General features: G+C 38.3%; 2 protein-coding genes across 11 annotated transcripts; both read right to left on the minus strand.

The window, feature by feature from the left end:
• Window positions 1–30,766: 30,766 nt before the first annotated feature.
• ATF2 (activating transcription factor 2) lies at window positions 30,767–112,242 on the minus strand. Of its 10 annotated transcripts, XM_045033968.1 has the most exons (16): window positions 112,084–112,242; window positions 97,462–97,578; window positions 96,381–96,481; window positions 92,358–92,392; window positions 82,629–82,703; window positions 80,708–80,777; window positions 74,821–74,917; window positions 71,649–71,767; window positions 71,377–71,505; window positions 66,717–66,895; window positions 65,896–66,010; window positions 65,080–65,166; window positions 50,857–51,006; window positions 46,442–46,648; window positions 38,135–38,240; window positions 30,767–33,346 (listed from the first exon to the last, which is right to left on the minus strand). In XM_045033968.1, exons 5-16 carry the CDS (start codon window positions 82,658–82,660, stop codon window positions 33,120–33,122), a joined length of 1,518 nt encoding a protein of 505 aa, XP_044889903.1. In that variant the 5' UTR covers window positions 82,661–82,703; window positions 92,358–92,392; window positions 96,381–96,481; window positions 97,462–97,578; window positions 112,084–112,242; the 3' UTR covers window positions 30,767–33,119. The 10 variants fall into 10 exon arrangements, with proteins under 10 accessions (XP_044889903.1, XP_044889904.1, XP_023115244.2 ...); XM_045033969.1 differs by lacking the exon at window positions 97,462–97,578; XM_023259476.2 differs by lacking the exon at window positions 92,358–92,392.
• A 16,670-nt stretch (window positions 112,243–128,912) lies between these two features.
• On the minus strand, window positions 128,913–132,426 carry ATP5MC3 (ATP synthase membrane subunit c locus 3). Its single transcript, XM_003990884.6, has 5 exons — window positions 132,402–132,426; window positions 132,107–132,215; window positions 130,844–130,921; window positions 130,120–130,313; window positions 128,913–129,430 (listed from the first exon to the last, which is right to left on the minus strand). Exons 2-5 carry the CDS (start codon window positions 132,143–132,145, stop codon window positions 129,316–129,318), a joined length of 426 nt encoding a protein of 141 aa, XP_003990933.1. The 5' UTR covers window positions 132,146–132,215; window positions 132,402–132,426; the 3' UTR covers window positions 128,913–129,315.
• Window positions 132,427–144,179: the final 11,753 nt, after the last annotated feature.

Raw genomic sequence — 144,179 nt, forward strand, 5'->3', positions numbered from 1 at the left:
TTGTTGATGTGGTGGATCACATTGGTTGATTTGTAAATACTGAACCGTCCTTGCATCCTCAGAATAAATCCCACTTGGTTGTGGTGAATGACCTTTTAATGCATTGTTGAATGCAGTTGGCTTCTATTTTGTTGAGGATTCTTTTGTCTATGATCATCAGGGATATGGGCCTGTAGTTTTATTTATTTATTTATTTTTGTAATATCTTTGGTTTTGGTGTGATGGTAATACTGGCTTTGCAGAGTGTATTTGGAAGCTTTTTTCACCTATTTTTTGGTATAGTTTCAGAAGAAGAGGTATCAAATTTTCTTTAAATGTTTGGTAGAACTTACCTGTGAATCCATCTGATCCTGGACATTAGTTTGTGGGGAGTTTTTTGATTACTGATTCAGTTTTGTTACTAGTAGTTGGTCTGTTCAGATTTTTCTATTTCTTCTTGATTCAGCTTGGGAAGATTATATGTTTGTAGGAATTTATTTCTTGTAAGTTGTCCAATTTTTGACATAAAATTTTTTTTGCAATTCTTTTATAATCCTTTGTATTTCTATGGTGTTGGTTGTTTCTTCTTCATTTCTTTAAAAAAGTTTTTGTAATGTTTATTTTTGAGACAGAGGCATGAGCGGGGGAGGTGCAGAGGAAAGGGAGGAGAGAGAGAGAGGGACAGAGGATCTGAAGCAGGCTCTGAGCTAACAGCAGTGAGCCCATCATGGGGCTCAAACTCACAAACCGTGAGATCATGACCTGAGCCAAAGTCAGATTTTCAACCAACTGAGCCACCCAGGCACCGCTCTTCATTTCTGATTTTATTTGGGCTTCTCACTTTTATTCTTGATGAGTCTGGCTAACAGCTTATCAATTTTGTTTATCATTTCAAAGAACTAACTTTTGGTTTCAGCTTTACTGTTTTTTTAGTCTCCATTTATATCTGCTCTGATATTTATTATTTCCTTCCTTCTCCTAACCTGGGGCTTTGTTTATTCTTCCTTTTTTAGTTACTTTAGATGTAAGCTTAGGTTATTTTTTATTTTTCTTCTTGAGGTAGGCTTGTATTGCTATAAATTTCCTTCGTAGAACTGCTTTTACTTTGTTCCACAGATTTTGGACCATTGTGCTTTCACTTTAATTTGTCTCTATGTATTTTTTATTTCTTTATTGACCCATTTACCCATAGTAACATGTTGTATAGCCTCCATGTATTTGTGTGTTTTCCAATTTTCTTCTTGATTGATTTCTACTTTCATACCATCATGGTTGGAAAAGATGCATGATATAATTTAAATCTTCTTACATTTATTGAAATTTGTTTTGTGGTGTAACATGATCTATCCTGGAGAGTGTTCCATGTATGCACTTAAAGAATGTGTATCCTAGGGATGCCTGGCTGGCTCAGTTGGGAGAACATGTGACTCTTGATCTTACAGTTGTGAGTTCAAGCTCCATGTTGAGTATAGAAGTGACTTAAAAAATAGGATCTTAAAAAAAAATGTGTGGTCTATTGTTTTGGGATGTAATATTCTGTATATATCTGGTAAGTCCATCTGATCTTTTGTGTTGTGCAAAGATACTGTTTCCTTATTAATTTTTTCCTGAATGATCTATTCATTGGTGTAAGTGGGGTATTAAAGTCCCCTGGTATTACTGTATAATAATGCTTCAATGTTGGGTGCATAGATGTTTACAATTGTTATATCCTCTTGTTGGATTGATCCTTTTACCATTATGTGATGCCCTTCTTGTCTTGTTACAGTCTTTGTTTTATTTATTTTTTCAAGTTTATTTATTTTATTTCTGAGAGACAGCACATGCACATGAGCATGAGCAGGGGAGGGACATATAGAGAGGGAGGGAGAGAGAGAGAACCCCAAGCAGACTCTGCAATGTCAGCATGGAGCCTGTTGAGGGACTCGAACTCACGAACTGTGAGATCAGGACCTGTGCCAAAATTAAGAGTTGGATGCTTAATCGACTGAGCCACCCAGGTACTCTCATTACAGTCTTTTGTCTTATTTATTTATTTATTTATTTATTTATTTATTTATTTATTTATTTTTAAATTTATTGTCAAATTGGTTTCCATACATTACACAGTGCTCATCCCAACAGGTGCCCTCCTCAGTATCCATTACCCACCCCCCTCTCCCTCCCACCCCCATCAACCCTCAGTTTGTTCTCAGTTTTTAAGAGTCTCTTATGCTTTGGCTCCCTCTCTCTCTAACCTTTTTTTTTTCCTTCCCCTCCCCCATGGTCTTCTGTTAAATTTCTCAGGATGCACATAAGAGTGAAAACATATGGTATCTTTCTTTCTCTATATGACTTATTTCACTTAGCATCACACTTTCCAGTTCCATCCACGTTGCTACAAAAGGCCATATTTCATTCCTTCTCATTGCCAAGTAGTATTCCATTGTGTATATAAACCACAATTTCTTTATCCATTCATCAGTTGATGGACATTTAGGCTCTTTCCATAATTTGGCTATTGTTGAGAGTGCTGCTATAAACATTGGGGTACAAGTGCCCCTATGCATCAGCACTCCTGTATCCCTTGGGTAAATTCCTAGCAGTGCTCTTGCTGGGTCGTAAGGTAGACCTATTTTTAATTTTTTGAGGAACCTCCACACTGTTTTCCAGAGTGGCTGCACCAGTTTGCATTCCCGCCAACAGTGCAAGAAGGTTCCCATTTCTCCACATCCTCTCTAGCATCTATAGTCTCCTGATTTGTTCATTTTAGCCACTCTGACCAGCGTGAGGTGGTATCTGAGTGTGGTTTTGATTTGTATTTCCCTGATGAGGAGTGACGTTGAGCATCTTTTCATGTGCCTGTTGGCCATCTGGATGTCTTCTTTGGAGAAGTGTCTATTCATGTCTTCTGCCCATTTCTTCACAGGATTATTTGTTTTTCAGGTGTGGAGTTTGGTGAGTTCTTTATAGATTTTGGATACTAGCCCTTTGTCTGATATGTCATTTGCAAATATCTTTTCCCATTCCATGGGTTGCCTTTTAGTTTTGTTGATTGATTCCTTTTCAGTGCAGAAGCTTTTTATCTTCATGAGGTCTCAATAGGCCATTTTTGCTTTTAATTTCCTTGCCTTTGGGGATGTGTCAAGTAAGAAATTGTTGCGGCTGAGGTCAGAGAGGTTTTTTCCTGCTTTCTCCTCTAGGGTTTTAATGGTTTCCTGTCTCACATTCAGGTCCTTCATCCATTTTGAGTTTGTTTTTGTGAATGGTGTAAGAAAGTGGTCTAGTTTCATCCTTCTGCATGTTGCTGTCCAGTTCTCCCAGCACCATTTGTTAAAGAGACTGTCTTTTTTCCATTGGATATTCTTTCCTGCTTTGTCAACGATTAGTTGGCCATACGTTTGTGGGTCTAGTTCTGGGGTTTCTATTCTATTCCATTGGTCTATGTGTCTGTTTTTGTGCAAATACCATGCTGTCTTGATGGTTACAGCTTTGTAGTAGAGGCTAAAGTCTGGGATTGTGATGCCTCCTGCTTTGGTCTTCTTCTTCAAAATTACTTTGGCTATTCAGGGCCTTTTGTTGTTCCATACAAATTTTAGGATTGCTTGTTCTAGCTTCGAGAATGCTGGTGCAATTGTGATTGGGATTGCATTGAATGTGTAGATAGCTTTGGGTAATATTGACATTTTAACAATATTTCTTCTTCCAATCCATGAGCACAGAATGTTTTTTCCATTTCTTTGTATCTTCTTCATTTTCCTTCATAAGTTTTCTATAGTTTTCAGCCTACAGATCTTTTACATCTTTGGCTAGTTTTATTCCTAGGTATTTTATGATTCTTGGTGCAATTGTGAATGGGATCAGTTTCTTTATTTGTCTTTCTGTTGCTTCATTATTAGTGTATAAGAATGCAACTGATTTCTGTACATTGATTTTGTATCCTGCGACTTTGCTGAATTCATATATCAGTTCTAGCAGACTTTTGGTGGAGTCTATTAGGTTTTCCATGTATAGTATCATGTCATCTGCAAAAAGTGAAAGCTTGACTTCATCTTTGCCAATTTTGATGCCTTTGATTTCCTTTTGTTGTCTGATTGCTGATGCTAGCACTTCCAACACTATGTTAAACAACAGCAGTGAGAGTGGATATCCCTGTCATGTTCCTGATCTCAGGGGGAAAGCTCAGTTTTTCCCCATTGAGGATGATATTAGCTGTGGGCTTTTCATAAATGCCTTTTATGATGTTTAAGTATGTTCCTTCTATCCCGACTTTCTTGAGGGTTTTTATTAAGAAAGGATGCTGAATTTTTGTCAAATGCTTTTTCTGCATTGATTGACAGGATCATATAGTTCTTTTCTTTTCTTTTCTTTTCTTTTCTTTTCTTTTCTTTTCTTTTCTTTTCTTTTCTTTTCTTTTTTCTTTTCTTAATGTGATGGATCACATTGATTGATTTGCGAATGTTGAACCAGCCCTGCAGCCCAGGAATGAATCCCACTTGATCATGGTGAATAATTCTTTTTATATGCTGTTGAATTCGATTTGCTAGTATCTTATTGAGAACTTTTGCATCCATATTCATCATGGATATCGGCCTATAGTTCTCTTTTTTTGCTGGGTCTCTGTCTGGTTTAGGAATCAAAGTAATGCTGGCTTCATAGAATGAGTATGGAAGTTTCCCTTCCCTTTCAACTTTTTGGAAAAGCTTGAGAAGGATAAGTATTATCTCTGCTTTAAATGTCTGGTAGAATTCCCTAGGGAAGCCATCTGGTCCCAGACTCTTATTTGTTGGGAGATTTTTGATAACTGATTCAATTTCTTCGCTGGTTATGGGTCTGTTCAAGTTTTCTATTTCTTCCTGTTGAGTTTTGGAAGTGTGTGGGTGTTTAGGAATTTGTCCATTTCTTCCAGGTTGTCCAGTTTGTTGGCATATAATTTTTCATAGTATTCCCTGATAATTGCTTGTATCTCTGAGGGATTGGTTGTAATAATTCCACTTTCATTCATGATTTTATCTATTTGGGTCATCTCCCGTTTCTTTTTGAGAAGTCTGGCTAGAAGCCTGGTTTATCAATTTTGTTTATTTTCTCAAAAAACCAACTCTTGGTTTCACTGATCTGCTCTACAGTTTTTTTTAGATTCTATATTGTTTATTTCTGCTCTGATCTTTATTATTTCTCTTCTTCTGCTGGGTTTGGGGTGTCTTTGCTGTTCTTCTATTTCCTTTAGGTGTGCTGTTAGATTTTGTATTTGGGATTTTTCTTGTTTCTTGAGATAGGCCTGGATTGCAATGTATTTTCCTCTCAGGACTGCCTTCGCTGCACCCCAAAGCATTTGGATTGTTGTATTTTCATTTTCATTTGTTTCCATATATTTTATAATTTCTTCTCTAATTGCATGGTTGACCCATTCATTCTTTAGTAGAGTGTTCTTTAACCTCCATGCTTTTGGAGGTTTTCAGAACTTTTTGCCTGTGGCTGATTTCAAGTTTCATAGCATTGTGGTCTGAAAGTGTGCATGGTATGATCTCAATTCTTTTATACCTATGAAGGGCTGTTTTGTGACCCAGTATGTAATCTGTCTTGGAGAATGTTCCATGTGCACTCGAGAAGAAAGTATATTCTGTTGCTTTGGGATGCAGAGTTCTAAATATATCTGTCAAGTCCATCTGATCCAATGTATCATTCAGGGCCCTTGTTTCTTTATTGATCCTGTGTCTAGATGATCTATCCATTGTTGTAAGTGGAGTACTAAAGTCTCCTGCAATTAGCACATTCTTTTTTTTTTCAACGTTTGTTTATTTTTGGGACAGAGAGAGACAGAGCATGAACGGGGGAGGGGCAGAGAGAGAGGGAGACACAGAATCGGAAGCAGGCTCCAGGCTCTGAGCCATCAGCCCAGAGCCTGACACGGGGCTCGAACTCCCGGACCACGAGATCGTGACCTGGCTGAAGTCGGACGCTTAACCGACTGCGCCACCCAGGCGCCCCAGCACATTCTTATCAATAAGGTTGCTTATGTTTGTGATTAATTGTTTTATATATTTGGGGGCTCCCGTAATCAGCGCATAGACATTTATAATTGTTAGCTCTTCCTGATGCATATAACCTGTAATTATTATATAATGCCCTTCTTCATCTCTTGTTATAGCCTTTAATTTAAAGTCTAGTTTGTCTGATATAAGTATGGCTACTCCAGCTTTCTTCTAACTTCCAGTAGAATGATAGATCTCCATCCCCTCACTTTCAATCTGATGGTGTCCTCAGGTCTAAAATGAGTCTCTTATAGACAGCAAACAGACCAGTCTTGGTTTTTTTATCCATTTTGATACCCTATGTCTTTTGGTTGGAGCATTTAGTCCATTTACATTCAGTGTTATTATAGAAAGATATGGGTTTAGAGTCATTGTGATGTCTGTAGGTTTCATGTTTGTAGTGATGTCTCTGGTACTTTGTGGTCCTTGCAACATTTCACTCACAAAATCCCCCTTAGGATCTCTTGTAGGGCTGGTTTAGTGGTGATGAATTCCTTCAGTTTTTGTTTGTTTGGGAAGACCTTTATCTCTCCTTCTACTCTGAATACAGACTTGCTGGATAAAGAATTCTCGGCTGCATATTTTTTCTGTTCATCACATTGAAGATATCCTGCCATTCCTTTCTGGCCTGCTAAGTTTCAGTAGATAGGTCTGCTACTAGTCTTATGGGTCTTCCTTTATAAGTTAGAGTCTGTTTAGCCCTGGTTGCTTTCAGAATTTTCTCTTTATCCTAGTATTTTTCCAGTTTCACTATGATATGTCATGCAGAAGATGGATTCAAGTTATGTATGAAGGGAGTTCTCTGTGCCTCTTGGATTTCCATGACTTTTTCCTTCCCCAGATCAGGGAAGTTCTCAGCTATGATTTGTTCAAGTATACCTTCAGCCCCTTTCTCTCTCTCTTCCTCTTCTGGAATTCCTATTACATGGGTATTGTTCCATTTGATTGCATCACTTAGTTCTCTAATTCTCCCCTCATACTCCTGGATTTTTTTATCTCTCTTTTTCACAGTTTCCTCTTTTTCTATAATTTTATCTTCTAATTCACCTATTCTCTCCTCTGCCTCTTCAATCTGCACTATGGCCACCTCCATTTTATTTTGCACCTCATTTATAGCATTTTTAGCTCTTCATGACTATTTCTTTGTCCCTTGATCTCTGTAGCGATAGATTCTCTCCTGTCTTCTATGCTTTTTTTCAAGCCCAGCGATTAATTTTATGACTATTATTCTAAATTCTTGTTCTGTTATATTGCTTAAATCGTTTTTGATCAATTCGTTAGCTGTCGCTACTTCCTGGAGTCTCTTCTGAGGAGAGTTCTTCCGTTTCGTCATTTTGCGTAGTCCCTGGGGTGGCTCCAAACTGCAGGGCACTTCCCCTGTGCTGTCTGGAATAAGTTGTGTTGGTGGGTGGGCCACATTCAGACCCAATGTCTGTCCCCAGCCCACCCCTGGGGCGCTACTCAGACTGGTGTGTACCTTATCTTCCCCTCTCCCAGGGGCAGGACTCACGGTGGAGTGGTGTGGCCCCTGTCTGAGCTACTCGCACACTGCCAGGCTTGTGGTGCTGCTTTGATGGGATCTGGCGTATTAGACGGGGTTGATCCGCAAGGTGCACAGGGGCAGAAGGCGCAGGCTTAGCTTGCTTTGCCATAGGTGGTGTCCTGCGGGAGGGGCCCTGCAGCACCAGGAGGGAGGCTGACCCATTGGAGGGATGGATCCACAGAAGCACAGTGTTGGGTGTTTGTGCAGTGCAAGCAAGTTCAGTGATGGGAACTGGTTCCCTTTAGGATTTCGGCTGGGGGATGGGAGAGGGAGATGGCGCTTGCCAGCGCCTTTGTTCCCCACTGAGCTGAGCTCTGTCTTCCGGGGCTCAACACCTCTCTCTCCCAGTGTCCTCTCACCCTTCCGCTCTCCAAGCAGAGCTGTTGACTTATAACATTCCAGATGTTAAGTCCTGCTGGCTGTCAGAACTCATGGAGTACGGCCCCTCTGCTTTTGCAAGCCAGACTTCAGGGGCTCTGGCTTGCCGGGCGGGCTGCCCCTCTACCGCCCCGGCTCCCTCCCGCCAGTCCGTGTAGTGCGCACCACCTCTCCGCCCTTCCTACCCTCTCCCATGGGCCTCTTGTCTATGCTTGGCTCCGGAAAGTCCGTTCTGCTAGTCTTCTGGCAGTTTTCTGGGTTATTTAGGCAGATGTGGGTGGAATCTAAGTAATCAGCAGGACGAGGTGAGCCCAGCGTCCTCCTATGCCACCATCTTCCGTGTTCCTCTCCCAGTCTTTCGTTTTAAAGTCTATTTTGTCTGATATAGGTCTTGCTACCTGGCTTCCTTCCACCACCACCCCCACTTCCATTGGCATGGAACATCTTTTTTTCATCCTTTTACTTTCAGTCTGTATGGGTGTTTAGGTCTGAAATGAGTCTTTTGAAGGCAGTATATGTATGGATCTTTTTAATTTTTTAAATTTTAATTTTTTAAATTTTTATTTAAAGATTTTTAAATTAATTTATTTTTTATTTTTTATTTTTTATTTATTATATTTTTTTATTTTTTTCAACGTTTATTTATTTTTGGGACAGAGAGAGACAGAGCATGAACGGGGGAGGGGCAGAGAGAGAGGGAGACACAGAATCAGAAACAGGCTCCAGGCTCTGAGCCATCAGCCCAGAGCCCGACGCGGGGCTCGAACTCACGGACCGCGAGATCGTGACCTTGCTGAAGTCGGACACTTAACTGACTGTGCCACCCAGGCGCCCCTTAAATTAATTTTTTAATGTTTATTGAGAGAGAGAGAGAAATCAGGTGCATGGGGGTGCAGAGAGAGGGGGAGACAGATTTTGAAACAGGCTCCAGGCTCTGAGCCATCAGCACAGAGATAGGTGTGGGGCTCAAACCCACAAACTGCGAGATCATGACCTGAGCCAAAGTTGGACACCCAGCTGACTGACTACCGAGGTACCCCTAAAGATTTTTTAATCTATACACTCACCATGGGGCTCAAACTCACAACCCCACGATGAAGAGTCGCATGTTCTGACTGAGCCAGCTAGGTGCCCTGAATGGGTCTTAAAAATCCTATGCCTTTTGATTGGAGCATTTAGGCCATTTACATTTAATTATTAATAGATATGTACTTACTGTCATTTTGTTGATTGTTTTCTGGCTGCTTTTTGTAGTTCTGTTTTTTTCTTTTCTTGCTCTCTTTATTTGTGATTGATGACTTTTTGTAGTTTTACATTTGACTTCCTCTCTCTCTCTCTCTCTCCCCCCGTGTGCGTGTGTGTGTGTGTGTGTGTGTGTGTGTGTATCATAAGTTTTGGGTTTGTGATTGCCATGAGGTTCCTATATAACATCCTAAGTATATAGCAGTCTATATTGAGTTGATGGTAACTTAAATTTCAACACATTATAAAAGGACTATGTTTTTACTCCCTGCCCCCTCCAGATTTTATGTATATATTGTCCTATTTTACATCTTATTCATAATTTTCTTCTAAAATGGCCTCCCCCCCCCCCCCACTTAAAGAAGTCCTTTTAAAATTTCTTATACAGTCAGTTTAGTGGTGACGAACTTCTTTTAATTTTTGTCTGGGGAATTCTTTCTCTCTCCTTCCATTCTGAATGATAACCTTGCTGGGTAGAGTATTCTTGGTTGTAGGGTTTTTTTCTTTCAGTTCTTTGAATTCCACTCTCTTCTAGCCTGCAAAGCTTCTGAAAAATCAGCTAATAGCTTTATGGGGTTTCCCTTGTGTGTGACTTTTTGCTTCTCTTTTGTTGCTTTTAAAATTCTCTCTTTACCTTTAATCTTTGACATTTTAATTATTATGTGTCATGGTGTGGACCTCCTTGAGTTCCTCTTGTTTGGAACCCTCTAAGATTCCCAAAATCTGGATGTCTGTTTCATTATCCAGGTTAAGGAAGTTTTCAACTATTATTTCTTCAAATTTCCCCTTTCTCTCTCTCTTCTCTTTCTACAATCCCTGTACTGCCAATGTGTATTTGCTTGATATTGTCCAAGAGATGTCTTAACCTATCTTTAATTTTTTAGGGTTTTTTTTGGAGAGTGGGGTAGGGTCAGAGAGAGAGGGAAAGAGAGAATATCAAGCAGGCTGTGCAGTGTCAGCATGGAGACTGATGTGTGGCTCCATCTCCCAACTGTGACATCATGACCTGAGCCAAAATAAAGAGTCAGACACTTAACTGACTGAGCCACCCAGGTTCCCCTAACCTATCCTCATTTTTAAAATTATTATTGGGGCGCCTGGGTGGCGCAGTCGGTTAAGCGTCCGACTTCAGCCAGGTCACGATCTCGTGGTCCGTGAGTTCGAGCCCCGCGTCGGGCTCTGGGCTGATGGCTCAGAGCCTGGGGCCTGTTTCGGATTCTGTGTCTCCCTCTCTCTCTGACCCTCCCCCATTCATGCTCTGTCTCTCTCTGTCTCAAAAATAAATAAACGTTAAAATTATTATTATTTTTTTTCTGCTGTTCAGCTTGGGTGCTTTCAGATTGCTGATTTGTTCTGCATCTGCTGCCCTATTGGTGATCCTCTGTAGTGTATTTTTAATTTTAGTTATTATATTCTTCAACTCTGATTGGTTGTTTTAAATATCTTCTATCTTTTTTTGGAGTTCTCACTGAGTTCTTTTACTCTTCTCTCCAGTTACTTAAACTCTTTATCAGGTGTATTACTTATCTCTGTTTCCTTTAGCTTTTTCTGATATTTTGTCTTGTTCTTTCATTTGGAGCATGTTCCTCTGTCTCCTCATTTTGCTTAACTTTCTATAATTGTTTCTATGAATTAAGTGGAATAGCTACTTCCCCTAAACTTGAGGGAATGGTCTCGTGTATAGCCATCCCTGTGTAGACTGTGTGTGTGCCTGGTAACTGTGGCTGGCTAGAGCTGTGGCTAAGTGTGGGCTAGGGGGTCCCCCGATACTTCATGCTGGGGCTCCCTGATGAGATGGCTGGAGCTGAAGTGGGCATGAGGTGGTGCAGTCCCAGGGCTCTCTGTGCAGAAGGAGGCCTGACAAGACAGCTGAAGTTGAAGTGGGTGCAAACCAGGGGGTCCTGGGGTTCTCTGTGCAGAGGCACTTAAGGGGGATATGGGATGGGGTTGTTCCCAAGCTATCCATGCAGAGGGCTCCCTGTCAGGACAGCTGAACTGAAGTGGGTGAAAATAGGGGTTCCTGGGGCTCTATGTGCAGAGGTCTCCCTGGGAGGACAGCTGAAACTGAAGTGGGTGCAAGCTGACGTCCCAGGACTCTCCACGCAAAGGACACCTTGGCAGGATAGCTGAAATGGGTGCAAGTCGGGGGTCCTGGGGTGTTCTGCACAGGGGACTACTGCAACCCGTTGGAGTTCATTAAAAAAGATATTATTTATACCTCTTTCTCCCCCCCCCCCACCCCATGGTTGCCCTAGGTTTTACAATATTCATCCTTTCTTTTTTTTTTTTTTTCTTTTTTTTTTAAATTTTTTTTTCAACGTTTTATTTTATTTTGGGGACAGAGAGAGACAGAGCATGAACGGGGGAGGGGCAGAGAGAGAGGGAGACACAGAAACGGAAACAGGCTCCAGGCTCTGAGCCATCATCAGCCCAGAGCCCGACGCGGGGCTCGAACTCACGGACCGCGAGATCGTGACCTGGCTGAAGTCGGACGCTTAACCGACTGCGTCACCCAGGCGCCCCTCATCCTTTCTAATCAGTCTATCTTTAAATGATATCCTACTACTTCACATGCAGTATAAAAACCTTGCAAATAGGATTATCCCAAATTCTCCTCTTTTGAGGTATTGTGGTCATATATTATTTTTGCACGTGTTATAAACCTGCCAAACATTGCTGTTATTTTTGCTTTAGACAGTCTAAATCTTTTAGAGTGATTAGACATAAGAAAAAAATGTCTTTTAGATTGACATTCATTTTAACTATTTCTAGAAAATTTCATTTCTTTTTGTTAAGTCAAGTTTCCATCTGTTTTATTGCATCTTCTGGAAGGAGATTCTTTAACATTTCTTGAGTGAGACTCTGCTAATAATAAATCCTTACAGTACTGGCTTATCTAAAAACATCTTTTTCCTTCAGCTTTGAAAGATATTTTTATTGGATATAGAAATATGTGTTTCTCAGTTTTCTCCCTAGCACATTAAAAGGAGCCACCAAAGAGGCTTGCTTAGTTTGGGACTAAGGAATCTGCCATAATTCTTATCATTTTCCTCTGTGTGTAATTTTTTTCTGGTTCCTGTAAGATTTATACTTAATTTTCAACAGTTTGCATGTGATGTGTCTAGGTGTAATTTTTGTGGGGTGTTCTTGGTATTTATCTGCTTAGGTTTCATGGTTTAAAGATTATTTTTGGAAAAATTCTTGGTCCTTATCTCTTCAGATAATACTTCTGTCAAATTCTCCATGTAATATTATCCCACAGCTCTTGGATGCTCGTATCTATTTTTTTCCTCATTCTTTTTCACTTCCTTACAGAACCTATATAATTCCCTCCTCTTGAATGTGAGTGGGACATGTGAATATAATGGGATATCACTCCTGTAGTTCTGTTACCTACCTGAGAGAAGGGATTTCATATATGTAATTATGGCCCCTAATCAATTGACTTGAAATTACTCAAAACTAAGATTATTCTGAGTAAGGCTGACCTAATTAGATGACCCCTTAAATGAGGCCAGACAGATTCAAAATAAGTGAGATTCTCAAATTGGCCTAGAAGGAGCGAACTGCCATATTATAGAGAGGGCCATGTTGCAGGGAATGGTCTTTAGTTGACAGTCTTTAGTGGACAGCCCGCAAGAGGGCAGTGACCTCAGTCCTACATCTCTAGGAAGCTGAGTTCTGTCAATAAGCAGTGAGTTCAGAAGAGGATATAAAGCCTCAAATGAGATTACAGGCCCAGCCCACGCCTTGACTTCAGCCTGTGAGACTCAAGCAGAGAAACCAGTTTTGTTATGCCCAGAATTCTGGCCTAAAAAAAAAAAACTGAGATAATAAGTAGGTATTGTTGTAAGCCGATAGGCTTGTGGTAGCTTGTTGTACAAATAGAAAATGAATACAACTTTTACCCAGTGATTTTTGTTTTGTTGAGTTATCATTGACATTTACCACGATACTCATTTCAGGTGTACAACATAATGCTTTAATATTTGTACATATCACAAAATGATCACAGCAAGTCTAGTTAACATACATAGTTATAACATTTTTTTCTTATAAGAACTCTTAAGATTTGCTCTCTTAGCAACTTTCAAATATACAGTACAATATTAACTATAGTCACCATGCTGTACATTATATCCTCACTGGATTGGAAGTTTGTACCTTTTGACCTCTTGCACCCATTTTGCCCATCTCCCCACACCCCTACCCCTGTAAGCCATCAATTTGTTTTCTGTATCTCTGAGCTCAGGGTTTTCACTTTGGTTTTGTTTTATTAAAAAAAAATTTTTTTTTTCAACGTTTATTTATTTGTGGAACAGAGAGAGACAAGCATGAATGGGGGAGGGGCAGAAAGAGAGGGAGACACAGAATCGGAAACAGGCTCCAGGCTCTGAGCCATCAGCCCAGAGCCTGACGCGGGGCTCGAACTCCCAGACCGCGAGATCGTGACCTGGCTGAAGTCGGACGCTCAACCAACTGCGCCACCCAGGTGCCCCTGTTTTATTTTATTTTTTAAGGTTCCACGTAGATGTGAGATCATACAGTATTTGTCTATCTGATTTATTTCATTTAGCATAATGCCCTCAAAGTTTATCCACTGTGTCACAAATGGTAAGATTTCCTTCTTTCGTATGGCTGAACGGTACTCCATGGGCTGTATATATACACACTGGATAGACATGGGCATCCATCTATGAACACTTGTTTCCATATCTTGGCTACTGTAAGTAATGCTATAATGAACATGAAGGTGCAAATGTTTTTTCAAGTCAGTGTGTTAATTTTCTTTGGATAAATACCATAAGTGGAATTGTGGATCATATGGTATTTCTATTTTTAATTTACTTTTTTTGAGGAACCCCTGTACTGTTCTCCACCACGGCCATACCAATGTACATTCCCAACAGTGCACAGGGGTTCCCTTTTCTGCACATTCTCACCAACACTTGTTACTTCTTATCTTTTTGATGATAGCCATTCTAAAATGGTATCTCATTGTGGTTTTAATTGGCATTTCCCTGATGATTTGTGATGTTGGCCATCTGTATGTCTTCTTTGAAAAAGTGTGTATTTGGTTCCTCTGCCCATTTTTAGAACAGATTTTGGGCTTTTGCTATTGAATATGCGTTCTTGCTTATATTTGCTTTGTATGAGCTCTTGATACGTTTTGGTTGTTTCTCTTTATCAGGTATGTGATTTGCAAATCTTTTCCCCAGCCCACAGATTGCCTTTTCATTTTGTTGACTTCCTTTGCCATGCAGAAGCCTTTCACTTTGACGTAGCCTGCTTATTTATTTTGCTTTCTATGTCAACTCACCAAGATTTGACACCCAAAAGCTCATCACCAAGACTGATGTCAAAGAGCTTACTGTCTGTTTTCTTAGAGGAGTTTTATGAGTTAATTTTAGTGTATGCTTAAATAGTGGTCCAGTCTCATTCTTTTGCATGTGACTCTGCAGTTTTCCCAGTCGCTTGAAGAGACTGTCTTTTCCCCATTGTACGTTCTTGGCTTCTTTGTTGTAAATTAATCGACCTTATATGTGTGAGTGTATTTCTGGGCTCTGAATTCTGTTCCATGGATCTGTGTCTGTTTTTATGCCATGTCCTACTGTTTTGATTATTATAGCTTTGTAATATAGTTTGAAATCAAGGAGAATGATGCCTCAGTTTTGCTCTTCTTTCTCCAGATTGCCTTAGCTATTTGGTGTCTTTTGTGGTTCCATACAAATTTTAGAATTGCTTTTTCTGTTCTGTGAAATATGCCATTGATATTTTGATAGGGACTGCATTGAATCTCTTGATTGCTTTCCATTCTTCCAGTCTGTGAGCATAGAATATCTTTCCATTTATTTGTCTTCTTCAGTTCCTTTCATCAACATTGTATCATTTTCAGTGCATAGGTCCTTTGCTTCCTTAGTTAAGTTTATTCCTAGGCATTTTATGCTTTTCTTTTTTTTTTCCAGTTTCTTTATTTTGAGAAAGAGAGGGAAAGCAAACAAAAGTGGGGGAGGGGCAGAGAGCAAAGAGAGGGAGAGAGAATCCCAAGTAAGCCCCACACTGCCAGCCCAGAGCCCAACATGGGGCTTGTACTCATGAACTGTGAGATCATAATGAGCCAAAGCCAGTCGCTCAACTGACTGAGCCACCCAAGCACCCCAAGCATTTTATACTTTTTGAGCAACTATAAATGGGACGGTTTTCTTAATTTCTCTTTCTTTATTACTAGTGTATAGAAATGCAACAGATCTGGGGCGCCTGGGTGGCGCAGTCGGTTAAGCGTCCGACTTCAGCCAGGTCACCATCTCGCGGTCCGTGAGTTCGAGCCCCGCGTCGGGCTCTGGGCTGATGGCCTGGAGACTGTTTCCGATTCTGTGTTTCCCTCTCTCTCTGCCCCTCGCCCGTTCATGCTCTGTCTCTCTCTGTCCCAAAAATAAATAAACGTTGAAAAAAAAATTAAAAAAAAAAAAGAAATGCAACAGATCTTTGTGTATTCGTTTTGTATCCTGCAACTTTACTGATTTCAACTATTCTAATACCTGTCATCTGCAAATAGTGACAATTTCACTTCTTCTTTTGCAATTTGGATGTCTTTTATTTCTTTGTCTTGCTTAATTGCTCTGGCTGGGACTTCCTTATTTTATAGGAAAAGCTTTTACCTTTTCACCACTGAATATGATGTTCGCTGTGGGCTTGCTATATATGACCTTTATCGTGTGAAGGTACTTTTCCTCGAGATTTACTTTGTTGAGAGGTTTTATTATAAATGGATGTCGATTTTTGTCAAATGCTTTTCCTGCATTTTGTGGCAGGTTTTGTTTGTTTTTTTGTTTTTAATATATACTCATTTTCAACGGGGCCATTTTCTTTTTCCCTGTGACACTTGAGTATGATCCAGATTGCAGGAATGTTCTCTTGGAGAGATTTTGCATTTGTACCCAAAATGTATCCTGTTAATTTCTTAGCGTGGCTTTCTAGATCATGTGGATGGAGCATGCTGAAACATTGAAACACAACTGCACAGGGCAAGGGTGTTCCATTTTTCAGGAGAGACTTTTTAAACTTGGAATTTAGGTACTAACAAACAAGATTTCTTTCGTGTTTCTTTGTGGGTGTGATCCTAAGATACCCCTTTAATGTGAGGATGTAGTTTCAAAAATTAGAGAGCCCAAGACTTCTCTGCCATCCCCTGATGGAAGAGAAAATCCAAGTGCCAATGAGCTTATTGTCACTTGTTCAAATCATTGTACTGACTGTGGTCCCACAGGTCACAAAAGACGTTCTTGTTGCTAAACTAAGTGGCAATTTAAATCTACACAACCCTTGACTTTTTTGTTGCATATAAACCACTTGCTTTAAATTTTGCTCTTCTTGTCTGTGGTGGAAAGAACACTTTTGTTGGATTAGGAGATGGGTGTGTATATTAATCCTGCCATTTGTTGGGTGTGTAACATTGGTTAAATAACTCAACTTGTGAAGTTGATTTCTTATTTAAAATAAGGATAATGCCATCTTCGTAGGATTCAGAGGTTCTAGTAAGTTGGTATCTATAAAAGTACTTAATATATTGTAGAGCATGATAGAAATAAGTTATTACACTATTTTGGTTCTCTTCTGACCACTCTCCCTTTTTTCTCTTATTATAATCATTTGGTGATATTCAAGACTTGATCTTCTGCCTGTCTCCCATTACAACTTGTCTTTCAAATAATTCAAGATAATTAATTCAGTCTCAGGACTTTAAAAATCAACTTCTAAATCTGTTTTCAATTTTTTTCTTACTAAAACAATACTACTATCAGAGGGCTGTGATGATGATTGAATGAGATAAATGCAGGTACTCTAGTAAACAATATACTCAATAGAGGCTATTATTACATTTTTATGTGCTTCCTGGAGATAGATAGGTAGGTAGGTAGATAGATAGATAGATAAATAGGTAGGTAGGTAGATAGATAGATAGATAGATAGATAGATAGATAGATTTTTGAAGTAGGTGTCACAGCCAGCACATAGCCCAACTCGGGGCTTCAACTCATGACCTTGAGCTCAAGACCTGAGCTGAGATCAAAATTTGGACACATAACCGACTGAACCACCCAGGTGCCCCCTGGACATTTATATTTTTAAAAATTCTAGTTAATTAACACAGAGTGTTACATAAGTTTCTGTTGTACAATATAGTGATTCAACAATTCTATCCATTATTCAATGCTCATCATGAATGAGCATGTACCCTTTTTTTAAAAAAAGTTTATTTTAAGAGAGAAAGGGGGAAGGGAGCATTTGTGTGCATGAGTGGAGGAGGGGCAGAGAGAGAGAATCCCAAGCAGGCTCTGTACTGTCAGTGCAGAGCCCAATGTGGGGCTTGAACGCATGAACCATGAGATCATGACCTGAGCCAAAATCAAGAGTTGGATGCTTAACTGACTGAGCCACTCAAGGCGCACCGTGGCAAGTGTATTTTTAATCCCCTTCACCCATTTCACACCCCCTTCTCCTCTGATAACCACCAGTTCTCTATATTTAAGAGTCTGTTTTTTTTTCTCTTTTTATTCATTTGTTTTCTTAAATTCCACATGAGTGAAATCATAAGGTATTTGTCTTTTTCTGACTGACTTATTTCACTTAGCATTATACCCTCTAGATCCATCCATCCATGGTTGCAAGTGGCAAGATTTCATTCTTTTTATGGCCTAGCAGTATTCCATTGTGTGTGCGTGTGCGTGTGTGTGTGTGTGTGTGTGTGTGTGTGATTTGTAAATAATGCTGTTTTAAATAATTTGTAAATAAGGCTATTGTAAATAATGCTGCAATAAATATAGTGGTGCATATATCCTTTCAAATTAGTATTTTTGCTTTCTTTGGGTACTCAGTAGTGGAATTACTGGGTCGTAGGGTATTTCTATTTTTAACTTTTTGAGGAACTTCCATTCTGTTTTCCATAGTGACTGTGCCAGTTTGCATTCCCATCAACAGTGCATGAGGATTCCTTTCTCTACATCCTCGCCAACACTTATTTTAATTCTTGTGTTTTTGAGTTTTGATTCTGACAGGTGTGAGGTGGTATCTCATTGTGGTTTTGATTTGCATTTCCCTGATCAGTGATGGTGAGCACCTTTTCCTGTATCTGTTGGCCATCTGGATGTCTTCTTTGGAGAAATGTCTGTTCATGTCTTCTGTCCATTTGATAAATAGATTATTTGTTTTTTGGGTGTTGAGTTCTACAAGTTCTCCATATATATCTGATAAGGAGATAAAATTCAAAATATCATTTGCAAATATACTCTCCTACTCAGTCAGTTGTCTTTTTGTTTTGTTGATTGTTTCTTTTGCTGTACAGAAGCATTTTACTTTGATGTAGTTCCAATAGTTTACTTTTGCTTTAGAATAGTTTCCCTTGTCTTAGAAGACACATTTAGAAAAATGTTATGGCCAATGTCAGAGAAAATTTGCCTATGCTCTCTCCTACAATATTTACGGTTTCAGGTATCACATTTAGGTATTTAATGCAATTTGAATTTATTTTTGTGTATGGTGTAAGAAAGTGGTCCAGTTTTATACTTTTGTGTGTCGCTACCTAAGTTTTTGAACACCATATGGAGAAGAGACTGTCTTTTCCCCCACTGTATAGTCTTACCTCATTTATTATATATTAACTGACCATATAATTGTGGGGTCATTTCTGGGCTCTCTATTCTGTTCTGTTGATGTATGTGTCTATATTTGTGCCAATACCATACTGTTTTGATTACTATAGCTTTGTAGTATATCTTGAAATCTGGGATTGTGATACCTTCAGTTTTGTTTTTTTTCAAGATTGCTTTCCTATTCAGGGTCTTTTGTGGTTCCATACAAATTTTAGTATTATTCCAGTGTCAACAATGCTTTGGGTAGTATGGCCATTTTAAGAATATTTGTTCTCCCAATCCATAAGCATGAGGTATCTTTCCATTTGTTTGTATCATCTTCAGTTACTTTCACTGATATTTTATAGTTTCCAGAGTACAGGTCTTTCACCTCCTTGGTTGAGTTTATTCCTAGGTACTTCATTCTTTTTGGTGTAATTATAAATGGAATATTTTCTTAATTTCTCTTTCTGCTACTTCATTCTTAGTGTATAGAAATGCAACAGACTTCTGTATATGGATTTTGTATCCTGTGACCTTATTGAATTCAGTCATTGCTTCTAGTAGTTTTTTTTTTTTTTGATGGAGTATAGACATTTACATTTAGTCTCCACAATACTATTCACCTGTCCTTCCCAAACTGTCTCCCTTTCCCAACTTATTTTTATAAGTGACACCACCATTCCCATCTTTCAAGCCTGAAAAATGGAGTCTTCTGACTTTTTTTTTCATCATCTCTCTTTTAGTCTATAAATTCTATAGGCATTTCTTGCAAAATATTCCTTACACCCATTCCCTTAGCTACTTATTGGCCCTTCTTTCCCAGTCCTTATCACAACTCATGGCTGAATTCCTGCAATTTGCAGCTGGTTTCCATGTGGGCCAGCCTTCCTATTGTCTATTTCTTAAACTACTTTCCTCATGTCCCTTTTTGGAAAGTCAATTGTTTCCTAGGTTTTGTAGTCTCAATGAACTTTGAAGGCCCTCTATAATTGTAGCTATGCAACATCATTTGTTATTCCTAATCTTTTTCCTATTTCTCCATTGTCCTATGAACATACTTATCTAAACTTGTGTCTTCACCTTTGTTTTCTTTCTACCCCAATCTCATTCACAATTTAAGGTGAAGCTCAAATTTAATGTTAGTCTGTCTCCTTTTCTGAACTTATAAAGCCTGTGTCCTAAATTATAGACTGGGATTATTTCCTGTCATAGGTGTCACAAGTATGCTCTTTTTCCAAACGGATTCTACTTGAAGGTAGGATCCTGGTCTTTATTTCTACTGTGGGCCCTATAGTCCAACACCTCAGCACAAAGTGGCAGTTCACTGGTACTTACTAGCCAAATTCTTCTCTTCCATGGCCTGTCATTCAGTGGGCCAATACTGATAAGTACCTTCACCAGCAAGAGAAATAACAGAAGCCTAAGTTAAATTTATATTCGAAATTTTGGTAAGAGATTGTGGCGGGGGGAGAATTTTAAGCAAGAGGTTACAATATTTTAAAACTGGGGCCCGTGGGTGGCTCTGTCTGTTGAGCATCTGGCTTCGGCTCAGGTCATGATCTGTTTCGTGAGTTTGAGCCCCACATCAGGCTCACTGCTGTCAGCCTGTCAGTGCAGGGTCTGCTTCAGATCCCCTGTCCTCCTCTTTCTGTCCCCCCCCCCCCGGCTTCTGCTCTCCCAGAAATGAAATAAATATTAAAAAAATGTATTTTAGAATTATCTATGATTTTATATATGCCTCTGCACTACTAGTTATGGCAGGCCTACAGATGTCTCTCATGCAAGTTCTCAACTTATGGAGCAATGTCCTCTTCAACAATAGCTCACTACTTTTGAGGTACTCCTATGGCATCTGCAAGTAAGTAGGACACTTATTAATGAAAATGATAGTGGAAAGATACCTTATTTTCAAAATTGTCACCTAATGTTACCGTGTCACAAATACACCCTAGTCCATAAAAAATAACTTTATTTTGCCTTTAATATCATGGGAAAGGTCTGAAGAGTTTTGCTTGCAATACGTTGAGCTATTGACAAGGCTGTTTATGCTTTTGCAGATGGCCTCATGGCGCCGGAAGTCACTTCAGAAACTATTAGCTGAGCTGAATAAACTAAGATGCAAAAGAAGTACTTTCCTAAAAATTTAGCAGTTGGGGAAAGTCAATAATAATCTGAGTGGTTTTTTGAATGTCCAAATTAATTAATGCTAGAATAGTTGTATTACCTCATTTTATTTTTCACTGATGTTATTTAACTAGACCCTAGGACAATTTTGGACAGAGAAACTTAGCTACGTGTTTAAATTAAAAAATTATTGGTAGAAAAAAATCAAACAAGATAAATAATGCAGTAATAATAGCTAATGCAAAAAGGTTTACTTTTGAAGATAATGTATTAACAAATTTTATTTCCTCCTAAACCTAATGCATTTGTTCCCAATTCTGAGAAACTTATAATAGACAACACTCTCATCACACATTCTGCTAAGTAAATCCCATTAAATAATTATTGCTTAACTTTTTTTTGTCAAGCTATAGAAAACAGAATTTCTTCCTAATTTACATACTTTTAGAAAATTAGCAAAAATAATTTTAAAAGGTCCTCCTTTGAGAGAGCCTTCCTTTTTTTTAAAAATTGATTTAAAATTTAATTCCAAGTTAACTTACAGTATAATAATGATTTCAGGAATATAATTTAGTGATTCATCACTTACATATAACAACACCCAGTGCTCATCTCAACAAGTGTCCTTCTTAATGGCCCTCACCCTTTTAGCCTATCCCCCCACCCAACCACCCCTCCAGCAACCCTCAGTTTGTTCCCTGTATTTGAGAGTCTCTTATTGTCTCTCTCTCTCTGTTTTTATCTTCTTTGTCCTTCCCTTCCCCTATGTTCATCTATTTTGTATCTTAAATTCCACATAAGAGTGAAATCATGTGATATTTGTCTTTCTCTGACTTATTTGGCTTAGCATAATACATTCAAGTTCCATCCATGTTGTTGCAAATGACAAGATTCCATTTAGTCATTGCTGACTAATATTCCACTGTATATATATATACCACATCTTTATCAATTCATCTGTTGATGGACATTTGGGCTCTTTCCATACGTTGGCTATTGTCAATATAGCTGCTGTAAACATTGGGGTACACATGGCCCTTCAAATCAGCACTCCTACGTCTTTTGGACAAATACCTAGTAGTACAATTGCTGGGTCATACATAGGGTAGTTCTATTTTTAATTTTTTGAGGAACCTCCATACTGTATTCCAGAGTGGCCGCACCAGTTTTCATTCCCACCAGGAGTGCAAAAGTGTTCCTCTTTCTTCACATCCTCACCAAAATCTGTTGTTTCCTGAGTTGTTAATTTTAGCAATTTTGGCAGGTGTGAGGTGGTATCTCACTGTGGTTTTGATTTGTATTTCCCTGATGATAACTGATGTTGAGCATTTTTTTCATGTGTCTTTCAGCTTTCTGGGTGTCTTCTTTGGAGAAGTGTCTATTCATGTCTTTTGCCCGTTTCTTCACTGGATTATTTGTTTTCTGGGTATTAAGTTTGATAAGTTGTTTATAGATTTTGGATACTAACTCTTTATCAGATATGTCATTTGCAAATACCTTCTCTCATTCCTTTTAGTTTTGCTGATTGTTTCCTTCGCTGTGCAAAAAGCCTTTTATCTTAATGAGGTCCCAATAGTTCATTTTTGCTTTTGCTTTCCTTGCCTCTAGACACATGTCAAATAAGGAATTACTGTGGCCAAGGTCAAAGAGGTTATTGCCTGTTTTCTCCTCTAGGATTTTGCTGGCTTCCTGTCTTACATTTAGGTCTTTCATCCATTCTGAGTTTATTTTTGTGTATGGTGTAAGAAAGTGGTCCAGGTTCATTCTTCTGCATGTCACTGTCTGGTTTTCCCAACACCATTTACTGAAGGGACTGTCTTTTTTCCATTGGATATTCTTTCCAGCTTTGTCACATTAGTTGGCCATACGTTTGTGCGTCCATTTCTGAGTTCTCCATTCTGTTCCATTAATCTGTGTCTCTTTTTGTTGTCAGTACCATATTGTCTTGATGATTACAGCTTTGTAATACAGCTTGCAGTCAGGAATTGTGATGTCTCCAGGTTTACTTTTCTTTTTCAGGATTGCTTTTCTATTCGGGGTCTTTTGTGATTCCATACAAATTTTAGAATTGTTTGTTCTACCTCAGTGAAGAATGCTGGTATTATTTTGATAGGGATTGCACTGAAAATGTAGATTGCTTTGGGTAGTATTGACGTTTTAACAATATTTGTTCTTCCAACCCATAAGCATGGAATGTTTTCCATTTTTTTGGTGTCATCTTCAATGTCTTTCATAAGCTTTCTATAGTTTTCAGTGTATAGATTTTTCATCTCTTTGGCCAAATTTATTCCTAGGTATTTTATGGTTTTGCTGTAGTTGTAAATGGGATGGATTCCTTGATTTCTGTTTCTGTTGTTTCATTATTGATGTATACAATTGCAATCAATTTCTATACATTGATTTTATATCCTTGCAACTTTGCTGAATTCATGTATCAGTACTAGCGGTGTTTTGGTGGAGTCTTTTGGGTTTTCCACAGAGTATCATGTTCTCTGCGAAGAGTGAAAGTTTGACTTCCTCCTTGCTGATTTGGATGCCTTTTATTTCTTTATGCTGTCTGATTGCTGAGGCTATGACTCCCAACACTATGCTGAATAACAGTGGTGAGAATGGACATCCATGTTGTGTTTCTGACCTTAGGGGTAAAGCTCTTAATTGTTCCCCATTGAGGATGATATCAGCTGGGTCTTTCATATAGGGTCTTTATGATCTTGAGGTATGACCCTTCCACTCCTACTTTCTTAAGGGTTTTTATCAAGAAAGGATGCTGTATTCTGTCAAATGCTTTTACTGCATCTATTGGGAGGATCATGTGGTTCTTATCCTTTCTTTTATTGATGTGACCTATCACATTGATTTTGTGAATATTGAACCAGCCCTGCATCCCAGGCATAAATCCCGCTTGATTGTGGTGAATAATTCTTTTAATGTATTGTTGGATCCAGTTTACTAGTATCTTGCTGAGAATTTTTGCATCCATATTCATTAGGGAAAGTGCCAGTAGTTCTCCTTTTTAGTGGGGTCTTTGTCCGGTTTAGAAATCAAGGTAATGCTGGCCTCGTAGAATGAGTTTGGAAGTTTTCCTTCCATTTCTATTTTTTTGGAACAGCTTCAAAAGAATAGGCATTAACTCTTCTTTAAATGTTTGGTAGAATTCCCCTGGAAAGCCATCCAGCCCTGGACTCTTGTTTGTTGGGAGATGTTTGATTACTGATTCAATTTTTTTTTTTTTTACTGGTTATGGGTCTGTTCAAATTTTCTATTTCTTCCTGTTTCAGTTTTGGTAGTTTATATGTTTCTGGGAATTTGTCCATTTCTTCCAGATTGACAAATATGTTGGCCTATAACTTCACATTATATTCTCTTATTATTGTTTGTATTTCTGCTGTATTGGTTATGATATCTCGTCTTTCAATTGTGATTTTATTTATTTGGGTCCTTTCCTTTTTCTTTTTGATCCATCTGGCTAGGAATTTATCAATTTTGTTAATTCTTTCAAAGAACCAGCTCCTGGTTTCATTATCTGTTCTACTGTTGTTTTTTTTGTTGTTGTTGTTGTTGTCCTTTAAATTTCATTGATTCATTTTTTAGTATCATGGATTTCTGCTCTGATATTATTTCCCTTCTTCTCCTGGTTTTGGGCTTTATTTGCTGTTCTTTTTCCGGGTCTTTTAGGTGTAAGGTTAGGTGTGTATTTGAGAACTTTCTTCCTTCTTTAGGAAGGCCTGGATTGCTATATACTTCCCTCTTATGACTGTCTTTGCTGCATCCCAGAGGTTTTGGACTGTTGTATTCTCATTTTCATAGGCTTCCATGTACTTTTAAATTTCCTCTTTAATTTCTTGGATAACCCACTCATTCTTTATTAGGATGTTCTTTAATCTCCAAGTATTCATGTTCTTTCCAAATTTTTTCTTGTGGTTGATTTTGAGTTTCATAGCATTGTGGTCTGAAAATATGCAAGGTCTGATCTTGATCTTTTTGTATTTGTTGAGGTCTGATTTGTGACCTAGCATGTGATCTATTCTGGAGAATGTTCCATGTGCACTTGAGAAGAATGTGTATTCTGCTGCTTTAGGATGAAATGTTCTGGATATATTTGTTAAGTCCATCTTGTCCAGTGTGCCATTGTTTCCTTGTTGATTTTCTGCTTAGATGATTAGTCCATTGTTGTAAGTTGGGTGTTTAAGTCCCCTTTTATTATAGTATTAGTATCAATGTGTTTCTTTAGGCTTATGATTAATTGATTTATATATTTGGGTGCTCCACGTTGGGGGCATAAATATTTACAATTGTTAGATCTTCTTGGTGGATAGTCCCCTTAATGATAGAATGCCCTTTTTCATCTCTTGTTATATCTTTATTTTAAAATCTAGTTTATCTGATATCAGAATGGCTACTCCAGCTTTTTTTTGATGACCATTAACATGATACATGGTTCTTCATCCCCTTACTTTCAATTTGCAGATGTCTTTAGGTCTAAAATGAGTCTCTTGTAAGCAGCATATAGATGGGTCTTGTTTTCTTATCCATTCTGATACCTATGTATATTGATTGGAGCATTTAGTCCATTGACATTTAGAGGGAGTCCTGAAAGACATGATTTTAGTGCCACTGTGTTTCCTGTAGAGTTGGGGTTTCTGGTGATGTTCTCTGGTCCTTTTTAGTCTTTATTGCTTTTGGTCTTTTTTGTTTTATTTTGTCTTTTCTCCACTCAAAGAGTTCCCCTTAACATTTCTTGCAGGGCTGGTTTAGTGGTTATGAACTCCTTTAGTTTTTGTCTGAGAAATTCTCTCTCTCCTTTTATTTTGAATGACAGTCTTGCTGGATAAAGAACTCTTGGCTGCATATTTTTTCAATTCAGCATGTTGAATATTTCCTACCACTCCTTTCTGGCCTGCCAAGTTTCTGTGGATAGGTCTGCTGTGAACCTGATCTCTCTTCCCTTATAGGTTAAGGACTTTTATTCCCTGGCTGCTTTCATGATTCTATCCTTGTCTGTATATTTTGTGAACTTGACTATGATATGCCTTGGTGATGGTCGGGTTTTGTTGAATCTAATGGGAGTTCTCTGTGCTTCTTGGATTTTGATGTCTGTGTCCTTCCCCAGATTAGGAAAGTTTTCTGCTATAATTTGCTCACATAAACCTTCTGCCCCTTGTTTTCTCTCTTCATCTTCTGGGACTCCTGTGATTCAGATGTTATTCCTTTTTAATAAGTCACTGAGTTCTCTAAGTCTTGTATTATGATCTTTTGCCTTTGGTTCCTTCTTTTTTCTCTGTTTCATTATTCTCCATAATTTTATCATATATACCCCCAATTCGCTGCTCTGCTTTGTCCATCTTTGCCATTGTGGCATCCATGCAAGATTGCATCTCAGTTATAGCATTTTTAATTCTAGCCTGACTAGATTTTATTTATTTTATCTCTGCAGAGAGGGATTCTCTGGTGTCTTCTATGCTTTTTTAAACCCCAGTGAGTATTCTTATTATCGTGGTTCTAAATTCTGGTTCAGACATCTTGTTTATATCTGTGTTGATTAAGCCCCTGGCTGTCATTTCTTCCTGTTCTTTCTTTTGGGGTGAATTCCTTTGTTTTGTCATTTGGAGGAAGAAAAGAATTAATAAAATATAAAGTTAAAATTAAAAAATTAAAAACAAAACAAAAATCAAATAAAGGAAGCTAGATCCTAGGTGTGTTTTGGTCTGCTTTTGAAAGTAGCTTGATAGAATAGAGGAAAAAAGGGAAAGGGAAGAAAAAAGTGAGAAAATAAGAATTAAAAAAATATATAATAGAATTATAAAATAAAATGAAATAGAATAAAAATTTAGAAAAAATAAAAAATTAAAAAAAGTATTTTATCTTTCTGTATCCAAGAAAGAGAAAGACAAGAGAAAAAAAAAACAATTTAAGCAAAAATAGAAGCAAAGAAAACAAACAAATAAATGAACCAGCAAACAGAATGAAACCCAAATGAAGTTATATCCAGTTTCCCCTACAACTGAAACTGTGGAGCACTCTACAGTCTGTACACTAAGCAGGTGGAGTATCTTGTGCTGGTCTTCTGGGGGATGTGGTTGGAGGACGCAGATGGGCTTGGTGTAATGGCTCCATTCTCAACTAAGTGGCACCGCTTAGCTTACTGGGGTGGATCAGTGTGGTGCGCATGCTGGTATGCACATGTGCGAGCACGAGAGAGGTGGAAATGGCTCCACCCAGTTCCCTAGTCTCTGGCACAGGAACTCTTTGCCCTCACCGACCTGTGATCAAGCACCCCTCCTTTGTCTCAGGCCTCTGTCCCCTCCCCGCCTCTACCCTGTCCCTGTCCAAGCTGTCTGCTTGCCAGGCAGCACCTTCTTCCAGTGTTTTATCGCAGACGGAGTTGTGTTTCAAAACCCTACACTTCGGAGACCACTGTGGCTTAGACCCATCTACACCGACTCTCTTGTGGAGGGTCTTGCTAAGCAATGGCCAGGTGCCGGCTTGCCCCAGAAGCATTTGGGTGATTGTGCAACGGCAGGGGTTCAGAGATTATGGCAAATTACAACATACAGCTCTTGCCAGGTTTCACTGTACTCTGGTGTTTTTATCCCAATAAAAGCAAACATGGCTGCTCTTCAGGGTTCACTGGGACCTTTGCCTATGGGGAGGCTGTATGGCCTCTACCAAATGCACTCCAAGTAGGGGAACTGCTTCTGTGTGGCACACAGACCCCCTCAGGTTGCTCTGCCTGCTCCTGGGCATCCACCCTGCTTCCTCACCAGAGCACTGCCCAGCACTAAGGTCCGGAACTTCAGGCTCTGCACTCCCCTGTTTATAGAATCCTGGTGGTGTTGAAACCCTCTCCTTTCTCCCCATCAATGGTTTTGGGAACAGATTTCTTGTTCAGTCTCAGGCTGTTTTCACTCTCTCTCTGTGTCTCTCTCCAGGTAGCTTTGGGGAATGCTTTTGTCGCACAATCACGATACACTACACTCTCCCCCTTGCTCTGTCCTCTCTCCGCCAAAAACACCTCCCTTCCCTCTGCAGCTTTCCTCTCCCCCAGTTCACCTCTCTGTACCATGTACCTACCAAATTCTATGGCTTAAGTTATGCAGATTGTTGTGTGAATCCTCAGATCAGTTTCCTAGGGTTCAAAATTGTTTGGCACTGATCTAGCTGTGTTTCAGGGACCAGACAAGCTCAGGGTCTCCATGCTGCTCCATCACCTTAACTCCTCTTTGGGAGAGCATTCTTTTGCTGGGGGATGCAAAACCTAATGTAAGTGAACAAAGCAAACCAACCTTTATTCAACATAACGGACATAGTTAAAAATGCTTCCCAAATAATTGAGGTAATGATAAAACCATGACAACCATTTTGTTAAACACATTCTAGCTGAAGGAATTGCTTTACATTTAAAATTTAATGCAAAATAAAGAGGCAAAGGAAGGCATTGTGATCATGACCATATACTAATGACTTCCTCTTCTCAGAAAGCCACTGGAAAAATTTGCATGTGCATTTGATAAAAGATGCAACTCACTGTCCCATTATTGAATAACGAAACCCTTCTAGAGTGCTGTGACACATTTGATAATTTATTTTACTATTAACATTTGATTTTGTACTTTAGACTGCTACAATAGAATAAAACTATGCGTATATTTTTTATTGTAGGTTTCAATGTCACGTGGCCTTTGTTATTTCAGAATAAATCCTTTGATTTTGAAACATTTTCAGACTGTGCTTTTTCTATGGCAATACATGGAATTGGCAACTCACCACTTAAATGGTAGATTGCTTTTTCCAGAAAGGTCCTCATTCTAAATTTTGTGTGGGTTTTTCTCTACACAGAAAGATGCTAGCTCTCTAGGATCATGATACTTAGCTTCAATGAGCACCCATGTAGAAGTCTGTTGTTAGTCTTGGAAAGACCTGTATTTTTTTTTAACTGTGGGAGAGAATTACAGAAACAAATTTGTATTAATAGTTTAAAGAAACGATTTCTCATAACTACATGAGATACAAAAGGGTATGAATTGCCTTAAAAAGTAACCATTATCCTGTGGTCAAGATAATCTAGAAAATGTCAGATTAAAAAAATTTTTTAACTGTTTAAATGTTTATTTTTGAGAGAGCACATAAGTGGGGGAGGGGCAGAGAGAGGAAGACACAGAATCTGAGGTAGGCTCCAGACTCTGAGCTGTCGGCCCAGAGCCCAACGTGGGACTTGAACTCATTAACTGTGAGATCATGACCTGAGCCGAAGTTGGATGTTTGATTGGCTGAGTGCCCCAGGTGCCCCTAGAAAATGTTTTCTTCTAAATGTCTTTTAGAACTAAATTTTTGGATAACTGTGTTCTCTAGGCATTTTTTTTTCCCTGTGTCTGTGCAAGTGTATATTTATACAAATGAAGGCCTACAAGTGAACAGATTTCTCCTATAGTTATATTCTCACAAGTGAATTCTTAATGTCAAGTGTTAAACGCTACAGTCTGAGATGTAGAAGTAATAAAACTACATTTAACAGTAAGTACATGCCAGAGACAAGATCATCTTTCCTGTCCTCTGAAGCAAATCAATGCAAACAATGAGTTTGACCTTTTAATATTTTCGTCAAATTTTGTTAGGTATCAGCAGCTTGTCTTCATGAAATCTTTTATCTAATATCATGTAATCCAGATTAAGTACCTTCATTAGAACGTGTACCTTAAAAAAATAGCCATGTGATTTTTTTTTTGCATCTCTTCAGATTGGCTCAATCTGAACAAGACCAAAATATCAATTCACATGCTCTCCATCTTTAATTTCTTCACTTAGCACTGACCACTTTTAGCATTTGTATTAGTAGGTTAATTGTGGTTCCCAACACTTACCCCTCCAACCCTCTTTGGAATGAAGCTCCATCCACAAAGGCACGGATTTTTGTGTTTGGGCTCCTGGTGCATTCCATGTGCCCAGAACGAGTGACACGCTGAGTAGCTCTCACTCACTGAATAAAACGAGGTAGAGGGGTTCAGAGCCAGCACAGCACCGGGATGGGGAACAAACCATCTTGCAGGCCGCTGTATGGACTTCAGCTCTGAGTGCAGCGAGCTGCTCCAGGATTGGAGTAGATGGAGCACCACAAGCTGATTTAATTTGGAAAGTACCATTCCAGCTGTTGTACTGAGGATCGGCTGAAGGAGGAGGGGTGGAAGCAAGGAGGCCGTTACTAGGCAGATACAGTACATTGGGTGAACGATAATAAGGGTACAGAGCAACAGCACTGTACAGGGGGAGAAGTGGTTGAATTCTGGATTGTTCTGACAGTAAATCCAACAGCATTTCCTGATAGTTCGGAGGTGGGAAGAGAGAAATCAAAGACACCACCACCGTTGTCCTGGCTTAAGCAACTGGAAGAAGGGAGCTGTCATCAAGTGTCTTATGAAAGACTGCTGGAGAAGCACACTTGACGGGAAGGTGAGGGGGGGGGTGCTAAGGAGTCAGTGCTGGACGTGTTACACTTGTTGTAACTGAACTATAATGGTTGGCACGTAACGTTGGACGTGTTACGTTTAAGATGTTTTGTCAGGCAGTTGCCAAGAGATGCCAGAGGCGGGCGGACTGGTGTATGGGTGTCGTTGAGAGAATGTTCGTGGCTGGGGACAAAAGTTAAAAGTTCAGTGTATCTGGCTGGGGCTTAATGAATCCAGAGAAGGACAGGGCCTGAGCACCCTGCAGTTGAAACGTCTTTAAGGAGGACTGAATTTTATCACAGAAATAGAAAGACTATCTGGTTCTTCTCAGGTAACAAACATCCGGGGGGGGGGGGGGGGGGGGAAGCATATTATCAAGTGCTGTTACTTTACGAAAGAGAGGTAAGGACAAGCAAATTATGAACATAATTTAAAGATAGAATTTATTCTCTGATGGTTTACTCATGCAAACTGCACATAAAAGAAAGTAGTACAGTTTGTGTAACATTGCAAATGTAAGGACTCAAAATGCTAGGTACAGAAGTAGTGCGACATCCTGAAAGTCAAAATGGAATTTGTGTTTATACAACTAAGAATGATTTTCATTTGCTGAGCACAGACTGATTTACAATGAAAGTTTTGCTAACCTTGGTAAGTTCATTAACCGTTTACATGACTTCTTACATCTATGTAGTTTTATTTTACAGTTGCAAGAATTCCTGTTACCAAAAACTTTAACTTGCATAAATAATAAAATGAAAGAAAAATGTACTGAAGGACTTAGGAGAGTGAAAAGTTGAGGCTTTTCCTAACCCATCCAAACTTACAATAATAAAAAACTGCCTTCTTGCAGAATTCATATTTTGTGCCTTTGAGATCAACTCCTTAGCATAACTATGAGAAAATCATGATCAGAAATTCATTGCTTTAAATTACAAAATCAGTTAAAAATAAAAAAAAATTTAGAAGTAGAATTATCAACTAAAAACGCTCACTCTTGATAAGCCAAACAATAAAAATCCTATTATCTTCATACTTAAAAGTCCTGAAATGTCATTTGTATAATCTGAATGTTTCCCAGTTTGGAACTTAGGCAGGTGGGATAGTTCCTTGAATTACCAAGGATATTCGACATAGGTTTTTAAAAGGTCAGTCTCGTTAGGAGATGGCACCGAGACATTCGTAAATAGTGTAGTATAGATGCAGAACAGACTACACAGCTTATTATAAATGCGTTACAGATATTTACATAATGGAATCCTGCTTGAATGCCAGAAGTTGCTACTGGGTAGGACTCGTAACTATTTTACAAAGTTTTCTTACACACGTCTACTACTTTATTTTTCACAATTTAGTCTATTTTAAAATATTGTACTGTATCTTGAACATAACTGGAGAATAAAAATAGATAATGGCACATTAGAAAACTCAGTATCCCACGGATGATTGGATAATGAGAAAAGTGTACCTACAATCATCTCCTCAGAAACGAACTACATCATGGAATGTTAGTTATCCAAGCCTGCACAGTAATGACATTTTAAATTGCAATCATCTATCGGCCAGCATCACACCGAAGGCATCGTTAAACATTCAAGCAAAGACTGCTGGCATAAACTATTGAAAGAAACATACACACATAACACACATACACACACACACTCTCTCTCTCTCTCTCTCTCACACACACACACACCCACTCTTGCTTCCCACATTATAATTACAATGTTCTAAAGATAGATACTGATTTTTTTTCCCACGAGAAACATTATCAAAATTTGCTACTAAAAGATGACAGTGCTTTCACAAGAATAAGTACAAGTTAGCTTGCAAGTACAAGACAATGGGGGCAAACAGCCTTAAATTTTCTAAGTAATTTTTAGGCTTTTTCTGGCAACCACACCATACTTGATTATGCATAAACTTCTCAGTTTGTAACCTGAAATCTGCAAAAAAAACCCAAAACCTAATTTCAAAAAATTATTAGCTATCTGATAACCCTGTATCATAGATGATATAATTTCATGTTTTATTAGCCTCAAAACATAGGATTTAAAATACTGAATTTAAGACTTGAAAAATAGTCCTTTTGAAATGTTGGAGGATTCCAAAATTCCTGTCTACTTAAAATCTTAAAGAAAACGCACGACGAATGACCTTGATTTAGTTTGAGGGTGCATAAAAGCACTGTATGTCTTTTACCACGTTTCACTCACTTAAAAAGTGGTCTCTAATGTTCTTCCTTTTGCATAATGTGCAAAATAAAAGGCAAAAAGATTAAAAGCAAATTTCTATCTTTCTCTTGCTAGTGCTTTATGACCTTGTTAACATTACAAAGTCAACAGGGACGATGCAGAACTTTGGTATAAATGATATGACAATACTACCATCACAGTTGAGGGTAAGAGGTGGTCAAAAGAAATGGAAGTGGGAAGAGACTCAGTAACACCCCCATTTATTAAAACACCACCAAATTAAAAGTGAAATAAACCACAATGAATTATAATACAATTTACACATTGAGCACAGAAAATTAATAAATCTAACAATATTTATAAAAAAAGCAAAATCAGTCTTTTTCCAGAGACTAAAAACTGTTGTTCAGGCTGATCATCAACTGCCGCTACACCAACTTTAGAGCCAAATTTAATTTCAAGTAAAAAAAAAAATTTACAACCACAGATTTCGCATCAACGGAAACCGGTCTTTCCTTGATTTCCCTTTGAAGTCACTAATGAGTATCTAAAACTGCCGCACCGCAGGTTTTTAATCAACTTCCTGAGGGCTGTGACTGGGAGGCAGGAGCCATAACAATCTGCGACAGCGCGGGCTCTGTACTCTGGTCCGCCATCTGTGTGAGGACTGAGGTGGCCACAGCTTCGGCCTTGGAGGTTGAACTGACTCCATTGGATGTGCTGACAGAACTATGCTGTATAGCTTCAGGGTGCGGGCTGCTTGGCACGGACAGGTCTTCTGAACTATCGTCTTTATCAGCAGCTGAGCGGGAAAAAAGAAGAATCACGGTTTCTTAAAAACAGCTGTAAGAATGCATCAGTAGGTTGTCAACACACAAGAGTAAAGAGTCAGGGCTTGACAAAAGCGGTTATTTAGATACGATGGTATGACTGGAACTGAGCAAACCAAAAGGTGGCTTTCCGATTTTACCTGCAGCAGCTCAAGTGAAGGCCTCGCCATGCACACGGAAGCATCTGCGTGCCCAGCTCACGGAACCGAGCCGAGGACGTGTTTGCTCAACAGTGTTAAGAAAAGTCAGGTAGGAATTTGGGAGACAGCCTCTTACAGATATAATCAGACCCTCACCAAGTAGCGACAATTTGAACACAACCGGTCTGTTTGCCTACATGCCATTCTTATTAAAAGATAAGAAAATTTATACCCACACGCATAAACAAAATGAATTCTTCCATACAAATTGCATTTTCAAATTACTCCCTCTGCATTCTCTAGAACTATATTTATTCTGGCTGACTTTCCATCGATGGCAGCAATGGGTGATTACAACACCTGACTCTAATGATGCATACACATGAGAATGAGCAATATTTAGAATCTAAATGCCACCAGCTGTTAGAGCTGCACAAATTAATTGGGATTCAAATAAAAAATTATATAAAACTCTAGAAACTACAATGGAAGATACTCAGAAAGAGGCATTCTGTGTACTTGTGAAAATCTACCAACTTTTAGGACGGAACAATGCATCTCCTACATCTTTCTCATTTTAACAGGATCAAATCCAGGAATTTCATTTAGTGAAAACTCTGATACGCACACCACACCGGTAGTTACAGTGTACGTAACTTATAGAATGATAACATGGACCAATGATAACTGTGAACCTAGCCCCCAGCTTAAGAGAACACTGCCAATAACAATGATGCTTCCTGGAGGCTCTTCTCCTCATCAAAGGTAATCACTGTTCTGATAGCTCTTTAACCATTACCTTGTTTTTTGTTCGAAGTTTTACCAAATAGGTATGCATCCCTAGAAAGTAGCATTTAACTTTTGAACATTCTGAAAATTGTATCATACTGGATGTATTCTTTTGTACTTTTTTTTTTTTATAGAGTTTATTTATTTTGAGAGACACAGAGCTGAGGTGGAGCAGAGAGAGGGAGAGAGAGAATCTCACACAGGCTCTGCACTGTCAGTGAACAGCCCAATGTGGGGCTCGATCTCACAAACTGTGAGATCGTGACCTGAGCCAAAACCAAGAGTCAGACGTCTAACCAACTGAGCCACCCAGAAACCCCTCGTTTTCTTTTCACTTGGCTTTAAAGTAATTTTTATTTAGTGCTTAAAGGTAACAAGCGGGCTGTCAAATCTGACAATGCAGACTGGCCTGCTTACTGGTGGCCAGGTGCCTATTCTGAAAGTTAGGCATTATTAAAAGACTGTGGACGCTATGAAGCAGGACTTATTCCATGATTTGTGATGCAGGAGATGGAGGAGGAGAAACCTGGCCAGCTTGATTTTAGTTCACATAAAACTCACTTTGAGAGTTTTCTGAAATATAGGACTTAAAGAATTTTGACAAGTTTGCCTCAAATCCATGCATTTTCTGGAAAGCAGTTTTTAAAAATATATTAATTAGAATCCCCTCTTCTCTATAAATCTGCTATCAATGCAAAATCACCCCTCAAGATATGATAAAAAAACCCACAATAAACCTTTTAAAATTATATAAAGTAGAAAGGATCCTTTTCTGATGAGGCAATAACAAATGTTATAAAATATTTCTAATTCAGTCACATAGCCAACAGAACAGTTAGTTACGTGTTCAAGAAACCCAAACCCTGGCAATGGCACTCAAACTGACAAGAGTACAGTCCCCTTTACGTCTCTTCTTCAATATGAAAACAAACGGACCTTCCTCTCAATGTTAAGTTCTAGGGATACACCAGCTTTCAAAAATCAAGAGGCGAAGGTGCCTGGGTGGCTCAGTCAGTAGTGTCCAGCTCTTGATTTCTGCTCAGGTCACGATCTCACAGTTGAGCTGAGCGTGGAGCCTGCTTAAGACTCTCTCTCCCTGCCCCTCCATACTCACTCCTCTCTCTCTCTCAAAATAAAAAATTTAAAAATAAAGAGGCTGATCTATGATGAGAGGTCTAAGGAAATGTAAATACAGAGTGCAGACAATGACAACATAAAACAGTACATTTTAAAGACAAGTGCTAATCTCCAGACTTTCAGAATTAGGCAAAGCAAATCTTTAGGCTATACAAAGTACCAGGTACCGATTTATACATGGCGTAATTATACATTTTATATGTATGTAAAATACTTTTATAAAGGGATATACCTGCACCTATGTCCACTTCTGGAAGGTGAGGAGAGAAAAATCACCAACATAACCATAAGCACTAGAAAGAGAAGAGTTCTTACTGCACTCACAGAGCCCTTTTCAGCCCTACTTAAAGCTAAAAAAACCCCAAGTGTTTGACAATTCACGCTCTGAAGTTTTCTACCTATGTTCATACATATTTTCATTAATGTATGAAATTAAGATTACAGAAGCAAGTATAATACAATTTTAATTATGCTCCAAGATTTAGAAAATAGGAATCAATGGTAATAAGATCACTCTTGTGCTTTATTTTTCATAGAATCCAAACATCAAAAATATATTCCTATTTTCATTCATGTTTTATACTGTTTAAGGTGACCAACTGTCATGGTTTTCCCATGCCTGAGGGGTTTCATCCTAGGATGCACGGACTTTGACAATTAGAAGTGAGACCGTACGGCGGTGTGCTTTTATACTGTCACCTTTATCTGAAAGATTTTTGTAATATTCATTAGTTTCTATTAAACCTTGACTTCACAAAGGTTTTGAAAGTCTTAACTACTATTACAGTTCACCATCAGCAATAGCTGTGTGCTAAGACCTGCATAGTGTTCAGTATTTGTGAACTTCCCCACATTTTCTCCAAGATGTAAGTACTCACTTAATCCATCTGCCTTGACTACTAAACAAAAGTCAGATTTTCTCCTTCAAACTTGAAAACAGAAATTACTTTACAATTTATACAAAATCCAATTATCTCCCAAGAGCTAAAGAGAACTAATTTTATACTAAAACCGTATTTTACTTCCATTTGATTATCTAGAGGACTAGGTAGGAAAAAGGCAGGAATAGTTCCAAACGTCCAAAATGTGTTATTCAATTCCTGCAGTCTATACAACCTAGCATAATATGTATTTCCTAAACATTTATTAATCTAGACTTTCAGTTTATTTAAGGGTATGGCACATAAACCCACACATTTATACCTTAAAAATATCTTTATAAATTGTTGCTTAAAATGAAAACTTGGCTTGCCTTTGCTGTGCACATGCTACCTTGATAAGAGATAAAACTGATGGGATTAAAAAATTGCAGATGAGATAAATTTTTAGTTGGATGCAACGGAAGAATTCATTTTCCTTCTAATTTTATAGAATCATTTGTATATTCTTTTTGAACTATCAAAATTCAAGAGCGCTCTCTTGTTAAGAAAATCATAGATGCATAATGCTGAACTCAGTAGCTTCTATCAGAAATTATGTTGTTAAGTCAGATGGGAGCCATAATGGCCTCATCCCTGCAGCAATCATTGTTAATACAAACCCCAAACATATTTCTATATGGTTCCAATTTACTCCACAATGTGTTTCACCATCCTGTGAAAATGACTAGATATCAAAGGACTGAGATTTATTTGCTCAAAACTGACAAAAATCAATGTTCTAAATATATATGGCAATAGAGAGTTGCTAAATCTACTGAATCTTTTAAATTAAAAAATATTGCCCATTCTGATGAAACTGCTTACAATGACTACAAGTAAAGATGGTGGCCATTAAGTTTTATCGTGAGCACCTGAGGAACTGTTTGCATCCAATACGAAATGTTTCTTTCTTTTGAATTACTGACACTGGCAAATTAAAATGAAGTGGATACATATGGTTGAAACAATCTTCACATTTACAAATATCCTGAAATATCACTAAATCATAAAAACAAAAGCTGTGGGTTATATATTATGAATGTTGCCTAATGCCTTCCCAGCTCTGTTACTTGTTACAAATTTGTGTACGATGGACAAAATTGGCCATTTATTCAAGAGTAACAGCTGGCTCCAATATTGTGCATCTTATCAAAAAAGAAGGACATTACAAGAAAGAAAAAGCACAATTAACCTCTAAAATGCTGAAAAACAGAAGAATCTCATTTTGGGGAAAACATGTAAAAGGAAACTTAGAAGCAGATAATGGAAGTAGTGTTCTACTGTAGCATTTTTATGACCAAAAGACTCAACATAAAGATTCACAACAATAACAAAAACTGCACAATGCTGATATTTAAGAACAATAGGATCCGATACTGTAAATGGGTACTGTATATTGTTAAACGAAGATAGTTAATTAAAAAAAAATTACTCAATGGAGACTGGAAAAGAAGCAGTGTTTCACTCTGTCGTTCTAAGACCAACCGTTACCCTGGGAAGACGAAATACCATCAGTACTTACAGTATATTTTGAATTATTAACCTGTTTTGTTGATGTATAGTAATCCCTCGAGAAAAGGCTAGAAACAGGAAAATTCAAAAACTCTAGATTCTACAAAGTATATTCCCCGTTCCATAATAACCTTGCAGAAGTTCTGATATTTAATATTAAGTATTAGAACTGCAGCCTCTGTCTTTTTAACTGTAGCGTGGTTCACTCTGGCAGTATTTCACCGACGCAGCCTAAGGCTATAGGTGATGGCACATTACTCACTATGATAGCCAGATTTCTTCTGCATGGCGGTTACAGGGCAATCTTTATGAGCCAGAAGAAGCTGTTTCAGCTGTGCCACTTCATTTCTCAGCAGGGTGACTTCACTCTAGAGAAGAAACAACTTATGTACCTTAACAGCATCAGACTAAACGTTTCTTACTGCTGATAACCAGTGAAAATTAAGGATATCGGATATCTTTAACAGAATATCAAGGAATAAACAAAATACACTGCTCGAGCAGGTTTAATCAGTACACATCAGTTTTTGTATTTTAGCATTTGTACAAAGACTGCAACTTCTATAAAAATTTAAATGAGGTAACAACATGACTGGATAACATATTTCAAAGTTTTTATGTTACCATTTGCCTTGGGACTGCTTATATATTACAGGTTACCTGCAGAAGGTATTTTTTAGTTATGTTGCATGCTCTTTTGATTATCTGAAAAATTAGAAACATCGAGGGACTCAGAATGAATGTTCACTGTCTCTGTTCACTTGAAAGTGAAAAATTTATCCTGGAAACTCAATTAAGCAAGTTTCTGGTTTTCTGGAAACTATGAAAGCCTCCACAGAAGAAACCACAATAATCAAAGAATCATGGATACCTAAAATGCAACAAAGTACTGTGTTGGACACGGAACCAATGATAGTAGATATAATATCCAGATGACTTAGTTGCCCTTGATCTAGGTAATCTGTACACATCAAAATTTAAATCTGATAAATTAATGGTGATTTTTTAAAAATGAGCACTTCACGGCCTTTGTTTTGGAGGCGTTAATCTGGTAGATTCTATATTAAAAAGTTCCAAATTAAGGGAGTCCATTTAATTCCCTTGGGTCACCCCCAAATATTAAAGATGCAGAAGTTAGTGATAATTACCAATACTCCAGAGTGAGTCATAATATGAATTTAATAAAATGGTAGGAAAACTCTTAATTTACAAACACATCTACTTATTTGGACTTACATTACCCTTAAGTAACCCGAAATTAAATAAAGAAATATAACAAGCATGTGTACGTAAAAGCTCAGGAACTTTGTTTTCCACCCCTTGGTCTCTTAACCAGGAAGCTGAATGTAGAATTATTTAGAAGATTAGACTCATTAGATCCTATTAACTGATCAATGACAGAAATATAAAAATCCAAAGAATGAAACTTAAGCAAGTCTCTTGGGCCAAATAGTTTCTCGCACCCCCACAACAACAAATTGCAACAATGCATTAAAGCACAGAACAAAAACTGATGCTCACAATAACTCGGAACATTAAAAGGCTAAATTGTGTTTAAAATATTGTATTTGAGACAAGAATGGGTGTATGGTGATGAAAATGTAAGAGGGAAATTTTTAGTTTCACTTCAAAAAAATAAGCTGCTTATTAGAAAACTCATTTCTCTGTAATACTGCAGTCATCAGTGTCAATCCTATAAATTACAGCTCTTTATTAATGACACCAAGCACGAGAAACCACGTTATGAAGAACGTAATACATATTATCCAAAATTCCTCCCTCCCTGCTGCATCAGCTTGATTTTGAGATTCATGTCTAATAAGTTTCTCTCATTAATTTCTGTAATATGAAATAGGGTTGGACATGTATTTTTAGCCCAAAATATATAGTATAATCTTATAATAATCTCTTATAATCTCTTATAATCTGGTACCTGTGACCACCCTTTCACATTAGTTTGAACCTATGAAAAAAAATATTTAATTGTTCTGAACTACACAAACTGAACTTCTTGTGAATACACACTATTTTCTCTACCTAGAAAAGCTTTCCTCTCCTTTTTCTCATCTTGCTGATTTTTTCACTCATCTTTAAGAGTCCACTCAGTATAAATTTGGATAGGAAAATATAAGTTAGGAGTCCATTTCTGTGTTCCCAGAGCCATATATACATACGTGTGCGCATTTATGTAGTATTCACCACACCAGGATTGTTAATTTTTGGTTTACTTGTTCATCACCTCTGCCAGATTGGGATTATCTGGCTCTCTGTATCCCCAGAGTACAGCACACAGCCTAGTACGGAGTACTATTTAGTACTATTCTAGAGAGAACCACGGTAATTCTATGTCCAGGGGAGGGTTAAAAAATACCAAAGAAGGTGAAATGAAATTGCTTAAATAATATAAAGTTGGTCAGAGGTCCCGATTTCCTTATTTATGCCCACAACCTCACCAACACAGCTACACTGTTAATTTTTCTCAGACATAAAATGAAAATTGGCATATTTTACAGTATCATCTCACAGAATTTAAAAAATCACAAATGCCCTCTCTCCTAAATATTCTATATAGACATTCATCATAAACCATGTTATGATTTTTTTTTTTTTTTTTTTAGTCAAAGTAAAACATTTTTGGTAAGATAAGACAAGACAGATGCTGGAAAAAAACTGTTATTCTGGTCTAAAAGTAAATTACTTTGGCATTGTCTGTACCATTGCTTCATTCCATCTGTAGCTACTCAAAGGTTAATTACATACTAATGAACAATTCTTTTTTAGTTTATATGAGTAATCTATTAAAGGTTTTCATTGATCACTGGCTATAGATTGAGGACCAAGTATTCCATAAATTTATGATCTTTGGCTTTTCAGTTTAGACACTACCCCTCCAAATTAAATAAGGGAGTTTCTCATTGCTAAAGGTATGATTTTCCTCATGTTTAGTCTTCACAAAAATCAATGATTAAGTATCAAGATTCCCCTCACACAGTTCCAAGGACTGTCATGGATGCAAAAGCTTACACTTGAGAATGAAATATTTAACTTATGTCTATGACGATAGAAGGGAAAAAAAAGTATTTTGGAAATACTTTGTGAAATGAATGGGAATGACCCTTTTCTCATTCTCCTTAGTCTCATACTTTGTTTCATGTCAGTCTCCTCTGATAGACCACAAATTCTGTAAGTGCAAGGACAATGTCTTTTTCAATGTTGTATCTCCTGTGTCTAATAACATGCTCTGCACACAATAGATGCTTAACGACAGAATGAATAATAAATAACTAGCATTTGCATAGTGTCGTTATAATAGACTTCTCTGTACTCTCTTTCTCTCATTTGATCTTCATAATAGTACTTATTCTAGGAGTATGACAGATGGGGAAGTAAAGGCTCAAAGATTTTTAGCAAGGCCTACTAAAACGAAGAACCAGGTCTCAGGCTCCTAGTAAAATGCATGAAGTAGAGGTGGTATCACTATCACCCTTTCCCCCTCTACAGTGTAATTTAAACACTCAGGGGAAAAGAAGGAAGGCGGTGATAGCACACAATACTTCCCCGCCACACCCCCACCTTGGAATTAAAACAAACAGGTATAGTATTTTCCAACTGTCACTATTCTTTCCTATTTCAAGGGATAAATACTGAAATAAAATATTGTTTAGGTGTCAGAAATAAAAGATTTGATTCTGTTCCCTTTTAAGTCAACAAAGCAATAACAAAACCTTTTCCGTGTCATCAACTTATGAGTGAAGTCTTCCAAGTACCCAGCTATGAAACGATGCTTCCATTTTTAAAAAAACTTACTAAGCTTCTACTCCACACACATTTTGCAACACTGAAGTTTCAAAAGCAAAATCCACGACAAAAACTCCCAAGTTTTATATTAGAGTAACTGTTAAGGAGCTACGGTGAGTAAAGAATCTGTCTTTGTCCACAAAGGAAACAGGGTGAAATTGTAAACTGACAACAAAATTTCAAAATGAGTATAACTAAAAAGCAAAGTCATGAAGAGGTAGAAACTCTTTCAAGTAAAAGACCACAAAAATCACATATTACCTTTAAAAATATAATAATTTATAACCAACAGTATCCAAGTTTTGGTCTAGATTACCATGTCTCCAATTCAACTTCATGATATTGCCTTTTAGCAGCAATTTTAGAAGGCTAAAATATTAAATTCAGTGAGTGGGGCAAGAAGATTGAATAATTAACATGTTCTTTAAAACCTAATATGTATTTGGTAAAAATATGAACAGTCACACCTCAACACTCATTAAAATTTATTTATAATATATAAGTAACCATGGGTCATTACTGCCCACTATACTGATCAGCTACGCCTGTATGTCACGTGAAGGATTAAGGAAATGTAGAACTGATGAATGTTTTCACATAAAGTAGAGTTTAATTATTTCTCTGACATTCAATTTTCTTTACAAGTCATTCTGTTCTTCACAGTTAACAGTTTTGCTGTTGGGAGACAAAGTTTTCCTCCCTGAATCCAGGTTAACTCTTTACATTCTGAAAATCAGAATCTGTCACTTTTTAGAACTGCTATTTTATTTGATAACTAAAAAACAATGAATAAAAATCATACAGCCGCTTGAAACAATTACTGAAGCATACTTTATTCCCAAATCGTTCATGCTTCTCAACAGCCTTTTCACCACTGTTACATCCTGGTGCAGGTCATTCTTAAAATTCCACTTATATTTAGGGATTCATTCCTATAGTGATTTCCATATCTACACATTTATTCATCTAACTATAAACTTTTTATTAATGAAAAAGTTATGCTCCAACTATTTTTTGAGTAATTTAGTGAGGTGACATTCCATGAGCTAGAATTAACCATTTTTTAAAAATGTTATTAATTATTTTGAGAGAGAGGGAGACAGAACATCAGCAGGGGAGCAGCAGAGAGAGAGAGGGAGACACAGAATCCGAAGCAGGTTCCAGGCTCTGAGCTGTCAGCACAGAGCCCGACGCGGGGCTTGAACCCACAATCTGCAAGATCACGACCTGAGTTGAAGTCAGACACTTAACCGACTGAGCCACCCAGGCACCCCTAGAATTAACCATTTTAAAGTGAACAATTCAGGGCGCCTGGGTGGCTCAGTTGGTTAAGCATCCGACTCTTGATTTCAGCTCAGGTCATGATCTCATGGTTTGTGAGATCAAGCCCTACATGGGGCTCTACTGTCAGGAATCCCTGCTTGGGATTCTCTCTCCTCTCGCTCTGCTTCACTCACATGTGCACTCTCTGTCAAAATAAACAAAAAACAACAACAAAAATGAAGTGAACAATTCAGTGGTGTTCAGTACGTTTACAATGCTGTGCAGCCACCTCTCCCAATCTGGTGATAAAACACTTCTGTCACTCCAAAGTAAAACTCCTTACCCATTAACCAGTTTCTCCCTATTTCCTCCTCCCCATGTCACTGGTAACCACCAATCTGCATTTGTCTCTATGGATTTCTCTCCTCTAAATATTTCATACAAACGGAGTCACACATGACTTTGTTTCTGGCTTCTTTCACTTAAGCATGTTTTGAGGTTCATACACATTCTGTACTCTCACTCCTTTTTATGGCTGAATAATATTCTGTGCATATATAACATAACTGGTCCATTCATCCACCGATGGACATCTGGGCTGTTTGCGGCAACTTTCTTTTTACCCCTAATAATACATTACAGATTATTTCCCAGGTTGATACATACATACGAACTTCATTCTTAAGCATTTTAAAAAACATCCCTGAGGGGCGCCTGGGTGGCGCAGTCGGCTGAGCGTCCGACTTCAGCCAGGTCACGATCTCACGGTCCGTGGGTTCGAGCCCCGCGTCAGGCTCTGGGCTGATGGCTCAGAGCCTGGAGCCTGTTTCGGATTCTGTGTCTCCCTCTCTCTCTGCCCCTCCCCCGTTCATGCTCTGTCTCTCTCTGTCCCAAAAATAAATAAACGTTGAAAAAAACAAACAAACAAAAAACCAAAAAAACATCCCTGATAACACATCATTTCACCTATCTTCACATTCTGATATGCATTTCTAAAACTAAGAACACTTTCTTATCTAACCATGAAGCCATCATCACTTAGTTTTTAATGATTAAACATATGGATTTTACTTTTCTGTTTGTAATTTGAAGTATTAACTAACGTCCTATTAAACTGTAGCGGTTAATTTAGGAATTTCTTTAATTTGACTTCAATTTAAAAGATTCATGCTTTCAAAATGATACGTTTGTTAACTTTTACTGAGGTGATAAATCATGCCTTTATTCCTCCAATCAAGAAATTTCTACCCAGATTAGGAAAACATAAAATATATTTTAAGATAATGACATTTCATCATAGTTTGTATGGTGGAAAAAAAACATGAGATGAATGAAGTAAGGATTACATACATTTGTCTCGAATGTTGAATTTTCCAAGGTTTTCTGAAATAACAAAGCACTGTTGCTATTGATAATGGTGACCAGTGCTGCAATACAATTAAGGAAATAGCAATGATTCATTAAAGCTGTTAGTACTACCATACCTTGGGTCACAGCAGAAAACTGGCCCAATCTGAAGTCCAAGAATACCCTGTAGATACCATATATTTCTATCCCACTTTAAAGTTTTCAAACATTTTTACTTCTTAAAAAGAATAAGCCAAATTAGGAAAATATTGACCAATTTGAGATTTAAAATTTATGTACTTAAAAATTCTTGCACTTATTCTAATTCAAATGATTTATGCAAAAAACCCTCAAGAGAAGTAGGATCAACAGGCATTATCTCTATTCTATGTGTAAGGCAATGGAGGCTAACACAGAATGACATGCTTCATGTACAACTAAAAAACAGCCAAGTCATTTAGAAGAATAATCTTAAGAACAGAAAGGAAACAGATACACCTAAATCATTTCGTTAATGTAACATATTTGAAACTTTAAATTAGTACCTATAATCTGTTTCATTTTATTTAAGAGGACAAAAAATCATAAAAATGTTTTTTTCCTAAAAAGTTATGAAAACAGTTTTAATATGATTTTTATTTTATGGAGAGAGAATCTTTCTTTAAGTTTATTTATTTTGAGAGACAAAGCATGTGTGGGGGCAGGGTCAGAAAGGGAGAGAGAATCCTCAGCAGCGCAATCTCAGTGCAGACCCTGCCGGATCCCATGGTTTGTGAATTCATGACCTGAGCTGAAATCAAGGGTCAGGTGCTTAGCTGACTTGAGCCATCCAGGTGCCCCTAGAGGAAGGGATTAAGGGGAGAGGGGGGAGGTGGGGAGGGAGAGGGAATGAATCTTAAGCAGGCTCCATGCTTAGCACGGAGCCCAGCACAGGGCTCGCTCCCCATGACTCTGAGATCGTGACCTGAGCTGAGATCAAGAGTTGGATTGAAAATAGTTCTTGATTAAGAATTCACCAGATGATGATAATATATGTTTAAGATAACCTAGTATGTATTTAAAGTCTCTGTGATGTGGTAAATGTTTAGATTTTTTTCTAAATGGTTAAAATGGCTAAAAATAAATTTTTCAAGACAAATTTATTTGTTCTTGAGCTCATCCAAAACACAATAGAGAATTTTAAAAGATGACTGCTTCACATATGAAAAAATTTTTATAAAATTTACGTTAGGTTAAATACTTTGTCTGATGTTAAAAACTTTTTCCGAAGTATTGAAACAGACATTAATACTGGTGACATCTTTAAAGATAGATTTAACAAGAGAGCAAGTCTCCCCATCAATTATGATTATACAGAAAGATTCGTTTTTAACTGGGAAAGGATTGTACTGTAACAAGTACAATTCACTGACATCAATTTTCTAGTTGATGCTCATCGTTTTCCCGGAGAATATTCACAACATTAAAACAAAAACAAAAGGAAGAAAGAAAAAAAGAGCATGAAGGAAATCGACACCATCACTGTAAATCTTACCAAAGACTCAACAGGAAAGAGCTTTAAAACCTTTATATCCCATGAGGTTCCTAAGAAACCTGTCTGCAGTGAACTGGCAGGTAGAAATGATTTCTACTGCCACTGGCCATATTGTACCTGTTCTGTGGATAATCAGAGCCCTTCAGTTTCCAAGGCTGTCAATCTGACACCTTTTCCGAGCACTATATTCACTCTAAATAAACAAAACAAAATTTATAATTCAAAGAACAAAAGAAATTAAGAACAAAAAATGCTACTAAAGCAACTTTACAGCTGTGATAGAAACCAGAAAATAAGAAAAATGAAATACCAGTGGTATTTTAAATTTCAAGGTTCTTTGTTTGAACTTTATACCACAACTTTATAAAGTTTAAGCAAGATAGTTTTGGTACTTTTGTATCACGCAAGAACTTATATTTAACATTTCTTCATAGTGTCAGTGTTTAAAGTGTTATAACCCTTCATCTCAGTATTCAAATAGGTTTATAAAACTACGCTTTAACTACAGATTCCACACACACCCAACATTGTGTGCTAAAATGTCTGGATGGCTAACTGGAAAAAACAGGGAAGAGCTAAGTTCACAATTACTAAAAATAAGACAACATTTACATATATGCACCTTACCTGCAGTTGACCATTTAATGAACTCAAGTCTTCTGCTTTCTTCTCTAAAGACTGAACCCAGACTTTCCTTTTTTGTCGGCATCTTGATGCTGCTGCTCTATTTCGCTCTAGAAATTTCCTCCTTTTTTCATCAGGATCTTCATTAGCTGCTCTTCTTCGACGACCGCTTGTATTTTGAGTCTGTGGAGTTGTGTGAGCTGGAGAAGCCTATAATAAACACAAATGGAAGCTTTTTATGTTTGTAGCTGTGAGCGAGAACATAGGCAGTAAAGGGTTGCTACTATATTTTCTAAGTCTCATTGTATATTATCAATATTTAGGGGTGACATGAAAATCACCCTGCAGTTTAACGAATTCCTTGAAATAAATAAGCCCTGATAAAAAAATAAGATTCTCACTTTTTCACTACCATAGTGAATATATTTAAAGTTTGTATAACATTTTCATTTATACAGAAATAATGTGGAAAACTTCAAAACGTAATACAAATGAACACGTATAGATCTTGTGTTTTTCCAACTTTTTTTTTTCAATATATGAAGTTTATTGTCAAATTGGTTTCCATACAACACCCAGTGCTCATCCCAAAAGGTGCCCTCCTCTATACACATCACCCACCCCCCTCTCCCTCCCACCCCCCATCAACCCTCAGTTTGTTCTCAGTTTTTAAGAGTCTCTTATGCTTTGGCTCTCTCCCTCTCTAACATTTTTTTTTTTTTTTTTTTCTTTTTTCCTTCCCCTCCCCCATGGGTTTCTGTTAAGTTTCTCAGGATCCACATAAGACTGAAAACATATGGTATCTGTCTTTCTCTGTATGGCTTATTTCACTTAGCATAACACTCTCCAGTTCCATCCACGTTGCTACAAAAGGCCATATTTCATTCTTTCTCATTGCCACGTGGTACTTCATTGTGTGTATAAACCACAATTTCTTTATCCATTCATCAGCTGATGGACATTTAGGCTCTTTCCATAATTTGGCTATTGTTGAGAGTGCTGCTATAAACATTGGGGTACAAGTGCCCCTATGCATCAGCACTCCTGTATCCCTTGGGTAAATTCCTAGCAGTGCTATTGCTGGGTCATAGGGTAGGTCTATTTTTAATTTTTTGAGGAACCTCCACACTGTTTTCCAGAGTGGCTGCACCAATTTGCATTCCCACCAACAGTGCAAGAGGGTTCACGTTTCTCCACATCCTCTCCAGCATCTATAGTCTCCAACTTTACTTTTTAACATCATGGTATTATACAATCCTTTGAAAAACTGTGAAGTACTAAAGGAAAAAATTTAATAACTTACTTAAATTCACTATGAAAAAACCGTTTTCTTACTATTTTTGAAGTAAAATTTTAAAAATAAAAAATAGTAAAATTTTCTTTTAAAAATTAGTTTCTCTAAAATTGAGGAGTAAAAGTACAGTAGTGCCCCTTATCAGTAGGGGATGTGTTCCAAGACTCCTGTGGATGCCTGAAGCCACGGAGAGTAGCAAACCCAATATATACTACGTTTTTTCCTATGAATATATACCTATTACAAGGTTTAATTTATAAATTAGGTATAGTGTGAGATCAAAAATAACTCATAATAAAACAGAACAATTATAACAATATACTGTAATAAAAGTTATGTGAATGTGGTCTCTCTTGCTTTTAAGATATTCGTACTGTACTCACCCTTCTCATGATGATACGAGATAAAACGTTTATGTGATGATGTGATGTACGGTGGATGATAAAGACACTGTGGCATAGTGCTAGGCTACTAGTAATGAGCCTTCTAGCAATCTGTCAGAGGGAGGACCATCTTCTGAGCCATGGTTGACTGTGCGTAACTGAAAGCACGAAAGCTAAACCGTGGGACGAGGGAACTACTGGATATACATAGTTTGGTACACTCCGCTTTCCTTCAGTTTGTGAAATTTAGGGTCGGGTTCACATGATTATTAATGTTCATCTTCCTGGTGGGCAGAATCTCACGGGAGTCTAAATTTTAATTTTAACTGGTTCCCCTTGCTCAACGGATCTGCCTAGTTATCTAAGATCAGCCAGGGACAGAAATTTTCAGTCACTAGTGATACTGTCTAGTATCTGGGGCTATAGAACGATATGCATTTCCAAGCCTTTCTTAAATCCCAAAATTGTGCCATGGAACACCTGAGCTTGGGAGACAGGAAACAACGAACCCCTGGAAATAGTGCAAAGGAAATAGCACTTTGTGACTACAGGTACGTGACCCAAAGAAGCCTGAAAACAATCTTTTTGCCTAATATGAATTACATTCCAAAATGGGGTGAATAAATAAAATTTCTATCTTCTAATCTACATAATAAGCAATAATCTTATATATAAGCTCAATCAAGGTAAGCTCTGCAGGGAAATCATCAAACTACTTCTCACTCGACAAACTCCAAAACCACAGGTTCTCATTTAATTTCTTTTCCAAATAACTAGCATTAAAAATTATGAGGGTAATTTAACTTATACTGTATTTTAATTGTAATAAAGATTAAGTATTATATTAGATCATTTATTTTACGTACATAATTGCAAGTTAATCTTTTAGAAAAATATTCTATGGCTGGTTTCAAGAATGGCAACCTTGAAATATTTTCTTGTCTTCATCCTCTTAACTTATTGATAATAGCAGGTTTTTTCTTTTACTCATTTGGCTGAATAGGAAAGAACAGGTTTGTTTGTTTGTTTTTAAATTTACAAGTCAGTTATTACAGTAAAGGCTAATCACAAGTATTATAAGCAGAAACTAAATACAGAGTTACATTTGTACATTTTTACACCTCACAATTTAAGGCTACTTAAAAGCATATACTCCTCCTTCTCTCCTTTCTTTCAGTGATCCATTCATTACACATCATTAAAAAGAACACAGGAACTATCCTAGAAACTAGAAATACAATAGTAAACAAACATAAAGTCCTGCCTTATGAAGCTGTCATCCAATATGATATAAAGATACAAATAAAAATTAGATCCAGGGGAATAATGGTTAGCTTTATATAGAAATTATATAAAAATTTCTATTTTCATAGTTATATAGAAGTTATATACAAATTATTATATAAAATTATATAGAAATTATATATTCATTTCTTTTAAATAAACTTGGAGGATGTAAAAACCACACAGAGCTTGCAGACAATACAAAAAAACAGCCATGGGTGGATTTGGCCCACGAGTCCGTTTGCTAATGTCTGAATTATGACATTAAAACACACCCACTTATTTACCTTCTCTCTTGGCCCCTATGTTGTTTAGTCGATAACTACCATAACTACATTCCACTTTAAGTTTTGTAAAAATAAAATACAGTTATCTAAAAACTTATGCTTATGAGGCAATCTAGAACTTGCCATTTACCTGTTTAATAGCAAAGTTTTGCTTTTTAATGCTAATGCTAATACAGTTTAAGTATCTCTTAAGATAAAAGTTCTAAATAGAGTTCTGAAACATTTAACAGAAATAGTTACCCTTCCATGTAGAAATGCACTGTAGACATAACAGACCTATCAACCATCTGATAGGCAGTCACAAACTACAGATAAATGAAAAGGACCTCTGGTATAAACCGTGTCCATAAAGCATATATATCTGCTCCTTTGGTAATGTCTCTCACATTTTAATTCAAGAATCATTTGACTGGGGTGTCTGGGTGGCTCAGTCGGTAAAGTGTCCAACTTTGGCTCAGGTCATGATCTCACACGGTTCGTGAATCCCAGCCCCACATCGGGCTCTCCGCTGTCAGCACGAAGAGCCCGCTTTGGATCCTTGGTCCCCCTTCCCTCTCTCTGCCCCTCCCCAGCTTGCTCGCACCGCTCTCTCTCTCTCTCTCTCTCTCTCTCTCTCTCTCAGAAATAAACAGAAACATTAAAAAAAAAACCATTTGATATATGCCAGTAATCTCATAAATACAATCCACAAAAAATGAGTTAAAAAGCGTCAGTGGAGATTTGTGCTATGTCAGACCAACATACATAGACAAAAGCATTTACAGGGTGTCCTGAGCAGTAATAATTGCTCGACTATTTTAATTATTTATTTATTTTTGAGTGTCAATACTTTTTGAGAGACAGCATGGGTGCAGAGGAGGGGCACAGGGATAAGGAGAGAGAGAATCTTAAGCAGGCTTCACACTCAGCGTGGAGCCTGATGCGGGGCTAGATCTCACAACTCTGAGGTCATGACCTGAACTGAAATCGAGTTGGACACTTAAATGACCGAGCTACCCTGGCACCCCTGGGTGTGAATACTTTTACACTGAACTACCTTTCCTAATGTTTTTGGTACCCTTTTGAAATATGACCAGAAGTAATTTTTTCAAAGTATATAGTCCTTTAAGTTACCCAGTATTTGTTTTTTAAAGGATAACAGAGTGTAGATTATAAAAACAACACACATACCGGAGTTTCTGTAGTGGATGTGGCTGGCTGTTGTAGGGACTGTGGTCGAGATTCCTCTGACTGAGTTCTAACCAATCCACTACCATGACCTTTGACAGTATCACCATTGGTAACTGGAGGATGTTGCTGGGTCAAAGCAGCTTTTAATCTCTGAAATGCAGACATCAATTAAAAAAAAAAAGTTCCCTGCTTTCCACTCAAGTCCAACTCCCAAAATATTCTTTCATTAACCAAAAAAAAGTATTTGTTAAGAAATGCATTTGGCTTTAAAATTAGTTTTATCATTACAAATAGTAAGACAAACACTCTGGAAAGCTTTCCTGAGTCTTTCTGAGTACTACTATAGGATTTAATACTTTGCTATCCTAATCAATTTTGAGGAAGGAGTGAAAAACACCGTTACCTGAAAACCCGTTCCGTTCAACTAAAATAAATAACACAAGTTAATTATGTACACTGTCACCTATTTTCTTGCCCTTCATTCCTGAATGTCCATCTTTTTAGGCTCTCCTAGATTCTTAAACCTAAATCTCTTCCAAATTTGGGCCCACTTTGGACAACTGGGCTTATTTGGACAATGACCTGATGTTGCATTTTTTAGGCCACTATATTGACTGTCAGACTGAACCTCCTCCTAGAACCTACAGCTAGGTTTGCCTCCCGTAGGTCTTCCCTGTCTCCAGTAAGAAGGTTTAGTTTGAAGTCTATCCCCTCTACTATGTTCCATTTGCCATTTCACTGAATTGCATCTGACCCACTGCCAGGGTATGAGTAACCTAGTGTCAGAAGGAGGCCTTAGACACTTACGGCTACCTCTTAATAAAAACACAATCTGCATAAAACTTACTATTCTATCAGCAAAAGTGTATCATATGTGAATATCCTAGTTCCTCAAACAGTAAGCTCTTTCAAGAGCAGAGATTTCCTTACATTTCTTTGCATCCCTTTTAAGCGACTGGTACACGGATTTGCTACATGGGTGAACAACAAATGTATTTGTTAACTGAGAGAAATTGGATTCTTTGGCAAAAATGGCACAAGCGATATCTGGGGTAGTTTTATTGTTAGAATCTATAAATATGAAATAATTAGCACAAGATAATCATACTATAATATCTTAGCAATGAAAGGCACCTGAGAGACCTGGGATTATTATTGTTGATATTGTTCTCAGTAACAGTTGTAGTCCTTAAGCCCAAAATAAAGTTTCATTATCTGTGGGGGAAGGAGGCTACAAAATTGATATGAGAAATGTGTTGCAGTCTATCCAGTGCTTTCCAAACTTCCCAGAAGTCATAATTGGCTGGGTGCTAAAAACAGATTTGTACCCACCTTTCTCTCTCCCTTCCTTGCCGATGGCAGGGAGAAGTGGGAAAGAGAGAAGAGCTTTTGAAAAGCACCCAGGTGATTCTAGCACAACTGCTTTCATTTACTCCAATAAGAGCAACTTAGCAAATTATACAACTATCCCAAAATCTGTAGTTTGTTTTCATCTATGCATATCTACGATGCCATCTACAAGTGATCCAGACCCCTGAAAAAACTGAAGCATATATGAAAAGGTCCACCAAAATTTCCCTTGAGGCAATAACTATACCTAGACAAGTGTTACTGGACATTTTCTCTCTACTGCTAATCACTGTAGATGCTGGGTGTGATTTTAAAAATAAGCCAATAGTTTAAAAGTTTACTGGGGTAGAAGTTATACATCGTAAAATGAAGTCTTTTTTGTGCATAGTCCTATGAGTTTTAACAAGCACATACAGTCGTGCAACCACTCCCTACCATCAGAATACAAAACAGTGCTATTATCCCCCCAAATTCCCTCATGCTCCATTCCTGTCACTCTTCCTCCCACCCCCAGTCCTTAGAAACCATTAATCTGTTTTCTGATCCCCAAAGTTTTGCCTTTTCCAGAATGTCATATAAATGGACTTATACAGTGTTACAGCCTTCTGAAATCTGGCGTCTTTCTTTTAGCATAATGTACTTGAGATCCATCCATGTTATCAGTATTTTTTCACTGCGTTTCTAACAGGACAGTGTCCCTATTTTACAGATTGGGAAACCAGAGATCATTTGCCCAAGGTCGTCTTAGTAGCTAAGACACATGAAATTGAGACACTCAACTGAAGGGATAGTATGGAAGTGGATGGATTAAACCAAAATGAGGTAAGTGATCAAAGGAGTAATTGGCTCCAACCAGTAGGACTACTTAGGCTAAATGGTAAAGAACTCAAAGTAGAAAGGAGTTTGAAAGTATAGGTCAATATAAATAGAAGGAGGAAAATCTGGGTAGGCGGTCAGCCTGCATAATTATATCTTTTAAAAACAGAAATGTTACACATCAAAGTAAAAGAAATAGTACCTAGTCTATAGTGTTAGGTTAGGGCTTTCACTTCTAGATATAAAATGTACATAAATCTAGGTAGTGGTTGAGATGTGAAGCTTGGTAAATTATGTGTTGGTAAAACATTTTGAAGTCCTTAGGTAGAAAACATCATAGAACTGAAGAGCATTTAAAGTTTTATAGTGAAGAGCTTAACTCTTAGAATTAATGAAATACAGTAACTGCACATAGGGGAGTCTGAAGTACATAAACATCGCTCTCTTGAATAATCTTTAGTAGGGCAAGTTACTACCTTATAGAGCACTTAAAAGCAGCATCAGTATTCATTCATTATCCTCTCTTGACTGCCCCAGTGTATACAGTACTCACCCAGTGAGGAAGCTCTAATGTTTGCTCCATGCTGTTACATTGATTACAATGGGTCTGACTTAGAAAGTGTGCCACTGGGTACAGAATTTAAGAAAAAGATTTTCAAGGGTTAACACTGCTCTGAGCTGCATATATATATATATATATATATATATATATATATATATTTTTTTTTTTTTTTAAACAGCAATAAAAATACATGTGTGCTAAAAAAAAATTAGAATGGGTTAGGTGAAAAAAGTTGTCACTAAACAGAATTCATAAAAATTTTATAAGGATTTTCTATAATCCACCCAAATATATTTGCTAGAGACATCTTAAATAAGGACAAATAGTTTGGTTCAAAATTATTTATTTTAAAATAGAATTTTGGAACTAGCAGATATATTGATAATTAGTCCAATCACCAACTTACAGATAAAGGCCCCAAAAATGAAGTTACTTCCCAGAATCACAGTTAGAAGCAGAGTGACCAGAAATTCTGTTGACTCCTAATTCGTTGAACATATTTTAGACAAAAGTTTTGCCAAACTAGAGTTTTTGCCTGATATTAACTATTTTAGATATATTAGCAATCAAGAAGCGTATCAGACATTGGCCAGCTCATTTCTCTCCATATGGATATTTAATATAAGTAAATGAAAAGACTGAGTACTCAAAGAAATTCAGTAAGATCCATAAGGTCTGTATTCTCTAACATGTCCAATTAAAATAAAGCTTGAGCATAATTTTAAACTAGAGGCACTGTCTGAAAGAAAACTAAAATATCTTTATTACTCTATTTCCAAGCAGACTAGTGTTTTAATATTTGGAATTAATTTTTAGCAATGTAAAATTCAACTACTATATTGAAACTTTTTTTCTTAGATATAAAATGTGTCAATTAAAGGATGATTGGTTTGTTGTGCTGGCCAATACAACTTACTCATTTTAAGAGATAATCTCCTAAAAATAATTTGCTTTTCAAATTCTATGTTATATTTCACATTCCTGGAAACAAATTTTATCACATCTGTCAGAACTTAGTAGGAGCAAACTACTCCATCATAGTTCAAAGAAAAAACATAATGTTCTCTAGAAACAATTTATGAAAAAGTCAGATCCATATTTCATATGTGCCACAAAAGCTCATCAGAGTAATAACCCTCCTTCTCCTGGGTGTTATCCTACCATCTGCTGCTCTATTACTTATCTTTATTTTGCAACTAATTAACAGCATAATCTTCTAAATTCAGCAAGTTAATTATCATTATTGTGGTCTTTGCAGCATCATCAGTCCTCATGAAGTCTTGTCTCCCCACCCCCAGAGAACGTATGAAAATGAAGTAGGTTAGGAGAGAGTCTGTTTCTTTGGAGTGGGCTCATTAGGTGTTTGCTGATTAGCTTGGCATGCAGAGGCAGGTCAGAAGAATTCTGCTGAACATGAGGTTCCATGCAGGGCCCAACTAAGTTAATGTAGGTTTCTGAACATTTGCCAAGATGCCCTCTGTCAGCTCTCGGTAGAAACCCCCTGCAGAAAACCTACTGGCTTCCCACCGTGTGCAAAGTTATTTCTCAGTTTGTCACACAACACTTCAAGGAAGGATTGTGAAGAATGCTACCTAAATACTTTATTAAATCTTCTTAACAAAGCTCCTAGACAATTAACATTGTCTTATTCAGACACATTACCTTTTAGTTACAAATATTAGGTAAGAAAGTTGTTTTAGTAGAAGAGTAACACAGATAGCAAACACCTACAGTTTACTTGCTTAATGACAAAACTCCTAAATCTAAATGTGGGGAGGTCCATTGCAATTCTATGGAAGACAGTAGATCCTAGGAATTTTTCTATAATATTAAAAAACACTAGATAATTTTGTATTTGTGAATCCCCACTTACATTTCTTTTTCTTACCACATTCTTACTTTCCCAAAGACTTAATCTTCTAACAACCAAAAAAAACCTTGCTCTGGAGAAATTTCTTTAGCAAAAAAAGGATCCTATTTCAATATTCATAGTAGACACAAACAATATGTATTTGTCTTCCTTATATAAGCACTAGGTTTTGAAAATCAGGGCCCCACAAAAGCATTCCTGGCTATCTTCAGATACAAATAAGTTTTCTCTTCAGCTGTAGTGTGCTAGTCATTCTAATGTGTTCCAATGCTATTTCTCCTAATTTTTTATTTTTTTAATGTATCTTTCACTATGTTTAAAAAATTTTTAATTCCTGTATAGTTAATATACACTGTTCATTTCAGGACTTGTATAGTGATTCAACAATTCCATATACTGGGGCGACTGGGTGGCTCAGTCGTTTAAGCGTCCGACTTCGGCTCAGGTCATGATCTCACAGTTTGTGGGTTTGTGTCCTGTGTCAGGCTCTGTGCTGACAGCTCAGAGCTTGGAGCCTGCTTCGGATTCTGTGTCTCCCTCTCTGTCCCTCTTTCCCTCACTCTCTCTCTTCTCTGCCCCTCCCCCACTCACTCACACACTCTCTCAAAAGTAAATAAACATTAAAAAACCCCCACATTTCCATATATTACTCTGTGCTTATCTAGGCAAGCGTACTCTTAATTCCCTATTTCACCCATCCTCCCCACCTCCTCTCTGCTAAACATCTGTTCTCTATAGTCAGAGTCTGTTTTCATTTGTATTTTTTATTTCTTAAATTCCACATATGAATGAAATCATGTGGTATTTGTCCTTCTGTGACTGGCTCATATTGCTTAGCATTATACTCTCCAGATCCTTCACGCTATTGAAAATGGCAAGATTTCATTCTTTTTTATAGCCGAGTAACATTCCATTCTCCGTATATACCTCTTCTTTATTCATCTATTGATAGACACTTAGGGTGCTTCCATAATTTGGCTACTCTAACAATAATGCTGCAATAAACACAGGAGTGCATATATTCCTTTGAATTAGGGTTTTTGTAATTTTTTGGGAAAATACCCAGTAGTGAGATGACTGGATTTTAGGGTAGTTCTATTTTAATTTTTTTTAACTTTCTTTATTTTGAGAGAGCAAGCGAGTAAGCGAGTGAGCGAGAGAGAGCTAGAGAGCAAGCACAAGTGGGGGAGGGGCACAGAGAAGGAGAGACAGAATCCCATCCACGTCATCAGTGCAGCTTGATGTGGGGTTCGAACTCACAAACCATGAGATCATGACCTGGGCCAAGATCAAGATTCAGACGCTTAACCAAATGAGCCACCCAGGTGTCCCTTTAACTTTCTGAGGAACCTTCATACTGTCTTTCACAGTGGCTGCACCAGTTTGCATTCCAGCCAACAGTGCATGATGCTTCCCTTTTTCCCAACATCCTTGCCAACTCTTGTTTTTCTTTTTTTGATTTGAGCTTTTCTGACAGGTGTGAGATGGTATCTCAGTGAGGTTTTGATATGCATTTCCCTGATAACTGATTTTCATGTATCTGTTGACCATCTGGACGTCTTCTTTGGAGAAACATCTGTTCATGTCTTCTGCCCATTTTTAATTGGATTGTGGTTTTTTTGGTGTTGAGTCGTGTTAAGTTCTTGATATACTGTGGATACTTACCCTTTATTGGGCACATTATTTACTTACAAGTATCTTCTCCCACTCGGTAGGTTGTCTTTTTGTTTTGTTGATTGTTTCCTTTGCTGTGCAGAAGCTTTTAATTTTGATGTGCTTCCAATAGTTAATTTTGCCTTTGTTCCTCTTACCTCAGGTGACCTATCTAGAAAGATGTCATTATAGCCGATGTTAGAGAACTTACCGCCATACTCTCTTCTAGGATTTTTATGGTTTCAGTTCTCACGATGAGGTCCTTAATCCATTCTGAGTTTATTTTTGTATATAGTGTAAGAAAGTGGTCCAGTTTCAGTCTTTTGCACATAGCTGTCCAGTTTTCCCAACACTGTTTGTTGAAGAGACTCTTTCCCAATGCATATTCTTGCCTCCTTTGTCAGATTAATTGACCATATAATTGTGGGTTTATTTCTGGGCTCCCTATTCTGTTCCATTGATCTAGGTGTCTATTTTTGTGCAGTACCATACTGTTTCGATTACTACAGCTTTGTAATCTGAAGCCTGGAATTGTGATACCTCCAAGTTTTGTTCTTTTTCAAGACTGCTTTGGCTATTTGGGGTCTTTTGTGGTTCCATGCAAATTTTAGGATTGTTCTAGTTCTGTGAAAAATGCTGTTGGTATTTTAATAGGGATTGCATTACATCTGTAGATTGTTTTGGGCAGTACAGACATTTTAAACATATTTGTTCTTCTAATCCATGAACATGCAATGTCTTTCCATTTCTTTGTATCATGTTCAATTTCTTTCACCACTGTTTTACAGGTTTCAGAGTACAGGTCTTTCACCTATACTCCTTATTCCTAGGTATTTTATTATTTTTCGTGTAATTATAAATGGGATTGTTTTCTTAATTTCCCTTTGTGCTGCTTCATTATTAGTGTATAGACATGTGATGGATTTCTGTATATTGATTTTGTATCCTGTGAACTTACTGAATTCATTCATTAGTTCTAGTAGTTTTTTTGGTGGAGTCTTTATTTTTTTAATGTTTATTTATTACTGCGAGACAGAGACAGAGCCCAAGCATGAGAAGGGCAGAGAGAGAAGGAGACACAGAATCTGAAGCAGGCCCCAGGCCCTGAGCTGTCAGCACAGAGCCTGACGCGGGGCTCAAACTCACAGACGGCGAGATCATGACCTGAGCCGAAGTGGGACACTCAACCGACTGAGCCACCCAGGTGCCCCTTCTGTGGAGTCTTTAGAGTGTTCTATACAGTATATAGAATCATGTCATCTGCAAACAGTTGAAGTTTTACTTCTTTCTTACAATTTGGGGGACTTTTATTCCTTTGTCTTATCTGACTGCTGTGACTAAGACTTCCAGTATTATGTTGAATAAAACTTGTCTTCTTCCTGACCTTAGGGGAAAAGCTTTCAGTTTTTTACCATTATGATGTTAGCTGTGGGGTTTTCATATAAGGGCTGTTTTATGTTAAAGTATGTTCCCTCTAAACCTAGTTTGTTGAGGGTTTTTATCATGAATGGATGTTGTATGTTGTCATATCTTTTTCTGCATCTATTGAAACAACCTTATGGCTTTTATCCTTTCTCTTACTGATGTGATGTATCATGTCGATTGATCTGTGAATATTAAACCACCCTTGCATCCCTGGAATAAATCCTACTTGCTCATGGGGAATGACTTTTTTAATGCATTGTTGGATTTGGTTTGCTAATATTTTGTTGAGGATTTTTACATCTATGTTCTGTAGCGCTCTCTTTTTTATTTGGCAGTGTGTTTATTTGGTTTTAGTATCAGGTTAATATTGGCCTTGAAGAATAAATTTGGAAGTTTTCCTTCCTCTTCTATTTTTTGGAAAAGTTTGAGAATAGGTTTTAACTCTTCTTTAAATGTTTGGTAGAATTTATCTGTGAAGCCGTTGGATCCTGGACTTTCGTTTTTGGGGAAATTTTTGATTACTGATTCAATTTCATTGCTGGTAATCTATATGGTCAAATTTTCTGTTTCTTCCTGCTTCATTTTTGGGAAGTTATATGTTGCTAGGATTTTATCCACTTCTAGGTTGCTCAGTTTGTTGACACATAATTTTTCATAATATTCTTACAATCCTTTGCATTCCTGTGGTGTCGGTTATTATTTTTCCTCTTTCATTTCTGATTTTGAGTCCCCTTTCCTATTTTTGATGAGCCTGGCTATAGGTTTATCAATTTTGTTGATCTTTTCAAAGAACCAGCTCCTGATTTCATTAATCTGTTTTTTTAGTTCCTAGATCATTTATTTCTGTTCTGATATTTATAATTTCCTTCCTTCTGCTGGGTTTGGGTTTGGGTTCTTTTTCTAGCTCCTTTAGGTGTAAGGCTAGGCTAATATTTGAGATTTTTCTTGTTTCTTGAGGTAGGTTTGTAATGCTATAAACTTTTCCCTTAGAACTGCTTTTGCTGCTTCCCAAAGATTTTAGACCACTGTGTTTTCATTTTCATTTGTCTCCATGTGTTTTTTGATTTCCTCTTTGACTTGTTGGTTGACTCATTCACTGTTTAGTTGCATGTTATTTAACTTCCATGTATTTGAGCTCTTTTCAGATTTTTTTTCTTATGGCTGATTTCTAGTTTCACTGCATTGTGGTTGAAAAGATGCATGGTAACTTCAATCTTTTTGCATTTGTAGAGATTTTGTGGTCTAATATATAATCTGGAGAATATTTCACGTGTTCTTAAAGAATGTGCATTTTGCTATTGTAGGATGGAATATTCTGAATATGTCTATTAAAACACTAGTCCAATGTATCATTCTAAGCCACGGTTTCCTAATTGATTTCATCGATGTAAATAGGATGTTAAAGTTCCCTACAATCACTGTGTTACCATCAGTTACTGTTTTATGTATTTGGGTGCTCCCACTCTGGGTGTATAAGGGTTTACAATTGTTACGTCTTCTTGTTGGAGTCCCCCTTAATGATTATGTAGTGTCCTTCTTTGTCTCTTGTTACAGTCCTTGTCTTAAAGTCTATTTTGTCTGATACAGCTATTGCTACCCCAGCTTTCTTTTCACACCCCTCTGCATGATAAATGTTTCTGCATCCCCTCTTTTTCAATCTGCATGTGACTTTGGGTCTGCAAGGAGTTTCTTGTTGGCAGCATATACACTGGTCTTATTTTTTTTTTTCATCCCTCCCATCACCCTATGCTTTTTTCTTTTTTGGAATGTTTAGTCCATTTACATTCAGAGTAATTATTGATAAGTCTGTATTTATTGGTATTCTGTCATTTGTTTCGTGATTGTTTTTGTGGATCTTCTGTTTTTTTCTTCCCTTGCTCTCTTCTCTCACCACAAGTTGGCTTTCTTTAGTGACATATGTGGATTCCTTTCTCTATTTTTTTTTGCATACCTATTACCAATTTTTGATTTGTGGTTACCATTAGGTTTGTATATAACGTCTTCTGAACCACATATCATTTTAGCAAAACCAAACAGGGAGGATGTTTAAGCATTTTCAAAGAGTTGAAGGCAACAACAAAGCACAGTCCAACTCAAGCCTGAAAGAAGACATTGTAAATTTTACTAGAAGGTTAGCAGACTGGCAAAAAAAAATTATTTAATGTGTAACATGAATCAAAGGGATAAGAGCTGGGAATCACTCATTTGGAGAAACTGGATTTGGAGTCCTATCACTGATGGAGAATCAAGTCCTGTGATCATTTGCCTGTCATTAAGGAAACCAGTCTCAACTTTCTTCAGTTGGGAGGATACAATTATTTCCCCAATTGGTAAGTCTTTTACCTTATTAAGCTCCAGGGCGCTAAAAATCAATGACACTGACATAGTAATTCAAATTTTAAAATCATCTGTACCTATTTGGTATTCTGTGTTCTGAAAGTAATTAAAGTAACTTGCCACAGAGTAATAGGTTACCCTTGAATTTCAATTTAAAATGGTTAAAAGATCAATTCAGTCTTGTGATTTTAATTGGAAGAGCTAAAATAATCTCATAAGCCTCCCAATAATGGACTATTTAAGAAAACCAAGCCTCATATCTATAAGTTTAATTAAACTTAAAAGGTTATTAAAGTACTTAGAGAAGTTTATTAGACAACTGAGGTACCTATAGGGAAAACAGGATATATTAGGTTTAAAATGAAGTTTGGCATGTTTAAAGTTAATTATATTTGAAGACCTTTAAAAGCAATTATATACTTGGATTTGTAAACTGGCCTTAAAAATTCAGGGAAGAACTAAGTTTCTGAATTTGTAACTTTAATAAATCTAATATATTTTTTAAAAGCAGTCCCTGAAAAAAAAAAATAAAAAATCAAATAAATAAAAGCAGTCCCTGAATAATGGTTTTTATGCACAAAAGTTATCAAGGGCACCAAAAACAAACAACTCACTGATATAATCCTAACTGCTAAAGAGTATAATCAATGGCCTTAAAAGAAGACTTCTTTGCCTCTCTTGATGATCACCAGAACGATTTGCAAGAGAAACTCAAAATTTAAGATCACATCTGCTGAATTTCTTAGCACCTAAGAAATGTATGTTAAATAAATGACAATTGACAGAAATAATTATTAAATGAGACTGAGGAAAAACATATGAACATGAAACCAACTACAAAACCTAAACTATTTTTAGGTCATTTCCCAATGTCGGTAGATTGGTTTTGTACTTGTAACAATATAGAAGTATAGTTGATAACACGCAAGCAGTGAAAATTCTTAGACAGTAATATAAAATGAACATTATAGACTAAGGGAAAACAGACTAGCAATATTTCATAAAAATATAAAACCAATGATGAAATGTGAAATTATTTCTGTACAACAAAACCCCCAATTAATCAGAATTCCCTTAGCATTCCAGGCAATTGGTATTTTGTTACCAGTTCATATTACCAGGATAGAAGGGCAATATCTAATTTTCACAAATGAGCCAAACAGGTATGATATATTAGAAAATGGAAACATAGGACAATCAAATATACCAAAGGTGGTATGTTCTCAAACCACAACGTAATTAAAATAGAAATCAAGATAAAAAGGAAAGCCCCCAGATATTTGGAAATTATACAATATACTTTTATATAAGCGCCAGTAGTTCAAAGAAATCACAAAGGAAATTAAAAGATATATGATAATGAAAATATAGCAGATCAAATTTGTGGAAAGAAATTTATAGCTTTAAATGCCTATACTGGAAAGGTAAAAAGGTTTAATCAATAATCCAAGCTTCCACTTTAAGCCAAAAAAACATAGGCACATTAAACCCAATTAACTAGGAGAAAGCATTAGAGATAAAAGTAGCAATGAATGGTATGTTTGTACTATCATTAAGAAAAATAAAGCCAAGCTACCCACTAAGAGAAAATATTTGTAAGACATATGTAACAAAAATTTCATATTTAGTATATCTAAAAAGTTCCTATGACATAAAAATAAGAGACAACCCATTTTAAGAAATCAGCAGAAGATATCACAAAAGCATCTGGCAAAATCAGAAATGAAATAAAACCATAAGATACTGCTACAAACTGCTAGAAATGTCTACAATGAAAATGAGACAAAGCCAAATGCTGGCAAAAATGTGGAACAACTGGAATTCCCATACTCTGTGAGAATTCAGAACTTTGGCAAATGGTCTGGCAGTTTCTTACAAAGTTAAATGTATACCTACCCCTTACTCAGCAAATTCTACCCTTCAGTAGATAGGCCAAATGAAAATAAACATCCGCAAGAAGAGTTACACAAGAACGTGCACAGCATCTCTGTTCACAATGCTAAACACTGAAAACCATTCAAGTGTCCACCAACAAGAGAATGGATAAAGAAACTGTGTTATATTCACACAATGGAATACTACTCAGCAATAAAAAGCAGCAAACCAATACATTCAACAACATTGATAAATCTTGTGGCTGGACACAAGAATATATATGGATTCATTTATATTAAATTCTAGAACTAATTGCTGGTGACAACAGTTGGGAAGGTATACTGATTGCGAAGGGAAATAAACTTTCTGGGTAGATGTTATGTTCTATATCATGATAGCAGTGTGAATTACATTAATACACTTATACATCAAAATTAAAACTGGTTCATTTCAATGTATATAAATTTTACACTGAGAAAGGCCTATTAAAAAATAATTGAGTTGGGTAGGGAATGGTCTGAGGCATAGATAAAACACGAATGGCAGTTACAGTGCTAATAATTGAAGCTGGTGATGGGTACATGGGGGTTCATTATTCTACACTGGTTACTTGGTATATGTTTGAAATTTTCCATAATGAAAAGTTAGAAAAAAAAAAAGGAAACGGACTAATTTCTGAGTCTTTTTATTTAATTAAAACTGGACAATCTTATTTACTACTCCAATTAAAATAGGCAATCACCTAAATATGGTTATTTTACATTAGCAAAATCCTAATAATAAATTTAACTGGATTGTTAAATTTAAGTAGGGCAATCTATGACTCCCCATGCTATTTTTTGGGCCTTCAACCAATGATTATTTTCCATATATAAAGTTATAGCTTTGATTTTTTTAATATACAAGCACACAAAACACTTTTATTCTTGTTAATTTCCTGATGACCTAAAAGAAAAAGTTATTCAAGGAAGTATTAAATTTAATAGTTTCTACAAGTATGGCCTACTCTTATAGCCAAAAGTATTTCTTTAAATCTGACTTGTTCCTTTTGAATTAATTTGCTAGGAAAAAAAGTCCACTGAATATGTAAAAGTATTTTTAGATGCAGGATAGAACAACAGATCTCGTTAACTCCTATTTCTACTCTATTCAGTTCTCACTAAATTGAATTTTTCACTAGTACGGTATGTTTAGGAAGTGTAAAAAACATTCCCAATGAAGCTTTTTGCTATCAAGTGAAGATGCGTCTTAGTATTTCCAAAGCTTTGAGTTAAACATGCTGTTAATGCAAAAAATTGCCCTCTTGGGTTTTCATAAGTTCTCTCACCACAATCAATAACTAGCTAATTTTTACACTCTTCAAACATTGTTCATTCAGATGGTGTGTTCAGTTTTACTGTTAGTTATCACATGCCATTTTGAGATTATTAGCAATGGAGAATAGAGGTAAAAAACTTGAAACTTTGCAATATATAATGGTTTTTATATGTACACATTTATACTGTTAGTATACTGCCTAGCACAGAACTGATGCAAAATTATCTATTAATTTTTCTAAGGATACATTAACTGATGTTCAGAATTAGTCCTGAAAATGTGTTAAGACTATAAAAGGGAGAATTACATGGATTAAAAAAACAAAAAGCAGCTTTAGTTTTTTGCCAAGGAATTTAGCACATTTATGGAATTTGGGGCTAAGAGACACTCTAAAAACCAACGTTTAATCTCTTTACACCTAAGAATACTGAGTCTCCTCAAAATTAAAATGGCTTGATTAAGGGTAATGAACAGCAGAGTCAGAATTAAAATTAAAACCCATGTCTTTGGACTCCTAATCTATAGCTTATCCCTTAAACAACACCAGTTTCTTGGTGTCAAAACGCAACTCAAAAATATGGATTTTCTTTATGTATTATGTGCTACATTTACTAACTTGTATACAATTTCAGAATTCTTGTCAATACTGTTCTACTAATTCCTATCACTGTTTAAAACCATCTGTATGGCCTTCCAATGTTTACACCTAGTTTCAGCTGTAATATTCCTAGCCACCACAAGGAGGAGATTTTGTTCAAAACGCCACAGCTCAAAAGCAGACAAACGGATGACAAGAACTAGGACTTTAAAATAAATGGATGAATTTGAGAGTAAAGTACCACTAATTAGTCACTATGCTAATGGAAACTCTTCCATATTATCTGGTTCTTGCATAGTGTAATACATTCCAAAGCTTTATAAAATGTGATCTAAACTGTACATTTGAAGCAGGCTTTAATGGAAAAGCTAATTCAAAACAGGCTCAAGAAATGTACAGAACAAGTAAAATCTTGCTTACCATTTTTGCTTCTGACTGTACTGGTTGAGGGGAGGAAGGACCTGGAATTCCTGGAACACTAGGCACCATGGTGACTGGCCGAACAAGCTATGCAAAATATATTAACAAATAATTGCTAGAGGATATATTCAATATGAGATTTGTGCTATATCTGCACAATGGTTATACAAATGTGAGAGTTCAGAATCAGAAAACTGTAAACCCTTATTATCTACTGTCCTGATTTATCTTTTAAAATTTGTCAATTTCCATAAAAGTTCACAGAGAGTGTCCTTATAAACAATTCCTGCAATAATCAAAGTCCCATGGAATTACTGGACATGTATTTTCGTACACATATATTCCTAAAGAACAGAAATCTGTGTTAATAATTGAATTCTACAAATCTAGTCAAAGTGAAATGGGCTGAATAAGGAATAAATTTCTTAAAATTAAAAATACAAGGAAGAATTTGAGAAACTTAACAGAAGACCATGAGGGAGGGGAAGGGGAAAAAGAAAAAAGTTAGAGAGAGGGAGGCAAACCATAAGAGACTCCTGGATACTGAGAACAGACTGAGGGTTGATGGGCATTGAGGAGGGCACTTGTTGGGATGAGCACTGGGTGTTGTATGGAAACAAGGAAAAGAAAATTTTGAGAGGATGGAAAAACATTTTCTAACCAATTAATTATGTTTGTCTTGAATGGTATATGCTGTCATTATAAATATGAATGAATACACACTACTAACCCCTAGTAAGTATTTTTTTGGATTCAGTTTCGTAAACCAATCAAGCAGCCCTAGATCAGTTTACAGAGTCTAAACCTCAAACTTACCGGGACTGCAGCTGGAACATGCACATTAGAACTTGTAATTGATGCGGGAATAGCAACAGGCATGGTCTGTCCATTAGGAAGATGCAACAGAAGAGGAAATGGGCCCGGTACAGGACTAAGAAAAACAAAAGAAGAATAATTAAAGGTAAGAAATCCTTATCAGACACTCCTAACAATACGAAAGTATTTTTACTCCTATTATCATATCATTTAAATATAAATTTTCTAACCACTGCAAACCAAATTACAAAATTTTATTATTTTTAATTGTATTCTAAATACATAATGTATATAGCAGTGTGGAGAAACAACAGGTCCAGAAAAACAGGACAATCTCCAATATGCTGAATGAGAAAAATTCTTATCAGAAGGTCTTGAGGGTCACGTGGCTCAGTTGATACAGCATTTAACTTCTGATCAGGTAAGTTGAGCCCCATGTTGAGTGTAGAGATTACTTAAAATGTTTGGGAAAAAACCAAAGTCTTGACATATGTTTAAGAACTGAAAAAAATGTCATCTGCTGGAGTAATTTTATGTATTCTGTGTGAAATAGCATGAAAATTAGAGACCACCTTAAATTCACATTCAATGCGATTTTTTTTTAAAATTAAGTTTTAGATATTTATTTTCTAATCTATTAGATAACACTAAGAGAAAAAGACAACCCAAATACTTTTTCCAAAAATCAAAGCATGCAGAACATGATTAACATACACACACAAAACTAAGGCCACAATTTGAATTACATGTCGTGGGAAAAACTGTGACAAGAAAAACTTGATTCATAAACAGTTCAATGACTGGCCCAAATCATCACTTACACGATTGGCCTGTTGGAGGATGGTGCCTGGGTGATCACAGTACTTGAGGTTGGTGAAGGTACTGCTTGCTGAATAATTACACTGGAGTCAGAACTTGTAAGCAGCACGTTGGGAACCTGTAATGATGCTGGACGAACGATAGCTGATGTGGGCTGTGCAGTTTGTGCCAATGGTACCTCCTATTTAGTGATGAAATAAAAAAGGGTGGGATTTAAAATTATAAGTCAATCCGGGGCGCCTGCGTGGCTCAGTTGGTTAAGCGTCTGACTTTGGCTCAGGTCATGATCTTGCAGTTCGGGAGTTCGAGTCCTGCAGCAGGCTCTGTGCTGACAGCTCGGAGCCTGGAGTGTGCTTTCAGATTCTGTGTCTCCCTCTCTCTCTGGCCCTTCCCCTCTCAAGCTCTCTCTCTCTCTCAAATAATAAATAAACATTAACAAAACTTTTTTTTAATTATAAGTCAATCCATGAAACTTAAAAGTGAACAGAATATAACACACTTCTAAAAGCATCTACACGCGTCGGGCTCTGTGTTGACAGCTCGGAGCCTGGAGCCTGTTTCGGATTCTGTGTCTCCCTCTCTCTCTGCCCCTCCCCCGTTCATGCTCTGTCTCTCTCTGTCTCAAAAAAAATAAACGTTAAAAAAAAAAAATTAAAAGCATCTACAGAATAATACCCTCCCCCAAAGTAATGTCCGAAGTTATTTAAAATTTTACAAGCTAAAGTTATTAAAAAGAAAATTTTAGAAGTAGCTAAAAAGCGTCAAATATAACGTTCATATTTGAATTTAAAAACACCTAAAAAAATAATAAAAATAAAAACATCAGAGTGGTGTTTTTTTTTTTTTTTTCCATACTACTTGTTTTCCTATCAATCCAGAAACAGGCTAAGTAACTTGGCTATGATTCCATGAACATTTCTGAAAATCCATGAGAGACTGTCTAGTCCTACTCCATCATTATACTGTAAAAAGGGGAAACAGATCCAGAGAGACTGATACAAATTAGTAATAGAAATGATTAAAAAAATTTTAATACAAATGTTTGCTACAACAATTTATTAATGTCTAAAGCTCAAGTAATGTTGATATCCTGAATGTAAAATAATTACTGGAGTGAAATCTTTGCAAATTAAAGAAAAACACAGAATTTGTTGAGTTAGCCAGGACCTTAAAGATGGTCTTTTCCCCAGTTTTACAGATTAGGAAGAGATTAAGAGCTTTACCTAGAACTCCTTTTACTAGTTAGGGTAAAAATTGGGTCTACTGTGTTCTTAGAATTGGTCTTTACGCTGCCTCTTATTATCAAAATCTTATTTAGCTACATAGGAAGAGAAGATCAACTAGTACTATTGGAACTTCATTTATTCAACAAGTTTGAGAATTTATAGCATGCCCTCAAGGGCTACTGGGAAGAAAGAGACAATTAACAAGTAGAACAAGAAAATTCCAAATAGTAGTATGTTATAAAATAACAGTACAACATAATAAATCATGAAAGATTAACTGAGGGAAGGTTGGGGTTGGCTTACTTTAGATAGCATACATAGTGAGGTGAGGTGAGCTTTTCTGCAAAAAATGGTGCTGGATGAACAGATACTGAAAGGATAGCCGGAGAAAATTCTATCTAGGGAGAGGGAAGCGATACCAAGAGTAATGTGTTTAAGGTAGGAAAAAACTTAGAATATTTGGGGAATACACCAGAGTGGCATGAAGTGAAGGTCGAATGGGCAGACAAGCTCAGATCAATGAGGCCTTATGAAAGGGCTATTAGTTATCTTAAATGCCATGGCTAACCACTGAAGGATTTTTAAGCAGGAAAGTGATTATATAATGTATTAAAAATAAAGCTACCTATAGAATATTGGAGATGGAAATAGAAAGTCCAGTTAGAAGTAATTATTAACAATCCAAGTAAAAGATGATGGCTTGGGACTAAAGTGATGACACTGAAGATCAAAGAGGATAAATTAATATTTCAGAAAGTAAGTCTGATAAGATTTGCTATTGGTGTTGGTGTGAAGAAAAGGAAGAAATGAAGGATTCTTGACTTGAGCAACTCAATGGGATGGAGAGAAAATTTACTGAGATAGGGAGAATTATGGAAAAAAAAATCAAGAGTTCTGATTTAGATGTATTAAGTTTAAGATGTCTTTCAGTCATAGAAAAGGAAATGTCAAGATGGGAGTGACAGATGAATATGGAAATCCAGGAGAGATCTTGGTTGATAGAAGTTTGAGAGTCATCAGCATGTAGATGGTTTTTAAAGCTATGGTCTAGGTGATCTCACCTAGAAAGAAAAGTGAAGAGGGCCCAGAATGGACTTTAACAAATTGGCATGGCTATGCCCTGCCCAGGAGGAGGCTAATGACTGAGGGAGGAATGTAGCAAGGATTACTCCTGAAAGAAGCTGAAGCAGCAATGAACAGGGAAAAACTGTTGAGTGTGAAGGGACTGGCACGATCTTTAGGAAAAAAGATATTCATATCAAAGAGTTAACAATATTTCCTGTAACTGTGATAATGTGGAAACCTTTATGTCCAAAAAAGAACAAGATAATTAAATACATTAAGATAATGATAAAGTACAACCATTAAAAATTATGATTTTGTGCGAATGTAAACTGGTATAGCCGCTCTGGAAAACAGTACGGAGGTTCCTCAAAAAATTAAAAATTGAGCTACATAATGGCCCAGCAATTGTACTACTAGGTATTTATCCAAAGGATACAAAAATGCTGACTGAAGGGGCATATGCACCCCAATGTTTATAGCAGCACTATCAACAATAGGCAAATTATGGAAAGAGCCCAAATGTCCATTGACTGATGAATGGATAAAGAAGATGTGGTATATCTATACAATAGAATATAACTCGGCAACCAAAAAGAATGAGATCTTGCTATTTGCAACAATGTGGATGGGACCAGAATGTATTATGCTAAGCAAAATAAGTCAGAAAAAGGTAAATATCATACGATTTCACTCATATGTGGAATTTAAGAAACAAAACAGATGAATACAGGGAAGCAAAAATAAGATAAAAACAGAGAGGGAGACAAACCATAAGAGACTCTTAAATACAGAGAACAAACTGAGGGCTGCTGGAGGGGTGGCTGGGTAGGGGGATGGGTTATGGGTGATGGGCATTAAGGAGGCACTTGCTGGGATGAACACTGCATGTTATATGTAAGTGATGAATCAATAAGATTCTACTCTTGAAACCATTATTACACTACATGTTAACTAACTTGGATTTAAATAAAATTCTCAAAAAATGAAGAAAATTATGATTTTGGAAATTTTCTAATGATGTGGGAAAATGTTCATTAATGTTGAATGTCGAATGCATGATATGAAAGTAAACTCGGATCAGGATGCCTGGCTGGCTCAATTGGTAGAGCATGTGACTCTTGATCTTGGGGTCATGAGTTCAAGCCCCATGATGGGTGTACAGCTTACTTAAAAAATTAAAAATAAATTTTTTAAATTAAAAAGTAAACTAGGATCTTTCTTCGAATTTTTCTTTGTATCTATCCTTCTAATGAGCTATTCACTTACACGGTATATTTGTATAAATGCATGCATATATCTAGGAAAAAATGTTTCAAAATATTAGTATTTCTTATCACTCAATTATGGGCTAAGAGGAGATTTTGGTTTTCTTCCTTATATTTTTCTATATTCTTAAAGTTTTTATAAAGAGACTCACTTTTATAATTAGGAACTGAGGAAAACACCCCACAAAACATCTAAGGTCAAAGCCATGTCATCCTCTGCCATGACAGAAATCCATTAATCCATTTATGGTTTTAGAATAAAATAATCTACACAGAAACACTGTCAATGCCTCTTCATTGTGCCACACATAGCACCCCATGTGTTCATTAGATGTGCTTATGAAAAAAAGCAATCAAGAAATACTCACAAGAATGGTTACTCAACCCATACTATAGCCCAGAGGGTCCCAAATTACCAAGGTATTCAAGATCCAGGAATAAGCCCTAAATTGCCTGCAAAAGGCCTGTACTAAGACAGTATCACCATCACCTCAGTTGGCAGTACCAAAGACCCATTGCTGAGAATGAGTATTGCTTTAGCCCTTAAAAAGCCTAAATAACCTTGGTTCGAGCAATTTTTAGTAGTAAAGATAAAGCTGTCACTATATAAGAGCAGTGAAGAATAGGGGCGCCCGGGTGGCTCGGTCGGTCAAGCGTCCTACTTCACCTCAGGTCATGATCTCGCAGCTCCAGATTCTATGTCCCAACCCCCTATGTCCCCAACTCCCCCGCTTGCACTCTCTTACTCTCAAAAATAAACGTTAAAAAAAAAAAGTAGCAAAGAATAAAATAACAAAACCCAGAAAAATTAAGTTTTTATAAATTTGTGCAGCCTTTAAAAAATAAGTTTTATTTAAAATGACTGCTGTCCTCCCCTATAATTTTTCTGTGTAATAAAAAGCCAATTTTTTACAAAAGTGACGTCTTCTTGCCCTGAAATTTCCATGAGTATTCACAGGCTTTTACATATAAGACTATTACAACCTGACACTCAATTATGTACAACTTATTACATTAACATTTTATGTAAATCAAATACTAAACTTTACTTGGGGTGATTTTTTTACACTAAGTTTCTATTTCTACCAAAAATGCAAATTTCTAACCTTTTCATCACTGGTAGTAGATTCTGGGTGAGGTAAAGGACTATCTTGGTGAGTTGTTTCTACAACAGAGGGCTCCTCAATTTTGCTTCTTATAATGGGTGTTGCAAGAGGGGATAAATCTAGAGGCATCTAAAATACAAACGTTAAAAGAAAATGTTAGGAATTCCAAAATGCCAATCAGCATTTCTAAAATAAGAAAGCAGGAAGTGTCAGCTATGATTATTGTTCTGTTAGAAGTACTCTTTTTTTTAATTTCATGGTTAACAACATACTTTTTTAATGTCGTCTTCTGAGGCTTTCTTGAATTCATTCTCAAATGGACTTGCCAATTCATTAAACAAACCCACTTCTTCACAGTTTTTCAAGAATCTTGTTGGTGTTGGGGTCTGATCTGAAATAAACGTCAAGAAGCAATCACATAGATTTAAATATCATGCAGGACCCTAAAATATAGCTAGTAAATTAACAAATTAGCAGGACTGGTTCAATCAGCTGTTAATTCTCTTTGGAAAGACCTCTTCCTTTAAAGCAAACAAAATTTGGTTAAGTTTTTGTTGCAGTTCAAGATATTTCCTCCAACTTTATGAAACATAAAAGTATGAAAAAAGTCCTTCTTCTTCCTTAGTCCAGACCTTCTCTCTGAGTAGAGTGACAAGCATCTTCTACTCAGAGATCAACTATTATCATTATTTAAGGCAGTAAGAATTTTAAAAATTTTACATTATTAAAAAATTATGATTGTTTAAAATACATGCAGTTTGGGGAAAACTAGGACTAGAGCATGTATCTTCACTCTAGCCTGGCCCTTCCACTAGTGTTCATAATCTATTACGAAAGCAAGCTTAAGATAAAACGGAATTTTTAGGAGGTAGATCAAAATACTACAAGGAAGAAAAAGAAGGTTAAAACAAGAGCCCTGAAACAAAAACAAACCAAAACAACAACAACAACAAAAATAACCAACCCCCCCCTCCTTATTACTATCTGCTAAAGCCAATTTTCTATTTTAATGCATTTTTCAAGTTTGGAACAAGGGGCTATTTAAGAGTTACATATTTATGTAAAGTTCTACCTTAATTTCTAGGCAGTAGAGAGAGGAATAGTCAACTCTATTTTCTCACAACTTGGAATATTTTAACTATCCTTGAATATGTACTTATGCTATGTACATTAACACATATACTGGTTATAGAATAAATGCCAGTTAAGGTCCATGTTGAATAAAAAATAGTATTTTTATGGACTCTGCCTATTTGGTCTCATAATTTTCCAGGCTATTTATTCATACTGACCAGAGTTGGTAGCACACTGAAATTCTATTCACATTCTATGCATTTTAACTTACAGGTTGTATTAGGAATCTAGCCTAAATTAAATACATGTATAAGGATGAATCCTGGTTTAAGATTTTGTAAGATTAAAATTCATATATTTGTTAAATACTGTGTCCCCAGAATGGGCATTACTTATTGTTTCATCTCTGCCCCACATATATCTAGAGTACTGATATGCTTACTACATATAAATATATTTAACACTAAAATGACCTACATGTCACACATATGTATAATGTAAGCCTATTTCAAACACTACTAGTATTATCTAAATTACTAAAGAGACTCTCTCTTGCCATCATTTTACCTGTTAGTCTACAACATACGTACCCGCTAACCCTCAAAAGACTTCTATAATTCTATTACAGTAAGGGCTCAGAATACTCATATCAGTGTAAGTCCATCATAGCTGAATTAGTAAACTGAATATAAATCTGACTCTTCTATTCACATGCAAAAGGTCTATCTCACCTCAACAGAAGGCTCCTAATTTGTGTTAAAGGGAGAGAAAGAGCTTAAAAATAACCATGTTTTATGCATATGCATTATTAGTGATTACTGGAATGATGAAGCCTGAGAAAAGAAACATCAACACAGGCACGGTTTAAACATCAATGGTTTAAATATGATATGCAGTGGCTTATGGCTACTGACCATCAAATATATACCACACACATCATGCATTATACAGTAATGCTAAACTACTTATTTCAACATGTTAGTAAAAAAATGGTCAAGTGCTGTGTTTGAACATGTTCTATTTTTCTTCTGTAATAAAGGTAAAGCAACAGGAAATTTCTAGAAACCAATCTCGAAACATTTTTAAGTTGAAAATTTCCAGACATTGCTCTAGGGCAGGAAGTTTCAGACAAGCAAAGACCTTCACGCCTAGGAGAGTGAACTGTCCAGGTTGTTGTTACTTTGTTTGACTGCTTTTTTTTGGTTCTAGCTCTTTAGATCTGATGTATACCATTTTAAAGAAATGTATAGCTCATTCTTCTCTGCTTCCTTTTACGGAACTAAAGATACACTGAGCATTCTCTCTTTCATTTTTCCTAGTTTTTGACAAATTACCAACTTTTTGTTACCTCAAATTTTTTCAGTACAAAAATTATGATACTGAAAGTACAGGAAAAACCATCTGCCTCATTATCTCTCCAGAGCACTGCATATGACAATTTCTATGCTGGGTATTAATTTCAAAATATTCATAATATTCAGATATCAGGGTTAATTCCAGACTTACAAGCAGTATAACCCAAACTTTAGAAAAGAATAATTTAGGGGTGATTCTGAATACTTACGACTTTGTGGTTATGACACAAAAGGGTCTGAAATTTATATAAATATATTAAGTTTTATATGAAACTTTGTTTTCTTATCATGATACTTATAAAATATAGAAAGTGCAGTAAAACTATGCGTATTATGTGTGTGTCCATACACATAGACGTGTGTGTATATATATTTAAATACCAAAAAAGGGGCAGCTAATACAGCATGAGAGGACAATAAAACAATGCATGAATTTTCTCTTTTCACATATTGTGAAAGATATTCATCTGCTTATGTCATACTGTATGTTCATAGGCTCAAAACACAAGAAAAGCAAATACTGAATTTAGGCCCCTTTATTGAGAGTATTTTACTAACACAGATGTTTTAGTCCCAAAAGAAATATAAACAAATTCTAGTGAGCAAGTCAGCAAATTGATCTCTCTCCAACAGGAGGAGCTTGATCATTTCCTATCTTCCCACAGCATTGTAAACCAGGTGTAAAAAGCTAAAAGAAACACTGACTAAACATCACATTAGTTCAATTATCAATTAAATGTAAATTCTGGAGATGCTATAAAAATGCTCCTGGGGTTCTAAATTAACTTCCACAAAACTGACATTGAAATCTACATTTGAAAAACCACACAAAAAAAAGTGAAATGAATGGTCAGAAGGAAACATGAAAATGTAATGGGTAAAATACATGTTGCCAACATTTACTGTAAATGAATTGGAATATCACCAGACTATATTATTTACAGAGAATACACAAAAATTGTGCACATTCCAGGTGAAATATGTATATAAGCTATTAATAAAAGCATATACTAACCAGCCACAATGACACTGTCATTACGTGCTGGACCAAATTTCAGTGTCATCTCATGTTTATGTTTATGGACAGCCAAATGATCCTCGTTGGTAAAACGCTGTGGCAAAAAGTTTTAAAATATAGTTAAGATTTTCAATTTGATCAAATAAGTAAAATGATAAGGAAATTCATTTCCACAACATGTAAAACCACCATTAACAATGAAATAGTTTGTTAACTATAAAAGAATCTATTGTTAGTATAGATAAACACAGAAGACTTCATATAATCATAGAGAAACCCATTACCCAAGAATAAGCAATACTGATGTATTACTAAGTCACAAAACTCATTTGACTGAGGCAAACTCATAAAACCTGAGGCAAAGAAACTTCATATAAATTTCATCTGGATACTAAAAACAGACCACTACTGATTTTTTCTTTTTTTTGCTTTATCATAGTAGAAATATATATTCCATGGTACAATGACTTCTGAGGAAAGCACTGTATTGACCCAGACTTCAGGTTACTTACCACTTTTAAAATGAGAATTCTCTTATAAAAATATTATTCCCGGACAAATTAAGAAGTAAATCAGATTCTTTATGTTACCACGTTAAAAAAGAATGCTTTTGTTATAATCCAACAAAGAAACAGCAACCAATATAATAAGCTAGTTCATTTTAAAATAAAATTATGTCTGGACATCAACCTTTATGAAGATGCTCCTTATCGAGCAACAATTATAACTGAAAATAGGGAGCACTTATATTTTATTTCAGAGCAATAATTATAAAATGCCACATTAAGAGATATAAACTCTCTGTTCTACATCCTTATAAACGGGAATGTTAAAATTATACGTATTTGAACTCAGTTCCCCTAAACCATCAAAAGGGATTCCTTCTCTTGTAGAAATATTACTCCTGAATAAATTAAGAAGTAAATCAGGTTCTTTATGTTACCATATTAAAAAAAAATGCTTCTTGTAATTCAGTGAAGAAATAGCAATCAATATAACAAAGCAGTTCATTTTATAATCCAGCTCTTTCCCACTCAAGTGCTATCTTACTATTGCTTTATCATTATAAGAATTACTCCCAAATTTGGAGGAAGAAGTAGCTGTCTTTTCATAGACTGCTGAATAACTGCTCTTAAAGAATGAACATACGTGTAGAATTTACTAGCACATTTAATTACCTTACATTAGAATTTTAAATATACATGTATTACATTCCACACTAAAAGTACCTTAAAGCAAGATTCACTTTATGTCCAAAGAACCTAACAATGTAATTTCTCCCATGAAGGCAATAATTAAACATTTGTGAATAAATGCATTTTGGTAGAGGTCATAATTAACAGATAAGAAAAGTTATCTGGAAAGTTATCTCCTAGGAACTTATTCTACCACTATCCCCTGCCTGGATTGGTTCGACCACAAATATCCAAATCAAAGAGCAACTACATATAGAACTGCACAAATTGTACAAAACATGTGAAAATGGCACCAAATTTAATCCTAAGTAAAAAAGAACAGTTAAAAGAACCCTAAAAACCATTTAGGATCATGTGAATATTAAAAGGGGGAGAACAAGAAATATGAATTTATGAAGTCTCACATATGATCTACAGATCAAATTTACCAAAATGCTATTTATTAAGAGATTTTTGATCAGATATTATTGATGTACATGGATAAAATACATTGAAACTGGTACCTGATATAGGGGAGTTGAACCTTAGCTATCACCTGAGGTAATTTATTTACCTTTAACTAGAAACTTAAAAAAAATGTCAACAGTCATCTTGTCAAAAGGCAGTCACCAGGAAAGGACAGATATGTCTATAGATAGATGAATATATGTCTATGTATATGAATGAAATAAATTATTTTTTCAACAAATGCTTATAAAGTAGCTACTACATGCTAAGTTAAAATTTTTGCAAAATCTATTTGAACCGTTTTCTGAGCCAAATTAAAAAGTTTATTTTGAAAGTAAGTTTTATAGAAAAATTATGATACTACTAGTAATAACAACATACTGAATTCATAATTTCTTTCTCCCAGGCAATTCAGAGTACAACCCCAATGCAAACTGTTATACATGTACACAGTATTTTGCTAAACAAGGCTTTGAGCATCAGCTGAAAATGGAAAGGCAGTCAAGAAAAGTAGGATAACCATCTCTCTTAAAAAGTTAAAAAGGGTAACCTGACAGATGGAAGGGAGGTAAACCAGTTGCTTCTATAAGGAATTTAAGCTCTGATATCTGAGAAATCTGTGTTGCTAAGGCTTGAACACTTACCAGAACTAACTTCCTAAGAAGTCAGTCATTCTGCATTTAATACATGCATTCACATCCACGATACAGATTATTAACAGATTAAATAGGTACAACTAAGTTATAAAACCATCAGACCACTAGCTCATCTTACTTTTTTACTAGTTGAAGAAATCTACTCAACATCAGAAAGTTATACACACATACTCATTAACATACCTCCAGTGACACTTTAGACTGAATAAAATCAATCTTAATTTCCTTTGCAAAACAGCTTATAATGTATAAGCATTCTACCAAAGAGATAATTTTCAATGAAAGCATCACCAAAAGCAAATCTATTACCAATAAAATAGAAGAGTTCCCATGTTAAATGAATCTTTCACTAAATTATCTCACTTTGTCTCTTTCACCAAATTCAGTGGAACATCACTTTAAAGCAAATGCAATGAATGCAATTCTTTCTGTGAAATACATAATAGTGGCATATAAAAACATTTTTTAATTTTTTTTTTTTTTTTACATTTTTTAAAATTTATTTTTGAGAGACAAGAGCGAGACAGAGCACAAGTGGGGAAGAGGCAAAGAGAGAAGGAGACAGAGAATCTGCAGTGAGCTCTAGGCTCTGAGCTGTCAGCACAGAGCCTGACGTGGGGCTTGAACTCACAAACTGCGAGATCATGACCTGAGCCAAAGTCGGACGCTTAACTGACTGAGGCACCCAGGCGCCCCTAAAAACATTTTTAATAGCAACAGTCAACAGTTAGTATTCTCTGCACTGATTTCTACTGGTCTCTCTCCAAAATAACAGTATCAACAAAATATGTTTTAAGAAATTTAAAATCTATTTGAAAATTTAAATTTAAGTGCACTAAAGCTAAATTTCAAATTTGGAATAGTATCAATACTTATGACAAAAAATAACTTGTACTACATTACCACCACCAAATTGGTACTTCTAAAATCAATTTTTATATGAATTTTCAATTTCCTAGGAAATACTAGTCATAAAAAATTCTGGGAAGTGTAGTTTTTATAGCTTTCTTGAATTTATAGAAAAATGAATATCAAATATATCTCCAAAATATATGTCAAATCAGTCTATTTCTCTATATTTCCACTATTAGCATGTAGACAAAGACACCATTATCTCTCACCTAACAGCTGTCAGTCTACTCCCCGTTTGCACTCTTAGCTCAGTAATGGCTTTTCATCACTCTGTGAATAAAGCCCAAATACCTGATCACAGTCGACAGAGTCCTATAGAGTAGGACTCTTTTTTTCTACTTGACAGCATCTCTTACCCTTATTTATCCTTGTTGGTCACTACACGCTCCAGCCACAATAGTCGTCTTTCTGTTTTTAAACACACTCAAACCCTTTCCCTCCTTAGGACCTTTATATTTGCTGTTCCTTCAGTTTAAAAACTCTTCCTCCAGGGTCTGCTCCCACATTTTCACGTTTTAATTAAAATGTCACCTTATCAGAGAGGCACAACCTGTCTAAATAGCACCAACCCCGGTAATTCCTATCTTTACCCTGGCTCAGCATCAGATATCAGGCAAATTAAGATCATAATGAGATACAACTACATCCTCACCAGAGTGACTAAAATTAAAAGACTATCCAAAACCATCTTCAAAAGGAGAAAGAACTAAATTGGTGAACTTCCCTTTCCTGACTGGAAGCATTATTATAAAGCTAGAGTAATTAAGATATTGTGGTACTAGCATAAAAGTTGACAAACTGATGAAAGGAACAGAGTAGACTGCTCAGAAACAGACCTACAGTTACACAGTGATTTGATTTTCAACAAAGGAGTTGAAGCAAATTAATAGAGAAAGAAAAATCTTTTCAACAAATGATGCTGAAAAATCACATGGAAAAAAGTGAGCTTGAATTCCTACCTCACGCCAGTATATACATATACAAAAACGAGTTCAAGATGAAACAGAGACCTGAATGAAAAAACAAGCTTTCAGAAAAATAAAGAATACCTTTGTGACCTAAAGGTAGGCAAAGATTTCTTAGACAAGATTTCTTAGAAAGCAACAACCATAGAAGAGAAAAAGTTAACACATTAGACTTCACTAAAATTAGAAAGACTTGTTCAAAAGCTTTTATCAGGAAAATTAAGATGCCAACCAGACTTAGTAGAGAAACTATTTGACAATGGACTGGTATCCAGGATGGCAACCGTCCAACAAGCACACGAATAAGGGCTCATCTTTTCATCAAAGAAATGCAAATTAAAACTACAGGATATACAATAAAAATGGCTAAAATGAGAAGACCAACACAACACCAAATGTTGGCAAAGATATGGCACAACCAGACCTCTTATACACTCTTGGTAAGAATGTAAAGTGGTGCATCCATTTTTGGAAGACAGTTTGGCAATTTCTTAAAAAAGTAAATACATATCTATCATATGGTCCCACCACTACATTCCTATGCATTTACCCAAGAGAAAAGAAAGCATTCATCCATACAAAAGACTTGTACACAAATATTTACACCAGTTTTATTTGTAATAACTGAAAACTGGAAATAAGCCAAATGTCCACATTTAATAATGAAATATTACTCATCAACGAAAAAGAATTTATTGATTACATAACATGGGAAATCACAAATTAATTATGCGGAACAAAAGATGCCAGATAAAAGTACAGACTGTATGACTCTATATAAAATTCTAGAAAATGCAAACTATAGGGATATAAGGCAGAATAGTGGTTTACAATGGTAGGAGGGATAACAAATGGAGGGATCACAAATGGGCATGAAGAAACTTTGGGTGTGATGAGTATGTTCACTATCTTAATTATGGTGATGGTCTTATGAGCATATACATGTTAAAACATGAAATTGTACATTATAAGTATGTGCAGTTTATTGTATGTCAAATTATGCAATTTAAAATGTCAACTAAAGAAAACAAATAACAACCAATGAAACACAAATGCTTATTTATGATCTACAGTTTGTATCGTTAAGTACTCTGTAATTTGACTACACATTAAATTTATCCTTTTACTGGTGTCTATAAAGTTAGAATTATCATAATAGCAATAGATTAATAATGTAATAGCCTGTTAAAAACACTGAAATATTATTTTTTGAAACAATGCTGATTTTTCTGAAAATACTTTCACACATGCTCTGTAGTGAAAATGTTAGACTTAAGTACATTAAGAACATTAATGCATTAGTGATATTGTCAGAGGTAAGTATTAATTTTATGAGTTCAGCAAGTAAAATAATTTTCAAGCAAGATAATGTATATTTCATTTCCAATTAAGCAAATTACAATGATTTTTTAACCAATAATGGTCAAATGAAAATACTTTTAAGCCCTGGATTTCATCTAGGTATCCACCTTTCCATTACAGGAATTTTAACTTTTTTTCCCCATATTAGATTGTGTATTTCAAAATTCAAATATTCTATTCAGAAAAATGAAGAATCTCTTCTCAAAAATTTCCTAGGTTATTTTTATTCGAACTCCAAAATTTTACAAAAAATTGCAGAAGAATCCTTTTCATGACAACAAAAACTATCATCAGTGTTTTAATAAATGTGACTATACAAAATGATTTAAAGTAATTTATATATTACCTGGCCACATCCAGGGGCAGTGCATAGAAAGGGTTTGTCATCACTCATATTCCACAGGTCCTTGTATTGCCTATAGTAAAACATTAAGAGATGACTTAACATTTTACAGTACAGATTTTTAAAGAATAATTTAAAATGTAGTATTATATGATTTTCACTAAGCTTATAACCTTTTCTACTTCAATGTGAACTAAACATTTTTACTGATATTTTAGCCCTATTTCCCTTTCATCTTCAATTTTTCTTTTTAAAGTTTCTTTATTTTTGAGAGACAGAAAGAGCAGCAAGGGAGCTGCAGAGGAGAGAGGGAATCCCAAGTAGTCTCTGCTGTCATCATGACATGAGCCAAAATCAAGGGTCGGGGACACTTAACCGACTGAGCCACCCAGGTGCCCCCCCTTCCATTTTCTTATAATGAGTAGACAAATACATGCAGCATGCAGATTTTACACTACAAAAGGAAAAGGTCAGGAACCTGGGTCTGTCAGGCTAAATTTTTCCTGTTCAACAGTTTAAGTGAAGAATGAATGAAACAATTCGAAAATCATCACTTTAATCCCCAATGAAATAATGGATCTAGACCAGGTCACCAATGTCTGATGAAACCATTAGCAAAAAAGGTGATGGGAAACAGGTCAACCTTAACATCACTAAGAATGGGACAATCAGACATTATGCACAAGAAAGTAGTCCAGGGAGGCAGGGTGTGTGTGTGTTGGTGGTGGGGGGGTGGGGGGTGGAACGGGGTGTCAAACCTGAATCTAACTGAGCATCTCTAGATCCAGCCACAGGAAATATAGGAGGTAGAAAAACCTGTGAAAACAATCTGGAAGCAGTCAGCCAAATTCTATAGGACAAAGCCCTAGTCACTTCAACAAATAAATATCATGGAGTACACAAGAAGAGAGGAGGTAGACAGGAACTGTTATAAATTAAAGGAGATTTAATAAATCTCCTAAATACTAACTACATGTAAATCCTCTTTCGGATCCTGATTTGAACAAAATAACTAAAAAATTTTTTTGAGTCAAGATTATTTTCCTATTTTTGATTTAGACTTAAAGTTCCCAATCACTCCTATCAGCTTGTAGGTTTTCATTGTTTTGGCTTTCTTTCTAAAAATTACATATAACTGGGGCACCTGCGTGGCTCAGTCGGTTAAGCGTCCGACTTCGGCTCAGGTCATGATCTCACGGCTCGTGAGTTCGAGCCCGGTGTCGGGCTCTGTGCTGACAGCTCAGAGCCCGGAGCCTGCTTCGGATTCTGTGTCTCCCTCTCTCTCTGCCCTCCCCCACTCATGCTCTGTCTCCTTCTGTCTCAAAAAAAAATAAACATTAAAAATATTTTTTAAAAATTACATATAACGGTATTTGACTCAGCTAAAAATTCAGTAACATTGTTCTTTTTTCAACATTAGCTTGTTAAGCCTTCAGAGTAATGTTTCCCAAAGCATATTCAACAGGGATGACAGCAGCTACTATAGAAACAAGGTATGTAATCAAACAAATTTGGGAAATGCTGGAGGACTTTTTTTTTTTTTTTAGGACTTTTTTTCTTTAGGACTTTTAAAGCCTTTAATATGTTCAAGTGAAATGACTAAAGGAGCACCTAGAATATGGCATTTTTGCAACATTCATTTGCTATTTGAAATCCTTTTTTATGTAACATCTCATGGAACTAGTATTATCTGACACTGTAGAAATCAAACCCTAAAATATGTTTATGTTTGTCAGTTATATGTATTTTAATGCTCCATTTGATACTTTAAAAACACAACAGGAGTATCAGCTAAACGAATATACCAGATAAGGGTTTTCTTTTAATAGAAAAAATATTGAAATATTTATCTAGAAATAACTATGAAAATTTTTATAACCTAAAATATGAAAATGGCTAAAAACCCCAAATACTGCATACATACCTGGCAGAATTCACATGTAACTTGAATTTCATAAGTTGAACAACTTATCACGTCCTCTTTTTCATGGCAAGGATACTGAAAAACAAAATAGTTTTCACGCTGTTAAAAATAGTTTTGAAACATTTGAATAATATTGAAATATTGAAATATTTGAATAATTATTACTTTGTAATACTGTCACCCCCAAAGCCTGTCACTATTAAGAATCTTTATAATAGGTAAGAGTAGTGCTCCTACAATATGAATACCCATATAATTGCCTCAAACATAGGATCTATATATCCAACTCCACCACAGAGGATAAAAGGAGAAAAAACATTTAATTCAGCTCTTAGGGCTATAGTTGAAAGGAAGCTATTAAAAGAGTAAAAATTCTGGTTTTGGGAGTCTGATGAGAAAGAAGAGATCTAGCATGTCAGAATATCTATTTGGAAAGTTTTTAACTTCTTAAAATATAGTCAGAGGTGATCAAGTTCTCAGCCTAATTCACCAAAATCTATTTGTCCCATAATATCGTTGATCTATATAAGCATCTCTCTGTTTCACAACTTTATAACTTATTTATTTGATATTAGTTTGAGAACAAGTACAACAGGTTGGAACTATCCAGGTCAGTGGCCCATTTTCTTTTATTAAAAAAAAATTGTTTTTAACATTTATTTATTTTTGAGAGAACAGAAACAGAATGTGAGCGGGGGAGGGGCAGAGAGAGAGGGAGACACAGAATGCGAAGCAGGCTCCATGCTCTGAGCTGTCAGCACAGAGCCCGATGTGGGGCTCAAACTCACAAACTGTGAGATCATGACCTGGGCCGAAGTTGGATACTCAACCAAGGGAGCCACCTAGGCGCCCTGAGTGGCCCATTTTAAAAACTCTGCTAGGGGAGCCTGGCTGGCTCAGTCAGAAGAGCATGCGACTTTTGATTTGGGGTTGTGAGTTTGAGTCCCACGTTCGGTGTGGAGATTACTTAAAAACAAATAAAGAGGGGCGCCTGGGTGGCTCAGCTGGTTAAGCACCTGACTTCAGCTCAGGTCATTATCTCATGGTTCATGAATCTGAACCCCGAGTTGGGCTCTATGCAGACAGGTCAGAGCCTGGAGCCTGCTTTGGATTTTGTGTCTCCCTCTCTCTCTCTGCCCTCCCCAGCTCACTGTCTCTCTCTCTCAAAAATAAATAAACATAAAAAACAAAACAAAACAAAACTTAAAACAAAACAAAAACCCAAACTCTGCTAATACTTCATCTTAGAATTACTAAAACCCCATCCAGTGGTGAACAAAGTATATGCTTTTTTTCAAGTTTACTTTGAGACAGAGCGCGCATGTGTGTGCGCGCACGCTTGAGTGGGAGAGGGGCAGAAAGACAGAGACAGAGACAGAGAGAGAGGGAGGAAGGGAGGGAGGGAATCTCAAGCAGGCTCTGCACTGTCTGCACAGAGCCTGATGCAGGGCTCGATCTCACGAACCACAAGATCATGACCTGAGATCAAGAGTAGGAAGCTTAACAGACTGAGCCATCCAGGCACCCCCCAAAGTGACTATATACTTATCCAAATAAGCCAGTGATGCACAAAGAAAAATTTTTTTTCTAATTTTGCTTATAAATGTGGTAGCAAGAATGTCTTGCTCAGAAAAACTGGATAATTCCTGTGGGGAAATGTTCTGAGTCTTGGGGTCAAGGGTGATCTGGTATAGGAGGGTAGGAACACAGTTTTTTTCCCTGGTTTCCAGGCAAAACTTGTATCTGGTAGGGTTCTATTCCTCTATTCACATCCAACTCTACAATGCTGTCTGTGAGAAGAGGGAAAAGAACACCAGAATAATCTAAAGGAAATCTGTAAAAGTTCTGCTTCTCTTACTACCAGTAGAATGTGACCTTAATGAGGGCAAGGAACTTATCTTTGGCTTAACTACCTAAAACAGTGCCTATCTCACAATAGCATTTAGTCATTAAATATTAAGGAATGAATAGTCATATGATGTGAACAAGTAAGTTTTGTCTACCTTAACAAACTCTTCTAAAACTAGTAAGAAAATGCAGTTATATTGCCATGAAAAATCAAAGCAATATTTAAATTCAGTTAAGTTCAAGAAACATTTAAACACCAAATACATGCCAAGACACAAAGATGAAAAAAGTCTCTGTGCTTGAGAAACTTTCAGTCTAGCAGAAGAAAGAGGAATACAGAAATATAATCTCAATACCTTTGATAAGAACTAGAGTTAAAATACTATGACAATATACAGGGAGTGCAGGGACAAACCTGACAGTTCTAGAAAGGCTTTCTGAGACAATTAGCCTGTGGTACCCTTCTCTCTCATCTCTTCCACTCCTGCACCATTACAACTGCCCCCTTCCTCTACAAAAGAAGTTCCTTACCTACAACACAGCCTACTTCCTAGCCAAACGATAAAAATTCCCATTCCTTATTACTATTTTCTAAAACCTTGCTGAGGTAGCTGTAAATACAACAGATGAAGCACCTTGAAACATAAATGATGATATTTGCTCTGGGAGGTTTAAAAACTCTCTCTTCCTTAAACTGAATCTCAAGCCTCTAAATCTAGCCTTATCTCCCTTTTACAGCAAGGTTGGAAATACGTTCATAGGGAAAGGAGGCTTTGTTCACTATAAATTGTTGGGACTTCAATGACTACAGATAGAGAATTGTTAATATACCACACAGCTCTCTGGCAAACATCCAAAACTACACTGGTAAGAGAATTACTGTCACGAAGAAGACACAAGAGGATTGTAAGCAAAATTTAAAAGAAGTTCTTTGGTTTCTCTAATTTCACTCTTAACTCTTATTCTAACAGTCCTTTATCTTCCTTGCCCTCAAGATCCCATACCATTGGAGTTTCCTCTTTTCTTCTTTCAATCAACAAATACTTGAGCATCCACTTCCGGCTTGGCACTCTGCTAGATGCTAGGGATGTAGTGGGGAACTAAGATAGGTACCTGCCCTCAAGAAGCTTCCAGGATAGTGAGGAAGTTTACATCAGCTAATCTAGCATGCAACTCAGACTTCTTTCCAAGTTTCTAAGTCAATTCCACATGTAAACATGTATGTGTGCCCTAAAATATATTTCTCTATTTCTTTGCTATAAGGCATTTTATTTTAGAACCCCCAACCTTTTTTTTTCATGTTTATTTGAGAGAGAGAGAGAGAGAGAGAGAGAGAGAGAGAGAGAGAGAGAGAGACACACGCACGCATGCACGCACGCATGAGTGGGGGAGGGGCAGACAGTGGTGCTGTCAGCACAGAGACTGACACAGGGCTTGATCTTATGAGTGGTGAGATCATGACCTGTGCCAAAATGAAGAGTCAGACGCATACCAACTGAGCCACCAGGTGCTCATAGAACCTCAACCTTCAACCTATACTTCGAATGTTGGTATACTTTGAATTTTGTTTGTTACAACAGAGCCAGAGCAATTTCCAGTATTGGATATCCTACATAAATTAGCAGCATTACAAAATTCTGAAAAACCTTTAAAGCAAAAGTCTGGGGTTCAGAAGAAGGCCATTGTTATTTCCTGATAATATGAACTAAATTACCCCTACTAAACTAAGATATAGTAAGGAGCTTTAAATTTGCTCCCATAAAAATACAGAAGAGCAAAAAGAAAAAAATAAAGTCACCCAAAAGACCATGATTTAGGGACAACTACTATTCAACATTCCAGAGTACATATTCCACAGTCTTATCAATGTATGGAGATATGTAGCTTGACAAACTGTACACTGTTATAACTTTCTTTAAATTGCAATCATCTAAATTCCGCTACATCATTAAATAGTAAGATCATTAAGTATTATATATAATTTTTAATTGTTATCTAGTATTCCATCATATGGTTGGGATATATTCATAATTAATTTTCTATTAGTGGATTTTTTTATCATCAACAAATATCTTTGGCAGCAAATCTTCGTGGAGTATCTGTAATAATTTCCACGGGAACAATGTCTAAAACTGAAATTAAATTACTATGTCAAAGAGCCCAGCACCTCTTCTACCATGTCTTCCTGGGCCAGTGGGAATACCCTGAAGCGGCCTACTGGAACAGCTCAGGCTGGAGGCTGGAACTCCCGCAGTACCACATGCAGAATACCTGCAGGGATGTCCTGCTGGTAGGTAAGTGTTCCAGCTGGAAGCAACCCCTTCCAGGAGCCCAGATCCTGTGCTTTATTCTAAAAGCTGTGGGGAAAAAAGTTCGCTGAGGAATGCATTTAAGCACAAAGTGATGAAATGACTGCTTCTAAGTCTCAAGAAAACACTTTTCTCCAGCCAAATGGCTTTTAGATATTTCAGACCTTTCCTGTGGTCTGGTCCTATAACCAATATTCTACAGAAATTGATGAGTTTCTACTCAGGTAAGGAAACTGGGTGAAGGCCATTATTAAACAATAATGGCCTGATTCTTTTGGTAAAGTGTTTTTTATGTTTAAGACAAAAAAAAATGTTACCACCAAATATACCTCTTTCCTAAGTGAATTACTAGTGTTGCTACACCTGGAATATTATGTTTGTTTTATTTACTGAATGTCTCTTTACGTTTTGGGAAGGAAAACATTTTTGTTTGTTAAAAAACTGGGGGCACCTGGGTGGCTTAGTCGGTTAAGCGTCCAACTCTGGGTTATCGGTGCAAGTCTTTATCTCACAGTTCATGGGATCAAGCCCAGCGTCAGGCTCTGTGCTGACACTGTGGAACCTGCTTGGGATTGTCTCTCCCTCTCTCTCTCTCTGCTCTTCCCCTATTCTCTCTCTCTCTCAAAATAAATACACTTTTAAAAAATTGAATATTTGTAATTTGTTGTTCCTGAGATGTTTTATACCATAACAAAACTTGTTCTTTTCTCATGAATTTACAGTTTCTAAATGAAGACAAGCAAGTATAAAACTGGGGAAGAATAGACTTTATTAATCAAATGATGTCTTGATTTTTCTAAATGAGAAGATTGTTTTATTTGTAACACTAAACATGGGAGCAGTTTCTTAGAAAACTTGTTTGGAAAGATTCATAGTGTATTATGTATCAGATTACCCTATCCCATGTATGAAGATCTGATCTTTGTCTTAAGTTCCTCTACTTTATAGTTATACTTTAAAAAATTAATATACTACATTCTTTCATGTCTTTAAAAAATGTTTAAATGTGAGGGGTGCCTGGGTGGCTCAGTCAGTTGGGCATCCAACTTCGGCTCAGGTCATAATCTCACCGTCCATGGGTTCGAGCCCCACATCGGGCTCCGTGCTGACAGCTCAGAGCCTGGAGCCTGCTTCGGATTCTGTTGTCTCCCTCTCTCTCTGTCTCTCTCAAAAATAAATAAACATTAAAAAAAAATTTTTTTAATGTTTAAATGTGATCTTAGAATACTGCAAATGATTTAAAAAAATAATGTGAGGGGCGCGTGGGTGGGTGGCGCAGTCGGTTAAGCGTCCGACTTCAGCCAGGTCAGGATCTCGCAGTCTGGGAGTTCAAGCCCCGCATCAGGCTCTGGGCTGATGGCTCGGAGCCTGGAGCCTGTTTCCGATTCTGTGTCTCCCTCTCTCTCTGCCCCTCCCCCATTCATGCTCTGTCTCTCTCTGTCCCAAAAATAAATAAACGTTGAAAAAAAAATTTTTTTTTAAATAAAAAAATAAAAAAATAATGTGAAAATACACCCTAAATGAATTCTTAATGTCACAAGCGTTTAATGATGTGCTTTTGATTTAATTTGGGACACTTTTAAAAGGATACTTTGTGTTTGTAATCATCTTTGATGAGTTTGGAGATAAACTTTCTGCTTAATTAAAAAACAATAAAAACAAACAAAGAAACAATTAAAAATTACTGTATCAAAGTGAAAGCATATTTTTAAGACTTGATTTACACTGTTAACTGCCCTCCAATATAGAGTACTGATTTCTCCTTTACCAGTAGTGTACAGAAAGACCTCATTTCTTCACACCCATACCAATAGTGAATATTACTTTTTAACATTTTTGTCAGATTACTGGAACAAAACCCTAATTTTAAAGTTGCATATTTTGACACACTTAGGTTATAATTTTTCATATATATAATTATTATTTGTAGTTCTGTGAAATGTTTACATTGCCCATTCTTAAAAAAATAAAATCTTAGTCCAAAATTCTCTCTTGACTATAGATCATAGGCTTTCTTATCACACAGATTTCTGATCATGTACCTTATTGTATTCCTGATCTAGTCCTGACTACCTAACCTACAAATGAGGTCCCAAAGGGTGAAATGACTTACTGCTAGGTAAAAAATGGGACAAAAACATTTTTAATGCTAGACTGTACCTGCCAGCTGGTATGCCTTGCTATACTATGTTTATCAACTGTTACGCCTTGCTATCCTATGCCTACCAACAATCTAGAAATTTTTGTAAACCATCTTTTAAACATAGTATAGAAAGACTCTTCTAGGACTTCCAGAATTATTCAACAGATCTATTATCAAATAAAATCACACATAATATGAGATGCCAATAAGAAAATAGTAAAGAACACTTCCAGGAACAATGAATAGAAGAAAATGGGAGAAATTAACTACCAAACATTTCTTATAACTTAAAATTAATATGGGGTGCCTGGGTGGCTCAGTCGGTTAAGCGTCCAACTTCGGCTCAGGTCATGATCTCAGTTTGTGGGTTCAAGCCCCACATTGGGCTCTGTGCTGACAGCTCAGAGCCTGGAGCCTGCTTCAGATTCTGTGTCTCCCTCTCTCTCTGCCCCCCACCCCCACACTCTTTCTCTCAAAAATAAATAAAACATTAAAATTAATATAAAAGCCAAGCCTCCAGAAAAAACATATATTTGGTGTCTTCATGAGAGGCAGCTTAGATAGGCTATTGGGAACAGACCAGCGCAGAGTGTCACGGCGTGGGCAGAGTGAGAAAGTTGTCCATGGCAATGGAAGGTGGCTGGAGGGAAGTCTGAGGAGGCAACCACATGAGGTAAGGAACAGAGATGGTATGAGTCTAGCACAGGATACCAGGGCCCAAGCTGGAGAACATCTAGATGATGATGAGAAGTGGGTGTGGTGGCAACAGGTGATTCATTATGTACAAATACAAGGAATGACAGAATAAGATATATCAAGGATGTGGGTGAAGGGAAATTTACACTACAGGTGAAGGTAATTATAATACAGAATGAATCCTGGCAATTAGATGAAATTTAGAGATATTGGTGTGAACTCTTGACTTTCAAAAGAGATATAAAGGTACAGAAATATAGACGATAAATATGTGTGTGTACATATCTGCATACATGTTCATGTATTTCCCTAGCTGTGTCTAGTGAGGGGGGCCTGAGAACACAGATACCCCCAAAGCAATACAGCTACTAGGCACCCAGATCTTGATGTCTAAACACCATTCTCTACCAAAAGGAACCTGAGCTCTTTCAAGAATTGTCTGATTCCAGGGCTAGGGCAGGGCAAGTACAGGATGGCCCTTGAATCTTGTGCAAGAAAATTAAGAAGGACTTACTTATGAATTTGCCAGAAAGTGGCCAGATCTGAAACAATTTGAGAATCAAAATCAAAGATGATAGTAATGGATCATACTGTGAATAAAACAGGATCCCATTAATCCATACTGATACAAAAGAATAAACTCAGCATTTGATAAGACAGGATATTTATATCCTCTCAAAGTATTTCCTGATAAAATGTATCTTAATTATAAAAACCTGGCAAATATTACCTTACTCAAATGATCCAAGTTAAAATTAGAAATAAGAAAAATCGACATGCAATAAGGACATAGCGTCATTTCCACGACAGTAAAACAAAGATACACACACCTGTATCTAATCTACACAATATCAGATACCTGTCTCTAATATTACACAACCCCAAATTGAGGTAAACTCTTCAAAATAACTGGACTTTAATCATCTAGTCACTAGTGCCCAAGTCACAAACTCAAGGAAAGACTTAGGAACTATTTCAGATTAAAAAAGACCAATGAGACATAACAACTGCAATGTGAATTCTAGACAAATCTTTTGGATTAGAACTGGCAGAACTTTTTTTTTTTTTTTTTAAGAGAGAGAGAGAAAGCACAAATGGGGTAGAGGGGCAGGGGTTGGGGAGGGGAGGGAGAGACAGAGAGAAAGACAGAGAAAGAGAGAGAGAGAGAGAGAGAGAGAGAGAGAGAGAGACAGAGAGAGAGAGAGAGAGAGACAGAGAGAGAGAGACAGAGAGAGAGAATCCCAAGCAGGCTCCATGCTCAGTATGGAGCCTGACGTGGGGCTTGATCATGACCTGAGCCCAAATCAAGAGTCGGATGCTAAGCCGATTGAGCCACCCAGGCACCCCACAACTGGTAAAACTTAAAATGTGATATGCAGATGAGATGTAGCAATATTTCAATGCTAAATTCTTGGTTTTCAGGGCTGTATTGTGGTTTTGTAGAAGAATGTATTATTGTAGAAAATAAAGTATTTGGGGTAATGGGACATAAGGCTGGCAACTTACTCTTAAATGGTTCTATACTAAAAAATTAAAAAAAAGAAAAACTTATAGAAGGTATTTATAATGATATGCACTATAATAATTCACTATATATCCATTATATAATTAGTATCACATGGTGTTTAGGAGTAGTTATGAGAAAAATACTACAAAACATGGATTCTCTAACAATTCTCTACTCATTTCTGGTTTATAACTTTCATGTTATAGAGATCAAAGAATAGAAAAATCACATCTGTATTGCAACGTTAAGAGCAAAGAGAATCCTACTATGATAAAAATATTACCCTGTACCTGAATATTCAAAGAATGATATTAGACAATTATTTGTCTTATTAGTTCCTTTTTTTAAATATGAAATGAGTTAAGCAAGGTAAGATGATCCTATAGACTATAATACCACTACTCCCATGCTATATAGAACTCTATCATTCAAATGATTCAGCTGATAAAAACTACATGCTTTTCTTAAATCTCTACCAAAAACAAATTAAGAAAGAAACCAATTTACTTCACAGAAAATAGCGTGGGTAAATGAAGCTTTAAAAATGGGACAGGGGGTGCCTGGTTAGCTTGATGGATAGAGCATGCGACTCTTGAGTTTGAGCCCCATGTTGGGGTAGCGATTACTTAAAAATAAAATCTTAAAAAAAAATGGGAGGGAGCAAGTCAATTTCTGGTGACTAACTTCAAAAATCTCTAGATTCCTTTTTTTTTTTTTTTTAAATGTTTATTCATTTCTGAGACACAGAGAGACAGAGCATGAGTGGGGGAGGGGCAGAAGAGAGGGAGACACAGAATCGGAAGCAGGCTCCAGGCTCAGAACTGTCAGCACAGAGCCTGATGCGGGGCTCAAACTCACAACCCTAAGATCAAGTGTCCATACTCTCCTGAATGAGCTGGCCAGGCACCCCCAAAATCTCTATGTTCTAAAATGTGAATTTTAGGGGCTCCTGGGTGGCTCAGTCGGTTGGGTGTTCGACTTCAACTCAAGTCATGATCTCGTGGTTTATGGGTTCGAACCCTGCGGCAGGCTCTGTGCTGACAATTCTGAGCCTGGAGCCTGCTTCGGATTCTGTGTCTCCCTCTCTCTTTGCCCCTCCCTGCTTGTAACTCTCTCTCTCTCAAAAATAAATGAACATTAAAAAAAATAGTTAAAACAAAATAAAATAAAATGTTAATTTTACTGACCCTCTTAGCTACAGAACTGTAAATGTTGTAATTTCTTACCTTCAAAGCATGTACTCAAGTTTCAAAGCAGATTTCTAAAATACGGATAATACTAAATGTTACATACAACGTACAGCATTCCCAAGCATTTCTATTTTTTTTTTTCAACGTTTATTTATTTTTGGGACAGAGAGAGACAGAGCATGAACGGGGGAGGGGCAGAGAGAGAGGGAGACACAGAATCGGAAGCAGGCTCCAGGCTCTGAGCCATCAGCCCAGAGCATGACGCGGGGCTCGAACTCACGGACCGCGAGATCGTGACCTGGCTGAAGTCGGACGCTTAACCGACTGCGCCACCCAGGCGCCCCCCCAAGCATTTCTAATACAACAAATTTATTTTGTAAAATGTATTTGGAAAACATTTGACTGCCTATTTTGTATCTTATACCATATTGAGAATAAGAGATACGGTCTTTGCCCTCAAAATCAGATTAGTAAGGGTAAACAAGTATAATTCAGTGATATAAGTATAATATATAATATTTACATTATACAATTCAGCAACATAATAATAAAGACATACACAGGAACTATGGGAACATAGGGGCTTAAGGAGTATACTGGAGCTGGCCACCTCTCCTCAGCACCCATACTGCCCTCTTAGAGAGTCTAATTACCAGTAAAGGGCAATCCTATAATATCCATGACCTTGACATACTTGCCTCAGGTGTATCAGGGGACACCTAACCAAGTTAAGCCAATCAGATTACCTCTTCAGGAAATTTGTAAAAAGAAAAAAAATCAGGCAAACACAAGTGAGCACCAGAGATTCTAAATCATACTCAGGACTGGTGGACATTTATAGTCATGTTCATACTGATAAGAAATTAATGGGGGTGCCCGGGTGGCTCAGTTGGTTAAGCACTGACTTTGGCTAAGGTCATGATCTCATGGTTCGGGAGTTCGAGCCACGCATCCAACCCTCTGCTGTCAGCACAGAGCCCACTTCAGATCCTCTATCCCTCCTCTCTGCCCCTCCCCTGCTTGAGCACACATGTGCATCCTCTCTCTAAAATAAACATTAAAAAAAAAAAAATTAATGAAAGCCAGAACCAAGAGTAGGCACAGAAAAATAGAGATGAGAAAGCATGCAGCCAAGAAGAAGGAAAGCAGTTTCTGTGATGCCTGACTATGTTTTCTGTGGCTGAATTATGCAGGTCTTCTGTATTCTGAGCGTGAGCTCTTTTTTCTTTTTGAACCCTGAATTTATCCGATTAAGTTTCTATCCCCTAACCAAGACAAGTACCTAGCCAAATGTGGAGAGAGGGGCTGAGAAGACTACTACTGAAGGAAGAAATGACTGTGTGTAGTCTCAAAGGAAGAGGCATCAGCTAGTCAGGGATGATGTTTTCAGCAGAGAAGACAGCATGTAGAATCACAATAAAGCAGAGTACACTGAGGGAATGCTGGACCCCTGAAATGTGGGATATGAGGTTGAAGGGAAGAGAGAGAAGGCCAGAAAGTGAAGCAAATCTTGAAGGGGCTTTATTATCCTGGTTAGGAGTTTGGATCTCACCCTCACCACCCCCATCCCACTGCCACTCTGAGGTTATAAATATAGGCCTGTGCTGAAATGTTGAACCAAGCAAGTTTTTCATATTTTCAAATGGTTGGGGGTAGGGCTGGGAGGAGAATAAGCAACAGAGACCACATGTGGCCCCTAGAAAGTCTAAAATATTTACTATCTAGCCCTTTAAAGAGTAAGTCTGCTTAATCCCACTGTAAAAAATGGGAAGATTTTAAGATGATGAACTAGATAATCAAAGGGGAATTCTTCCAAGATCACTAATAGAAATGTGAAGGATGGATTAGAGAGGGCAAAACTATGCATAAGAAAGCCAGTACAAACTACTGCTAAATTCAGAAAAGAGAACGACGATTTGCACATCAGCAGTACCAGTCAAAATGAGAGCAAAGGACCAGTTATGAAAAAAACGTTCAGGATAAGGCTTCAAATCCATAACATTGTCTCCACACCTTTGCATGGACTGACCCCTGCCTCCTCCTACCCCAGTCTATGCTACCCCTTCATCTCCTTGGCTCCAGTGTTAGGTCGGCTTTTAATCAGCTCCATGTGGAGCCTAGAATGCTCTCATTTCCTACTCACCCATCTCTTTCTTAGTAAACACTGCTCACCTCCATCCACTAACCCCTTATACTCTGAAATTCAGATCACTCATTGACTTCATCCTTCAGTTAATAAATATTTATTGAGTACATGTAAGAGGGGAGGAATTGTGTTAGACTCCAGGATACAATGATACACAGTCCCTGCCCTCGTGGAATTTATGCTTTATGTAAAATACTTCTAACCAAATCAGGGTTTGAACATTTAAGTTCATCAAGTAGCTCAGAATTTATTTAACATATATTTCAGTGTGCAAGAAAAAGTTTGCCATCTTTTTCTCCTTAAAAAATTTCCTGTTTAGGGGAACCTGGGTGGCTCAGTCGGTTAAGCGTCCGACTTCAGCTCAGGTCATGATCTCATGGTTTGTGAGTTCGAGCCCCACATCAGGCTCTGTGCTGGCAGCTCAGAGCCTAGAGCCTGGAGCCTGCTTCGGATTCTGTGTCTCCCTCTCTCTCTGCCCCTCCACGCTCGCACTCTTAACCAAGTTAAGCCAATCAGATTACCTCTTCAGGAAATTTGTAAAAAGAAAAAAAATCTCAAAAATAAATAAACATTAAAAATTAAAAAAAAAATTCCTGCTTAAAACTTTTTACTTTTTCAGGGGCACCTGGGTGTTTCAGTCAGTTAAGCGTCTGACTCTTCATTTTGGCTCAGGTCATGATCTCACAATTTGCAGGTTTGAGCCCGTGGACATACCAGGGTCCACACTGACAGTGCAGAGCCTGCTTGGCATTCTCTCTCTCTCTCTCTCTCTCTCTCTCTCTCTCCACCCGCCCCCCCCCCGCCCTTCCCACATGCCTTCTCTCTCAAAGTAAGTAAATATATTTAAAAAAAGTTTTACTTTTTCAAACATAATATTTATATATATGTGTGTATGTATATATATTCAGGTACATACACACACATATATATAAATATTTTCCAAATCTCATCAAAATTAGAGTAACTGTATTTTACACATGGTTTCACTTTTAGTCTGAACCTTCAGATTAAGGTACAACAGCATAGGCCAATCTGCTTGTATATCTTGATGTATCTGACAAAGTCTACCACTAGACCATTATGTTTTAAAAGATCACATTTATTACATCAATATTTCCCTTCCATTTTTAAAAGCTATATTCCCAAACTATAAATGTCTTACAGCCAGAAACCACTGTATTTTGTATCTTTAACATCACCACACTGGGGCTGATACATAGAAGATGTTCAAAAAAGATATATTTGAAGAACTATACAATTTCCTATTAATGTTTCTGTTCAGTACGAATAATCACTGAACTAAACTTAGTTGATTTAATTCAATCCAAAAGCAAGTAAGTTTTGACATTTTAGTTAGCTTGTATTTAGTTAGCCTTAAAATGGGTAATACTTTTTGTCCAAAAAAATTTTGCAGTATAGAAAATACTTCGGGGAGCCTGGCTGGCTCATTTGGTAGAGCAGGTGACTCCTGATCTTGGGATCAGGAATTCCCAAGTCCCATGAGGGGCTTAGAATTTACTTAAAAAAAAGAAAATACCTCAAGGATTAACTATTGTTACTATCACTTATAAAATCTTCGGAGAATTAGGACTTTCATATGGGGGCCCTTTACTATAGAGGATTCCCTAGTCAGGTAAGTTTAGGAGGCTCTGAGTTAAAATTTAAAAATTTAATGTAACTCTTCAGTGTGCTTTATATGCAGTAATGCACTGTAGCTCCAAAAGGACATTTCCAACTTTGCTGAACCTCCAATTTATGTATGTATGTATTTATTTACTAAACACTATCAATAATATGATAGGACACTAGCATCCTGAGGATACTATCTAGAAGTATCTGTTGAAGTCAGTAATACTTGAGAGATAATCGCAAAATAAAGAACCACTTTTGCATAAAAGCTTAAAGTCTCTTACCTTTCTAGCTGGTGGGCCATGAGCTTTATTTGCTCTGCTGCCAGGAATCCTTCAGCTCTAATTAAGTAAGCAGTACTTCTCAAGTTTCCATCTATGTATCCCTAGGGCAAAGGAGAGGCAGAAAAGAGTGAACCCCTTACTCTGTGATACCTAAGGAAACAGACGCATGCAGTTAAACTCCGATACAAAAAATGTTAAGTATTTACTTTATATTTTAAAATGTATGTAAAGTTGGCCTTCTGTTCCATTTTTTTCTGATATAAAAATTAAGGTTCCCTTCAAAAGTTTCAGTGCTCCAGGAAGGTATTTATCCTATGGTCTCCTGTAACTCCCAGCAAAATGCCACCTATCCAGAGGTATAACAGTTTCAAGGATGGAAGTACAGCAACGGAGTCTTGGTGAAAGGGGAACAATGAAGCTTTTTACCACAACAGAAGGGAGAGGTAGTTATAGACGATAGGTGAAATGGCAGTGCTGAATCTGCTGAATCTTAAGAGTGGAGACGAAAAGTTTCTCCTGTGTCAGTGCTGCAACATAACATCAATGGGACCCAGTTCATATGCTTTTCATTTGGTAACAGCTTGATTTTTTTTATACCTGTATCAGTTGGATTAGGTTCAGCTATGAGTGACAGAAAACTCAAAATTAGCAATGGCTTAAATGATTCAGAAGTTTTTTTCTCTCACACAAAAGCACAAGCAGTCTGGAACCATGATCATTAGGAACCCAGGCTCCTTCTATTTTGTTGTTTTGCCATCCTCAACACGTGGTGTCCACTTCATGGTTTAAAATAACTGCTTAAGGTCTAACCATAACATCTGCTGATCAGATAGCAGGAAGGAGAATGAGATGAGCAACAGCCTCCCTTAAGGAAACTTTCCAACAACTCACAGGAAACTTCTATTTACATTCCATATGCCAGAACTTAAGTCACACGGTTATACCTGAGAAACACATTCTTTATTTTGCCATATGCTCAGTTAAAAACTGGAGCATCTATAATAAAGAAAAAGAAGGAAATGAATATTGGTCAACATTTAGGCGTCACGCTCTCATTCTAAAACATAAGATGGTTGAATACCTTGTAGAGATGCCTTAGTAGTCCACTGAAGGGAGCTTTCGAAAGCAGAAAGTCCTGCCAGTGGACAAGGAGCAAGACCAGTGTTCGTGAGAACGTCTCTAAATACGCAAGGCCAATCTGTAGGTGACAAACAAGAGAAAAATCTGAATAACAGAAAAACAATGTAAGAGCAAAGAAACAACCTAAACAGTTGTGGTTTGGGAGGATAAACTCACATAAGCAGTCCACAAAACTCAGAAATGGTAACACAGGGCCATTATGTAAGTAATGGAGTGCTCAAGCTGAGTCCGGCCGCGTAAGATCCTGGCATTAGGAAAAGGCAGTATATCCTTGAAACAAAATGTTAAAAGGGAAAGCAGACTTCCCTCTACCATTATTTGAGAACCAAGCTCTCATTATTAGGCTGTGTATGAACTTGGGAGATGTCCCTATTGCACAGAGTGATGATAAGAAGGGTTGCACTTTACCACGAGTGAGGTTGGCTGAAACAGTCTTCATGTTCAAAACTTTGAAATGAGAATATCAGAAACCAGAAAGACTCTCATTTCAAAGCTGGCAACAAAATTCTGTTTTAGACAGAATGTCCCTTAAAGGTGAAGGGACCTGAACAGGCTATTTAGCTATACAAATGTAAAATAGGGACCATAAATGGAGCAGCAATTCAAAGGACAAATGGCTTTGTGTAAAGGTTCACATTTTCTAGGTAGAGAGAAATTTCTGCAAATTGTTTCTTTCAGGGAAATGTTTATTTTTAAAAGCAGGGCCTCAGATTTTCCCATGGAGTGTTTGTATTCTTATTTTAGCAGTTGCTCACAAAAGACCAGGAACTAACACCCTAGAAAACAGCAAGATGGACTTCTGGTCTTCAAGTAAAAGGCAACAAGATTAAGCTAACAAGCTGTACCTGGCTTATACAGCTTATGATTTATGCAAGCAATGTTAAGATTACCATCCAGACTTTGGGAGACATTAAACATAATGTTTGGGGGGGCTTTTTTGGTAGCCTGAAACACAAAGATGCCATCCAGACTTCAGAAGACATTGAACATAATGTCTGGGGGGCTTTTTTGGTAGCCTGAAACACATAGATGCCATCCAAACTTCAGAAGACATTGAACATAATGTCTGGGGGGCTTTTTTGGTAGCCTGAAACACATAGATGTAAGGAACCTCTCTTTTACTACTGCTCCCCATCCTAGCTACCATATATATATTTCTTATACAGGCATACCTTGTTTTATTGAGTTTCACTTTATTGTGCTTTGCGGATGTTTTTTTACAAATTCAAAGTCTGTGGCAGCCTTCACTACATTGAACAATTCTATTGGTGCCATTTTTCCAACAGTATTTGCTCACTTCATGTTTCTGTGTCACATTTTGGTCATTCTTGCAGTATTTCAAGCTTCTTCATTCTTATTATATCTGTTTTGGGGAGTTGTGATCAGCGATCTTTGATGTTACTATTGCGATTGTTTTAGGGAGCCATGGACTGCACCCATATAAGACAGCAAACTTCATTGATAAATGTTGTGTGTGTTCTAATTGTTCCACCTACCAGCCCCTCCCCCATCTCTCTCCCTCTCCTTAGGCCTCCCTGTTCCCTGAAACACAATATTGAAATCAGGCCAATTACTAACCCTACAATGGCCTCTAAGTATTCAAGGGAAAGGACGAGGGGCACATCTCTCACACTGAACCAAAAGCTAGACACGATTAAGCTTGGTGACGAAGGCATGTTGAAAGCCAAGACAGGCCAAAAGCAAAGGCCTCTGGCACCAGGCAGATAACCAAGCTGTGAATACAAAGGTAAACTTGACGGAAATCAAAAGCGCTATTCTAGTGAACATACAAATGGTAAGTAAAACAGCTTTACAACTGATATGGAGAAAGTTTTAGTGGTCTGAATAGAAGATCAAACCAGCCACAACACTCCCATAAACTAAAACTTAGTCCAGAGAGAGGTGCCAAAACTGCAGAAGAAAAACTGGAAGCTAGCAGAGTTGGTTCATGAAGTTTAAGGGAAGAAGCTACCTTTATAACATAATAGTACAAGGTGAAGGGGAGCCTAGCTAGCTCAGTTGGTAGAACATACAACTCTTGATCTTGGGGTTGTGAGTTTGAGCCCCACACTGGGCACAGAGATTACTTAAAAATAATAATAAAAATTTAAAGTGCAAGGTGAGGCAGCAAGCACTAATATAGGAACTGCAGGGGCACCTGGGTGGTTCAGTCGGTTAAGCCTCCGACTTTGGCTCAGGTCATGATCTGACTGCTCGTGAGTTCGAGCCCTGCATCGGGCTCTGTGCTGACAGCCCAGAGCCTGGAGCCTGTTTCAGATTCTGTGTCTCCCTCTCTATGACCCTCCCCTGCTCATGTTCTCTCTCTCTCTGTCTCTCAAATATAAAATAAAACATTAAAAAAAAATTAAATTAATATAGGAAATGCAGCAAGTTATCCAGAAGACCCAGCTAAGATCATTAATGAAGGTGGCTACACTAAATAACAGATTTTCAATGTAGATTAAATAGCCTTAGATTGGAAGAAGATGCCACCTTGGACTTTTACAGCTAGAGAGGCATTCATACCTGATTTCAAGCTTCAAAGAACAAGATGACTCTCTTGTTAGGGGCTAACACAGCTGGTGACTTCAAGTTGAAGCCAATGCTCATTGATCATTCAAAAAGATCTTAGGGCCCTTAAGACTTATGCTAAATCTACTCTGCCTTTGCTCTACAAATGGAACAACTAAGTCTGGGTGACAGCAAATCTGTTTACAACATGCTTTAACTGAATATTTTAAGCCCACAGTTGAGACCTGCTACTCAGAAATAAAGATTCCTTTCAAAATCTTAGTGCTCACTGAAATGCACCTGACACCCAAAAGCTCTCATGGAGACGTGATTAATGTTTTCATGCCTGCTAATAAACACATGTATTCTGCAGCCCATGGCCCAAGGAGTAATTCTGACTTTCAAATCTCATTATTTAAGAAATACCTTCTGTAAACCTGCAGCTGCTATAAATAGTGATTCCTCTGATGGATCTGGGCAAAGTAAACTGAAAACCTTCTAGTTGAGATTCACCATTCTAGATGCCATTAAAAGAATTTGAGATTCATGGGAAGAGGTCAAAATTCCAATATTAACAGGAGTTTGGAAGAAGTTTATTCAAATATTCATGGATGAGTTTGAGGGGTTCAAGACTTCAGTGGAGAAAGTAACTACAGATGTGGTAGAAAGAGCAAGGGAACTAGAAGTGGGGCTGGAAGATGGGACTGAATTGCTGCAATCTCATGATAAAACCTGAACAAATGAGGTGTTTCTTATGCATGAACAAAGAAAATGGTTTCTTGTGATGGAATCTACTCCTGGTAAAGATGCTATGAAGATTTTGAAATGGCAGCAAGGAATTCAGAATATTGAATTTCTTAATTGATGAAGCAGTGGTATGGCTTGAGAGGACTGACTCCAATTTTAAAAGTTCTACTGTGGGTACATTTCATTGTCTTATTTAAAGAAATTGTCAGAGCCACCCCACCTTCAGCAACCACCACTCTGGCCAGTGAACAGCCATCATGGACAAAATCCTTTATCAGCAAAAAGATTATAACTTGCTGAAAGCTCAGATGATGGTTAGCATTATTTTTTTAGCGACAGTCTTTTCATTTTTTGAGAAAAATAACGTGCATACGCAAACGAGCAGGGAAGCGGCAGAGAGAAAGTGAGAATTTTTTAATGTTTTATTTATTGAGAGAGACAGACAGACAGACACGGAATCCTAAGCTAGTTCCAGGCTCTGAGCTGTCAGCACAGAGCACAACGCGGGGCTTGAACTCAGGAACGGTGAAATCATGACCTGAGCCAAAGTTGGTTAACCGACTGAGCCTCCCAGGTGGCCTGAGGGAGAAATTTAAGCGGGCTCCGCACCTAGCTCAGAGCCCAATGTGAGGCTCTATTTCATGACCATGAGATTATGACCTGAGCTGAAATCAAGTGTCAGACACTTAACTGAGCCACCCAGGAGTCCCAAGGCATATACAGTTTATTTTTTTTAGACGTAATGCTAGCACACGCTTAACAGACTACACAGCACAGTGAAAAAACATAAATTTTATATGCACCAGGAAACCAAAAAATTTCACTTGACCTGCTTTATTGTGGTAGTCTGGAACCAAACCTGCCATTATCTCTAAGGGATGCCTGCATTTGGATATAATTAACCTGTGGGTAGGGGGTATGGTCTCTGCTGAAGGAGGCAAATACTGCTAGTGGTTAAGTATTCTGGAAGGCAGATATTGTCAAACAGGGCTCAAAAAGTAGATATTCGTGTGAGAAAGGAGTAATTCTCTCTTGACATGGACTCAGAAGAGTCTAACATATTTAAGGGCAACTGGATAGCAGAGAGAATCCTGAGTGGTAGGCTTCTGGCCTGGTGGCAGAATAGGAGCTAGCCAGTGTTCAAACAGGCGTATGTATTACTGAAGGAACACTAATGCTTTCCAAGTGACATCTGAACAGGATAAGTTTTTTTTTTTTTTTTAATTTTTTTTTCAATGTTTATTTATTTTTGGGACAGAGAGAGACAGAGCATGAACGGGGGAGGCGCAGAGAGAGAGGGAGACACAGAATCGGAAACAGGCTCCAGGCTCCGAGCCATCAGCCCAGAGCCCGACGCGGGGCTCGAACTCCCGGACCGCGAGATCGTGACCTGGCTGAAGTCGGACACTTAACCGACTGCGCCACCCAGGCGCCCCTGAACAGGATAAGTTTAAGAAAATTTCCATATCTTTTACTTCTCTACATTTGCTTTACCAGAATGATCTGCCTAGCTTCCCTAAGTCCTTATTCTTCCGCAGTTCCAAAGAAACCCATACCAAATCTTATTATCACGCGTTGCCCCAGGCTGTAAAAACCTCCAAGGAATAAAACAAGGGGATTATTTAAAATAAGAGTGGCTTAAAGCCTCCCTTAATCCAGGCACCATTAAACCTCAGGCTTGCATCTTCGTCTAAGTACTTCTGTTAAAGCAAAGCACTGCTTTTAAGAATGGTGTTCTGCCCTGTGTTTAGGACATGTTCTGAATTCATATATATTGTTTAGTGTGACGACAGGAACAATGAAAACTTTGTATTTAGACTGATTCTTCCATTCACAAAATATTGTTAAAAAATGAACTGTCCTGAGAGAGCTCCGTGAAAAGAGGAAATCAATAAGAAACTTAGAAAAGTTCAATTTATATTTATTGCAGAGAAGTAGGATACGGTGATCAATACTTTAAAACATTAAAATTCACTGGATTCAAATAAAATCACGTTGGAGAAGTGGAAGTTAAATAAAAGTTCCATAAGAAAGAGGAATAATGAAAACTTCTATTAAAAGGGAATTATAGTTTTTTAAAAACCAATGATAACCTCAAATGACTACTGAAATTACTTATAAGAGCCAGAAATTTTTCCCCCAACTATTTAAATTTACAATGAAAAATTATAGGATTCAGCTTAGAAACAAGAAAAAAAGGTGCAAGGGTTCACAATTTACCAAATTTCTTTTCAGAAGCATAGGAGTGTAGTAGGTAGAATGGTCCCCCAAAGATGTACACACTCAAATCCCTAGAAACTATGAGTAGGTTATATTATATAGCAAAATGGACTCTGAAGATATAAAAAGGTTACAGATCCTATAACAGGAAGATTATCCTGAGTTATCCAGATGTCCCAATCTAATCACAGGAGCCCTTAACAACAGAAAACTTTTCTCTCTGGAGTCTGAGAGATTCAGCAGCAGCATAAATCACAGAAATTAGAAGCATGAGAGAGACCTGACCTGCCTTTACTGGAGGGAGCAGAAATGAAAGCCTTCCAGCTTCTGAGAGCAAATACCAGCCCTGGTTGTCAGTCCGCAAGGAAGGAGAGAGACCTCCCCAGTCCTACAACTGTGTTCGGCCAACCCAGGAGCGGATTTTCCCTAGACACTAAAATGGAATGCAGCTCAGTCAACATATTTTGGCTTTATAAGATCCTAAACTGAGGACCTAGGGGAGCCCACCTGGACTTCTGACCTACAAAACCTGTGAGATAATCTGTGTTGTTTTAAGATGCAAAGTATGTGGTAATTTGTAATGCAGGAACAGAAAATTAACAGAGTGAGCAAAAATGTTAACGTACCCAGGAAGACAGGCTTGTGTCACAAGTCTTCAAGAGCAGCAACACCTTACAGACACAGTTTTCTCTGTGCTGTAATTTCCTTCTTAAATCTTGGTCAAGAGCCACAAAATGCAAAAAAGTGATCTTAGAGCAATCCTGGGTCCTCGGAACAGCACTATGGTCATAACAAAAAAACCTATGAGTTTAAAAATCTGTAACTATGAGCTAGTAGGACTTTATTCCTTTCAAGATTAAAGTATCTTTGAGTTTTATATTAGGAAAAATTTTAATGGCATGATTTTACTATGATCCTCTTCAATAGGAAATAATACACCAGTTTTAGGGTGGTCAAAAAGCATAAAGGATAATAACATATGTAAAATATATAGTATAGTGCATGGCACTTCCATGGTATCTATTAAGTTTATTAGAAGCTTTACAGTATTTGACTTTAAGTGTACATTTTCCTGAGGCACTTGGCTGGCTCAGTCAGTAGAGCATGTGACTCTGGACCTCAGGATCATGAGTTCAGGCCCCACACTGGGCCTAGAGCTTACTTAAAAAAATTTTATATGTACATTTTCCTAATGCTTTAATCAATCCTGTTCTTACTACCATCTTTAAAGCCCGAAACTGAGAATTACATGTTTAATACTTAAACAAAGGTTTTTAATCTTTAACCCATGAATTTGATGTTATCCCATAAGGTTATCTGGTACATAATGTTTAGTTCATCTATGTAAGGAAATCAAATGCCTCAGAAGTGATAGAAATAGAATTTAATGAGGGAAAGCAGCTTTTTGAGGAAAGCAGTTTTTAATTTTGCCCCACTCACAGCGACACAACAGATAATCTTCACACATATCACCAATTCCCAAGAGTATACTAATGTTTTGATGAAATTCCTCAAAGTTGATGGTACACATAACGAGCGCCTCAGACTTTTCCCAATATTGTATTCACGAAAGTACTGAGTATGTGAATATTGAGATCAGCCCAATATACCAGAATCTTCTGTAATAAAAATAGCAGTTTTTAAGTTAAACTTCATTTTTTTAAGGGAGTATTGATTATTCCCAGACCTGTAATCTCTAGGTGATTTAAGGTAAGCAAGTTCTTGTCTTATAGCTTAAAACTACAACAGTACATTAGAAATACATGTAAGAACTTACATAGTAATGGTTACGAATGTGAATGGTGCTAATGCAAGATTTTATTAATAACATAATTTTAGATTTGGTAATCTATTATAATGTCCATAGCATTATTTTTCTCAAGGTAAACGTATAGAACGTCCTTATCTATTATTGTTTTATTTCTTAAAAACTTATCTTTTATAAAAGTTAAAATAAAAATAGAAATTCACAGCTCACCAAGAATTACAATAATTCCTAGTCATCACTGCTATTAAGAGTATATCGATATTAATTTCCCATTATGAAGAGGGCACAAATAAGATACGGTATAGTATTTTTAACTTTTTTTTTAAAGTTTATATATTTTGAGAGAGAGAGAGAGAGAGAGCACACACAAGGAAGCAGGGGAGAGGGAGAGACGGGGGGAGAGGAAGAGACAGGGGGAGAGGAAGAGACAGGGGGAGAGGAAGAGACGGAGGGAGAGAGAGAATCCCAAGCAGGCTCAGTACCGTCAGCACAGAGCCTGACATGGGGCTGGAACTCACGAAATATGAGATCGTGACCTGAGCCGAAACCAGGAGTCAGATGTTTAACTGACTAGACACCCAGGCACCCTGATAGGGTATAGATTCTGTACAATGCCCAATACAATACTAGTGAGCTCACCTCTCACTTCTCTCAAAGTATGTCAAAATTCAAGTTAAGTGAAAGAGATACTACCACAGGAATAACCCTCAATCTGACATATGTCAATAATCATTAAAACCTTCCTTACAAATGATAAAAACATAGTGACTCTTAACAGTGTGGCTGAGAAGTAATGGTACAGTTACACTGAGTAATCGTTAAAGAATTCAAAAAAAACCGAAGACATACAGATGGCCAACAGACACATGAAAAGATGCTCACCATTTATCATCAGAAAAATGCAAATCAAAACTGCAATGAGATTATCACCTCACACCTGTCAGAATGGATAAACTCAACACCATGGTGAGGATGTGGAGAAAAAGGAACACTCGTGCACTGTTGGTGAATGCAAACTGGTGCAGCCACTGTGAAAAAGTGTGGAAGTTCCTCAAAAATCTAAAAACAGAACTACCTTATGATCCAGCAACTGCACTATTGGGTATTTACCCAAATACAACAACACTAATTCAAAGGGATACATGCACCCCTATGTTTACAGCAGCATTATTTATAATGGAAGCAGCCCAAGTGTCCCTTGATAAAAGAATGGATAAGAAGATGTGCAGTGTTGTGTGTGTGCGTGTGTGTGTGATGGAATATTACTCGACCATAAAAATGAATGAAATCTTGCCATTTGCAATGACATGGATGGAACTAGGGAATATTATGCTAAGTGAAACAGAGAAGGATAAATACCACATGATTTCACTTGTATGTGGAATTGAAGAAACAAAACAAGGGGAAAAAATTGACAAATCAAGAAACAGACTCTTAATTATAGAGAAAAAACTGATTACCAGAGGGGAGAGGGTAGGTGGATGGATTAAATGGGTGATGTGGATCAAGGAGTGCTTGTCATGAGCACAGGGTTATGGAAATGCTGAATCACTATATTGTACGCCTGAAACTAACACTATATGTTAACCAGAATTAAAATAACTTTTAAATTAAAAAGAGAACATTATAAATGTGGTATTTTATTTAATCATTAGCTCTTCCACTATGAAGAGAAAATAAAAGGTCTCACCAAAATGTTTTTAGTGGAATTAGTAGAATAGAAAATGGTAATTAGATTTTATGGAAATGATGCTACCACTGTTTTATCATCTCAAAATATGAGGATGCTATCGACTTGGGGAGAAGGGATGTATATGAAACAAAAAGTATATGAAATACTCTCTCACATGGATTTTTGAAAATTCTAATGTAATAAGCTGCACCACAAATTATAAGTTCCTACGGAAAACTCAACTTTATTGCCAAAGCTATCAAACAGATGGTTGAAATCCTGCTTTCAAGTTACATCACACATTCCTGGAGGGGGTATGGTAGATTATTATTATTTCTGAATGTACTTTAACAGTAATAATTACCACACCATTTACTAAGTATTCGTTAGTTCCTGACACTGGTTTAAGCATCACATATACATTATTTGAACAAGGCTATAAATTATTACCTTTAAAAATAAGGACAAGGAAGCACAGAGAGTTTATATTATTTGCTGAAGGTGATACAGACGGTAAGTTGGAAGACTCATGACAGTCTCTGGCTCCTAATAATCACGCTAAAATGTTGATTATATACTTACTATATACCAGAAGATGATACTGAGGAAACAAAAACTCAGTCAATTTGGCTATAACATACATATTCTTTATTTCAAGGGTTACCTATATGGAAATAAATGTTATCATGAATTTTAATAACTCATAAATGTATAGGTCAGAAAGTAGCTCTTATATTAAAACCAGTATAAAACACCCAACATGTAAACCATTAAAAATACATCGAATGTAAGGATTATTGTTACTATACCATTAAATGTTTCAGTTAATTTTTAGGAGAAAGTCAGTGAAATGACAGAAAAAAGTGAAATATACAGTATCTGTCCCAGCACACAGATCACTGGCAGATAAATAACTACAGACTGAAATGCTCTCCTAAATAAAACTACTAAATAATGCAAGTTATTCCCAGAATTAGTAATAATTCCTAATTAAGCAATCCTACTTTATTAATAAGCATAACTCCAAAGTTGATAAAATCATGATAAAGTCTGTGAACTCATATTCTCATGACAGTGTAAATGTGCTCAACTCTTTGGGGAGGCAAACATTTGGCAATATAGAAACATTTATATCCTCTGACCTAGTAATTTCATTTGAGATTAGTACCGTATGGAAAACAATTCAAAATAAGAAAAAAAGATAAATGCATAGAGATGCTCAATTCAGTGTTAAAATAGAAACTGAAAACAACTATTTTCCTGTTGGGCATTTAAAATTGAGTAAATGTAGAGGTGCCTGGGTGGCTCAGTTGGTTAACTGTCCAACTCTTGATTTTGGCTCAGGTCATCTCATGGTTCGTGAGTGAGATCAAGCCCTGTGACCCACCGGCTCTGCACTGACAGCATGGAGCCTCCTTAGGATTCTCTCTCCCTCTCTCTTTCCCCTCCTCCTGCTTGTGCATGCATGCACAAGCTCTCTCTCTCAAAATAAATCAACTTAAAAAAATTAAAGAAATAAAACTGAGGAAATGTTAATACTCATTTGGTAAACTATCAGGTAACCATTATATATTACAAAGGTTAGACAGTATGGGAAAATGCTAAAGTTAGAAAAGTAAAACATAAGTGTAAAATTCTGTTAAAACTACAATGTGTATGCAGAAATTAGAAGGCAACAAAAGTAATGAAAAGTTATTTATCAGTAGGACACTTGTAATTGATTTTTAGTAACACTATTGTAACTGTTCAATAAATAGAAAAAAAACCACACTAGCCCACATAACAAGAATTAGAAAAATCAAAGCTATAAAATTGGAATGACAAAGGTTTAGATTCAGGTAGGCAAACTAAAGAACATTTAGGGAATTTGTAAATTAAGGGAGTATTATAAAGATAATGATATACAGGACTAGCCAAATAATCAAAATACTCTTGGTATTTTGCCCACTGGCTTTTTGCCAATTTTAATCATTCCCACCCTTTGTCTTTCCCTAGTAATCTTGTTGAGAATCTCTGTGATAATAAGCTACTACTACCATTGGGAGTGTTTCTATTCCTTGGGCATTAAGACAGGAAAAACATGGGAATCACTATCTTTGTTAAGATACAGAATGCAGACATGAATGCATAAGTCTAGCCTGGAGAGCATTTTACTTACAGCCCTTCTTGTTACAAAAAAAATGTTTTTATTTTTTTATATTATTTTTAAAGTTTTTTAATGTTTACTTATTTTGACAGAGAGAGGGCAAGCAGGGAAGGAGGAGGGAGAGAGAGAGAGAGAATATCTCAACCAGGTTCCATGCTGCCAGCACAGAGTCCGATGCAGAGCTCGAACACACTAACCATGAGATCATGACCTGAGCAGTTGGATGCTTAACCGACTGAGCCACCTAGGTGCCCACAAAAAATGTTTTTAATCACTGTACTACCACTGCCAAAATTTTGCCAAGAAGAAAAAGCATCACTTAAACATACTTAAAAATGTAAATGAATATACAAGTTTCAAAATTGTTAAAAAAAGAATAAATGAAAATAGTACATATACATATATCTGTAATTAATATAATACATAACACATTCATAGTAATATATTTAAAATAATTCCAATTATTGTTGGCCTTAAAGATCCACAAACTTCCTTATATTTTTTTGAAATTTTATTCGTTTTCTTGAGCTTATATATTTACTTCTTTTCTTGAGCTTAAGAAACAGAGCAAAAGAAATGTTTTGTGGGTTTTCCCTTGGACGTAAATAGGTGACTATTACTACTAATACCCCCTCATTAAGAATTACATTAGGAGAACATGCAGCAGTTTAGTTACGTTCTTAGTCTCATGGGAGAGGTGTGAGTATAGGATAAACACAGAAATACTAAGTTAAACTACTGACTGTAACAAGGCAGATTTGTTGTTTTTCTATAGTACATTTTAATTACAGTGAATTGCTTAACAAACACTTAATGTATTGACTTTTACAAGGATCAGTTGACTATCCAATTGTTATTCGATGGGTTATTTTTTTTTTTTTGTTTAAGTTTATTTTGAGAGAGAGACAGTGTGAGTGGGGGAGGGGCTGAGAGAAAGGGAGAGAGTGAGAATCCCACGCAGGCTATGTGCTACCAGCGCAGAGCCCCATTCGGGGCTTGAACTCATGAAACTCAGAGATCATGACCTGAGCTGAAACCAAGAGTTCCATGCTTAACCGACTGAGGGACCCAGGTGCCCCATATTCAGTGTTTTGTTTTTTTTCTAAGTTTGTTTATTTTTGAGAGAGAGAGAGCAAGCAAGCGCACACGTGGGGGAGGGGCAGAGAGAGGGAGACACAGAATCCTAAGCAGGCTCTAGGCTCTGAGCTGTCAGCACAGAGCGCCCACGGGGCTCTAACTCACAAACCTCAAGACCATGACCTGAGCCGAAGTTAGACGCTCAACCGACTGAGCCACCCAGGTGCCCCTCAGTGGGTTTTTAAAAGACAGACTGTATTATTTGCTCAAGATGACACAGGTAAGATCTACACATTTGCTCTAACATGATCTAACAATTTCATTAATCGGCAGAGAACATATAAATCATTAAACCCAACTTTTTCAAAACACAAAAACTTAGGTAGGCAAAATGTTCATTATTTATTGAGACTTCATACTAGTTGATGTATAGCCTATTATTTTTAAAAATGATATTCAGAAAGCTTTCAAATCCTGACTACCAAGAAAAAGCATTCCTCCAAATTATTTGTTAAAGAGCTGACATAACAACCTTACTTTGTGCTGTTATTTTAATTTTTAAATATGAAACAAATACTCTCAAGTAAATACAGAAATTTCTGGTTTACATATATAATAGATTCTGGTATAGTCCCCAAAGATGAAATAAACATTCTAATATGGTTATTTTAAAAAGAACTTCGAGGAAACGCAATCAGGTCAACAGAAGGCACGGGCACCTTAGAAACACACACACACACACACACACACAGTTCCTGAAAGCTACTTCTGTACTGACAAACACCTACATTCTAAATTACCACAATGCATTTTAAATAATTCAAAACTTAATGGCAGTAATCCTCTCAAAGCAAGATTAAACATGTTTTAGGAAAGCAGCATAGAGACCACCATAAATTTGTAAGATTCTTACATATTACAAGGACTAGAATTTCTGTTACTTAATTATTGGTGACCTTGAAGATCCAAGAACATCCTTAACTCTATTTTGTGATCTGCAGAAGGGCATCTCTATTTTTTAACATAACTTTACAATGGTGTTCCTGAAGTTTTGAGGAGTGTTGACAGTGGATTCCTCAAGTCAGTGTAACACATTTAATTACAAGGTGTAATTGCTACCGTATTGGTCTTTCAGGTCACTTAACCCTGTAGGGTTGACTTTTAAACAAGCTTATCACCTTCGTAATTTTGGCACACTAGACTAAGTAAGGTTACACGCTATTTAAAAATTACGCCTAGAAAGGCTATTACTGACAATGTCAGTGGTTTCTTCAAATAGGACAAAAAGTGCACTCAAAGGAACAGTTTTTGTTTTGATTTCAAGTATGTCTATTAAACTTACACATTGTTACTGTTTCCATAATTTAAAATTCCTAAGAAATCACAACTTTCACATTATAATTTAGGGATTAGTCAATATGCCTAAAGTCCATCGGGTGCACTGCCTTTTACTCCATCATATTCACAGTAGTTTTGCTCTTGGCCTCAACCAGTTTTAAGCTCCCGATTAAGCAAAGGCAATTTTACACTACCTAAGGACACAAAAATAGTACCCAGCTCCTCCGCCCTCTCCCTCCTCTAGCGTCGGTTCAACGAGCTAACACAGAAAACACTCACTCACTCCCGCTCCCCCTCTCTCGGCCCTGGCCCCTAGGGCATCACTAAAAAGCACAGGTTACATCCCTACAGAGGTTCTGCAGTCCAAGCAGGGAGGTTAAAAATGGGGGAAAATACCAGAATCAATCTGCACCCACATCTCAGCCCCGCCCCACCAGGAAAAAGGGGGGTGGCGAGAGTGTGAGGGGGCAGAAAGGACAGAAAATGCCCAGACTTCCAGCTCACAGGTTCTCCATACCATTTGTTCCATCATGTTCCACCAAAGGCAGAGACCCTGACCCTATTTTCAGCGGCGCCTCCCGATCCTCCTCCCCGCCACCATCACATACACACGGTCCCCAACGACTGAGTCTTGGGTGGGGAGACCAGAGCCGGCCCTCTCCCCGCTAATCCAAGACTAAAGGGGGTCTCCTTGCGCCCCCGGCGGACCCGACCTGCAGCCCAGAGACCTCTGAACTAACCAGAGAAGGGGAAGATAAATCGGGGGGAGGGGTCTAACAGGAGCCGTTATTCCTTTTTCCTCTTCGTTAGGAAAGCGCGCGAGCGGGGAGGGGCCGGAACAACGAACGCCAGTTACCTAACGGTCCCGCCCGGCCGGTCGGGCTCCTGAAGCCGACGCCGCGCGGGCCGCTGAGGTGGCAGAACAGCCACAGTCGCCCCGAGGGCTAGGCACCGAGGCAGGAGCGCCGGAGGTGATGGGAAGCGGGGGGTGGGGACTACGGTGAGCGACGTCGCCATGTTAGTGCCTTCTTTCTCCGTATCCCTACAGTTTCCAGTCCTTCGGCCTTCCCCCATCACTACTCACCTTTCCAGATCACTAGTTCATGCTTCCTTCGGTCGCCACCGAGGCCCGAGCTCAGCGGTGTTTACAAACTACCCCTGGAGGAAAGGGCTGAACCGCACTTTAAAGGCCACGGGCTCCCACAGGCTTCCGTCCTCTCTCGCGAGATCGGACTGACACCCCTTCCCTTCTCCCCGCCCCACTCCCGGCATCCCCCCTTTCTTCTCGGCGCCCCTCCCCTCTACCGCACACGCCCCTTCTTGCCTTCTATCTGATGGAGCGCCTCCGGGTCAGGTGATTTCGTCAGCTTAAAGGGGAAGGGGGCGGGACTTCAGGAGGGCGGGGATGGAGGGGGTGGGAACCAAAGAACACTCGGTGGCGGGTGATTGGACAAAGTGCCCGAAGGGCGGGAAGCAGGCCTGGAGGGGGCGGGATCGGAGAGCCAAAAGAGAGGAGTCTCCGTAACCTGTGCGGAAGCCTGTGATTGGCGGCTGGCTGCCGACTCGCACGGGTGTGGGGCGCTGGAGCAGGTGGATGTTGGGGTCGAGGGAAGGGTTTGACGGTGTGCGGAGAAGTAAGGTGAACTCTGGAAAAGGCTGCGAGTGGCGGGAGAGGAAGCGCGATGAGTCCTCTGAGCTCCGCCACGGGAGCCCGGTATTTTTGTCGCTGTCACTTCCCGGCCCTGGGTAGGAAGGCAGGCAGAACGTTAGAGAGGCGCGCGCCTAAACCCATTTTGCTGCTACTCTGAAGTCTGAGAGAGGGTGTCTCCGTTAAGCTGGGGTTTGGAAGAGGCGGAGTTTGCCTCAAAGTATCCCCAAGGCCCAAAGCGGGAAAGCAAGATAAGTCCGTTTTGAAAGCAAGAGAGAAAAAAAAAAAGCCTGTACTTTGGATGGCGTTTGGTCGAATTTTACTAAACTATAACTGAAGCTGATTCTTCTGGCTCCTAAACGCCTGGCACAGTATAGGATGTTAGCATATAATTATATCTAAATAACTTAGCAAAAGAAATACAGTGCCCTCCACTATATAACCGTAAGTTAAAACAGTGCACAGAATTGTTTATAAGAGAAAAATCGGGGGCGCCTGCGTGGGTCAGTCGATTAAGCGTCCGACTTCAGCTCGGGGTCATGATCTCCCGGTTGGTGAATTTGAGCCCCATGTTGGGCTCTGTGCTCACAGCTCAGAACCTGGAGTCTTCTTCAGATTCTGTGTGTCTCTCTCTGCCCCTCTCCTGCTCGTGTGCGTGCTGTGCTCTCTCTCTCAAAGAAAAAATAAACATTAAAAAATGTAAAAAAAAAAAAAAAAGAAAGAAAGAAAGAAAGAAAGAAAGAAAGAAAGAAAGAAAAAATCTTCCATTCTGTGGTGTATTCTATTTTATCAATTTTACTGAGTAGTTACCGATTTTAAATATATCAACTTTAGGGACACCTGGGTGGCTCAGTCGGTTAAGCGTCAGACTTTAGCTCAGGTCCTGATCTCACAGTTTGTGAGTTTGAGGCCCCACATGGGGCTCTCTGCTGTCAGTGCAGAGCCCGCTTTGGATCCTCTGTCTCCCTCTCTCTCTCCCCCTCCATCGCTAATGCTCTCCCTCTCTCTCTCTCTCTACCCCCTCCTTCAAAAATAAATAAACATTAAAAAATAAATATATCAACTTTATTAGAAATAATTTCAAACCTTTAAAATATCAGCATCTGCTTATTAATATTTAGAGAAGACCAAAGGACACCAAATTGGAATATGGAATAGAAATGGCTCTCTACCCATAGTACTATCCTACCGCCCACTAGGTTGCTACAGTGACAAAGAAATGTCCGTCAAACTTTGAAAGAAGCTGTTTAAAAAAGGGTGCTGGAGGAAGACAGTTTGATTCACATGAGGGACAAAAGAGACCATATTTACTGCCCTGCAACTGACACAGATACACTCCTAAAAACACAGAAAGAAGTATAGTGCTGAAAATATTTGTTTTCAAAAAAAAATTTTGTTTTGAACAGCAGGCAAAAGTTTATTAGAGTATAAGATAAGAAAGAAAGAATAGTAGGAAAGCTCTCTTTACAGAGAGGGGACATTCGAAAGTGAATGCCCCTGAACATATTTTTTTAATGTTGCTCTGTGATTCTCTACACAACTTAAATATTTCAATGTCAGGTGTGGGGATTTTGATTGTTCAAGAAACATACACTGGCACAAGTTGAAAAGTATGATGAGGGGCTCCTGCAAAAACACTTGCATCAACTTTTTAAAAACCAGTTGTTTTGCAGTGCCTTGTTTTTTCATCTATTACGTGCTTTCTAGTCTATAACAAAGTATGAATAAAGCTTTGTGTTAATATAAAATGTACTCTCAAACATCCAAACCAAAGTGAAACTGAAATTATTGGAAAATTGTGCAGTATTGTATTTGAAAGTTACACTTGCAGTTCAATAATGGTATCTGACATAAAAATGAAATCCTGATGGCACTGAACCTTTTAACGGGTTTCTTTCTGGCCTATGGACATATATGTGAGCCAACTCACTCTTCTTTTGAAACTAATTTCATTATTCAAGAGGCCAGAAAGAAGCCACTGTTTACCTTCTCAAGTTAAAATTAAAGTACTATCCCTATCTAGTAACAGTCACATTGTCCCAGTGTTAATGTAGTGTAGCACTCGTCACATCAGTTAAACCCCAGCAGCTCAGACTACTGAACATGAATATGATGATGGACAAAATGTGCAATTGACAAATGACAAATTGTTAGGTCAAGTATACGTTCACTACAATGGTGCTTCTCTCCATCTCTCAAAATGGCTAATAATGTCTAATGTGAGAAAAAGAACTAAAATGTTATGACATTTCAAAAGAACTTTGCGTCAATTAGAGTAGCGTTTTAAAAACAATTATTTCCATTCACATATCAAAAATTCGAAATTCTCTTCTCTGGTTTTGATTCATTTTCAATTGGCAGTAGGTTTGGTTTTAAATTTCTCCTCATCCAGTCTGTTGTCAAGTAATTATCTACATAATGCACTAGAGGAACATGTTAATTTAAAACTTTTTTTTAATGTTTATTTTTTGAGAGAGACAGACAGAGCACGAGCGGGGGAGGGGAAGAGAGAGAGGGAGACACAGAATCCGAAGTAGGCTCCAGACTCTGAGCTGTCAGCACAGAGCCTGACATGGGGCTCGAACCCACGAACTGTGAGATCATGACCAGAGCTGAAGTCGGATGCTCAACCCCTGAGCCACCCAGGCGCCCTATGGAACATATTATTTTAAAGAAAGTCTTTCTGGGGCGCCTGGGTGGCTCAGTCGGTTAAGCATCCGACTTTGGCTCAGGTCATGATCTCGCGGTCCGTGAGTTCGAGCCCCGCGTCGGGCTCTGTGCTGACAGCTCAGAGCCTGGATCCTGTTTCGGATTCTGTGTCTCCCTCTCTCTCTGACCCTCCCCCGTTCATGCTGTCTCTCCCTGTCTCAAAAATAAATAAACGTTAAAAAAAAAATTAAAAAAAAAAAAGAAAGTCTTTCAGGAGTCCTCATAGACAAGAATATTTAGTAATACAAATAGTACTCTGCTCTGTTGGAGAATGCAGTTTTAGCTACTTTTCTTTTTTAAAAAAGTAAACTTAAGGTGCGAAAAAATAAAGCAGCTCACAGGAAGAAAACAGGTGGAAAAGATGCAAATCTGTTCCATATGCATGTTGGCAACCTTCTAGTTAGAAAGTGTCTTACTTTAACCTACATATTTGTAGCTCCACCACATTTCATGTAATATAGCTTTTCTACAAATGAAAAAAACATTCAGCTTAGACAAAACGAATGTAGTTACGACTTTTAATTCTGACCCCGTGAACTTGGAAGTCTCACTATATCTTAATAAAATGCTTTGCTTTTCAGTTCTTTTTCTCATTGTCATTCCTCAAGCTCCCCTGACAGCCCGAAAATTCTCTACAATCTTCTCTTTTGCAAATGCAGGAAGTCTGTTCTGGACCCCTTCTTCACCTGTCTTATTCCAAACATGCATCTACCCAACTTACTCCTAAGAGAGTTGGTAAGGACCTGGTAAACCTCCTTTAAGAACCCAGCATGACTTCTGAGTAAAATTGGTATCCCTTAGATACAAGAGGCTATTTGAAGAAAACTACTTCTATTGTAGAAATGCCCATTATTAAATACTGCAAGAAATAATGGGGGCCTCTCAATGCTCTCAAAACCTTCCAAATGCCCAGAATGTGGTATTTCTGCCTTGTTCAGAAGACGTGGTTGTTAATCCATTAATCTGTTGTTATTCTTTTTTTTTTTTTTTAATTTTTTTTTTCAACGTTTATTTATTTTTGGGACAGAGAGAGACAGAGCATGAACGGGGAAGGGGCAGAGAGAGAGGGAGACACAGAATCGGAAACAGGCTCCAGGCTCTGAGCCATCAGCCCAGAGCCCGACGCGGGGCTCGAACTCACGGACCGCGAGATCGTGACCTGGCTGAAGTCGGACGCTTAACCGACTGCGCCACCCAGGCGCCCCAAATCTGTTGTTATTCTTAAAAATTCAACTAAAACCCTGCTCAAGTAGTATATAAATATACTAACACAGAAATATACAGATCTGTATATATGAAAAATAAGGTGAAAAGGAAGATTCAATTCATAAGGACATAGTTTCTGTTTGTAGCTAAACAAAACATAGCATATTCCAGGACGTCCCTTATGTCTGTCTTGAACTCAGAGAAAAAGCCTCTGTGTTTTCACAGGTGTCCTCAAGATATAGCCCGGTACAGAAAGATGAGACGAGGACACCGTGACCCTAGACATTTTGGTTGATTCTTTTGGTCGCTTCTATCTCCAGACGGATCTTCTTTCCCTCCCTCTGACAACCCAGGGCTTTCCTGCACATCCTCGAAATTGCCTATGCTATAGTTAACCTTTCAGCATCTGTTCTCATAATGGAAATATCCATTCAGAACATTTCAAGTACAGGTTGGGGGGGGGCATTGTCCACTTCCCACCCTCAATGTCTCACAAGAATTTGTAATTAATTGTGTGTGGCATTGTGAAGAAAAAAAAATTAGAGGGCTGTCTTTATCTTCAAATCATACTTTAGCTTATGCCAGCCTCAATGAGATCAGCCCAAAGACAGAGAATGGAATTTAAGGCCCTTGTTTCCATCCTTCATATCAATGCCTCCTCCCACCTCTCTTCTCATCCCACTCACTAGAAAAAGGGCTTGTCTGGGAATGCAAGCTGGTGCAGCTACTCTGGAAAACAGTATGGAAGTTCCTCAAAAAACTAAAAATAGAACTATCCTACAACCCAGCAATTGCACTACTAGGTATTTATCCAAGGGATACAGGTGTGCTGTTTCGAAGGGACACATGCACCCCCATGTTTAGAGCAGCACTATCAACAATAGCCAAAGTATGGAAAGAGCCCAAATGTCCATCGATGGATGAATGGATAAAGAAGATGTGGTCTATATATACAATGGGGTATTACTCGGCAATCAAAAAGGATGAAATCTTGCCATTTGCAACTACGTGGATGGAACTGGAGGGGATTATGCTAAGTGAAATTAGAGAAAGACAAATATCATATGACTTCACTCATATGAGGACTTTAAGAGACGAAACAGATGAACATAAGGGAAAGGAAACAAAAATAATATAAAAACAGGGAGGGGGACAAAACGTAAGAGACTCCAATGTGGAGAACAAACTGAGGGTTATGGGAGGGATTGTGGGAGGGGGGATGGGCTAAATGGGTAAGGGGCACTAAGGAATCTACTCCTGAAATCATTGTTGCACTATATGCTAACTAATTTGGATGTAAATTTAAAAATAAATAAAATTGAGTAGAAAAAGAAAAGAAAGAGGGCTTGTCATCGTTATATTCAGCTTTCCACATACTATTAAGTTACCAATACAAGTAGATAGAACCACTCCTAGGATAAAGATTTTTTTTTTAATTTTTTTTTCAACATTTATTTATTTTTGGGACAGAGAGAGACAGAGCATGAACGGGGGAGGGGCAGAGAGAGAGGGAGACACAGAATTGGAAACAGGCTCCAGGCTCCGAGCCATCAGCCCAGAGCCTGACGCGGGGCTCGAACTCACGGACCGCGAGATCGTGACCTGGCTGAAGTCGGACGCTTAACCGACTGCGCCACCCAGGCGCCCCTAGGATAAAGATTTTTGTCTGCCATTCCAGTGTCTACCCTTGATGACTCGCCATAACTAGTCTGTCACCCTGAGGCCCACCTAGTACCAAAGCTATGAATTCCTTATGCCAGAGACCAGAAAGTCTTGGTCATATGGACCGTCCTAGGCCCTTAGATTAATACTTTGCTCTTTTCAGTTGCATTCTCACCTTGGACACAGCCTCTTAGGGTAACGATCAACCTAATGCTCTGTTTCTATACTTTATTACTCATAAAGCATCAATATTTATTGAGCATGAACATGCCAGACACTGTTCCTGGCCCTGCTGCTACAACTGTCAACAAGACAAAGCCCCTTAGGGAGATTTTCGTGGGGGAGGGGAGTTGCGGCACATACATAAACCGTGTGACCATTTAAAGAATAGTAAGTGCTGTGGAGAAAATAAGGCAGGAATGTGATAACGTGCAGTATTATAAGTTTATTCTTTTTGTACAACTCCTGGGGTCTTGAGAGCTAAAGATGTTTTGGATATCTCTAGAGAGGTAGGTAAATACTTTGAACTGTCCTTTAGATAGAGGAAGTCTTGAGGCAATCATACTGAGCTGTCCAGCATCTGAGACACTCAGCCAAACTACATTCACCCTTGGACAAAGCAAACTCTGGGACTCTCATGTCAGAGGAGCAGATCCTGGAATCTCCACGGCTGGGAAATGCTGACTAAATGCTTTTGTTGAAAAGTAGCCACTGCCAACAACCATGGGTCCTCTTAGGAGTCTCTGCCAAGATCAGCAGTAGGATGCTAGCTCATGCTAATAGGAGAACAATCAAAAGCCCTTGGATTTACGAGTCCCCATGGATCTTAGGTCAATTCTTTTCAGTATTTAAGCTCCCTTGAAAAAAGAAGCTCTAAGTTACTAAACATCTAGGAGGAGATAGATTACTTGCATCATTTGAGAAAGCAGTGCAGATTCTTACTAGGAACATGGGCCAATTTTTAGAGATTATAAATAGATTGATAGCTGAAGGGAAGTGACCTAGGGATACAGGGTTACCTTCAACTTACAAAACTGACATTTCTATAAAGTTGTAAGTGAAACGTCATATTGGAGCCTGTTTTCTCACTGACAGACCAGTCAGGGAGATTCAGTACCCTTCACTCCATAACAACATGTTAACATGTTCTTTTTTTTGAAAAAGAACTATACTTAAAAAAAAAAAAAAGAAGAAAAATAACTATAGTTTCCAAAGCAAAAATAGAAGAATGGCATTGTTTTCATTTTTGTAAATAATTAAGTCACACTTAATCTACTTCTGTATTTGCTCTGTTGCAATATGTTGTTTTGGTTGAAGTGTTTAATGACAATCTAGCCTCACGTAGCCGTGCAAGCGGCAAAGGGAAGACCTTGCGAAACCCCTGAAAGAAAGGTTCTAGGGGCCCTCAGAAGTTTTCAGACCACACTTTGAGAATCACTGGATTAGCAGTACATTCCAGGAAGAAAGGGGTGGTGGTGGGGGGGGGGGGGAACTACCCAATTAATGAGTTGACAACTTTTTGAAAGATAAGGAGTCTGAGCTAAGGCATATGGGGGACTGCAGTATTCTAGACCAGTACTCTCAAAGCTTAATGTGTATACAAATCACCTGGGGTCTTGTTAAAATTCAGATTCTGGTTTAGAAGATCTGGTGTGAAGCTCCAGAACCTGTATCTCCGACAAACTCCCAAGTGATGCTAACGCTGCTGACCCCTGGACCTCACTTTGAGCAGCAGTGCTGTATAAATCGTGATATACACATCACCAGAAAGCCTTTAACAAAATGCACTGCTGAGCTTGTGTATATGTGTGGTGAAGGAGGAGGGTAGGATAAGGGTGGGTGGAGGGAAAAGAGGAGTATAAATAAAGCCATGTTACCTACTTTCCAAAAAATCTGTAAAAACGATGATATTGCTTATAAATCCTATACTATCACAAGTTTCGAATGCTACATATCAGCTATCTCTACATCAAAGCCAGCTAAGGCACAATGTTGCTATTGGCAGAGACAGTCTAACTGCCTTGTCTGTTGAGGCAGAGGAGGGTGGTGCTGGATCTGAAAAAAATAATAATGTTTGGCCATAGTAATGTAAAGTATTGGGCAAGTAATTGACGGACGATGTATTGAGGTCTTAAGTCCATTATATTATCAAGAGAATAATACCATGAAATTACTAAATTAATATATGCTCGGCATGTAGAACATTCAACAACTCATAATTTCGTGTGTAGAAATCACATATTTTAAAAGCCTTTGCAGAGGATAGTACTGAAACAACACACACCATCCTCTCCCAAACACTTAACACCCAAACCTAACCACATTGGCTAAAAGTGCCAAATAGAATTTAAAACTTACCGAAGAACTATGAATATATATATATATATATATATATATATATACATTTTCAAATCATATTTCCCACTTATCTACAATCCTTCCTTAAACTTCAGTGACATTCATTTTTTTTTAAGTTTATTTTTATTTATTTTGAGAGAGAGATAGAGAGCAAGCCAGGAAGTGGCAGAGAAAGAGACAGAGAGGGAGACAGAATCCCAGGAAGGCTCCGCACTGTCAGCACAGAGCCCAGTGCGAGGCTCGAACCCACAAACCATGAGATCATGACCTGAGCTGAAGGCAGACGCTTAATGGACTGAGCCACCCAGGCATCCAGGCATTCATTTCTACCTAACTTTAGCTGCTCAGCAAATTTCTTTTTCATTCATTGGACCTACTTACCTTCAAGAGCTTGCACTCTGGGGCGCCTGGGTGGCGCAGTCGGTTAAGTGTCCGACTTCAGCCAGGTCACAATCTCATGGTCGGTGAGTTCGAGCCCCGCGTCGGGCTCTGGGCTGATGGCTTGGAGCCTGGAGCCTGTTTCCGATTCTGTGTCTCCCTCTCTCTCTGCCCCTCCCCCGTTCATGCTCTGTCTCTCTCTGTCCCAAAAATAAATAAACATTGAAAAAAAAAATTAAAAAAAAAAAAAAAAGAGCTTGCACTCTGAATTTCTTTAAATTTCTTGTCTATTTGTTGGCTCTTACTGAAATGGATCTTCCGTTGTTTTGTAGCCTCCGGGCCCTTGACTGTTCTAGCGCTGTTTCATTTTCATAAAATACACATAACGAAATTTACCATCGTGACCGTTTTCAGTTTATGTTTCACTGATATTAAATACATTCCTAATGTCGTGCAACCAGCATTACCATCCGTGTCCATAGCTCTTCATTTTGTGAAACTGAAACTCCATACCTGTTAAACTGGAACCCCTCCCCTTTCTCCTTCCCCCAGCCCCTAGCAACCACCATTCTACTTTCTGTCTCAATGATTTTGACTACTCTACCTAAGTGGAATCATACAGTATTTTGTCTTTTTATGACAGGCTTAGTTCACTTAGCATGATGCCCTCACGGTTTATCGACATTGTAGCCTGTGTCAGAATTTCTCTCCTTTTAAGGCTAAAAAATATTCCATTGTATGCATATACCACATTTTGCTTATCCAGTCATCCGTTGATGGACACTTGGGTTGCTGCCATATTTAGCTATTGCGAATAATGCTGCTATGAACATGTGTACAAATATCTCTTCAAAACCTTGCTTTCAGTTCTTTGGGGTACATACCCGTCAGCGGAATTGTTGGATCTCATGGTAATTCTATTGGTAACATTTTGAGGAACTACCATACTGTTTTCCACAGCAGCTGCACCATTTTACCTTCCTCCCAACAGTGCACAAGAGTTCCCATTTCCCCACATCCTTGCCAATGCCTGTTTCTTGTTTTATTTCTAGAGTAGCCATACTATAGGGTGTGAGATGGTATCTCACTGTAGCTTTGATTTGCATTTCCCTTATTATTCGTAATGGTGAGCATCTTTTCCGTGTACTGGTCAATGGGGGGCAGAGTTAAGAGGGCAGAGAAGTAGGGGGACTGGGATTTTCCTCCTCCCTCGGATACAGCTGTGTTGAGGCCAGCTTACTTGGAACACCCAGGAAATCGATCTGTGGAGTGGCACAAAGATCTCCACAGTTGGAGGGAGACAGCATGGTGGTATCGAGGTGTGTGTATGTGAATTGGGGGAGAAAAAAACGGTGTAGGTACAGAGGGGAGGGAACCCCTTCTATGGAAAGACAAAAGGGTGAGAAAGGGAGAGAAAGGCTGTGAAATTGCCCTATTGAGTTAGCACAAGAGGCAAACCTCTCCAGACCACGGACTGGGGAACGAGAAATAGGGAGGGTGCCAGTTTCTATTTTGCAAACAGCCTTAGGAGCTGAAACTCGGAGGTTTCAAAAGTGCGCGACTTTCTCCGGAGGGAAGGCCAGTCTGTGCGCGTGTGCTGGCTGGCAGGGGAAGGAGCCGCTCAGGGCATGGTAGCGATCTCAGGGGTGCCCTAGGAGAGAGCAGTCTCCTCCGAGTGCTGTGAACCCCTGCATGTGCCAGCCAAAGAAAGCCCTTTTATCAGCAGAGCTGAGTGACGCTGCACCACGAAAGGGTCCACTCGGTGCAGGGTCATTTAAGACTTTGGGTTTTGAATCCCAGCCGAGCACCTAGGAGGCGGGGGAGACCTGTGGAGCAGGGCTAGCCGGCCACCCATGCTACTCTGTGAGGGCTGAGGGCTGCCTGAACAGTGTGGTTTGAGACACCCGGTCAGGGGAGGAGAGATCGGGGTGTCGCCATTCTTCTCCCCAACACCAGCATCGTGGGACTGGGAGAGCAACTCAGAGGCCCCCAAGGGAAGTGGGACCCGCTTACACCTGAGCCCTCCCCTCCCTGCGTGGCAACTGCTTATCTACTGGAGCTGACTGACCCCCGATACAGCCTGCCTCTCTCCGCCAGGCCAGCACAGCCACTGGTCCCAGGCACCAACAGACGAACTGTTGATTTTTTGTTTTTCTTTGTCTCTGTCTTCTTTTTCTTTCTGCCCTCTTATTTTTTTCCTTTTGGAACCAGGCTTATGGTTTCTGATTTGTCTTTGGCCAATTCTTATTTTATATTTACATCTATCTATATCTACATATCTCTCTATATTATATATAGATGTAGGTCTATAGATATAAAATATAGAAATGTATCTATATATAATTTTTTGTTTGCTTCTTTGATCAGGCGTTTTTACTCTCTTCTTTTTACACTTTTTTCTATCTCTTTTTTTTTTTAATTTTTTTTTTCAATGTTTATTTATTTTTGGGACAGAGAGAGACAGAGCATGAACGGGGGAGGGGCAGAGAGAGAGAGGGAGACACAGAATCGGAAACAGGCTCCAGGCTCCGAGCCATCAGCCCAGAGCCCGATGCGGGGCTCGAACTCACGGACCACGAGATCGTGACCTGGCTGAAGTCGGACGCTTAACCGACTGCGCCACCCAGGCGCCCCTTCTATCTCTTCTTTATTTTCCTTTCTCTTTCTCTGGATTTAGCCTTATAGTTTGTTTGTTTGTTTGTTTGTTTGTTTTTTTATTCTGGTTAGTCTTCTTTTCTCCCCTTTCGTTTTTCTCTTTTATGGGATCAGGCTCCTCCCCTCCTTTTTTCCTTTTTTTCCAGGGTTACTTCAACGAACAAATCAAAGCACACCTGGTTGAAGGTCCAAACACTCACTACTGCAAGCAAGAAGGAGCTTTGCAGAGAGGACTGACCAGCGAGATAGAACAGCCAAAACACAACAACAGACTGTCTGCAACATACACCAAGAATGCTTCCTGAAGCGCCAGGCCCTGGACAGTATATGACCCCTTTTTAATATGGTAGTTCAGGTGCAGGAATATAACAAGCTATTAAAATACACATAAGACGGACCAAAATGACCCAAAATGACAACATGGAAGAATTCTCCTCAAAAGAAAATTTGGGAAGAAATGACAGCCAGAAAATCGCTCAAAACAGATATAAGCAATATATAAGAACAAGAATTTAGAATAACAGTCATAAGACTAATAGCTGGGCTTGAAAACAACATAGAAGACAGCAGAGAAGCTCTTGCTGCAGAGATCAAAGATCTAAGAACTAGTCGTGATGAATTAAGAATGTACAAATGAGATGCAAAATAAACTACATACAGTGACAGCAAGGATGGAAGAAGCAGAGGAGGGAATAGGTGAAATAGAAGATAAAATAGGTGGTAAATGATGAACCTGACAAAAAAGAGGGAAAGGAAATTACTAGATCACAAGGGGGAGAATTAAGAGAGCTGAGTGATTCCATGAAACGTAACAATATCCATATTAGAGGAGTTCCAGAAGGAGAAGAGTGAGAGAAAGGGACAGAAGGTTTATTTGAACAAATTGTAGCCGAGAACTTCCCTAATCTGGGGAAGGAAGCAGACATCCAAGTCCAGAAGGCACAGAGAACTCCCTTCAAAATCAACAAAAACAGGTTAACACCATGACATATCAGTGAAACTGGCAAAATAGAAAGATAAAGAGAATTCTGAAAGCAGCTAGGGACAAATGGTCCTTAACCTATAAGGGTAGACACATAAGGGTAGTAACAGATCTGCCCACTGAAACTAGGCAGGCCAGAAGGGAGTGGCAGGAAATGTTCAATGTGCTGAATAGGAAAAATATGCAGCTAAGAATCCTTTATCCAGCAAGGCTGTCATTCAGAATAGAAGGAGAGATAAAGGCTTTCCTAGACAAACACAAACTAAAGGAGTTCATGATCACTAAACCAGCCCTGCATGACTACAAAGCAAAGACTACAAAGGACCAGAGACATGGCCACAAACATGGAAATCTACAGATAACACAATGGCACTAAATCCGTATCTTTCAACAATCATTCTGAATGTAAATGGATTAAATGCCTCAATCAAGACATAGGGTATCAGAATGGATTAAAAAAAAAAAAAAACCACCCATGATCCATCTATGTGCTGCCTACAAGAGACTCATTTCAGACCTGAGGACAGCATGCAGATTGAAAATGAGGAGATGGAGAACCATCTATCATGCTAACGGATGTCAAAAGAAAGCTGGAGTAGCCATACTTATATGAAACAAACTAGATTTTATTTTATTTTGTTTTAAATGTTTATTTATTTCTGAAGGAGAGAGACAGAGAAACAGAGCATGAGCAGGGCAGGAGCAGAGAGACAGGGAAACACAGAATCCGAAGCAGGCTTCAGGCTCTGAGCAGTCAGCATAGAGCCTGATGCAGGGCTCGTCAGCATAGAGCCTGATGCAGGGCTCGAACCCACGAACTGTGAGATCATGACCGGCGCCGCAGTCCGCTACTTAACCAACTGAGCCAGCCACCCAGGCACCCCAGACAAACTAGATTTTAAAATAAAGACTGTAACAAGAGATGAAGAAGGGCATTATATCATAATTAAGGGGTCTATCCATCAAGAAGAGCTAACAATTGTAAATGTTTATGCCCCAATGTGGGAGTATCCAACATATAAATCAATTAGTCACAAACATAAACTTAGTGATAATACCATAATTGTAGTGACTTTAATACTCCACTTAACAACAATGGACAGATCATCTAGGCAGAAAAATCAATAAGGAAACAACGGCTCTAAATGACACTGATATTGGACCACATGGACTTAACAGATATAGTCAGAACTTTTCATCCTAAAGCAGAATATACATTCTTCTTGAATGCACATGGAACAGTCTCCAAAATAGATCACATACTAGGTCACAAAACAGCCCTCAACAAATACAGAAAGATTGAGATCATACCACGCATATTTTCAGATCACACAACCATGTACTGGTTACCCATCTGAATATCTTCCTCAGAGATATGGCTATTTAAGTCCTTTGAACATTTTAAAATTGTGTTGTGTTTTTATTGAGTTTTAGGACTTCTCTATATATTGTGGATATTGTTAAGCCCTTATCAAATACAGGATTTGCAAATGTTTTCACCCATTTTGTATGATGTCTTTTTACTCTGTTGACTGTCTTTTACTGCACAAAATTTTAAATTTTCATCTTAAATTTATCTAATTTTGTTATTTTATTGCCTTTCTTTGGTGTCATATCCAAGAAACTATTGCCAAATCCAGTGTCCTGAAGCTTTTGCCTATTCTTCATTTTTGGAAAGTGTTTGTTTATTTAGAGAGTGAGCTCGTGTGCTTGTGCACGTGAACACAAGTGGGGGAAGGGCAGAGAGAGAGGGAGACAGAGAATCCCAAGCAGCCTCCTGCTGTCAGCGCAGAGCCCAAGGAGGGGCTCAATCTCAGGAACCATGAGATCATGACCTGGGCCGAAATCAAGAGTCAGATGCTTAACTGACTGAGCCACCCAGGCACCCTGCCTTGTTTTCTTCTGAGAGCTTTGTAATTTTAGGTTCTGTATTTAAGTCTTTGATCCATTTTGAGTAAACTTTTGTGTATGTTGTTAGATGGGGGTCCAACTTCATTCTTTTGCATGTGGCTATCCAGTTTCCGAGGTCCCCATTTGTTGAAAAGTCTATCATTTCCCCATTGAATGGTCTTGGCACTCTTACCAAAATTGGGACTTATTGGACTATATATGCAAAGATTCATTTCTGGGCTGTCTATCCAATTGGTCTACTCTTTCCTTATGCCATTAACACTCTTGATTATTACAGCTTTGTGCTGTTTCAGTATAAGGAAGTTCATATATCACTTTTTAAACTTACTCTACCTCTTCCTTTAGTTCTTTCATCATCTCTGAGATGGTTGTTTTAAAGTCTTCATCTAGATATCTGCTATCAGGTCTTTTCCAAGGACAGTCTATTTTCCCTTTGAACGGGCGCTACTTTCCTGTTTAGAATGCCTTGTGATTTTTTTGTTGCAAACTAGATACCTGAATAATGTGGTATCTCTGGCAGATTATCCTTCTTTCCTAGGGTTTTTTTGTTTAATTGTTGTAAATGATCTCTGTGCCAAGGATTAGCCTGATGTGTAAACTTACTGTTTTCTCAGGTCTTTTCTGAGCCTGTGCCTTTTCTTGGACACGACTGATCACTTTCAACTTTTCCCTGTATATACAGTTGTTTTTGAATGTCCTAGTCTTTAGTGTCTGGCTCCCAAAAGGGGAAAGAGAAAAAAGGGTGGAAATGAATACCAGCTCTTTAAATCCCCTGAAGTCACTTCAGTTGGGAGTGGAGAGGGGCTTGTAACAATTAAGGGAGGTACAGCAACAATGGCCACCTTCGTCTTTATCTGTACCTCTGTAATCAGAAGTAGCAATCTGTGATAAAAGCATTGATGACCAGTATTTGCAGGGCAGGGTTCATTTTGCTTACCCTGGCTCCTGTAAGCTGTGTGTAAGCTGCTCCAGGAAGATGTACATAGTGGCCTGCCCTGGGGCTGGGGCTGAGGGTTGGCAGCTGCTACTTTATGAAGACCTGAAATTGAAATTAACCCCAATTTACAGTCCAAGCCTTCCTTTGGAAGTTGCAAGCCATTAATAGACCAGAGTTCCAAAACAGTTCTATTAGATAGGACAGTGCAATTGCTGTGTAGGTGGTGAAGATTCTTGGTGCTTCCTACTCCATCTTTCCAGAATCCCCTTGACCAGCCTCTTTTATTCCAACTTGTCACTATTGTGGCTCTACTCATTCCTTACCCAGTTTGAAGCTCATAGGTCAGCCTGTTGAACAATGTGCTGGCTTGCTGTTGCTTAGAGCCCCTTTGACCTGTCATTTCTTCTTGTCAATAACCAGACTTGAATAATCCTCACTGCTCTTTATGAGTTTGTGTTAACAAACTTTCCAATATTACTGGGTAGTCATACAGTGAGGTTAACGAGGTTCATTACCAACTCAGGTTACTATCGGGAGCTGGGTTCTTACTGCTGCTCTGCACTGCTTTTATTCAAATCTACTCCATACCAAACACCATTCCTTTCCTCTTTTCAAGCCCACAAGGCTATCTGTAAAATTATACTTCCATTTTTTGCTTTAAATTCTATAACAAAACAGTTTCTCCCAAGTCAGCTTTTCCTTTGTCATCCCTTACAAAAAAAAAAAAAAAAAAAAGAAAGGAAGAAAAAGCAAAAAAAAAAAAAAAAAAATCAAAGCATGGTCTTTGGAATCAAGGAAGGTCTGAATCTGGACCCTGACACTGCCACTTAATGGCTATGTGATTTGGGGAATTAACCCCTCTGGGCTTTTTTTCTCTTCATCTTTCCTCCCTAATTATGGAAGATTGTCATCGAGGACTAAATTACCTAAGATACATTAAGTTCCTAGGACAGGGAGTGGCACTTGTGTGATGCACATACCCTTGTCCTTCCACAACTGGTTCCCAAGATCTAGACATCAAATCTTACAGGTACAATTTCTACATTCTTCTTTAACATACTCCGTGTAGTATTAGAAACAAAGTACTGTTGAATCAACTAGCATCCCCAAATTCTAGTGATAACCAATGCTTTAGCAACTTTTGGCTTTAAAAATATAGCCAATTCAGCTTACTTTTTGGTATTTGGTTTTTAACGAGAGCCTTGTTCAAGTAAGAAACTAGATGCTAATTAGATTTTCTTCTTAGAAACTCTACTTTGTTATAGGACACTTAATTGTTAAACGTGAGACATAACTGAAAAGCAACCCCTCCCCCCAGTTTAACAAGACTTCAATTCCTAAAAAGCTGACATTTATTTTTAGATCCAGCTGTGTAATACTAGCCAAGTTAGTCTTGGAAGGTAATTCTGCTCCTAGGTATTGCTAGACCCTATAACTCATGTTAGCTCTTAAAAACACAAAACCATCTCAAGCAATTAACTATTTTGGTTTAATTTATCATGTTTCATAGAAGCTGAAAACACATATTTCTCCTTTATATGGATAACCAAAAGCCCTACAAATTACAATATGCAGAATACTATATAAGAGAATTTTCATGAAATTGGATCTTTTTCATCATGGGCCAACAGCCGTAGTTTCCTCTGCCTTATACAGCATCTATCTGAATGCATATTCTTCTTTATGATGATCTAAATTTAGGTAAGTACAAATCACAGCAAAAATTAAAGTTTTTACCTTTAATGAAATGACCTTGGAAATAACGTACATTTCCATGACACCAACACTATAGTTTTCGGAGTCACAGTAAGATACACAGAATTACATCCGTAATTAATATGAATGCCAACACTTCAAGCAGTAATTTCTGTTACATGGCAAACAAAATCAAGAAAGCAACCATCAAACAAAAGAGACCCATAGCTTCAGACAAGGCAAATCCCAGGATAGCATATGAGAACAGCTGCTGCTTCAGCGAAGGATTTCTAAAAGAGACACAACACATGTAATTGTTACTCTGAAATATTATTTGAATTTCAGAATGTTTGGTAAATGCTAAAGAATCAGATTATTACTGTGGGATCTTTGTAAACTGGGTGAGTCCTGGAAAAGTATTTGCCCAGCTCTCTTTTATTTCTGCTTTTGCTATTCCTTTCTCCTCAATCCTAATCACATGGGGAAAAGGTAGGAAGCTAACTCTGTATGTCAATATACATGGTTAGTCTTCATCCATTTTAAGGGGTTCAGACATACTTGTTATCCCTGTGAAAGTATGTTCTGTACCTCTTAAGATCTAAGAGTTTGGAAATAAGGTCTTAAATAAAACGGAAGTTGATACTTCTAAAGACTGTGCTGTTAACTATATTCCAAAAACAGCTTCACAATCAAGAGTACAGACTCTGAAGTCAGAATTAAAATTTATTTTCTGACACTTACTAGCTACTTGGGCAATCAGTGTAATTTCTACGTTGCTCATCCCTCACAGGTAACCTGGAGTATATCTCCAAGGGGTGTTGTGAGAGTTAAGTGGGCTCATGCATGCAAAGCCCTCAAAATACAATGCAAGACACAGAGTTGGCCCTTAATACAAAGTACTTATTATCTGACTAGTTTTCCAAGTTTCCAACTATGTCAAGCATGCTCTTAAAGTAGCTTATTTGGTGAAAGAAATTACCTGGCATAACCAATGATAAGGCTGCCAAAGACTGTTCCAATACCAGCACCAGAACCAGCCACTCCCACAGTGGCAGCACCTGCACCAATAAATTTGGCAGCAGTATCGATATCTCTGCTGACTGCACTGGTCTGAAACTCCCTTTGGATTAGGTGGGACACACCAGTCCTGGACCCATTAAATACCGTAGAGCCCTAGACAAAAGGAAATAAAGGCAAAGGTCAAATCAATAATCACAAGTAGCTATTTTAATTACTATCCTGTAAATGGTAGCTACTTCTCTATTTTGTAACTGAGTCTGAATAGGAGGTGGTGTGGCACAATGGAAAAATCAAGAGTTTAGAATAATTCCAAAGCTGTAGAATAGGGAGAACAATATCTATTATAAGGCTGTTGAAAATTAAGAGACAGTGTATTTGAATATGCTTTTTGGTGGGGCAGGCTTTTCAATAACTGTAGCAAGTGTAATCTTAAATACAGGCATTCAAAACTATGTATTTAAATATACAGACGGACTGGACTCCATTTCTTGGACACCTCAAGTAGGTAAGTTTTGGATACAGAAGTTCCTTTCATTGGCTTATCCTCTGCACTATTTTTTTGACAAAAGGGTGGAGAAAGACTGCTCTCAAACCATTCACAAATGAGGTTTTTCCTCCCCTTTGATTAAAACCACAGGACTTACTTGGTAGGGTTACTCAATTTCTATTACTACTGCTATTACCTCTTCAGTCCTAGTCTCTGGTCGAGATAACACTGATGCAGAAATTGGTCTGTATGCAACTCTGGATCCAGCTCGGATCTATGAATGAAAAAAATATTCCAAATATTAACAGTGGATAAGACTTCAATGACCCTTCTTGTACCAGGAGTTCTAAAAAAGCAAGCAGCAAAAATGAATTAGAGAGCTTATGACTTTTCTGTATTGTCTGGTATCTTGCTGTTTGATTATTTTCAGTCCATGAAGGTATTTTAAGAGTTCTAAAGTTGCTAATTAAAGTTTAAAGTGTGGTACATAACCTATTTGTAATAATCTGAATAAAACTTCTAAGAACAATTGGTGGAAAGAAAGCATTATTTTTAGATTTTCAGTTACTGTGGTGCCACAACTCAGATCAGAAGAACAGCAATAAACATGCCACATTCTTCAGTAAACTTATGTGCAGCAACAAGTATATCGGAGTGTTGCTAGAAAACCTTGTCATTTAAAATAGCCCATCAGTTAATATGAGTCCCACAACTTCCAAGATATTCCTATATGTCCGTTAATTATAAAATAAAAAAGCAGTTTTAGCAATTCTGTACCAACGTACGAATCATCGGGGAAATACTCTGACCATAAGGAATGTCTCGCAGTCCAGCGTCTCTGCCCTTGACCGTCCACTAAACTAAGGTCACAGAAAATCCCTTCAGAACCAAGACTTGATTCTCTAAGACAAGTCCCCCACATCCTCACTTCACCTAAAGCCTCCAAAATGGTTATGGAAATGACAGCCAGAGGCAGGAAGAAAGACTTTCGACTCCTCCACCACCTTCCTCCGCCCACACAGGGTGAGGCAAAGTCCCTCCTTCTGCAGCAGCGAGTTTGACCTACAGATAGGCAATGGAAAACGCTAATGCGGTCAAGTAGGCCTCACAGGCCCCCAGCATCCTTAACAGCACCCCAACCTTCGCGCCGACCCCAACCCCAGAGTCACCGAGGAGGTGGGGGAGGGGGCCGCTCCGGCACTAGCTGCAAGGAGGGTTTGACCTACAGCGAGCGAAGCGTGACAACTAGGCCGCGGCTGAGCCCCACCGCCCTACTGGTGGGGAGGAGCCGAGCGAGGTGCCCCAGGATCAGAAGGAAAGGCAGGAGAGGACACAGAGGGTAAGAGGTGAAGGGGTGAACTGTCCCCCGAAGTTGGTGTGCCGTGCCCCATTCAACAACGTGGACGCTCCGGGCCAAGAGCTCGGCCCTCCGCGTCCCGGCCCAGCCTGGGCTACGCACCAGAGCGGGGGTGCAGGCGAGCTTGGCGCAGGCGAACATCTTACAGTCTTCGGGGCGGCGCGGCTGGAGGACGTGGGTGAATGGCGACGTGGGCTCTTCTGCTTCCCCTCTGCGGAAGTAAAGGGGCTTAAGGTCAAGTGCCCTCCAGGGCCCGTCCTTCCCACCCACGTCCCGCGGGCTCCCGAGCACGCCGTCGGCTCGGGCCCTCGTCCAGCAAGGCGCCAGCAGAATGAATGGATCCCGGCTGGACGCCGCTCCGTTCGGGCCAGGCCCGGCTGTGGCGCCCTCCGCTTACCTTCCCGGGAGGTGGCGGCGGCAACTGCGGCGGCAGAGGTCGAAGGAGCGGCGCGCGGCGCGCAGGCGCGGTCCGGCTCTTATCCGCGCCGCGGCACCCGGATGGAGAAGGCGGGGAAACGGGGCAGTAGGGAAGCCGCTCAAGGTCACTTTGTACCAACTTTATTGGCAACTAGTTGGGAAGGACAACGACAGTCCCACACAGGTGGGCTGGCGGGCAGGGGGTGGTGGAGGAGAAGCAGAAAGAAGAAATCGAAAATTGGCCCTGGCTGAGAGAATTGAACAGGTTGTTCCCCTTTTGATCTGAGCTGGGCGGAGGATAGCGTGACTTTTTCTTTCAATTGTCACCTTGTGAGATTTGGCCTTTTAATCAGTTGTTCTTTCATTGTTCTTTCATTACGGGAGGGGCCCCCTTCCCGGTCTTTCTCCTTTTTTGTGAAACTGGACTCTGTGTGTGCGTGGGGAAGGAGTTCAGTCACTGCTTGACCGACGAAATTAGGTCCCAGCAAAGCACATTTCTTTAAAGGAATCTGGAAAAGTATTCCAGAAGTATGGCTAATCGTTTGGGCGACAGAAGACAGGACCTAGAAATACTGGGACAAAGGAATGAGCATGTGAATAGATCAAAAAGTTATGTGACTGAGCATAAAGTTGCCTTTTGTAAAGTAAGGGAGGTCAATTTTTCTTCCAGCCCTATGCTTGGAAAAAGTAAGGGATGTGATGTATTTCACGGGACTAAGGAAAGTCTGAGTATTGTCAAAACCCACCCAACTTTAACACTTGTTTTTGGTAACTTTGCACACATCATCTTCTTCGATGAATGCAGAAATGTCTCAGAAAAAAATGGCTCCTACTGAACTTCTGGTGGATCTAAAATTCTGTAAATTTTACTTAGTAGTTCTAACAAATGACTACTAGCAGTGATACAAGCCAACATAAAAGATTAAACATCTAGTATGACGAGCTGAAGGGATAGCTGGGGGCTGAAATCACACCCACTCCACCTAGAGAGTTGGCATGGGACAACATCCACCCAGAGGATCACCCTTTTTCTAGTTAGCACAAAGGTTCAGTATCATCTAGCAGCAACCCTGGGGAGAAGCCCTCAGAAGTAACACATGAAGAATGAATAAGAACGTGTCACTGATCCAACTTCAAACACAAATGGCTCAAAATCACGTGAATGCTAGTCATTTTAGGCTCGATTTTTAGCCATAAAATAGAGATAATTCATGTAAATTCACACGTACGGTTCAAAGAGAGATTATTCATTTATTTTCTCAAGGATTTACTTTTTGCCTGAAGTATGTAGTGTCCTGTGATGCCTACAGTAGAATAAACAAAGCTCTGTATTCATCAGAGTTCGCCAGAGAACCAGAACCAGTGGGAGATTAATTGATTAATTAATTATTGACTTATTTGGGAAGAATTAGTACAAGTAGTTATGGAAGCTGAGAAGTCCCATGATCTGCTGTCTCCAAGCTGGAGACCCAGGAAAGCCAGTGGTATAATTCAGTTAGAATCTAAAGGTCTGAGAACCAGGGAGGCTAATAGTGCAATTCCCAGTCTGAGTGCCAGAGATGAGATGAGATGAGATGTCCCAGCTCCATAGTGAGATGGGGGAAAAGGGGACAAATTCTTCCTTCCTCTGCCTTTTGTTCTATTCAGACCCTCAATGGATCAGATGATGCCCACCCACATTGGGGAGGACAGTCTACCAAGTCCACTGATTCAAATGCTAATCTCATCCAGAAACATCTTCACAGACATACTCAGAGATAATACTCAATCTAAGCACACCCATGGCCAGTCAAGTTGACTCAAAATTAACCATCACGTATCCTATACTTCAATAATAGACTCTCTTAGGGAAAAACTATTCTAAGCGGATTTGTGTACAGAGATGGTGTAAGGGAACCTCCTATTTCTTCAGCCATAAATGAGTAGCAGTAACTGTTGAGGAGGAGGAGGAAGCAGGAGAGAAGCCAGGGTTCCTAAGAGGATCACTGCCAGGGTGTATTTGGGTTAGGTGCCTATGGTAGGGAGAGGTGCAATCTAAGTCCAGGCTCCCAACTGTCAATATGTCGATTAGTAGGTGAGCTGGCCTAGAAGAGGAGGCAATAATAGGTCCTTGGTGTGTTCTACCAGCGTTTAAGTATTTATGAAGAATATGAGGTGTTCAAAGAACAGGTGTGTTAACCTGTGAGAATGGTGTGTGTGTGTGTGTGTGTGTGTGTGTGTAACAGAGAGAAGTGGATCTTGAGTGACACCAGCCATGTTGATAGGGGGTGGATATTTACACTGAGGAAGTTTGAAGAAAAACGGCACCTTCTGAGAGGCGTGAAGTGAGACCACAACGATGCACAGGGGACTTCTTTGAAAGTATTCGATTCTCTTCGTATTTTTTGCTTAAATCGTGGAAATAATCATCTTACGTTATGACCTCACAGTTTGGCAGTACCTGATAAGCCTGAGTGATGATGGCCTGGAGACGAAGGGAATGGTGCAATAAAGAGAAGTATGGACAAGCATTCCCAAATATACGTGCAGCCATCCCTCCTACCCTGCATGCCCCTTTGCGATGGGACTTTGCCACTCATCGAGCAATGGCGTCTGTGTCCCTTCTCCTTAAATCTGGGATCATCTTTTTTTTTTAAGTTCATTTATTTATTTTGAAGGAGAAAAGAGAGCGAGTGTGCACAAGTGGGGGCGGGGGGGGGGACAAGAGAGGGAGGGAGAGAAAGAATCCCAAGCAGGCTCCATACTCAGTGCAGAGCCCCGCATGGGGCTCAAGCTTGCTACTGTGAGATCATGACCTGAGCCGAGATCAAGAGTCAGATGCTGAAACGAGTGAGCCACCCAGGCACCCAAACCTGGACTAATCCTATGACTTGCTCTGACCCAAAGAATGCATTGGAAGTGACACTGTGAATTCTGGACTAGGTCTTAAGTAAGAGGTCTCGTAACTTTCATTCTCTCCTTGGAAGCCAGACATCACATCAAGAAACATGGGTTACACGGCTGACGGACGAGAAACCTTCTGGACAGGGCCTCATGACAGAGAACTGAGGTGCCCTAGACATGTGAGTGAGGCCATGTTGGCTTCTCTAGCTTTAATCCAGTTTTCCCAGCCAACACCACATAGAACAGAAATGAGCCTTGCCTAAATTCCTGACTCACAGAATCAAACGCCATGAGAAGGTTATTGTTTGAAGCTACTAAGTATTAGGGTGGTTTATTACACAGCCATAGGTAACTGAAACAGAAGATATTGTCCTCAAAATATTCACTCCCCCTTTGAGATCCATGTGGAGGCGGTAGCATCGGTTTTTTTTTTTTAAATCTCTATGCCCAACATAGGGCTCAACCCCACGACCCCCAGATCAAAAGCTGCATCGTCCACCAACTGAGCCAGCCAGGCACCCCTTTTAAAAATTTTTAAAATTGTTTTTAAGTAATTAGGAGGCAGCAGCACCTTAATGTGGGAAATTTCAGTTCAGAACTCCAGGCATAACTCAGAGAAAACCAGATAGAATCACATGTCTTATGCACTGACTTCCCTTTCCTTGAAATTCTGGGGTGGAATGGGGTTGTTATTGTTAAAACTATTGCAGGGGGGGCACCTGGGTGGCTCAGTTGGTTAAGTGTCTGACTTTATTTTTAAAATTTTTTTTTAATGTTTACTTATCTTTGGGAGAGACAGAGACAGAGTGCAAGTGGGCTAGGGGCACAGAGAGGGAGACACAGAATCCGAAGCAGGCTCCAGGCTCTAGAACTGTCAGCACAGAGCCTGATGCAGGGCTCGAACTCATGAGCTGTGAGATCATGACCTGAGCCGAAGTCAGATGCTCACCCGACTGAGCCACCCAGGCGCCCCTAGTGTCTGACTCTTGATTTCCGCTTAGGTCACGATCTTGCTCTTCGTGAGCTTGAGCTCCATGTTGGGCTCTGGGTTGACAGTGTGGAGCCTGCTTGGGACTCTTTCTCTCTCCCTCTCTCTCTCTCTCTGCCCCTCCCCTGCTTGGGTTCTCTCTCACTGTCTCTCAAAAAAAGAAAAAAAAAAAAAGGTATTGCAAGGTAGTTCTAACCTGGACACGTGGAAAGATGTTTAAGTTACCTGCTTTTGAGAGTTTTCATTTTAATACTAATTCTCACATTAGTGTGATTTAAAAATATACATATTATTTGTGGAAGTGAAAATCAGAAATGTGAGTTAAAAATATTCTGGGCTTTATTATAAAACTATTTTGCTTTTCTTATTAAAATTTTTGTTTCATGTCATTGGCCTTAATTTGCTATCACTTTATCATTTTTATTTTTTTATACATTTTTTTTAAACATTTATTTATTATTGAGAGACAGAGAGACACCAGAGGGTGAGCAGGGGAGGGGTAGAGAGAGGGGGAGACATAGAACCTGAAGTAGGCTCCAGGCTCTGAGCTGTCAGCACAGAGCCCGACGTGAGGCTTGAACTCACAAACTGTGAGATCATGACCTGAGCCGAAGCTGGTCACTTAACCAACTGAGCCACCCATGTGCCCCTCACTTTATCTTTTTTAAAGGAAAACAAACCTCCAAATCTGTGCTAATTCTATAGGATCATTCAAGTCAGATAAATACTGGGTCCTCTCTTTGAACATAGTGAGTATACAAGAAAATGTAAGAGTTTTCATTATTATTGGGGTATATGAAAAATTAAACTAAGGTATATAAAGAATTGGAGACAAACACAAATTAGTACATGTTCTAGGACTAAGTTGTGTGGTGTGTGATAAGGGAAATAGCTTAAGAAAAAAGATTGGGCTGGTTAGAAAGTGCCTCATTTAGGGGCGCCTGGGTGGCTCAGTTGGTTAAGCGTCCGACCTTGGCTCAGGTCCTGATCTTACGATTTGTGGGTTTGAGCCCCACGTCGGGCTCTGTGCTGACAGCTCAGAGCCTGGAGCCTGTTTCAGATTCTGTGTCTCCCTCTCTCACTGCCCCTCCCCTGCTCCCAATCTGTCTCTCTCTCTCTCAAAAATACATAAACATTAAAAAAAAAAAAAGTGCCTCACTGAGAAAGACTTGAGCTAGGATGAGATGGGATGATATTTACAAAACACTTCTTGGCACCCCTTATATAAAACCTAACACTCTCAGGTCTGTCTAGGCTACTGATCACTTTCTGGTGCAGAAATTTTTGTTCCTAAACTTCATTTTTGACTCCTCTACAAATTTTTTTAGCTACTGTCATGCCATCCAGTGTAGTGGAATAGATTATTTACTAAATGACGCCAAAGAATTTAGTAAGGAATTAAACGTAAATGTACCTCTTTATGGCCTCGCAGAGGTCCAGATGGTCCAGGCTAAAATTTATATTAAAGAGTTACACGGAACAGTATATTAATACAGTAAATATTATTCCATCCTTTTTTCTTCTGGTAAGATGTCGCTCGTTATTGAGGAAAAAACAATTTTATGTCTCAGTTGATGACTCATGTAGAAAGACTATTTACGTGAGAAGAAAATGAATAAGTATGTGGATATGAGATCAGGTCCCTCTTGCGTCTTGCCAAGCAGACACCGCATAGGGAAGATAGTCAATAATATCGTAATAATGTTGTACGGTGACTTGTGGTGGTGATTACATGTATTGTGGCGAACACTGAAGACTGTATAGACTTGTTGTACACCTGAAACAAATATGACATTGTGTGTCAACTGTACTTCAATAATAGACAAAAAAAATAAGTACTTTACTCACTTTTCATTTAATTTATGGCAGATACAGCTAATTGCCTATCCAACGTATGTTCTCCCTTTCTTAGTTACAGAACTAAGAACTGTCCGCAGTGTAAAAATACTGAACTTCCCAGGTTTCCTTACAGTTAGGAATGGTCAGTGAAATGTGAGTTAAAGTCACTTGGAATTGCCTCTAAGAATGTGTAGAAAAAGTGTAGATTCGACTGGCTCATTTCTTTTTTTCCTTTCCTTTCCTTTTTTTTTTTTTTTTTTCCTGTTTGGAATATGGATCCAATGTCTGGAGGTGAAGCAACAATCTTGTGCCCATGAGTATAGACGCCAAACAGTAAGGATGGAGAAGTTGGGAACTAAAAGGAGACTGAGTTCTTAACTTTTTTTTTCTCTTTTTTTTTAGCAGCTAGAGCTGCTTTTAACTGTCTACTTATGGACTTCGTGTCATATGTGAAAAAACCTCTATTTGTTTAAGCCACTGAGGTCAGTTTTCTGTTACATGCAGCTGAACACAGCACAAACTGACATATAATTCCATGAATCGACATCTCTGAAGTTTTTTTGGTCGTTGGGCTGTGATTACAGCAGAAATAGGTCTTTTCCCACAGAATTTACATCAACTTACGTCTGTCTTTTTTCCATATTCCATGGTATATCTGACAGGGACCAGCCAGGAGACAGAAACCAGTTTAGTAATTTGAATGAGGAAAATTGAACGTAAAGATTGCTAACCAATACAAAGTATCTACTACTAAGAAGGGTAGAGTGGATTGTAAAGGGGGTGCAGAAGTAGCAGCTGTCAGAAGAGCGACCACCCTTGGCTGAGGAAGAGTGAACAGAAAGAAGAACGTAGACGTTAGACGAGAGGGCATGGCTGTCATAGGAACTCATAGTCCACTTGTGGTGACAGACTTTGCTGGAGGCACCCGCCACAAGTGAACCAGGAGGACTGCGGAGGTGAGCATAACCAGGCCTCTCTTGCAAACCAATCCACGGGCTCCACATCAGAGGGAAGAAAATTGTTTCCTCCAGCTCTGGCCTCACAGGGGTCTTTCCACCGTCTTCTTTTGGCAAAACCTAACATTCTTCCAGTTGTCAAAACAGAAATGCCTACAGCGTCCAGCTCTAGAATAGGGAAGCCAGGCAAAGAAGGATGGATTTGTAGCTGAGAAGTCGTAAGTCGATAACTGGCACAGATGGTAAGATTCTCAAGGGCAAGGATTAGGTCTAATTCATGTTTATGTCTTCCACAGCACTTGACACAGGGGGTTAAACATAGTAGTCACTCAATAAATTTTTGCTCAATAACATATAAGGGATTTAGTCCGTACAAAGTAGTTTGCAATAATTTTTTTTGTTCTTCTCTTTCGACTAAGATTGTAGTCTCTTTGTTTAAATTAAGGATGATCTGGGGGCGCCTGGGTGGCGCAGTCGGTTAAGCGTCCGACTTCAGCCAGGTCACGATCTCGCGGTCCGTGAGTTCGAGCCCCGCATTGGGCTCTGAGCTGATGGCTCAGAGCCTGGAGCCTGTTTCCGATTCTGTGTCTCCCTCTCTCTCTGCCCCTCCCCCGTTCATGCTCTGTCTCTCTCTGTCCCAAAAATAAATAAACGTTGAAAAAAAATTAAAAAAAAATAAAAAAAAATAAATTAAGGATGATCTGTAGAATGCCTTTGTCTTTCTTGTATTGCAAAGTTCAATCTAAGAGAAACTGACGAACATTTTTTTGACCTGTGGCGTGAATTTGTTCATTTTTGTGTGCTATGAAGGACTCTGTGTTTATACTCTCATGTGCTTAATGAAGTCACTGAAAACCCAAATTACCAGAGCCCTTTATTGATCTGGTCTCTGATACAACCTAGTCTAGGCGGGAATGGGACATACACCGAAGCCGCCCCAAGTCTGAGTTGTGAAATAAGCAACGTCTGTCTGCGGTTACCCTTTCACTTCTTTTTTCAATGCCTTTGGTCCATTCCTCGTCAGCTTGCTCTTTTCTGCCAGCAGCTGGTATCTTCATGGTGACTTCTGACTACGCGAGGTTCTCCACGGGAGCACCTACTGAAGCCACCTCTCTCCAGTGTCCAGCTTCTAAACTTCCATCCATGTCAAATATTAATCTCTTAGTGCTCATTTCAGCAGCACAGATGCCAATATACCAATATTATAACGGAAGAGAAGATGAGCACGATGCCAATGCAAGAACAACACACAAACTCAAATATTCCATATTTTTGTACTGTGCTGCCATCGATGTCAGAAGGAAGGGTGGGGAGGGGTGGGGGATGTGACTGCATCTGAGAAGCGGAAGGAATTCAAATGTATTTCCTATATTTAAAAACTAGAAGGTTCGTAGATGGTTACCTGTGGGAGAAGAAATAGGTTGGAGGGAAGAAGAAGAGAAGCTAGACTTCTTCTGGAATTCTTGGCTTTGTAGATTTGAATTTGGAACCATGAGAACCATTTGTCTTAATTGATTTGTTTAAAAAAATGAACACAAAATTTAAAGTAAGCTCTACTCCCGGTGTGGGGCTTGAACTCATGACCCAAAGATCAAGAATCGCACGCTCTACCAACTGAGCTAGCCTGGGACCCCTCCACACAAACCATTTATGAAAGGAAACTTAGGGGCACCTGGGTGGCTCAGTTCCAACTTCGGCTCAGGTCATGATCTCACAGTTGATGCGTTCGAGCCCCACGTCGGGCTCTGTGCTGATAGCTCAGAGCCTGGAGCCTGCTTCGGATTCCGTGTCTCCCTCTCTCTCTCTGCCTCTCCTCTGCTCACGCAGTGTCTCTGTCTCTCAAAAATAAATAAAAATGTTTAAAAAATTAAAAAAATGTAAATGTAAAAAAAATCCCTAAAAATTGAAGGTAAATGAAGCAAATGAATTTAACTGCATCTAGTCGGCACCATAACTGCACAGGGTAAATGCAAAGGTTTCTATAGATGGATAAAAACGTAGCTCCTTGATCACTCTGCTTCATGCTATTTCTCCAATATGCCAACCATATTCCATCTCACAGAGCTGCACGTCTGCGCCTTTAGCTTGGGCCACCTTTCCTCTGGATAGTCACTCGGTTTACAACTCCATTTTGTTCAAGGCTTTGCTCAAGTCTCCTCTTAAGAGAGGCCTTCCTGGATCCCTTACATATCTTAATATCTCTTCATAACACTTTCTGCTACTTGCCATTATTTGGCTCCTGCATTAGACTGTAAGTCCATGGTGGGAGGGACTTTGTTTTGTTCTTTGCTGTATCCACAGAGTCGAGAACATGCTTGGCCCGTTGAAAGGCACTCAATAAATTTTTGAGCCAAGAGGGTGGAGAAGGAAGGGAGAGACTGTTAACTTTTTCTTCGCACATCACTGTATTACTTGACAGGTTACCATGAGCGTGAATTACTTTTTTTTTATAGTTTTTTTTAAAATGTTTATTTTGAGAGAGAAAGCACAAACAGGGGAGGGGCAGAGAGAGAGGGTGACAGAGTATCCAAAGTGGGCTTTGTCCCGATGGTAACCCGATGTGGGGCTCGAAGTCATGAACCACAAGATCATGACCTGAGCCGAAGTTGGACTCTTAACCAACTGAGCTACCCAAGTGCTCCATCAGTGTGAGTTACTCTGATGTTTTAAAAACCAGGATGTTAGGAAAGTTTTAATAGTTTGCAATCATTGATAAAATTTATTACATTATCCCCTATGTGGTACTTGCATTAATTAAACCTAAAGGAAGCATTATTATTTTTGTAAATAATTTATGTTTAAGTAATCTCAACACCCAATATGGGACTCAAGCTTGTAACCGCGAGATCAAGGGTCACATGCTCTACCAACCAAGTCAGTCAGGGGCCCCAGGGAAGCATTATTCAATGTTGACTTTCAGTTCTTGGTGATGGGCTTGGCTGTAGCCCCACATAATGATTTTTTTTTAATTTTTTAATGTTTATTATTGAGAGAAAGAGAGAGACACAACATGAACAGGGGAGGAGCAGAGAGAGAGAGGGAGACACAGAATCCAAAGCAGGTTCCAGGCTCTGAGCTGTCGGCACAGAGCCCGACGCGGGGCTCGGACCCACAAACCGTGAGATCGTGACCTGAGCTGAAGTCAGACGCTTAACTGACTGAGCCACCCAGGCACCCCAGTGATTTTTAAATTACACTTGAAGTTATGGTCGGCTATCCCTGTTTTAAAGCACAACGTGTGTGTGCACGTGTGTGTATATACCTTAGCTCCATCTTGGCTGAAGTTTCTTATATGTGATTGCAAGGCATCTTGCCAATTTCAGCTATTTTTTAAGACAATTACGTGTCCTGCTCTCCTTCAAGAAGTTAAATCCATTGATATTCAATGGGCCCAGATATTCAGTTTAGGGTTAAGAGATAAGAAGTTTCACAACACTAACACAATGTGTGAGAGGACTCTTGCTTATCTAACTTTTCTGCTATTCTAGCCCTAGTGAGGTCTTTAAGGGTCATATTCCTAGTCCTAGTGCCATGTGATACAGACAGGGTCTTATGTCAATTTTGGGAATTATAGGGTTTCTCTATGACACCAGTGCATCAGGCTAAGTGATGCTTTCTTTCCTTTCTACTTTTGGATTTTCACGACTCTGTGGAGCCTGGTGAGACCCATTTCAGAGTTCTGTCCTCCAAAACAGAAAAATAATTAATTTGTGTTCTTTTAAGCCACTCTGTTTGTGGTAGTTTCTTACAGCAGCCACGGGAAGCTAAAAATGGTCAAACTCTTTCTTGTCTGATTCCAGGCACAGGTTATCAATCTGGAGAGACAAATCAAAGATGGGATGGGGACTTAATTTTGGAATGCAGGCAGCTGAGTTGCCTGGCATTGTAGGGGATAGGTCATTCATTATGGATCTTAGTTTAGTACAAGGTCAGGGAGATGAGCAGCAGGGGTGTGCTCTGACCAATAATGGCATGATCTCCAAGAGCATAGTAGGTATACTAGCCGGCTGACTGGGTCATAGGACCAGGCCCATCCTGGGCACCCGAAACTGGGAGGCCAGGAGAAGAGCCAGGTATCCAAGAAACTGGGCAGAATGTATCAGAAGGGAAGACTGATATCTTTAGGGAGGCAGTTGTAGGAAGCTGATATATAATGTTGCTGAACTGCTGTTAAGCATAAAGCATCAGAGCACTTTCAGAACCACACTGACTTCTAGAAGAAGAGCTAGGAATATCTTTCTAGGTTGCCCTTCAAATTGCTCTTAGGATATAAAACCCTGTAGGATGAAGGTCATCAATGGCAGGGTGTTGGGTAGAAATGGAATCGAGTGAGGGCCAGTCGTGGATGATAGGTCACTAGAGGGTAAAAGTTGTAGGCTTCCATATTCACACTTCTTGACTATCCAGGGGTCTTGTCCAGGGACTCACTGGGCAGCAAGTCTCCATGTATTCTTTTCTTTTCTTCCCCCACCGAAACCACCTATTTAGGCCAATGTCTTTCTAGTATGAGTGTACTCTTAGTCTACTTGTCTTCATCTCGTCTCCTTCAGATTTATGTGTCATTTATGCAACAAGCATTTTATTATATACAATTGTGAGACTGCTTTCCAAAGATATTTCATGGGTGAAAACTGAAATAAAATACACACTGGGGCGCCTGGGTGGCTCAGTCAGTTAAGGGACCGACTTCGGCTCAGGTCATGATCTCACGGTCCGTGAGTTGAAGCCTCGTGTCGGTCTCTGTGCTGACAGCTCGCAGCCTGGAGCCCCCTTCAGGTTCTGTGTCTCCCTCTCTCTCTCTGTCACCCTACTCACCTACTCACCCTCTGTCTGTCTGTCTCTCTCTCTCAAAAATAAACATAAAATTTTTTTTAAAATAAAATGCATACTAACTAATGTAAAATTAAGATATTTTCCCCCTGTCCCCTTGCCAGTCTGCTCTGAAAACCCTCTGGTCTGGCCAAAATAGTCCACTTGCCATTGTCCAAAAAACCATTGCATAAAAACCTCTGTACCTTTGGCTGCTTTGCTCTGGCAAAGTTTACCGAGACCTCTAAGTCTTCAGTTACCTCTTACATATTTCAGCAAAATA

The sequence above is a fragment of the Felis catus genome, chromosome C1, assembly GCF_018350175.1.
Source record: "Felis catus isolate Fca126 chromosome C1, F.catus_Fca126_mat1.0, whole genome shotgun sequence".
NCBI classification, from domain to species: Eukaryota; Metazoa; Chordata; class Mammalia; order Carnivora; family Felidae; genus Felis; species Felis catus.

Excerpts from the sequence above, each read along its gene's own strand:
- ATP5MC3 (XM_003990884.6), bottom strand. The coding sequence starts at position 132,145 with ATGTTCGCCTGCGCCAAGCTCGCCTGCACCCCCGCTCTG. Across the intron at positions 130,922-132,106 it reads TCGCCTGCACCCCCGCTCTG|ATCCGAGCTGGATCCAGAGT; the intron begins GTGCGTAGCCCA and ends TTTCATTCATAG. Across the intron at positions 130,314-130,843 it reads CAGAGACTAGGACTGAAGAG|GGCTCTACGGTATTTAATGG; the intron begins GTAATAGCAGTA and ends CCTTTTGTCTAG.
- ATF2 (XM_045033966.1), bottom strand. The coding sequence starts at position 82,660 with ATGAAATTCAAGTTACATGTGAATTCTGCCAG. Across the intron at positions 66,896-71,376 it reads CTACTACCAGTGATGAAAAG|GAGGTACCATTGGCACAAAC; the intron begins GTTAGAAATTTG and ends ATCACTAAATAG. Across the intron at positions 38,241-46,441 it reads CATTAAATGGTCAACTGCAG|AGTGAAGTCACCCTGCTGAG; the intron begins GTAAGGTGCATA and ends TTTCTTCTCTAG.